Source organism: Salmo salar, chromosome 05 (genome assembly GCF_965601325.2).
Source record: "Salmo salar chromosome 05, fSalSal1, whole genome shotgun sequence".
NCBI classification, from domain to species: Eukaryota; Metazoa; Chordata; class Actinopteri; order Salmoniformes; family Salmonidae; genus Salmo; species Salmo salar.
Window position 1 is genome coordinate 68,782,054 of NC_138295.1, and position 144,179 is coordinate 68,926,232.

General features: G+C 43.9%; 6 protein-coding genes across 13 annotated transcripts; 3 read left to right on the forward strand and 3 right to left on the reverse strand.

Moving 5' to 3' along the window:
• Positions 1–11,676: 11,676 nt before the first annotated feature.
• Positions 11,677–20,155, reverse strand: LOC106605668 (protoporphyrinogen oxidase). The gene is made up of 12 exons (XM_014201550.3): positions 20,069–20,155; positions 19,769–19,903; positions 19,576–19,691; positions 19,309–19,441; positions 19,072–19,216; positions 18,753–18,946; positions 18,544–18,604; positions 18,284–18,402; positions 18,047–18,160; positions 14,062–14,211; positions 13,078–13,120; positions 11,677–12,903 (listed from the first exon to the last, which is right to left on the reverse strand). Exons 1-12 carry the CDS (start codon positions 20,153–20,155, stop codon positions 12,770–12,772), a joined length of 1,431 nt encoding a protein of 476 aa, XP_014057025.2. The 3' UTR covers positions 11,677–12,769.
• A 22,675-nt stretch (positions 20,156–42,830) lies between these two features.
• Positions 42,831–48,609, forward strand: LOC106605667 (uroplakin-1a). Of its 2 annotated transcripts, XM_014201549.3 has the most exons (8): positions 42,831–42,944; positions 43,426–43,533; positions 43,790–43,990; positions 44,166–44,240; positions 44,372–44,479; positions 45,103–45,279; positions 45,487–45,570; positions 45,770–48,609. In XM_014201549.3, the coding sequence occupies exons 2-8, from the start codon at positions 43,468–43,470 to the stop codon at positions 45,812–45,814; spliced, it is 756 nt and encodes a 251-aa protein (XP_014057024.1). In that variant the 5' UTR covers positions 42,831–42,944; positions 43,426–43,467; the 3' UTR covers positions 45,815–48,609. The 2 variants fall into 2 exon arrangements, with proteins under 2 accessions (XP_014057024.1, XP_014057023.1); XM_014201548.3 differs by lacking the exon at positions 42,831–42,944 and having other exon boundaries at positions 43,305–43,533.
• A 4,752-nt stretch (positions 48,610–53,361) lies between these two features.
• LOC106605587 (uncharacterized) lies at positions 53,362–97,396 on the reverse strand. Of its 3 annotated transcripts, none has more exons than XM_045718635.2 (23): positions 96,886–97,396; positions 83,578–83,669; positions 82,384–82,468; positions 76,721–76,807; positions 76,311–76,448; positions 75,862–75,954; positions 75,241–75,363; positions 74,544–74,621; positions 74,069–74,135; positions 72,337–72,393; positions 70,905–71,054; positions 70,473–70,575; positions 69,981–70,125; positions 69,795–69,877; positions 68,225–68,332; positions 67,891–68,039; positions 64,216–64,372; positions 63,944–64,083; positions 63,617–63,691; positions 62,532–63,271; positions 62,229–62,412; positions 61,729–62,075; positions 53,362–61,299 (listed from the first exon to the last, which is right to left on the reverse strand). In XM_045718635.2, the coding sequence occupies exons 1-23, from the start codon at positions 96,889–96,891 to the stop codon at positions 58,864–58,866; spliced, it is 5,643 nt and encodes a 1,880-aa protein (XP_045574591.2). In that variant the 5' UTR covers positions 96,892–97,396; the 3' UTR covers positions 53,362–58,863. The 3 variants fall into 3 exon arrangements, with proteins under 3 accessions (XP_045574591.2, XP_045574592.2, XP_045574593.2); XM_045718636.2 differs by lacking the exon at positions 96,886–97,396 and adding an exon at positions 87,974–88,130; XM_045718637.2 differs by lacking the exon at positions 96,886–97,396 and adding an exon at positions 84,404–84,539.
• Positions 97,397–98,256: 860 nt separating this feature from the next.
• LOC106605639 (RNA-binding protein 42) lies at positions 98,257–106,264 on the reverse strand. 5 transcript variants are annotated; one of them, XM_014201500.3, is made up of 11 exons: positions 105,851–106,264; positions 105,443–105,503; positions 105,140–105,263; positions 104,918–104,987; positions 103,053–103,124; positions 102,741–102,916; positions 100,902–101,078; positions 100,555–100,701; positions 100,261–100,378; positions 99,357–99,551; positions 98,257–98,944 (listed from the first exon to the last, which is right to left on the reverse strand). In XM_014201500.3, exons 1-11 carry the CDS (start codon positions 105,915–105,917, stop codon positions 98,832–98,834), a joined length of 1,320 nt encoding a protein of 439 aa, XP_014056975.1. In that variant the 5' UTR covers positions 105,918–106,264; the 3' UTR covers positions 98,257–98,831. The 5 variants fall into 5 exon arrangements, with proteins under 5 accessions (XP_014056975.1, XP_014056976.1, XP_082831574.1 ...); XM_014201501.3 differs by having other exon boundaries at positions 102,741–102,913; positions 105,851–106,209; XM_082975448.1 differs by having other exon boundaries at positions 102,741–102,913; positions 105,764–105,912.
• A 7,766-nt stretch (positions 106,265–114,030) lies between these two features.
• LOC123743144 (V-set domain-containing T-cell activation inhibitor 1) lies at positions 114,031–120,157 on the forward strand. Its single transcript, XM_045718640.2, has 4 exons — positions 114,031–114,377; positions 118,432–118,789; positions 118,874–119,141; positions 119,507–120,157. Exons 2-4 carry the CDS (start codon positions 118,567–118,569, stop codon positions 119,514–119,516), a joined length of 501 nt encoding a protein of 166 aa, XP_045574596.2. The 5' UTR covers positions 114,031–114,377; positions 118,432–118,566; the 3' UTR covers positions 119,517–120,157.
• A 3,505-nt stretch (positions 120,158–123,662) lies between these two features.
• Positions 123,663–130,825, forward strand: LOC106605637 (CD276 antigen). Its single transcript, XM_082975449.1, has 5 exons — positions 123,663–123,727; positions 123,923–123,954; positions 128,686–129,045; positions 129,133–129,408; positions 130,157–130,825. The coding sequence occupies exons 1-5, from the start codon at positions 123,696–123,698 to the stop codon at positions 130,294–130,296; spliced, it is 840 nt and encodes a 279-aa protein (XP_082831575.1). The 5' UTR covers positions 123,663–123,695; the 3' UTR covers positions 130,297–130,825.
• The last annotated feature ends 13,354 nt before the right edge of the window (positions 130,826–144,179 follow it).

The window sequence follows — 144,179 nt, forward strand, 5'->3', positions numbered from 1 at the left end:
TACGGGCAGTGATTGGTTGAAGAGCATGCATTTAGTTTTACTAGTATTTAAGGGCAGTTGATGGCCACGGAAGGAGAGTTGTATGGCATTGAAGCCCGTCTGGAGGTTAGTTAACACAGTGTCCAAAGAAGGGCCAGAAGTATACAGAATGGTGTCGTCTGCGTAGAGGTGGATCAGAACCTCACCAGCAGCAAGAGCGACATCATTGATGTATACAGAGAAAAGAGTCGGCCCAAGAATTGAACCCTGTGGCACCCCCATAGGGACTGCCAGAGGTCCGGACAACAGGCCCTCCGATTTGACACACTGAATTCTATCAGAGAAGTAGTTGGTGAACCAGGCGACGCAATCATTTGAGAAACCAAGGCTATTGAGTCTGCCGATGAGGATGTGGTGATTGACAGAGTCGAAAGCTTTGGCCAGGTCAATGAATACGGCAGCACAGTATTGTTTCTTATCGATGGCGGTTACGATATCGTTTAGGACCTTGAGCGTGGCTGAGGTGCACCTATGATCCCTAACATGAAAGGAAACAGGGAGAGTGATACATAACCCCACTAAACAAACACAGCCCAACAGTGATCCCTAACATGAAAGGAAACAGGGAGAGTGATATATAACCCCACTAAACAAACACAGCCACAGCACTCAACAGGGGTTTGAGGGTAATGTTGATGAGTCAAGTGCCTAGAGACATTTACAACCATCACAACCCACTGAGCACAGACGTCAACTCAACATCTATTGAAACAACGGTGATTCAACCAGTGTGTGCCGAGTGGGAATGGTCTTTCTCCTTCCCTCTGTCTTGATTGCATGTTAAACATGGATAAGATGGTAAGGGCTGTGGAAACGGCAACCTCTTAGCCGCTTAGCTGCATTTCAAAGGAGTGGGACATTGTCTTTGGTTTTAATTGCTGAGAAACTTCATCTCATGTGCTGCACTGCAGACCATATCCACTCTACGACTGCTGGGGCCCTTTTCTTCTCCCAGCAATCAGGCTCGGCTGCAGTGAAGCACAGTTAGCTCCCCAGTATTTTACATAATCTAGCCCTAATGAGGCTCAGAGGGAGAGTTCTCTCTCTCCTCCCTTCCATGGTGTGGTCTGACAGACTCCGTGTACTGCAGCAGAGCAGAGATCATTGTATAGTATTGGTCCGACTGAAACAGAAAGTGTGGGGGGAAGCCCAGATAAACTGGATGTCCAGGGCACTGACAAACTAGTCCAACTGAATCCTCCTAGGAGACCTGCAGGGAGAGTTGGCTGAGCTGAAAACAAGGCTCCACACAAATGGCCATTTACAGTTTACAGCACTGATGTGTCTCTTAGACAGTTCTGATTGATTGGGATATACAATACAACCTCGAGCTAACAAAAAACTAGCAGCCAAAATGGAAATCAAACCATCACTCAGAAAGCGAAACCATCTGGATTATCAGCTTTATGAAAATGTGTTATGGTTCACACCACCATATTATATAATGCAATACATCTCCCCTTTCCAGTGTGGCAGCTGCAAATATTTTTTCACCCATAATTACTGTAGTACTCAGATAATCTTAAGTGCACAACACCTGAGGGCCGTTTTATGACCTTTGACTTTCCAAAGAACACAGTGCAAATACACCAGCCATAAATCACCTACACAGACTTCTAACGATATTAATACCAACTCGAGTGCAATAACCTGGAGGTCGACAACCTTGGCCAACTTCTATCAATATTTGTATTGTAAATAAAAGGGAAGGAAAACTCATTTTGGATAAGGGCAGTAAATTTCAAATGTTCACCTTCACGCGGGGAGTCAGAATTAACAGCGTGATGAAAATCATCTTCATTTGTTTTCCACTCCCATAGAAAATCAATGATTCTCTCATAATGCGGAATGTGTTACAACAGGCTTTAGTAAAGAAATAGTAAATATACAGTATAAATCTCTCTCATTGAGACACAGTAAGGGAATATAGTCAGGCAAAGTGAAAGGATACATATTTGATTGACAGTCACAGAGGAGAGACAGTAGACCATTACAATTTGCTCATTTAGTCGACGCCTCAGAAGATAGAGGGTTAGCGCTAAATTAATGAAAACAGGTGCTTCACTTCAATGCATTGAAAACAGTTAACCCCTCGAGGCGAAAGAAAACGCCTAACCACCAGATTGTGATAATGAAAAACAAAACTCTTCAAAGTGAGGCAAAACAACCAATTAAGACATAAACATAAAACTTGTGCAGAGTATCTGAACCTGAAATCAACTAATAAAGTATAACCTTTCAAGTATCCTCATTTCAGTATAACCATTCAGATGAGGGAAGACAAACATTGAAGAGGCTGTTGATTTATGTAGACGGGGTCTGCTCCAATCACTTCACCTCTCAACGTTTCACAAGCGTAATGAAAGTTGCATTCACAGGCTGATTTTATATTCCAGAGGAGAGAGTCTGGAGTTGGCGGCCATGCGGCTCGCTGATATTACCGTTTCTCTTTGCCAGACACCATTAAAGGAAAACTCCACCCAAAAACAATCTTTTGGTATTTGTTTCATTAGTCCCTTGTTAACACATACTCTTAGAAAAAAGGTTTCTTCGGCTGTCCCCATATGAGAACCCTTTTTGGTTCCTGGTAGATCCCTTATAGATTCCAGAAAGAACTCTTCTGGGTTCCATGTAGAACCCTCTGTGTAAAGGGTTCTACATGGAACTCAAAAGGGTTCTACCTGGAACCAAAAATAGTTGTTCAAATGGTTCTCCTATGGGGACAGCCGAAGAACCCTTTTAGGTTCTAGACAGCACCTTTTTTTCTAAGAGTGTAGTCCCAAAATGTTTTGCTTGTCAGCAATCAAGTTTTCAAGATATGTAACTTTCAAAATACAGAAATCATCCGTGTATTTTGATAGTTACATATCTTGAAAACTTGATTGCAGACAAACAAAACATTTTGAGACTATGTCAACAACGGACTAATGAAACCAATACCAAAATATTGTTTTGTGTGGAATTTTCCTTTAAGAGGAGGGTGGTGGGGAGAGAATTAACCCTGTTTCTCAGTCTTGTCCCCTCTTGGCTTCCTGCTACTCCACCAACGTGTGAATTACAGAGCACTCAAAGAAGACGAGGAGGAAGAAGAGGGGTCAGCGAGGGAGAAAGGGTACAAACTTACGACAAACACATTGGCTACAAAAATCAAGCCACCAACTTTAAACTTTCTTCACAAATCTAAAATGAAATCTTACTTTCTTGATAGCCTACATCATTTTAAATGCTGACACACTGCCCCAAGACTGATGGACAGGGAACAGAAAGCGAGGAAATTACCTTCAGCCTATTCTTGGAGAGAGCAATACAGTAGATAGATGGGAAAATCTAATTGTCTTCCTGATTTCCTCCTCAATAGATTTTTTAATCAAATAGAAGCACAATCACTTCTCTCCTCCTCTTTGAGACAAGGGCCATCTGCTGTGGAGGAAGCCAGTGTCCAGAACCATTTTAAAGTTTTCAACAGCAGCAGCAGCTGCCACTGCTGTCCATACAGTAGATGCCAGTAGCAGTAGGCTAGTTAAGCAGGTTTTGTCTGGAATCCAAGAGAGGACGGTCGGTCCGCCAAATGGTCCTGATGGAATTTGAAGACTGTCAAACATCAAATGATTCAACAACAATTCTAGGGCCCCTTTCATGCCGTTCCACGTTCTACCCCGCCGCCATGTCACATTCCTACAGTGAATCGGCTGTGGCAATATGCTTGTCTGTTTTCATTCAGAAGCCAGCGCCCCGGGGATGATAAACAAGCAGGAATTATGGAACTGAAAAATGTGTCACTGACCTGTAATACACTATATATATACACACACAAAAGTCTGTGGACACCCCTTCAAATTAGTAGATTCGGGTATGACAGGTGTATAAAATCGAGCACACAGCTATATTGGCAGTAGAATGGCCTTACTGATGAGCTCAGTGACTTTCAACGTGGCACCGTCATAGGACGCCACCTTTCCAACAAGTCAGTTGGTCAGATTTCTGCCCTACTAGTGCTGCCCCGGTCAACTGTAAATGCTGTTCTTGTGAAGTGGAAACGTCTAGGTGCAACGTCGTCTCAACTGGTAGGCCACACAAGCTCACCGGAACGGGACCGCCGAGTGCTGAAGCTCGTAAAAATGGTCTGTCCTCGGTTGCAACACTCACTATCGAGTTTCAAACTGCCTCTGGAAGCTACCTGCCCCAATGCATAGTGCCAACTGTAAAGTTTGGTGGAGGAGGAATAATGGTCTAGGACTGTTTTTCATGGTTCGGGCTAGGCCCCTTAATTCCAGTGAAGGGAAATCTTAACGCTACAGCATACAATGACGTTCTAGACGATTCTGTGCTTCCAATTTTGTGGCATGACAATGCCCAGAGCAAGGTCCATGCAGAAATGGTTTTTCGTGATCGGTGAGGAAGAACTTCACTGGCCTGCACAGAGCCCTGACCTCAACCCCATCGAACACCTTTAGGATGACTTGGAACGCCGACTGCGAGCCAAGCCTAATCGCCCAACATCAGTACCTGACCTCACTAATGCTCTTGTGGATATATGGAATCATGTCCCTGCAGAAATATTTCAACATCTAGTGGAAAGCCTGCCCAAAAGAGTTGAGGCTGTTATAGCAGCAAAGGCCTTCCATCACCCAGTTATCAATAATCATCAAATACAATAATTCAAATGGCATTATCAAAATGCATTATTACTGCTACAGGAAGAACACTCACATCATTGTTGTTCAACAAAGTAGAATTGGAAGAATAATGACTTGAGTACTATAAATATTGATTCATTGGGGCATTAGTCTAGATAAACAACACAATGGGGCTGCCACCAAAGGGAGAGACACACCAATAGCATTCGCTGGCCGAGAGTACTTAGCACCTCGGAATGTAATTTGAGCACCAATTTTTATTCATAGAATCTCGTGAAAAATGTCAGCATTCAGACGTCTACAGCGCACTGAATCGATTGGCAGACGAATGCTAGATCCACATTCGGTGCGATGTGATTGGCCTTGGTGAGAAGGATCCAAAGGTGAGAAGCCGATTAAAAAAACAAGGTCAAATCATGACGTCAGTGATCTTCAGGTTGGAGTTCCAGAAAGATGCCAGAGATTCCTAAATTATTTTCCAAGTCGGAGCTCGTTTTTTTTGGGGGGGGGGGGGGGGCGGGGGGGATTCACAATTGTCATGAACACACTGAAGTCGGAAGTCAGAGATGTCCGAGTTCCCAGCTGTTTAGAATCAGGGGAGGACTGAAACAATAATTCAGGCCGGGAATTCGACTCCATCCCAGGCCACGCAAACCACCAGACTGCTAATTTTGTAGGCTAACCCTAGGAGAGCATCCTTGTACCCTTGGGCCTTGCTTCGGATGGCAGGTTTTATGGTCACATCCTTTTCATTTCTTTCCATAGTGATGACCACATCCGTGTAAAGTGCACGGTCAGGCTTTCCAAAGCTTCCAAATACTTTCCTCAAGGCCTCGTCTTTGGCCCATCAGCGTGTTTCACCAATTACATCAAGCTGACTGTGTCTCCTGTTTCCTCCCATAGCTTCATGTGCTTGTAGGAATCTCAAACGAACACTGCAATGTCATTCAGTAGTGAGAAAAGGGATTAACTTGCCACAACAACCCCAGTGGTGTCAGTTAGCACAAGGTTGAGGACATGTGAGTAACACCATATGTGTACTTGGTTAGGAGACTCTCCTGTGAGCGACGCAGAGAAGCCCCTGTATTGTCCCTGCATATTAGCTGCTCCGTCTGTTGCATTACCAACACACTGTTTGATATCTATGTCCATCTTCTCAAGGGTCTGTTTCACCAGGTCCACAAAGTACTGTCCAGTCGATGACTCACAGTCAATGACTGCAATGAGTCTCTCGTGGACAACATCAGTAACATATCGCAAAACTACTGCACACTGGTCTTTGGATGTTAAATCCTGTGTTGTGTCCATTTGTATTGAGAACATCCCTGCCTTTCTCCCTTCAACAGCAATTGTCTGCTGAATCAACATTCTGATGACTTCAATTACTTTATTTGATGTTGTTTTGGACATCACAGTTACCAAGGACCCTCTTCCTTTACTTCCCATCTGCTTCTTGCTCTTCTCAATGCAAATCACTAACATGCTCTTGTAGGCAGACATCATATTTGCTTAGCAACAATATAAGCTCAGGAAACTTGCCATATTTGAGGGCCATGTTTTCCAAGTTATATGCAGCTTCATGTCTGTGTCCTCTGTAGCTAAGCCCACATTTACAATAACTTTAACTACATCAATCACATGTTCCATGACCTGCCTCCTCTTTCTGACCTGGTCTCGTTGAACTGACATTATCACTCAGAAGGGTACGGTGTCTGCTTTGCTGGCTCTGAGGAAAAAGGCTTCTGCACTTTCTCTATGGGTCTTGCTTCTCTCATGTTCCTGTACTCTCTGATGGGCATGTTTCCAGGCCTGCATGCCTCCTTTGACAAATGCACTATCACTGGCTGAAGGTTTTGCAAATGCAAGACATACTGAGCAGAACAAGGAGTGAGCACATATTCATTGTATGTCAGCCATTTTCTGTTTGTGCCATCTTTGGAGTGGAAAACATTGGGAATTACTCTTTGAGGGGTTTGTTTTGGGTGGTACTGGAAAAATAAGTGAAAATCCTTGGACTGAGGACGGGCAAAATATACAAATGGATTTTCAGTGCTTTCGCTGTCCCTTTCTACTTTCCTGTACTGGGCTCTGAACCTCTCTCTCTCTCTGCACAACTGGTTGCTCTGCAGAATGAGATTAACATTGTAAATAACCTAAATTTATATTACTTGTGGAGTCATCCATTGTATGCCCCACGATTACAGTCCTACTGATAATTTCATAAATAAAGCACATATTAATCTAAAATCATAGACTACATGTTTATGTTAAAGATTACATGTTAAAGATTGGAAAGCTGCCACGGTCATCCCCCTCTTCAAAGGGGGAGACACTCTAGACCCAAACTGTTATAGACCTATATCCATCCTGCTCTGCCTTTCTAAAGTCTTCGAAAGCCAAGTTAATAAACAGATCACTGACCATTTCGAATCCCACCGTACCTTCTCCGCTGTGCCGTCTTCATCGACCTGGCCAAGGCTTTCGAACTCTGTCAATCACCGTATTCGTATCGGCAGACTCAACAGCCTTGGTTTCTCAAATGACTGCCTCGCCTGGTTCACCAACTAATTCTCAGACAGAGTTCAGTGTGTCAAATCAGAGGGCCTGTTGTCCGGACCTCTGGCAGTCTCTATGGGGGTACCACAGGGTTCAATTCTGGGACCGACTCTTTTCTCTGTATATATCAATGATGTCGCTCTTGCTGCGGGTTATTCCCTGATCCACCACTATGCAGACGACACCATTCTGTATATATCTGGCCCTTCTTTGGACACTGTGTTACTAACCTCCAAACGAGCTTCAATGCCATACAACACTTCTTCCGTGGCCTCCAACTGTTCTTAAATGCTAGTAAAACCAAATGCATGCTTTTCAATCGTTCGCTGCCCGCACCTGCCCGCCCGACTAGCATCATTACTCTGGACGGTTCTGACTTAGAATATGTGGACAACTATAAATACCTAGGTGTCTGGCTAGACTGTAAACTCTCCTTCCAGACTCATATTAAACATCTCCAATCTAAAATTAAATCTAGAATCGTCTTCCTATTTCGCAACAAAGCCTCCTTCACTCACGGTGCCAAACATACCGTCCTAAAACTGACTATCCTACCGATCCTCGACTTTGGCGGTCATTTACAAAACAGCTTCCAATACTCTACTCAGCAAACTGGATACAGTCTATCACAGTGCCATCCGTTTTGTCACCAAAGCCCCTTATACCACCCACCACTGCGACCTGTATGCTCTCGTCGGCAGGCCCCCGCTACATATTCGTCGCCAGACCCACTGGCTCCAGGTCATCTATAAGTCTATGCTAGGTAAAGCTCCGCCTTATCTCAGCTCACTGGTCACCATAACAACACCCACCCGTAGCACACACTCCAGCAGGTATCTCTCACTGGTCATCCCCAAAGCCAACACCTACTTTGGCAGCCTTTCCTTCCAGTTCTCTGCTGCCAGTGACTGGAACAAATTGCAAAAATTGCTGAAGCTGGAGACTTATATTTCCCTCACTAACTTTAAACATCAGCTATCTGAGCAGCTAACCGATCACTGCAGCTGTGCATAGACCATCTGTAAATAGCCCACCCAATCTACCTACCTTATCTCCATATTATTTTATTTACTTTTCTGCTCTTTTGCACACCAGTATTTCTACTTGCACATCATCATCTGCTCATCTATCACTCCAGTGTTCATTTGCTAAACTGTAATTACTTCGCTACTATGGCCTATTTATTGCCTTACCTCCTCACGCGATTTGCACACACTGTATATAGACTTTCTTTTTTTTCTCTATTGTGTTATTGACTGTACGCTTGTTTTTTCCATGTGTAACTCTGGTGTTGTTGTTTGTGTCGCACTGCTTTGCTTTATCTTGGCCAGGTCGCAGATGTAAATGAGAACTTGTTCTCAACTATCTTACCTGGTTAAATAAAGGTGAAATAAAAATAAAATAAAATGTTTGCGCTCTTAAGTTGTGCCTGAAGGTCCCTGCTCTGAGTCTGTACTGACCACCATCTCCAGTCCTGCAGGACCACCTGAAGCTCTAGCGCTGCTGCTGCTTCCTTCTCCACCTTTGCAAAGAAAATACTCTATTATCATACTCACTATCATTAGTGTATCAGTAGGCTACATTAATACAACTCGGGAAAAAATTAAGAGTGGTCTCTTAATTTTTCCCAGAGCTGTATATTATTGTAGTAACGTGTAATGCTGGTACTAATGATCTTTGTCATTGCCTGTGCTGTGTCACACAGGCTACTCTGTTACGTTCATGGATGTATTATGGTTACGTTACTGTAGCCTGTTTCGCTGTACAGTCTATGTGCACTTTCCCTAGCTTATGTGGCATGAGTCATGACCGAATGCTGGCAAGTTCATTGTCTAGGTTTACTATTTTTTACTAGTTTAAACATATTGCCTTCAATGTCATATTATTGTAATAAAACAGGCAGGGAGCAGGCCTCGAACCCTCGACCCAGCCCGAAGTCCTTATAAACCCAGGGTCGTTACATTATGATCGCCATGTTGCACTCATTGATATGATATAATTCCTCCATGAACACGTAAGACGCGCAAACTGTTCAGCCTACCGGCCGTTGTGTCACTATTATTAGATAGGCTACTAGCCTATGCTGGGTGTCAGTGTGTGTTTTAGCTAGCTAGTGTTTTTGACTGACTTGGTCCCTTACTGGTGAACATGTAGCTTATTTTGCAGCATTTAGCTGCGTCTGTGGAAAGGTCCTTTCTCTTTTTTCTCTCCCTCTCTGCCTGTCCATTTCGCCGTGCGACTTGTCTAAAATGTTATCGGTAGAGAAGCAGGTAGACGGTTGCTATGTGCGTCGCGGAGAGACCCGATGTCATTTTTGGCGCGGGGACACTGCAGCGAGAGAGTGAGAGTCGCGCCTGATGAGTGGATTCGCCGTCAACTCATTCCTGCTTGCTATATTATCGCTGGTCAAGTTGACTATTCACGGCAGGCCAAAACGACCCCCAGGCCACCGGGAAATGTCCCGGTGCTCCCGACGGTCGGCCGCCATTGTTTAGAATGCTGCATGCCATCTCAGTAGACAAATGGATTGGTGGAAGAGGCAGGGCAGGCCAGGAGCAAGGAAGGAGGGTGTGGTCAAGCAAGGCATCCCCCGAGGCTAAATGCCCCAAGGTTTTTATCAGAACAGGCTTAGATTAGTTTCACCTTTTTTATTTTCCCGACATGAGTTTGTTGTGTTTAAAAATCAGCTTTATTAAAATTATAGCTCACAACTGTGCGGGTGAGAGGGTGGTTGCGCTAAGGAGTGTATTCACATATCTACACACACAATTGTTTTGTATTTTTGTATAAAAAATATATATATATTTTTTAAATATATATATATTTTTTAGGTCAGTTTCAGCATTATGGACATGGGTGTATCTGTGGTCCATTTGGCCTGTCCCACAGCTTCCTTCAGTGATGGGTTGTGAGTGGCTCTGTTGATGAACTTCTGGCCAATGATTGACTGTCTATTGTTGATTGACGTGAGTCCAGATATTCTGTTAACGTGGTGGTTGCTGATGTATTTTGGTAGTCTGAATGCCATTTTTATTGCTATGTTTTGGATTATCTGTAGCCGATTCATCTGCTGTGGTGAAGCTGTTATCCAGGCTGGTAGGGCGTATTCAAAGAGAGATCGGATGTAGCTGATGTAGACTTTCAGCACTGTCTGAGGTGAGGCTCCATATTTTCTTCCGCACAGCATTTTTAGGTGGTCTAGTCTTTTTCGCTCTATGTTCGCTATATGGGTTGTCCAGTGCATGTTCTTCTGGAAGGTGACTCCAAGGAATTTTGCTTATTTTTCTACTTTTATTGTTTCACCGTAGAGTTGGAGATCTATTGGTTTCCTGTTTTTTTTGCTGGTGCTTCTTGTGAAGAGGACACATTGGGTCTTTTGTGGGTTGAATTTTACTCACCACATGTTAGACCATGTCTCCATTTCAATAGACTTCTGGAGTTTTTTTGCAGCAAGTTGAGGACATTTGGAGCTGGACCAGTAGCAGAGGTCATCGGCAAACTGTGAGACTTGGCCTATGGTGGGTGGAGGGTAATAAATATCTATGTAGAGTAGAAAAAGTAGTGGGCGTAGAACTGCCCCCTGTGGGACACCTGATTCAGGGGTAAAAGGTGAGGATATTGCTGCGGAGACCTTCACTTTAATTGTACGGTTGTGGAGAAAGCTAGTGATGATGTTTCTGATGGAGAGTGGTAGTTTGAGATTGGAGTCTGCAAGCCGGTAGCACAACCCATTGTGCCACATCTTGTCAAATGCTTTTTCTATATTAAAGAAAACCGACGCTGCAAGCATGCGTGCCGTCTGAAACCATTAAGTGCGCCTCGTCTGACTTTTGACGATAGTTCTGCAGCCTCTGCCGCTCTTTTGGTGGGGTGCTGGTGAAGCACACCTCTTTTTCATGCAGTGCACCAGAGCAGTTATTCCACTTTCGAGAGTAATGGTAATGAATATTAATACATGTTAATTGCATGCAAATAAAGGTTGTTTCGCTACCACACCCACAACTGGACAAAAATAATGGTCTTGGATTCGCAGGTGGAGGACTTCTGTGAGAGGCCGCTGTTATGCCTGAATTCGACCCCAAACCAACTCGCCCTAAATTTGGCGTCTAAACTATCTGCAAGATCTCTAAGGAGAGGCAGCAGAGAGAAAAGCGCTCTCTCTCCCGCTTGCTCTCTCGTTCATGCGACTGACCTTCAAGGCCTCAAGTTGTTTTATTTCATTCTGTGAAGCAGATCAGAGGGAAGTGACTTGTGGCCTAAATATGTCATCAGCTCACTGTTGTAAAGCTGTTACTCTGCAGGATCTTCTCTCGGACCCTGGCTATGGGCATTGTGTAGTGGCCTAAATACTGTCAGTTGAAAAATATCTTTAAACTTATTTATTTTTTTTTTTTTTTACAGACAGTTTGTCCTTCACTGAGACAGTCCATGACAGACAACAAGATGATAAAGCATCATATTTATTGCTCTGCAACAGTCTCCAAATAATAAAGTTTAATTTAATAAACGTGTATAAAAATACATTATCAAGCCATCCCCTTGCCACTGTACGTAGACTCTAAATGAAAGTTTCCATTATCGTAATTAGATTCCAAATACATGATAGATCACCATATCGAGATCATCACATCAGTCTGTGTGGTTCTGTTACCACGGTGATGAAACATCAGCGCACATACTTTACCATAATAATAATAATTATAGATTTTTGTCTGCTATATTCACAGAGAGGATAGGGTAAAAAATGGATGGCTGGAAAGGACAGTTGGAGTAGGGATATACACACCACTGATTATCACATCTTTAACATGTCTCCCACATGAAATATGCCTGTACATTCATGAAGGGGTGGTGATTTCTGTTAGCAAAAAGGCACAATAACTAAAATATGAAATCTCATCCTGAATTTAATATGTTACTCTACATTTTGAACTACTGCATGGAAAATTAAATCCTTGAAGTAAGGTTACGGGGACAAATCATCCTAAAACAGTTCAGATTGTGGTTCCATTTTACGTAGTGACTACATGTCACTTTCATCCAGCCCTTGATTTCAAAAACAATATTTTATTATAATGAGAACTGTTCTGTGGGTTACCCGTGGTTTCCAGGCTAGTGGTGATGTCGCAGACATTGAACCTCTATCTGTACTTTGTCCAAATGAGACAGAAATGGAAAACTTAATAAATATGCTGCTTATAAATCAGGAATATTGAGCAAAAAATGACATCCCTTTGCAGAGGGCTTAAATGCAGAGGGTGACTAGTAAGTTGTATGTACATTTTATTAGTATTTTTTATTTAACCAGGCAAGTCAGTTAAGAACAAATTCTTATTTACAATGCCGGCCTACACCGGCCAAACCCGGACGACGCTGGGCCAATTGTGCACCGCCCTATTGGACTCCCAATCATGGCCGGTTGTGATACAGTTGTGTAAAAGCAAAACTAAATGTAGAACGCAATGCGATGAGGAAAAAAAACAAGATCTCTTTCACAATATAAGCTTATATCCATGGTTGGGAACCTGAACGTCTGGTTAGACTTTTCCCACAAGGCCCTCTGCTGCCGTCCGTCCACTGAAGATGACATCATTGACTGAGACGCCATCATAAGAGGACCCAGCCAGACTAAGGGGTAGAGTGTGGTCTCTGATGTATTGTCTCATATTTTCTGTTGATAGAAAAACCAAGCCCAAATGAACAGATACACAGTAGATAGGTATATTATAAAAATTATACATTTTTTTCAGTACAGGGCACAGAGATAAGACAGAACGCACAATCAGAGATACCCAGCACAATAGAAAAAGTCAAATCTATTAAATGAAGACTGTTCCCGTCTTACCAAGTCGTTTCCAGTGTGCAAGGTAATATTGAGGAATGCAGTCCTAGAGGAGATAAATTACATATTAAGACAACAATTATATTAGCTGTCCTGATCCCAGACCTGTATGAGCTAAAGCCATCGCTTAACTATCATCATAATGCCAAGGAGTTGGCTAAGCACATACAGACCTGGAACCAGCCTACAAATGGTGGAGGACGTTAAAACTAAGAGTGACTAGACAGGAAAGCAGGCACTCAGATCAAATTTATGGAAGATAGCACTGAATGATGAATCCATCCTGTCAACAAATTAAAAAAATAGGACATTTGTTCCCCTACAGTGTCAGTTCGGAAGTGATTATCGTGTCGTCTATCTATACAGACCATACCGTTCAAATTGAACTATTTGTCTTGCTCAAAACTTCCTGCTATCTCTGCTGCCTGGTTGTTGGTTGACATGGGAGCGCAGAGAGATAACACAAATGGAAAAGGATTTGTTGTTGCTGATGAAATAAATGACAAGAGCATCTGAGCATACAACAGGGGGAATGACGGTGCAAGGGAAACATCAGGATTTGAGCTAGAAACCGGGAGATGCAGCACTATGAATACTGATGTAGCTGACTTGGGGTAGTGTGTGTCTGTGAAGATGTGTGTGTAGGAGTAGGGGAAGAGGATCTAACATCCCAGTTCCATAGAGGGAATGGGGGAGAAAGACCAATACAGAAACAGAGGAGCCATCCATCTGGTGAGACAGTGATCATCAACAGGCTTGTTGATCTGTTTGCTCCAGTCTTGCTCCCCTGGGACATGGATAAGTTATGACATAGTGGAGCTCAACTGAATACATCATTGGTTGGTTCGAATACTAACTGAATACAGGGCCCAATGAGGACCTCTGGTGACACAGTGGTTAATTAATGAAATTGAACAAGAGGCTTTTGATTCAAGTCTCTTGAAAAACAAATGAAGACATGTGAAACAGCTCGCTCACACGTCTTACCTTGAGTAGTGCAACGATGCTCCAGATAGGTGGTGTGGTAACGCCCAGGTGTGATGTCACCGCCTGGGTGGCCCTATCCAGGAGGAGCTGCTCGGTCACTTCCTCTGGATTCCCAAACACTTCCTGGAACCAGGCCCCACCCATCATCACCTAGGGAACACAGACGGTACACAGTAAGGCCATGACCCCAACCATTTAGAACAGGGTTTCCCAAACTCTGTCCTACATTTTGGTTGTTGCCCTAGCACTACACAGCGGATTCAAATAATCAAAGCTTGATGAGTTTTATTTTATTTTTATTTTGTATTTTTTTAAATCAGCTGTGTAGTGCTACGGCAAAAACCAAAGCGTACACCCAGGGGAGGCCCCAGGACTGAGTTTAGGAAACCCTGATTTAGAGAACTGTCTTTCTGCCAGCCAGCCAGTTTAATAACAAATTGAATCATCAAACATCCTTTGTCCTAAAGGACCTATAAGACCGTTGCTGAAGAAATGGAACTAAACTCAGCAAAAAAAGAAACACCCCTTTTTCAGGACCCTGTCTTTCAAAGATAATTTGTAAAAATCCAAATAACTTCACAGATCTTCATTGTAAAGGGTTTTTAAACACAGTTTCCCATGCTTGTTCAATGAACCATGAACAATTAATGAACATGCACCTGTGGAACGGTCGTTAAGACACTAACAGCTTACAGACGGTAGGCAATTAAGGTCACAGTTATGAAAACCTAGGACACTAAAGAGGCCTTTCTACTGACTCTGAAAAACACCAAAAGAAAGATGCCCAGGGTCCCTGCTCATCTGTGTGAGCGTGCCTTAGGCATGCTGCAAGGAGGCATGAGGACTGCAGATGTGGCCAGGGCAATAAATTGCAATGTCTTTACTGTGAGACGCCTAAGACAGCGCTACAGGGAGACAGGGCGGACAGCTGATTGTCCTCGCAGTGGCAGACCACGTGTAACAACACCTGCATAGGATCGGTACATCCGAACATCACACCTGCGGGACAGGTACAGGATGACAACAACAACTGCTCGAGTTACACCAGGAACGCACAATCCCTCCATCAGTGCTCAGACTGTCCGCAATAGGCGGAGAGAGGCTGGACTGAGGGTTTGTAGGCCTGTTGTAAGGCAGGTCCTCACCAGACATCACCGGCAACAACGTCGCCTACGGGCACAAACCCACCGTCGCTGGACCAGACAGGACTGGCAAAAAGTGCTCTTCACTGACGAGCCGCAGTTGTCTCACCAGGGGTGATGGTTGGATTCGTGTTTATCGTCGAAGGAATGAGTGTTACACTGAGGCCTGTACTCTGGAGCTGGATCGATTTGGACGTTGATGGTCCGTCAAGGTCTGGGGCGGTGTGTCACAGCATCATCGGACTGAGCTTGTTGTCATTGCAAGCAATCTCAACGCTGTGCGTTACAGGGAAGACATCCTCCTCCCTCATGTGGTACCCTTCCTGCAGGCTCATCCTGACATGACCCTCCAGCATGACAATGCTACCAGCCATACTGCTCGTTCTGTGCATGATTTCGTGCAAGACAGGAATGTCAGTGTTCTGTAATGGCCAGCGAAGAGCCCGGATCTCAATCCCATTGAGCACATCTGGGACCTGTTGGATTGGAGGGTGAGGGCTAGGGCCATTCCCCCCCAGAAATGTCCGGGAACTTGCAGGTGCCTTGGTGGAAGAGTGGGGTAACATCTCACAGCAAGAACTGGCAAATCTGGTGCAGTCCATGAGGAGGAGATGAATTGCAGTACTTAACCTGTCTGGGCTAGGGGGCAGTATTTTCACGGCCGGATAAAAAACGTACCCGATTTAAACTGGTTACTACTCTTGCCCAGAAACGAGAATATGCATATTATTAGTAGATTTGGATAGAAAACACTGAAGTTTCTAAAACTGTTTGAATGGTGTCTGTGTATAACAGAACTCATATGGCAGGCAAAAACCTGAGAAAATTCCAAGCAGGAAGTGGCCTGTCTGAGAATTTGTAGTTCTTCTTTTGATTCTCTATCGAAACTACAGTATCTGTGGGGTTACGTTGCACTTTCTAAGGCTTCCATTGGCTGTCTAAAGCCTTCAGAAAGCGGATTGAGCCGTCTCCTGTCTCTGGGCAGAGTATAGTAGCTCAGTTTCTCAGTGGTCTGCCTGGGGGCAAAGAGATTGGATATGCGCGTTCACGCTGTTTTTTCTTTTCCTCTTTGAATGAATACACTATTGTCCGGTTGGAATATTATCGCTATTTTACGAGAAAAATACCATAAAAATTGATTTTAAACAGCGTTTGACATGCTTCTAAGTACAGTAATGGAACATTGACTTTTTTTGTCTCAAAATGCGCTCGTGCGTTACCCTTTGGATAGTGACCTGAACGCAAACAAAACGGAGGTATTTAGACATAACTATGGATTATTTGGAACAAAAGCAACATTTCTTGTGGAAGTAGCAGTCCTGGGAGTGCATTCTGACGAAGATCAGCAAAGGTAATACAATATTTCTAATACTAATTCTGAGTTTAGTTTGCCCCGAACTTGGCGGGTGTCAAAATAGCTAGCCGTGATGGCTGAGCTATGTACTCAGAATATTGAAAAATGTGCTTTCGCCGAAAAGCTATTTTAAAATCTGACATAGCGATTGCATAAAGGAGTTCTGTATCTATAATTCTTAAAATAATTGCTATGTATTTTGTCAACGTTGATGATGAGTAATTTTGTAAATTCACCAGAAGTTTTAGGTGGGAATACACGTTCTGAACATCACACGCCAATGTAAAAAGCTGTTTTTGGATATAAATATGAACTTGATTGAACAAAACATACATGTATTGTATAACATAATGTCCTAGGAGTGTCATCTGATGATCAAAGGTTAGTGCTTCATTTAGCTGTGTTTTGTTTTTTTGTGACATATATGCTTGCTTGGAAAATGGCTGTGTGATTATTTTGGTCTATGTACTCTCCTAACATAATCTAATGTTTTGCTTTCGCTGTAAAGCCTTTTTGAAATTGGACAATGTGGTTAGATTAATGAGAGTCTTATCTTTAAAATGGTGTAAAATAGTCGTATGTTTGAAAAATTGAAATTATTACATTTTTGAGGTTTTTGTATTTCGCGTCACGCTGTTCCACTGGCTGTTGAATAGAGTGGGGCGGTCACGTCCCACCTAGCCCAGAGAGGTTAATGCAGCTGGTGGCCACACCAGATACTGACTGTTACTTTTGACCCCCCCTTTGTTCAGGGACACATTATTCCATTTCTGTTAGTCACATGTCTGTGGAACTTGTTCAGTTTATGTCTCAGTTGTTGAATCTTGTTATGTTCATACAAATATTTACACATGTTAAGTTTGCAGAAAATAAAACGCAGTTGACAGTGAGAGGACGTTTCTTTTTTTGCTGAGTTTACATTCCACAACAGCCTAGTTCAGGGCTACTGAGATGTAGTCCCATGGATGGCTGCACCGTATTTGCCTTGGCCAGCAGCTTGTCTGTTTGCATACATGTCTAGAGAAACAGGCATCTGCCCAGTAAACAAATAATGTCTTAAGAAGGCGAGGAGGAACATCAATAATGGAGTGACATTTGTTGTTAGAAGTCAAGTCACATGGCACCAGAGGCTATTTGCAGTTAGTTATATGTCTTTCACACCAGGGTATTCCAAACAGAAAACCCCCACCACCACCTCCTTGTGACATGACCCCATAAGCCTGACTGAGGCTGGACTGTGTTTGTAAGTGACTAGGAGATCTGTCACCCTGTCGTCTAAAGCATGAATAATTTACGCTGAGCGTAACACTGTATATCTTGATGGGTTCCACTGTAGTTAATACATGGAAGGTTGGTCCCTGCCATGCTGTGCATTATTAACATAGGAAAGCATTCTTGCACGGCCTATAACGCACACATTATGTAATTGTTTGTGTATGAGAGAGAGAATATAGTACATATATATATATTATACTGTTATATATTATACTGTTAGTCTGGTGGTGGGTCCTCCAGTGCGGTTGTGCTGGGGGAAGGGCACAGAGTCATAGACCACCCCTAGGAGACCTCTGTCTTCTGAGGATGGCACCAGGTGGCCAAAGCCCTGAGGCCACACAAGACAACACTCACATTAGATACACACACATTCTGAAACACACGCATATCCATAGAAAATAACAGAGAATCTTCCAAAACAAATTGCTTCATTCTCATTGAGTGTTCTCACCGTGACAGGCAGGACGGAACCCTCGTACTCAAGGTTTACCACGGCAACGGTTACTGTGGCGATCTCACGTAGCTGCTGTGACAGGGGCTGTGCAGCAGAGGGCAGTGCTGAGGCCAGAGCTAAAACAACACACACAACTGAAGACCAACACCACACAGGTCCAGGTCCACAGGCAGAACGACAGGGACTGCATTTAAGAATCACTGTTTGAAGTTAAAAGATTTAGGCTCAGTGATCAAGTTTAGTAAAAGTTAATTTACCTTTTGCCGGTAGAGCAGCAATGATATGATCAGCTTTGATGGTGCCGTCCTCCAGTTGAATCTGTGTTTAAAAAATAAATTGCACAGACATCAGTTGATTCATTTACTGGATTTAATAAACAACCTAAAAATACATATACCACCACAAGTCCAGTGCAATGGCAGTACACATACATGTGTCTCAACCCCCAGGTCTCCAGCAGTCTCACCTCCCAGCCGGTGCCATTAGTACTTAGCCCCATCACAGGGGTGTCTCTGTGCACCTCTACACGTCCCCCATTCCTCATCCTCTCCTCCAGGGCTTCTGGAAGGTTCTGTAAGCCCCTCTTCAGTGACCACTGGGCCCAGTTCTCCTGAGCGGACCTCTTGGTCAGGGTAGAGGGGGGTACGTCTGGTCCAGGGCCTGGGGGGGACAGTCACACTTGTTATTCATCTACTCAATTAGACAGGTCAGCAATATGACGTATGGGGGCATTTAAGACTCAGATGTCCTATGTCGCTTCGGTGTGGTGGCGGACTCTCTCTCACCTGAGCCCAGCAACATTCCCAGGATGATGGAACCTCTGGCCTTCTCTGCGTTGTAGAGTGGCGGGAGACAAGAGCGCACACTCAGCTTCCTGCAGTCCCCTGCAAACACTCCCCTGCACAGGCTGTCGATGGCAATGTCTGCAAGCTGCAGAGAGAGAAGAGGAGCATAGTGTTACTCTGAACTGATGTGGAAGTTGTGTGGACATCATTTAGGGTCTGTTTTTAATGCCATCTCACCTCAGTGCCCAGCCTTCTCGACACGAAGGAATGAACAGACTCATCCTCCTCCTTTCCTCTGCTGGTCAGTATCTCCTTCAGTACGCTCTGGACCAGAGGACGAGAGAATGGAGGGACTGTACGCACTACTCCACTGGATGGAGGGAGAGAGACAGAGGGTGACTTGGATAGACAGACTGCCTACAGTTGATTCATTTCACCATATTGTGAATGCATGAACATAGCTGTTTGTGTCTAACGTGGTACTATTTTATCACTCATCCTTACCCTAAGCCAGAAGGCATCTTGTGTAGCTGGCCTCCCACGTAGAGGTAACGGTTCTTAGAGGCCACGTGATCATAGGTGACTGGGAGGACCTCGCTCTCCAGCCCCAACTCTTCCACCTGTAGAAAACAGACTTCGATTTTTACCTACTCTCAATCACTCACACACACACACACACACACTTTACAGTGCCTACCATGTTGAGTGTGTTTCGTCCCACGGCTCCTGCAGGTCGTATCCCTCTGGGTCCATGTTCAAACACAGCTCCATCCTCCCTACGAGTTGAACTTAGCCAGCCTCCGAACCGTCCATCCCCCTCCAGCAGCACTAACTACACAGAGACAGGGAGAGATATTCATCTAATGTTGTACCCGTGCAGGGCCTAGTGGGAATCTCAATAGTGTAATAACAGCTTAATTACAGTACATTTGGCCTTACAGTAGAGATGTAGTCTACCTGCAGAATATGTGGCGATATCATTACCACAACTATTTACCTTGGAGACCTGGGGGCTCTTGCTGAGGTGGAAGCAGGCTGACAGGCCCCCGATCCCCCCTCCCAGGACAGCCACTGTCTTCTGCATTCAGCCCTAGGATGCCCAGCTCTGTGCAAATAGGACAGAACAGGGCTGTAATGTCTATTCTGTACCACACAAATCCCTCAAGCATCAATGTGTAAATGGCATTAAGAGCAACTGAGCAAGCCAAGTAATGTTAGTAGAAACTTCAGTGAAGGGACCAAGCTTGGCTTTGGTTAAAGTGGGGGGAAACAAGGACAGCTGCACACTGTCAGACTGGTAACTGTCAAAGGCCCGGCCAAGCCTACTTGACCCCATGATGAAGTGTTTTTGAAGGTGAGCTTCCCCACGGGGTGATGCAGTGACAAAGGTTTGTGGAATTCAGCTATGACTACATCGATTCGCTCAAGGTCAATACTTCTAAAAATTGTAATTGTTTAACACTTACCTTGTACCTATGTTTGTCCTCTGTAGTTGCGTGCCCGTTTGCTGAAATCCATACTTTGTAATACAACGTTTGTCAAATATAACCACCGACCGTTTCCTAATTTCTGTTGCTCTAAAATGGTATGGCGTGCCAATTGAATCTCAGATTAGGCAGGGTAATGTACGTTTTAGAGCAGTAGAAAACATGGAAATGGTCAGTGGTTGTATTTGACCAACGTTTTGTTAAAAAGTATGGAAAAAGAAAGGCACGCAACTACAGAAGACAAACATAGATACAAGGTAAGTGTTTCATAATTTAATTTTTTTTAAGCATTGACCTTTGGTGAATCGATGTAGTCAGAGACTGACTTCCACAAAGCCTGGTCCCTGCTCAACTCCGTTGGTGGACTTAATCAGAAACTGCCTTCACCACAGAGTTGAGTTTAGTTAGCTACAAGGGCCCATTACTAAAACAATATGACGGTGTCTCTCACTCATCAAACAGATGACTGACTCAGAGAGTTGGAGCCTATGTCTCCCACTAATCTTGAGTGGAGAAGGAGGGTTGGGTCTGGGTGGTGGCCCCTGATAAGATGATGACATAATGACAGCCCCTTTCAATCTGCTTGCTGTCTGGAGACTCAGAGAGACAAGAGAAATGTACTTTCTTGAAAAAAATACTTGTATACAGTCGTGGCCAAAAGTTTTGAGAATGACAAATATTAATTTTCACAAAGTTTGCTGCTTCAGTGTCTTTAGATATTTTTGTCAGATGTTACTATGGAATACTGGGGCGGCAGGGTAGCCTAGTGGTTAGAGCGTTGGACTAGTAACCGAAAGGTTGCAAGTTCAAATCCCCGAGCTGACAAGGTACAAATCTGTTGTTCTGCCCCTGAACAGGCAGTTAACCCACTGTTCCTAGTGTAACAGTGTAGGTTCCGTCCCTCTCTTCGCCCCAACCTGGGCTCGAACCAGGGACCCTTGCACGCATCAACAACTGACACCCACCGAAGCATCGTTACCCATCGCGCCACAAAAGCTGTGGCCCTTGCAACGCAAGGGGCAACCCTACTTCAAGTCTCAGAGCGGGTGACGTCACCGATTGAAACGCTATTAGCGCGCACCACCGCTAACTAACTAGCCATTTCACATCGGTTACACTAGGCCGTCATTGAAAATAAGAATATGTTCTTAACTGACTTGCCTAGTAAAAGGTAAAATAAAAATACTGAAGTATAATTACAAGCATTTCATAAGTGTCAAAGGCTTTTATTGACAATTACATGAAGTTGATGCAAAGAGTCAATATTTGCAATGTGACCCTTCTTTTTCAAGACCTCTGCAATCTACCCTGGCATGCTGTCACTTAACTTCTGGGCCACATCCTGACTGATGGAAGCCCATTCTTGCATAAATCAATGCTTGGAGTTTGTCAGAATTTGTGGGTTTTTGTTTGTCCACCCGCCTCTTGAGGATGGGATTAAGGTCTGGGGATTTTGGGGATTTTCCTGGCCATGAACCCAAAATATCAATGTTTTGTTCCCCGAGCCACTTAGTTATCACTTTTGCGTTATGGCAAGGTGCTCCATCATGCTGGAAAAGGCATTGTCCGTCACCAAACTGTTCCTGGATGGTTGGGAGAAGTTGCTCTCGGAGGATGTGTTGGGACCACTCTTTATTCATGGCTGTGTTCTTAGGCAAAATTGTGAGTGAGCCCACTCCCTTGGCTGAGAAGCAACCCCACACATGAATGGTCTCAGGATGCTCTACTGTTGGCATGTCACATGACTGATGGTAGCGCTCACCTTGTCTTCTCCGGACAAGCTTTTTTCCGGATGCCCCAAACAATCGGAAAGGGGATTCATCAGAGAAAATGACTTTACCCCAGTCCTCAGCAGTCCAATCCCTGTACCTTTTGCAGAATATCACTCTGTCCCTGATGTTTTTCCTGGAGAGAAGTGGCTTCTTTGCTGCCCTTCTTGACACCAGGCCATCCTCCAAAAGTCTGAGCAAGCTCTGCTGCCATTACTGAGCAAGCTCTGTACTGGTGGTGCCCCGATCCCATAGCTGAATCAACTTTAGGAGACAGTCCTGGCGCTTGCTGGACTTTCTTGGGCGCCCTGAAGCCTTCTTCACAACAATTGAACCACTCTTCTTGAAGTTCTTGATGATCCGATAAATGGTTGATTTAGGTGCAATCTTACTGGCAGCAATATCTTTGCCTGTGAAGCCCTTTTTGTGCAAAGCAATGACAGCACGTGTTTCCTTCCAGGTAACCATGGTTGACAGAGGAAGAACAATGATTCCAAGCACCACCCTCCTTTTGAAGCTTCCAGTCTGTTATTCGAACTCAATCAGCATGACAGAGTGATCTCCAGCCTTGTCCTCATCAACATTCACACCTGTGTTAAAGAGAGAATCGCTGACATAATGTCAGCTGGTCCTTTTGTGGCAGGGCTGAGATGCAGTGGAAATGTTTTTTGGGGATTCAGTTCATTTGCATGGCAAAGAGGGACTTTGTAATTAATTGCAATTCATCTGATCACTCTTCATAACATTCTGGAGTATATGCAAATTGCCATCATACAAACTGAGGCAGCAGACTGAAAATTCATATTTGTGTCATTCTCAAAACTTTTGGCCATAACTGTAGTCAGTGACCGTTTTCACTCTGATCCAGTTGATCATATGTCTAGCAGTAGCTGGATACAGCAATAGCTTAAATACAGCTAGCTTGAAGATGATCTTGTGTTACTTTTTATTGTTTTTTACTTTAGTTTATTTGGTAAATATTTTCTTAACTCTTCTGGAACTGCACTGTTGGTTAAGGACTTGTAAGTAAGCATTTCACGTTAAGGTCTACACTTGTTGTATTCGGCGCATGTGACAAATAAAGTTTGATTTGATAGCTAATAACTCGTTAGATAAGTAAGACCAGTGAACGTGCAAAGGCATGATGCCAAATTACGCTAGGGGCCAAAGGCAGTCATTCGGTTGTGTGCAGTTTTACTGTAAATGACAATACACCGGCAATATATCAGATGGAACAAAGTAACGTTAGTTTTGAAGGAGTCTTCGCTCACAACACCTGTTCTCAGGTGTTACCCAATGCATTCAAAATAACCGCAAACGTTCTTAGACAGTTAGCATGCAACACAACTGGGAAAAAGTGTAGCATACGTTGCAAAGGAAGGCACAACTTCACGAGAGGTAAACAGACATCGATATGCTTATCGGAATAAATGTAGAAATGTCTAGAATTTACCTTTTGCGGTCTAAAGTTGGAGTCACGACTCATATGAACCTCGGTGACATACCATTGATGACAGCGGACTTCGTCGTTGCTGCTTTGAACAACCAATTACAATCACCGATTTCGTCTTCTTTGCTGGAAATCCTTTGCTTGTTCTTTCTGTATGGTTGCCATCTAGTGTACGGGAAAGCAATTACAACATGGCTTTCTTTTATTGCTATGTGGAGTTCATATCATTCAAAAATTCAATGACTCATTTGCACCGGTATTTGTATTTAATGTATTTTTTTTAAATGTATTAAAACCATAATGACCCATAACTTCATAAACAGGATACAACTTCACCATACAATGATTATCATCGACCTTCATCAACCTGGCCAAGGCTTTCGACTCTGTCAATCACCGTATTCTTATCGGCAGACTCAACAACCTTGGTTTCTCTAATGACTGCCTCGCCTGGTTCACTAACCAGTGTTGCCAACTTAGCGACTTTGTCGCTATATTTAGCGAGTATTCAGACCCCTCTAGCGACACATTTTTTAAAAATCGACTAGCGACAAATCTAGCGACTTTTTCTGGTGTTATTGGAGACTTTTGGAGACTCTGACGTGAAAGAACGTATCGTTCTTACTCTTCTCAACAAGCAGCGGGTGCTGCCGTGGGCCCCACCCCTGTCCCAAAGCACTCACATGCGGCCCAGTCCTCGCGCAGCAGTCCCTCCCAGCTGCAGTCAGAGCAGGAGATGTTCACCCCTCCACGTCCAGACTGCAAATGAATTGCGCATGCAGGAAGCCGCCCCTGGCTGATCCCGTCCAGGCTTATATTCAGGGCGGGATGTAAATGTAAAATGTTCTTAGTCTAAAATAAATCACTGCACAAAAAGAAATCACTGCATTTGACTCACACAGCCTCAGTCACTTACTCACCTTGTCCACTGTGTGTGTGCCTCTCTGTGACATAAGCTAAACATCTAGCTGGCTAGCTCATCATGTCTCAGTCTAAACTGTACACTCAAAAATACAGAAAGGAGTGGGAATCAAACCCTGAATTCAGAGGCTGTTTGAAGCCGTTTATTGGAGATGATACACGGGCATACTGCCTGTATTGCAAGGCTGATTTCTATGCCAAACTTAATGATGTAAAAAAACACATGACAACTCAAAAACATACTCAAAAGGCAAAGCCTTATAACAATTCCACCCAAAACAAGCTGCCATTTATGGTTAAAAGAATTGACTCTGCAAAAAAGGCTGAGGCCACCATGGCATTAGCTATCACTGAACACTGTTCCATCCTGGCATGTGATCACATTGTAGAAGCATGTAGAGCTGCTTTCTCAGACCACTGCTGCTACCCACTTCAAAATGCACAGGACAAAGTGCACAGAAATGATTAATGGTGTTCTAGAGGGTAAACAGTGTATTTTGACCTAGATAGTTTCTGTGTATGTGTTGACTTCCTGTTTCCGGTCACAACTTGCAGACTTGTTTACGTGCTGCTGTGCGTTTTGTTGCCGATCTTACTTTGCTACCTGACTACTTCACGGTTTTTACTTTTTCATTACCGTATATTTTTAGTTTTCCCTCACTCAACTTTTTTCATTCAACTTTTTCACCCCGGAGGTTTTATCTGGACATGGTTCGTCAGGACTTCAAACAGCCAAAGCTAAGTAACATTAACATGATGCCTTCTAATTGCAGTCGTTGTACTTATAATATACAGGAGAACGATCGCCTTACGGCGAGGATAGCTGTGCTGCAAGCCCAGCTTCAGACGCAATCGTTAGGCAAGGGTAATTTCAGTGTAGTAAAGGGTGAAACAGCGTCTGTGCCACCAGTAAGTACAGATAGTAACGTTAGTATAAACCCACTCGCACGGTCCCCGCAGCCGGACAACTTTCTCATGGCTTCTGGAGGGAAACGCTGTAGGAATGCTCAACCGGTGTCGCTTATTCAGCCGACAGAAACTTTCAACCGGTTCTCCCCATTAAGCGAGTCGGAGTTGGAGGCCAAAACTTCTCTGGTCTCTGCTCCTCCCGTTATAGGGTCTGAGACGCCGAAGCCTCTCACCATTAGCTCTGACAAATTGAAACCCCTAGTCATTGGCGACTCCATTACCCGCAGTATTAGACTTAAAACTAATCATCCAGCGATCATACACTGTTTACCAGGGGGCAGGGCTACCGACGTTAAGGCTAATCTAAAGACGGTGCTGGCTAAAGCTAAAACTGGCGAGTGTAGAGAGTATAGAGATATTGTTATCCACGTCGGCACCAACGATGTTAGGATGAAACAGTCAGAGGTCACCAAGCGCAACATAGCTTCAGCGTGTAAATCAGCTAGAAAGATGTGTCGGCATCGATTAATTGTCTCTGGCCCCCTCCCAGTTAGGGGGAGTGATGAGCTCTACAGCAGAGTCTCACAACTCAATCGCTGGTTGAAAACTGTTTTCTGCCCCTCCCAAAAGATAGAATTTGTAGATAATTGGCCCTCTTACTGGGACTCACCCACAAACAGGACCAAGCCTGGCCTGTTGAGGAGTGACGGACTCCATCCTAGCTGGAGGGGTGCTCTCATCTTATCTACGAACATAGACAGGGCTCTAACTCCTCTAGCTCCACAATGAAATAGGGTGCAGGCCAGGCAGCAGGCTGTTAGCCAGCCTGCCAGCTTAGTGGAGTCTGCCACTAGCACAGTAAGTGTAGTCAGCTCAGCTATCCCCATTGATACCGTGTCTGTGCCTCGATCTAGGTTGGGCAAAATTAAAGATGGCGGTGTTTGCTTTAGCAATCTCACTAGTATAAAGACCTCCTCCATTCCTGCCATTATTGAAAGAGATTGTGATACCTCACATCTCAAAATAGGACTACTTAATGTTAGATCCCTCACTTCAAAGGCAGTTATAGTCAATAAACTAATCACTGATCATAATCTTGATGTGACTGGCCTGACTGAAACATGGCTTAAGCCTGATGAATTTACTGTGTTAAATGAGGCCTCACCCCCTGGTTACACTAGTGACCATATCCCCCGCGCATCCCGCAAAGGCTGAGAGGTGTTGCTAACATTTATGATAGCAAATTTAAATTTACCCCCCAAAAAACAACAACGACGTTTTCGTCTTTTGAGCTTCTAGTCATGAAATCTATGCAGCCTACTCAATCACTTTTTATAGCTACTGTTTACAGGCCTCCTGGGCCATATGCAGCGTTCCTCACTGAGTTCCCTGAATTCCTATCAGACCTTGTAGTCATCGCAGATAATATTCAACATTTTGGTGACTTTAATATTCACATGGAAAAGTCCACAGACCCACTCCAAAAGGCTTTCGGAGCCATCATGGACTCAGTGGGTTTTGTCCAACATGTCTCTGGACCTACTCACTGCCACAGTCATACTCTGGACCTAGTTTTGTCCCATGGAATAAATGTTGTGGATCTTAATGTTTTTCCTCATAATCCTAGACTATCGGACCACCATTTTATTACGTTCGCAATTGCAACAAATAATCTGCTCAGACCCCAACCAAGAAGCATTAAAAGTCGTGCTATAAATTCTCAGACAACCCAAAGATTCCTTGATGACCTTCCAGACTCCCTCTGCCTACCCAAGGACGTCAGAGGACAAAAATCAGTTAACCACCTAACCGAGGAACTCAATTTAACCTTGCGCAATACCCTAGATGCAGTTGCACCCCTAAAAACTAAAAACATTTGTCATAAGAAACTAGCTCCCTGGTATACAGAAAATACACGAGCTCTGAAGCAAGCTTCCAGAAAATTGGAACGGAAATGGCGCCACACCAAACTGGAAGTCTTCCGACTAGCTTGGAAAGACAGTACCGTGCAGCATCGAAGAGCCCTCACTGCTGCTCGATCATCCTATTTTTCCAACTTAATTGAGGAAAATAAGAACAATCCGAAATGTCTTTTTGATACTGTCGCAAAGTTAACTAAAAAGCAGCATTCCCCAGGAGAGGATGGCTCTTACTTCAGCAGTGATGAATTCATGAACTTCTTTGAGGAAAAGATCATGATCATTAGAAAGCAAATTACGGACTCCTCTTTAAATCTGCGTATTCCTCCAAAGCTCCGTTGTCCTGAGTCTGCACAACCCTGCCAGGACCTAGGATCAAGGGAGACACTAAAGTGTTTTAGTACTATATCTCTTGACACAATGATGAAAATAATCATGGCCTCTAAACCTTCAAGCTGCATACTGGACCCTATTCCAACTAAACTACTGAAAGAACTGCTTTCTGTGCTTGGCCCTCCTATGTTGAACATAATAAACGTCTCTCTATCCACCGGATGTGTACCAAACTCACTAAAAGTGGCAGTAATAAAGCGTCTCTTGAAAAAGCCAAATCCTGACCCAGAAATTATAAAAAACTATCGGCCTATATCGAATCTTCCATTCCTCTCAAAAATTTTAGAAAAAGCTGTTGCGCAGCAACTCACTGCCTTCCTGAAGACAAACAATGTACACGAAACGCTTCAGTCTGGTTTTAGACCCCATCATAGCACTTAGACTGCACTTGTGAAGGTGGTAAATTACCTTTTAACCTGTTATGGCTAGGGGGCAGTATTTTCACGGCCGGATAAAAAAACGTACCCGATTTAATCTGATTATTACTCCTGCCCAGAAACTAGAATATGCATATAATTATTAGCTTTGGATAGAAAACACTCCAAAGTTTTTAAAACTGTTTGAATGGTGTCTGTGAGTATAACAGAACTCATTTGACAGGCCAAAACCTGAGAAGATTCTGTACAGGAAGTACCCTGTCTGACCATTTCTTGGCCTTCTTGAATATCTCCATCCAAAACAGGGGATCTCTGCTGTTACGTGACACTTCCTACGGCTCCCATGGGCTCTCAGAAGGCTGCAAAAAGCTGAATCGTGGCTTTGCAGGCTCTGGCTGAAGAACATTAGCGCGTTTGGATAGTGGCCGGTCACAGTACTATGAAACTGAGGCGCGTGCACGAGTCGACTCCATGTTTACTTTCTTTCTCTTTGAACGAAAACCACCACTCCTGGTCGGAATATTATCGCTTTTTTTACGAGAAAAATGGCATAAAAATTGATTTTAAACAGAGGTTGACATGCTTCGAAGTACGGTAATGGAATATTTAGATTTTTTTGGTCACGAAACGCGTCGGGCGCGTAACCCTTCGTCACCCTTGGATAGTGTCTTGAACGCACGAACAAAACGCCGGTATTTGGATATAACTATGGATTATTTTGAACCAAACCAACATTTGTTATTGAAGTAGCAGTCCTGGGAGTGCATTCTGATGAAGAACACCAAAGGTAATCAAACTTTTCTAATAGTAAATCGGAGTTTGGTGAAGGCTAAACTTGGTGGGTGTCTAAATAGCTAGCCCTGTGATGCTGGGCTATGTACTCAGAATATTGCAAAATGTGCTTTCACCGAAAAGCTATTTTAAAATCGGACACCTCGATTGCACAAAGGAGTTCTGTATCTATAATTCTTAAAATAATCGTTATATTTTTTGTGAACGTTTATCGTGAGTAATTTAGTAAATTCACCGGAAATGTTCGGTGGGAATGCTAGTTCTGAACGTCACATGCTAATGTAAAAAGCTGGTTTTTGATATAAATATGAACTTGATTGAACAAAACATGCATGTATTGTATAACATAATGTCCTAGGCGTGTCATCTGATGAAGATCATCAAAGGTTAGTGCTGCATTTAGCTGTGGTTTTGTTTTTTGTGACATTATATGCTAGCTTGAAAAATGGGTGTTTATTTCTGGCTGGGAACTCTGCTGACATAATCTAATGTTTTGCTTTCGCTGTAAAGCCTTTTTGAAATCGGACAGTGTGGTTAGATAAAGGAGAGTCTTGTCTTTAAAATGCTGTAAAATAGTCATATGTTTGAAAAATGGAAGTTTTTGTATTTTTGAGGAATTTGTCATTCGTGCCACGCCTATCATTGGATATTGGAGCAGGTGTTCCGCTAGCGGAACGTCTAGATGTAGGAGGTTAATGCCGTCAGACCGAGGTTCTGCGTCTGTCCTCGTGCTCCTAGATCTTAGTGCTGCTTTTGATACCATCGATCACCACATTCTTTTGGAGAGATTGGAAACCCAAATTGGTCTACATGGACAAGTTCTGGCCTGGTTTAGGTCTTATCTGTTGGAAAGATATCAGTTTGTCTCTGTGAATGGTTTGTCCTCTGACAAATCAACTGTAAATTTCGGTGTTCCTCAAGGTTCCGTTTTAGGACCACTATTGTTTTCACTATATATTTTACCTCTTGGGGATGTCATTCGAAAACATAATGTTAAATTTCACTGCTATGCGGATGACACACAGCTGTACATTTCAATGAAACATGGTGAAGCCCCAAAATTGCCCTCGCTAGAAGCCTGTATCTTAGACATAAGGAAGTGGATGGCTGCAAACTTTCTACTCTTAAACTCGGACAAAACAGATATGCTTGTTCTAGGTCCCAAGAAACAAAGAGATCTTCTGTTGAATCTGACAATTAATCTGGATGGTTGTACAGTCGTCTCAAATAAAACTGTGAAGGACCTCGGCATTACTCTGGACCCTGATCTCTCTTTTGAAGAACATATCAAGACTGTTTGAAGGACAGCTTTTTTCCATCTACGTAACATTGCAAAAATCAGAAACTTTCTGTCCAAAAATGACGCAGAAAAATTAATCCATGCCTTTGTTACTTCTAGGTTGGACTACTATAATGCTCTACTTTCCAGCTACCTGGATAAAGCACTAAATAAACTTCAGTTAGTGCTAAATACGGCTGCTAGAATCCTGACTAGAACCAAAAAATTTGATCATATTACTCCAGTGCTAGCCTCCCTACACTGGCTTCCTGTTAAGGCAAGGGCTGATTTCAAGGTTTTACTGCTAACCTACAAAGCATTACATGGGCTTGCTCCTACCAATCTTTCCGATTTGGTCCTGCCGTACATACCTACACGTACGCTACGGTCACAAGACGCGGGCCTCCTAATTGTTCGTAGAATTTCTAAGCAAACAGCTGGAGGCAGGGCTTTCTCCTATAGAGCTCAATTTTTATGGAATAGTCTGCCTACCCATGTGAGAGACGCAGACTCAGTCTCAACCTTTAAGTCTTTACTGAAGACATATCTCTTCAGTAGGTCCTATGATTAAGTGTAGTCTGGCCCAGGGGTGTGAAGGTGAACGGAAAGGCTGGAGCAACGAACCGCCCTTGCTGTCTCTGCCTGGCCGGTTTCCCCTCTTTCCACTAGGATTCTCTGCCTCTACCCCATTACGGGGGCTGAGTCACTGGCTTACTGGTGTTCTTCCATGCCGTCCCTGGGGGGGTGCATCACTTGAGTGGGTTGAGTCACTGACGTGGTCTTCCTGTCTGGGTTGGCGCCCCCCTTGGGCTGTGCCGTGGCAGAGATCTTTGTGGGCTATACTCGGCTTTGTCCCGGGATGGTATGTTGGTGGTTGGAGATATCCCTCCAGTGGCTGTGCTTTGGAAAAGTGGGTGGGGTTATATCCTACCTGTTTGGCCCTGTCCGGGGGTTTCATCGGATGGGGCCACAGTGTCTCCTGACCCCTCCTGTCTCAGCCTCCAGTATTTATGCTGCAGTAGTTTATGTGTCGGGGGGCTAGGGTCAGTCTGTCACATATGAAGTATTTCTCTTGTCTTTTCCGGTGTCCTGTGTGAATTTAAATATGCTCTCTCTAATTCTCTCTTTCTCTTTCTTTCTCTCTCTCGGAGGACCTGAGCCCTAGGACCATGCCTCAGGACTACCTGGCTTGATGACTCCTTGCTGTCCCCAGTTCACCTGGCCGTGCTGCTGCTCCAGTTCCAACTGTTCTGCCTGCAGCTATGGAACCCTGACCTGTTCACCGGACGTGCTACCTGTCCCAGACCTGTTGTCCCAAACCTGCTGGAACCCTGACCTATTCACCGGACGTGCTACCTGTCCCAGACCTGCTGTTTTCAACTCTCTAGAGACAGCAGGAGCGGTAGAGATACTCTCAAAGATCAGCTATGAAAAAGCCAACTGACACTTACTCTTGTGTTACTGACTTGTTGCACCCTCGACGACAACTATGATTATTATTATTTGACAATGCTGGTCATTTATGAACATTTGAACATCTAGGCCATGTGCTGTTATAATCTCCACCCGGCACAGCCAGAAGAGGACTGGCCACCCCTCATAACCTGGTTCCTCTCTAGGTTTCTTCCTAGGGTTTGGCCTTTCTAGAGAGTTTTTCCTAGCCACCGTGCTTCTACACCTGCATTGCTTGCTGTTTGGGGTTTTAGGCTGGGTTTCTGTACAGCACTTTGTGATATCAGCTGATGTAAGAAGGGCTATATAAATACATTTGATTTGATTTGATTCTAGCACCATACTTTCTGAAAAAGTTGGTCGCAGATGTGGGTGACCAGCGTTTCAGCCTCCTCCTCGATGAGTCCACGGATGTAAGTGTTTCTAAGTACCTGGGGGTTGTGATAAGGTACTTAAGTTACACCAAGCAGACAATTGTATCAACATTTCTGGGGCCTGTTGAGTTGGAGGGAGGAGATGCCAAATCTATAGCCCGTGCTGTTGTGGCTTTCCTCGAGAAGTGTTGTCTTAAAAGAGAAACTCCAGGCGATAGGGACTGACAATGCCTCTGTTATGTCGGGGATTAACAATAGGGTCCATAAAGTGCCGAAGGAGGAGTATGGCCTCAAATATCTGGTTCTTATTCGCTGTGTGTGCCACTCTCTGCAGCTTGCTCATTTGTAGTTCTAACATATTTAGGGTGTTTTTTACTCACTTTTTGTTTCTCCCACAACGTTATTCCGCTCTCCTACAGCGTCCATCACAATTACATGCACATGGCCAATTATGCAAATTAGGTGATGACGTCATTTAGCAACTTCTAGCGACTTTTAGGACAGCCAATAGCTACTTTCCTTACTGAGGAGTTGGCAACACTGTCACTAACTACTTCTCAGATAGAGGTCAGTGTGTCAAATCGGAGGGCCTGTTGTCCGGACCTCTGGCAGTCTCTATGGGGGTGCCACAGGGTTCAATTCTCAGGCTGACTCTTTTCTCTGTATATATCAATGATGTCGCTCTTGCTGCAGGTGATTCTTTGATCCACCTCTACGCAGACGACACCATTCTGTATACATCTGGCCCTTCTTTGGACACTGTTAACAAACCTCCAAACGAGCTTCAATACCATACAACACTCCTTCCGTGGCCTCCAACTGCTCTTAAATGCTAGTAAAACGAAATACATGCTCTTCAACCAATCGCTGCCCGCACCCGCCCGCCCGACTAGCATCTCTACTCTGGATGGTTCTGACAACTATAAATATACCTAGGTGTCCGGCTAGACTGTAAACTCTCCTTCCAGAATCATATTAAGCATCTCCAATCCAAAATTAAATCTAGAATCGGCTTCCTATTTCGCAACAAAGCCTCCTTCACTCATGCTGCCAAACATACCCTCGTAAAACTGACTATCCTACCGATCCTTGACTTCAGCAATGTCATTTACAAAATAGCCTCCAACACTCTACTCAGCAAATTGGATGCAGTCTATCACAGTGCCATCCATTTTGTCACCAAAGCCCCATATACTACCCACCACTCTGACCTACCTGTATGCTCTCGTTGGCTGGTACTCGCTACATATTCATCGCCAAACCCACTGGCTCCAGGTCATCTATAAGTCTTTGCTAGGTAAAGCTCCGCCTTATCTCAGCTCACTGGTCACCATAGCAACACCCACCTGTAGCACGCACTCCAGCAGGTATATTTCACTGGTCATCCAAAGCCAACATCTCTTTGGCCTCCTTTCCTTCCAGTTCTCTGCTGCCAATGACTGGAATAAATTGCAAAAATCACTGAAGTTGGAGATGTATATCTCCCTCACTGACTTTAAGCATCAGCTGTCAGAGCAGCTTACCGTTCGCTGCAGCTGTACACAGCCCATCTGTAAATTGCCCATCCAACCAACTACCTACCTCATCCCATATTTGCTTTTTTTCTGCTCTTTTGCACACCAGTATTTCTACTTGCACATCCTCATCTGCACATCTATCACTCCAGTGTTAATTGCTAAATTGTAATTACTTAGAAACTATGGCCTATTTATTGCCTTACCTCCTTACTTAATTTGCACACACTGTATACAGATTTTTTTATTGTCTTATTGACTGTACGTTTGTTTATCCCATGTGTAACTCTGTGTTGGTTTTGTCGTACTGATTTGCTTTATCTTGGAGAGGTCACAGTAGTAAATGAGAACTTGTTCTCAACTGGCCTACCTGGTTAAATAAAGGTGAAGAAAAAAATAAAATATATATATAAATATATATACACTGCTCAAAAAAAATAAAGGGAACACTTAAACAACACATCCTAGATCTGAATGAAAGAAATAATCTTATTAAATACTTTTTTCTTTACATAGTTGAATGTGCTGACAACAAAATCACACAAAAATAATCAATGGAAATCCAATTTATCAACCCATGGAGGTCTGGATTTGGAGTCACACTCAAAATTAAAGTGGAAAACCACACTACAGGCTGATCCAACTTCGATGTAATGTCCTTAAAACAAGTCAAAATGAGGCTCAGTAGTGTGTGTGGCCTCCACGTGCCTGTATGACCTCCCTACAACGCCTGGGCATGCTCCTGATGAGGTGACGGATGGTCTCCTGAGGGATCTCCTCCCAGACCTGGACTAAAGCATCCGCCAACTCCTGGAAAGTCTGTGGTGCAACGTGGCGTTGGTGGATGGAGCGAGACATGATGTCCCAGATGTGCTCAATTGGATTCAGGTCTGGGGAACGGGCGGGCCAGTCCATAGCATCAATGCCTTCCTCTTGCAGGAACTGCTGACACACTCCAGCCACATGAGGTCTAGCATTGTCTTGCATTAGGAAGAACCCAGGGCCAACCGCACCAGCATATGGTCTCACAAGGGGTCTGAGGATCTCATCTCGGTAGCTAATGGCAGTCAGGCTACCTCTGGCGAGCACATGGAGGGCTGTGCGGCCCCCCAAAGAAATGCCACCCCACACCATGACTGACCCACCGCCAAACCGGTCATGCTGGAGGATGTTGCAGGGAGCAGAACGTTCCCCACGGCGTCTCCAGTCTCTGTCACATGTGCTCAGTGTGAACCTGCTTGCATCTGTGAAGAGCACAGGGCGCCAGTGGCGAATTTGCCAATCTTGGTGTTCTCTGGCAAATGCCAAACGTCCTGCACGCCGTTGGGCTGTAAGCACAACCGCCACCTGTGGACGTCGGGCCCTCATACCACCCTCATGGAGTCTGTTTCTGACCGTTTGAGGAGACACATGCACATTTGTGGCCTGCTGGAGGTCATTTTGCAGGGCTCTGGCAGTGCTTCTCCTGCTCCTCCTTGCACAAAGGCGGAGGTAGCGGTCCTGCTGCTGGGTTGTTGCCCTCCTACGGCCTCCTCCACATCTCCTGATGTACTGGCCTGTCTCCTGGTAGCGCCTCCATGCTCTGGACACTACACTGACAGACACAGCAAACCTTCTTGCCACAGCTTGCATTGATGTGCCATCCTGGATGAGCTGCACTACCTGAGCCACTTGTGTGGGTTGTAGACTCCGTCTCATGCTACCACTTGAGTGAAAGCACCGCCAGCATTCAAAAGTGACCAAAACATCAGCCAGGAAGCATAGGAACTGAGAGGTGGTCTGTGGTCCCCACCTGCAGAACCACTCCTTTATTGGGGGTGTCTTGCTAATTGCCTATAATTTCCACCTGTTGTCTATTCCATTTGCACAACAGCATGTGAAATGTATTGTCAATCAGTGTTGCTTCCGAAGTGGACAGTTTGATTTCACAGAAGTGTGATTGACTTGGAGTTACATTGTATTGTTTAAGTGTTCCCTTTATTTTTTTGAGCAGTGTATATTTGTACTGTATTTGTGAGACATTCTACTGCACTGTTGGAGATATAGTTGAAGTTGGAAGTTTACATACACCTTAGCCAAATACATTTAAACTCAGTTTTTCAAAAATACTGACATTTAATCCTAGTACAAATTCCCTTTCTTAGGTCAGTTAGAATCACCACTGAATTTTAAGAATGTGAAATGTCAGAATAATAGTAGAGAGAATGATTTATTTCAGCTTTTATTTCTTTCATCACATTCCCAGTGGGTCAGAAGTTTACATGCACTCAATTAGTATTTGGTAGCATTGCCTTTAAATTGTTTAACTTGGGTCAAACATTTTGGGTAGTCTTCCACAAGCTTCCCACAATAAGTTGGGTGAGTTTTAGCCTATTCCTCCTGGCAGAGCTGGTGTAACCTAGTCAGGTTTGTAGGCCTCTTTGCTCACACATGCTTTTTCAGGCAGGGCTTTGTGATGGCCACTCCAATACCTTGACTTTGTTGTCCTTAAGCCATTTTGCCACAACTTTGGAACTATGCTTGGGGTCATTGTCCATTCGGAAGACCCATTTGAAACCAAGCTTTAACTTCCTGACTGATGTCTTGAGATGTTGCTTCAATATATCTACATAATTTTCCTTCCTCATGATGCCATCTATTTTGTGAAGTGCACCAGTCCCTCCTGCAGCAAAGCACCCCGACAACATGATGCTGCCAACCCCGTGCTTCACGGTTGGGATGGTGTTCTTCGGCTTGCAAGCCTCCCCCTTTTTCCTCCAAACATAATGACGGTCATTATGGCGAAACAGTTCTATTTTTGTTTCATTTCTCCAAAAAGTACGATCTTTGTCCCAATGTGCAGTTGCAAACCGTAGTCTGACTTTTTTATGGCGGTGTTGGAGCAGTGGATTCTTCCTTGCTGAGCGGCCTTTCAGGTTATGTCGATATAGGACTCGTTTTATTGTGGATATAGATACGTTTGTACCTGTTTCCTCCAGCATCTTCACAAGGTCCTTTGCTGTTGTTCTGGGATTGATTTGCACTTTTTGCACCAAAGTACGTTCATCTCTAGGAGACAGAACGCGTCTCCTTCCTGAGCAGTATGATGGTTGCGTGGTCCCATGGTGTTTATACTTGCATACTATTGTTTGTACAGATGAACGTGGTACCTTCAGGCGTTTGGAAATCTCTGGACTGGAACAGGTGTCCATTCCGATCAATGTCCCCCGGACGCAGCTTGTCCATTCTCAGACCAGCTGACAGCAGAGACCTGTAGGGAAGGCTACGAGCAAAAGGATGCAATGATACAAATGAGTGTGATTTGGGTAAAAGCAAAATATATACCTGGGAAATGTCCATATCACATGATACTGTAAAACAAAGCATTACATAATTTGTATTATCTTTTCAAGGGACAAACTTGATTATTTACTCTAAATCTGGAAAATTGCCATGTAGTTTCATCAATATTAATTATCTGTACACACTGTTTGCACAATTAACCATAACATGAGACTAAACACACACTCACTGTTCGCCATTCCTCAGCAGTTTTGGAACTCTGTTTTCTCTGTAAACATCCACCATGAACTGACAGAAGGCTTTCTTTCTCAGCTCAGGCAGAGCTGTAGTCATGGCTGCTCCAATCTCTCTTAACTCTAGTAATGTTTGCTTCACATCCTCTGGGACCTCAACTCCTCCAGCTGTGGCTGCCAGCTTCTTCCTCTCAATCTCCATCTGACGCATTCTCATTCTCTCCCAAGCACAGGTCTTACAGGGTCCTGTGAGCTTCTCCTGGACCAGGTCCCACTCCTGTTCAGCTCTGACTAAGAACAGCGGTTGGTCCCTGTCTCGGAGCTCCATGATAGTGCAGCACCAGGACAACCTCCCAGAGCCTGAGGTGAGGACCACCAACACATCAAAGTGTTCAATAGGGTGGTTTTGGCCATCGAGGCTTGTGGAATTGTCCAAATCCGAATGTTTAGGGTGCAGGATGATCGGTTGGTTCTCAGTGGGAGGGTTACCCCTCTTATTGTCGTCCTCCTCACTTTCCTTAACCTGTCCTTTTCCTTCTCTCAAACACTTTAGTCAGAGTCCCGGAAAACTCAATTTCATCATCTGCATCTCCATCACTAGCTTCCTCATCCTCACTTTTCTCCTCATCTCCTAACCCACACAGTGCTCTGGACAGCTGAGTGTTGGCCTTCTGGGTTCCCCCAGTAACAGCCACATCTAAAGGGAAGGGGTCATACAGTTCCAACGCCGCCACCAGCCTGCCCTCCAGTCCTGTCGCCCGTAGAGACGATCGCCATGGTGCCAGCAGCAGCTCCACCATTTCTTCACTCAGTTTCCCAGTCATCATGAGCTCAGTTTATCTCCCTGAGAAAAAACAAATGAGTATTAAAAAGGTATTTGTCACAATTATGTGTTCCTAAGACTTGATATTGTACACAATGCTCGTTACAAAACCAATAACTAGCCTACGAATATTGTTGCACTCTTTGTCTAGGGGTCCTAGGCTAACCGGAATTAGAAATCAACGTATGTGCCTAGGTGTTGAATGTACATGTGCCCAAGGAGACAGCGATCTTACCTTGGTCCAGGGCCAGCTCTGTCTCTCTTGACCTGTTGGTCAGCCAGTCCAAGCTATTATAATTTTTTTCAGTTGGTGACTAAATATAAATATGTACAAAAAGGAAAAATACCAAAGACATGCCCAAATGAAAGTCCAAAAAATAAACGAAATGTAACGATGTGCGCTGAGAGTAGGGAAGCAAGTTCAGGGAGTGAGCGTTTTAATAAAATAAACAGAACATAATGCAAAACAAGAAACGCTAACAGCACACAGACTTAACACTGGAACAGAAACAATAACGCCTGGGGAAGAAACCAAAGGGAGTGACATATATAGGGAAGGTAATCAGGGAGGTGATGGAGTTCAGGTGAGTCTGACGACGCGCAGCTGCGCGTAACTATTGTGACAGGTGTGAGCCATAACGAGCAGCCTGGTGACCTAGAGGCCGGAGAGGGAGCATACGTGACACGAAAGGCCTCATGGCCACCAAACAATACCCGCAGCCTTTACAGCTTGCAAGGTGGGCTCCTGACTGACGATCACCTTCTTCATATTATTTGTCTTTTTCTTCAATGAGGTTTAATGGCGGTTTGCATCCATTATATGTTGTATTACCACCACCAACAATACTTTTTTGGCGATTGGCGTCCAACTTTATGTTCCATTCCTGACACCTACTGAACTGACGATCACCTTCATTGACAGCACCTGCTTATCAACCAGGCTCAGCACCTGCTGCGTCCTGGGGGAATGGAGTGTGGAAGTGTATCATGTCAATGTGTTGCCTAACTGTGTGCTATCACTTTGCTACCTACTACATAACACTATGAAGTAAGAAACAATCAGATTTTAGGGTAGCACTACATTACAGCACTTTCTCCCATCTACTGTAATGTAAAGTAATACTGATTTAGTTGGACGGAGAATACTTAAGCATAAATAATGACAGACTACTTACCTTGCAGAGATAAAATAAACATTATATGAAGAAGGTGATATGATTTTAAGGCTAATATCACAAGAGTGGTTTTTCCTCTTGTATTGAGTAATCCTTCTCTTCTGGAGGTTTGCCGATGTAGTAAGTTCTTTAGGAATAACATCTGAACCCCGTTCACTTCACTGTTGACCAAGTCAGTCACATGCTGCATCGTAAATACACCACAGATATAGATTTTTTTTCAGGTGGAGGAAGATGTGTGTAGTCTGGCTGGCCACGACCCATGGGACAATTCAGCGAGCTAGAGAGGCTGGTGTTAGCAAGACTACGGTGTGTGAGTACAGAGAGACAAACTGGTGACTGTTATTGGAAACACAAGAACTGGCTGCTTTTATCACAAGAATATTACTTGGTATGAAACAAGATTACATTTGTTGTTTGATATTCAGATCATAATTATTACCATACAATTACAAATGCCACTTATTTTACTTTACATTTAACTTTTTAGTGACGGGGCAGTATTCGGAAATTTGGATGAATGACGTGCCCAAAGTAAACTGCCTGTTACTCAGGCACAGAAGCTAGGATATGCATATACTTGGTATAATTGGATAGAAAACACTCTGAAGTTTCTAAAACTGTTAAAATAATGTCTGTGAGTATAACGGAACTGATATGGCAGGCGAAAACCCGAGGAAAATCCATGCCGGAAGTGTTTTTCTTTGATGTGAGTGGTTTTCCATTGAATGCCTATTGACTATGTAATTGGTTAGGGACCAGATTGCAGTTCCTATGGCTTCCACAAGATGTCAACAGTCTTTAGACATGGTTTCAGGCTTTTCTGAAAAACTACGAAGAAAAATACCTTTTGGTCAGGGGACTGGGGAAGCATGCAGTACTGGTTTGCGCAAGTGACTGTGTGCGCGCCCTTCGTTCTTTTTCCTTTCTATTGAATACGCTATTGTCCGGTTGAAATATTATTGATTATTTAGATAATTGGCACCCTGAGGATTAGTTATAAACATCGTTTGACATGTTTTGATGAACTTTACCAGTACCAGTTTACCAGTAGGATGTGTTTGTCTTCATGTTTTGACCGCCTTTGAGCCAGTGGATTACTGAACAAAACGCGCCAACAAAACTGAGTTTTTGGGATATAAAGAGGGACTTTATCGAACAAAATGACCATTTATTGTGTACAGTGAGGGAAAAAAGTATTTGATCCCTGCTGATTTTGTACGTTTGCCCACTGACAAAGAAATGATCAGTCTATAATTTTAATGGTAGTTTTTTTTTTTTAACAGTGAGAGACAGAATAACAACAAAAAAATCCAGAAAAACGCATGTCAAAAATTGTATAAAATGATTTGCATTTTAATGAGGGAAATAAGTATTTGACCCCCTCTCAATCAGAAAGATTTCTGGCTCCCAGGTGTCTTTTATACAGGTAACGAGCTGTGATTAGGAGCACACTCTTAAAGGGAGTGCTCCTAATCTCAGCTTGTTACCTGTATAAAAGACACCTGTCCACAGAAGCAATCAATCAGATTCCAAACTCTCCACCATGGCCAAGACCAAAGAGCTCTCCAAGGATGTCAGGGACAAGATTGTAGACCTACACAAGGCTGGAATGGGCTACAAGACCATCGCCAAGCAGCTTGGTGTGAAGGTGACAACAGTTGGTGTGATTATTCGCAAATGGAAGAAACACAAAAGAACTGTCAATCTCCCTCGGCCTGGGGCTCCATGCAAGATCTCACCTATTGGAGTTGCAATGATCATGAGAACGGTGAGGAATCAGCCCAGAACTACACGGGAGGATCTTGTCAATGATCTCAAGGCAGCTGGGACCATAGTCACCAAGAAAACAATTGGTAAAACACTACGCCGTGAAGGACTGAAATCCTGCAGCGCCCGCAAGGTCCCACTGCTCAAGAAAACACATATACATGCCTATCTGGAGTTTGCCAATGAACATCTGAATGATTCAGAGGACAACTGGGTGAAAGTGTTGTGGTCAGATGAGACCAAAATGGAGCTCTTTGGCATCAACTCAACTCGCCGTGTTTGGAGGAGGAGGAATGCTGCCTATGACCCCAAGAACACCATCCCCACCGTCAAACATGGAGGTGGAAACATTATGCTTTGGGGGTGTTTTTCTGCTAAGGGGACAGGACAACTTCACCGCATCAAAGGGACGATGGACGGGGCCATGTACCGTCAAATCTTGGGTGAAAACCTCCTTCCCTCAGTCAGGGCATTGGAAATGGGTCGTGGATGGGTATTCCAGCATGACAATGACCCAAAACACACGGCTAAGGCAACAAAGGAGTGGCTCAAGAAGAAGCACATTAAGGTCCTGGAGTGGCCTAGCCAGACCTTAATCCCATAGAAAATCTGTGGAGGGAGCTGAAGGCTCGAGTTGCCAAACGTCAGCCTCAAAACCTTAATGACTTTGAGAAGATCTGCAAAGAGGAGTGGGACAAAATCCCTCCTGAGATGTGTGCAAACCTGGTGGCCAACTACAAGAAACATCTGACCTCTGTGATTGCCAACAAGGGTTTTGCCACCAAGTACTCAGTCATGTTTTGCAGAGGGGTCAAATACTTATTTCCCTCATTAAAAAAATGCAAATCATTTTATAACATTTTTGACATGTGTTTTTCTGGATTTTTTTGTTGTTATTCTGTCTCTCACTGTTCAAATAAACCTACCATTAAAATGATAGACTGATCATTTCTTTGTCAGTGGGCAAACATACAAAATCAGCAGGGGATCAAATACTTTTTTCCCTCACTGTAACTGGGACCCTTCTGGTTGCAACCAGATGAAGATCTTCAAAGGTAAGTGATTCATTTTAATTGCTATTTCTGACTTTCATGACTCATCTGCTTGGTTGGAAAATGTTCGTATGCTTTTGTGTGCGGGGCGCTGTCCTCAGATAATTGCTTGTTATGCTTTCGCCGTAAAGCCTTTTTGAAATCTGACAAAGCGGCGTGATTAACAAGAAGTTCATCTTTTAAACGATGTATAACACTTGTTTTGTCATGAATGTTTATTATTACTGTTTCTGTAATTTGAATTTGGCGCTCTGCAATTTCACCGGATGTTGTCGAGGTGGGTCGCTAGCGGCACGCCTGCGCCAAAGAGGTTTTAAGACAATAACCTACAAGTTTCTTCATAGACCAAATGTAATGTAGAGCCTAACAAAAGCATTATTGTGACATGAAATTACTTTGTAGAGGTTTTTAATCATCCATTCATGAGAAACACCATTCTCAACAATGTAGCCTACTACCTAATAAAATTGTCCTGTATCCTGTTTGAGTGTGAACAGTTAAGATCAATGGCACTTCTCCCCAGCAGATGTCATCATTGCTTTTCATCTCAACCTACTAATAGTACTGCCACTCAGTCCACTGGAATAGTGTATTATTGAGCTATGTCAAATAGGCCTGTTGACAATAAATTCAATGTTGCAAACCACCCAATTAGTCAATATACAGTACGCACATACAACACAATGAAGATGCATGTAAACATACTGTACAAAGATTTGTATTCATTCATGTTTTTAGGAACTTGGGATCAAGACATGTGCAGACATGCCCCATGACATCATGGAAGTAGACTACATTTAACAGCAAGCTGAGACAGGTGCTGAGCACAGCAGGTGCAACAGAATGACAGGTGTTTGGTCAACAGAAGAAGATGCTCAGGGCCTGACATCACTGCAGGGGAGGTAATGTTTGTTGTGTGTAAAAATAGATGATGTGATGATTGCTCTAACTCTAACAGTCTTTAATCCTGCTAATTTAAGAGACTGCTGTAACATAAAAAGGTGAAGAATGGTTAAATACCAGTTGCTATAGGTGTAACATTCTACAGCCTAGGGGTAGACTGAGGATTGATGGCTTCATGCAGAACTGCTCACTTTCTGTCTGGGCCAGATGTAGTCTAGGTTTATCATGAATTCATTTCTGTAGTCAATATCTCAGTGTTTCCATTCAAAAGGACCACAATGCAATCTCTTGCTGCGCCAGACTGGTTGGACCACTTCTGTTTATGCTAGTGTGAATAAAATCAAGCCACTCCCTGGACACATTCCCATGTCAACAATTCATTACATCCAGCCAGACCCTAGACCCTACATTCTCTTGGATCTGTTAGGAACACTTGTACTTGGTTCTGTTATTTCTTCACTGTCTTTCTTCTCTGCTCAGGAGCAGTGGGTTTTAGAAGGAGCTGACAGAAGGACTGCTACGATGGCTGATGGCATGGGAACCACCTGTGTTATGGTCTTTCTCATCCTGGGGAATATATTTGGAGCTGTAAGAGTTGCACTTGATTTTATTCCTATAGTAGCTGTATTTTTTTAATCATATGTAATCATATGGTAGACAAATGGTGTGCAGATCTATGGTGTTGTCCTAGAAGTTTACTACAGTACATTAGATTTCTGGTCCTTTTCAGCACTATACTGTACAGGTTATTAACACTTTCAATTGTAATGTAGGATCCTGCAATAATAATGGTTTACAATTTCTTATAACAACTCTTAATAAACCTGTTATTCCCTTATTATAGGCAGCAGGTCTTGCCCTTTGCGCTCTGGCCATCTGGGTTGCAGTAGATCAATACAAGCTCTACCCTATAGCTGGTGTGTCGGGGAAAGATGACATCTTTGCAGCGGCCTGGATTGCCATTTTCACAGGCTTTGCCTTCTTCTGCATGTGTGTCTTTGGTATCTTGGCTGCTGCGAAGAAGAGCCGTGCCTTAATGCTAACAGTAAGACTATGATACTGAATTCATCACAATTTATTTGGTCACTGAAGTTCTTCATTTGTTCATCTGAACACTGCTTCAAAATATATCATTCAAGTGGAATATACGGTATGCCTATAGCTCTTTCTCTGTTGTTCTTTTCAAGTAAAGGAACGTTTTTATTTTGTGATTTTGACAGTATCTGATCCTGATGTTGATCATCTACATATTTGAGTGTGCCTCGTGTATCACTGCAGTCACCCACAGAGACTATGTGAGTACATGGGAAATGGGCACCTTGGGGTACCTTCAGATCTTCACATTGTTTGACCAGCACAATTCTAGAAACACAACTTAAATGTATTCTCCCGTTTTGTCTCATCCTCTCCTATGTGCTGTTTGTAGCTGGTTGGAAACAGTAATCTGGTGAAGAAGCAGATGCTGAAGTACTATACAGCCGACGGTGACTCTGGCAGTCGGATCACACTGACATGGAACAAAGTGATGAATGAGGTGACTGGTCACCAAATCAAAAGAATCTGTCATAGGATAATCTGACTAATCAGAGCCACACCACACATTCCAAACAGACGACTAGCACAAAGACCGACTAAACCTAGGTTATTGTGTGGAGTATCTGTTAGGGAAAGGGATCACATTCCACTAACACACACACACACAGTCACACACTCACACGCACACGCCCTTGGGAGTAGCAGATGAATTCTCAGGTCTGACATGTCTTAGCATGCCTGTCTCTCTCCATCATCAATGCCAGAGTCCCGCTGCATCTCTGCTGGGTGAACCGGTTTGGACAGCCCAATAGTGTGGGAAAGACAAGGAATGGGATCAGTTTGCTGCACAGGGACAGAAACAACCACTGCAGGCTGTGTTGCTGTAGCTAGGATAAAGAATGTAGAGCTGAGGGTCACAGTAAACAATTGTCACAGTAAACATGTGTATCAGTAACACGTTCTACAAATACTTATACAGTAGCTCGCTCAGTTTGAGTGAAGTGAGTTTAGTCTGTCACAACATTAGTTTGTCGACTGAATAACTAAACTATTCCTGTTTGATTGAAGAATATTCCTCACCCATGTATTGTTTCTACAACATGCTCTCCTCCCCTATTTCAGGTGGAGTGTTGTGGAACGGATGGCCCAGTGGACTGGATACAGTACAACTCCACCTTCAGGGAGAAGTTTGGTACAGACTACCCCTGGCCCATCCACTGCTGCAAGAGGAAGAACAACTACGAGGTGGTGAATGTGGAGGCCTGCAAGAACGGCCAGGACACCACCATGTTCACTAAGGTGAGAAAACACATTCCCATTGCCTAAAACCTAAGAGATTCTCTGGTTCTCTGATTTGCACTGGAAGGCTCAAGATTTAATACAGATAACTGTACTGTAACTAATAACAGTATGGAAAATATCTGACCATGTACAGTATCAGTGGTTAGGGGTAATTTATACCTCCCACTTGAAGTAAGCACATTGTTGCTCTATCTTTCTACCCAGGGCTGCTTCAACCACATTGAGTCTGTGTTCAGTCTATATACATGGGCTATCAGCTGGTATGGTTTCGCTGTGCTAATGTTTATGGTGAGTTTTCAGTTGGTCTATTTAGGTTGGTAAATAGTGAAATATTTAGTTGCAACAGTTGAATTAACTGAAAATGATTTATCGGAGAATTTTGGATACTACACAACATACAGTAGAGACATTATCATAACATAAAGTCTAACAACCTTTGTACTTTCTTGCTGTAAGTCTAACGTTCCCTTGTCTTTATTTGATTCAGTTCTGGCTGTTGATCCTGGCCATGGTGTACTACCTGATGCTATGAGAAGTCTGGCCATGGTGTACTACCTGATGCTATGAGAAGTCTGGCCATGGTGTACTACCTGATGCTATGAGAAGTCTGGAGGTGATGTCTCTAACCCATGTTTTTGACTTTCTGCTGAAGCCACACCAACCCTCACTTCAGCAACTACAGTGCCTTGCAAAAGTATTCATCCCCCTTGGCGTTTTTCCTATTTTGTTGCATTACAACCTGTAATTTAAATTGATTTTTATTTGGATTTCATGTAATGGACATACACAAAATAGTCCAAATTGGTGAAGTAAAACGTATTTGTCTTCTAAACAAGTTAAAATGGTCTAATTATCTAGGGACAGACCCGTGAAACTCCAGAATGTTGGATTGCATTATGAAAAAAATTACTTGTTTCAAAAAATGTAAAAAATTTTAGAACGGAAAAGTGGTGTGTGCATATGTATTCACCCCCTTTGCTATGAAGCCCCTAAATAAGATCTGGTGCAACCAATTACCTTCAGAAGTCACATAATTAGTTAAATAAAGTCCACCTATGTGCAATCTAAGTGTCACATGATCTGTCACATGATCTCAGTATATATACATCTGTTCTGAAAGGCCCCAGAGTCTGCAACACCACTAAGCAAGGGGCACCACCAAGCAAGCAGCACTATGAAGACCAAGGAGCGCTCCACACAGAACATGGACAAAGTTGTGGAGAAGTACAGATCAGGGTTGGGTTATAAAAAAATATCTGAAACTTAGAAAATCCCACGGAGCACCATTAAATCCATTATTAAAAAATTGAAAGAATATGGCACCACAATAAACCTGCCAAGAGAGGGCCGCCCACCAAAACTCACGGACCAGGCAAGGAGGGCATTAATCAGAGAGGCAACAAAGAGACCAAATATAACCCTGAAGGAGCTGGAAAGCTCCACAGCGGAGATTGGAGTATATGTCCCATAGGACCACTTTAAGCCGTACACTCCATAAGCAAACAGGTTTGGTGTTCGCCAAAAGGCATGTGGAATACTCCCCAAATGTATGGAAGAAGGTACTCTGGTCAGATGAGACTAAAATTGAGGTCATCACCCCGAGAACACCAAAAACACCATGTTTTTCAACGTCAGCGACTGGGAAACTGGTCAGAATTGAAGGAATGATGGCTGGCGCTAAATACAGGGAAATTCTTGAGGTAAACCTGTTTCAGTCTTCCAGAGAGTTGAGACTGGGATGGAGGTTCACCTTCCAGCAGGACAATGACCCTAAGCATACTGCTAAAGCAACACTCAAGTGGTTAAGGGGAAACATTTAAATGTCTTGGAATGGCCTAGTCAAAGCCCAGACCTCAATCCAATTGAGAATCTGTGGTATGACTTAAAGATTGCTGTACACCAGCGGAACCAATCCAACTTGAAGGAGCTGGAGCAGTTTTGCCTTGAAGAATGGGCAAAATCCCAGTGGCTAGATGTGCCAAGCTTATAGAGACATAACCCAAGAGACTTACAGCTGTAATTGCTGCAAACGGTAGCTCCACAAAGTATTGACTTTGGGGGGGTGAATAGTTATGCACGCTCAAGTTTTCAGTTTTTTTGTTTTATTTCTTGTTTGTTTCACAATAAAAAATATTTTGCATCTTCAAAAGGATAGGCATGTTATGTAAATCAAATGATACAACCCCCCCAAAAATCCATTTTAATTCCAGGTTGTATATAGGAAAAATTCCAAGGGGGGTGAATACTTTCGCAAGCCACTGTACCTAATTTCTTAAATAACAAGTGTCTGCGGGAATGATGACAGAAAAGTGTTTCTGATATATAGAGAATGAACACTGTGTAGGGATTTTCCATATTTTTAGGTAAATGGTCTCAAATTTGTATATTTTATTTTTTTGAATTTTTTTATGGTTTATTGCACTGTAAATGCTAGATGAACAAATGGTGATTGGCCTGAGAACTTCAATGTACTAACTGCTTTGGTAATGGGATAGATATATAGTTCTTATCATTAAATGTACAGTACCAGTCAAAAGTTTGGACACACCTACTCATTCCAGGGTGTTTCTTTATTTGGACTATTTGCTACATTGTAGAATGATAGTGAAGACATCAAAAATATGAAATGACACATATGGAATTGTGTAGAATCTAAAATATATTTTGATTTGTTTAACACTTTTTTTGTTACTACATGATTCCATATGTGCTATTTCATAGTTTTGATGTCTTCACTATTATTCTGCACTGTAGAAAATAGTAAAAATAAAGAAAAACCCTTGAATGAGTAGGTGTGTCCAAAATTTTGATTGATACTGTAAGAGAAAATATATTTAAAACTTTCAAGAACATGATTTACATGGCTGTTGTACATTTCAGATTTGTATACTGTGTTCCATTTCTTGTTGAGTTGTGTTATATTATTAACAGAGATCCTTGCTCAGGGATTCTTGAAATTCGGGACAATCCTTGTCTGGGAAGGGAAACGTAATTTGTATGGTTGTTTTTATTTTTTCATTATTTAAGCTTAAATATTTAATTTAGGTGAATTTTATAAGGGAAAATATTTTTTGTAATTTTCTAAATATTTTCAATATTATTGATTTCCATGTTGACTGTATTCTAGGAAATGCCCTTGTCCAGAGCAAACACCCTGAAAGTGTCAACAAAAAAAAATGAGGGCAAAAATGAAATAACTTGAAAGAAATGAAAGAATCTCATGTAGTTTCCTGACTTACAGTATCTGAAAACTGTGATTCCTAAAAAAATGTGTTTTGTTAATCTCCATCATATTTGTCTATCTTTATTAAATGAATCAGAAATGAATGAGCAGGGTCAGCTATACCATGACAACCCTTTCTTCATCTCCTGATTGCATGTAGTGCAACAAGACATCATGGTCCTGAAAGTCCTCTACGTTTGATAGATTTAAACAAACAATATTGAAATCACCATGTTCACAACAATAACTTGTCAACTCCATCTCCCTTATAGGATTCCTTTTGGTGCGCTATGACCATTCACAGTTGAGCTCACTCAGTTTAGCTCAATGCTGATTGGCTATTATGTAAAGAAATATATATATCGAGAGGCCAAATGCTCGCTGGCTTCCCTTGTATTCAATGCTAGGGGCATTATCATGTTCTTTTTGACCAGACAGCATCAAATAGATGGGCTCACATACAGTACAGAGACAGAGGGGCTTTGTTTCACTCACTCGGATGCTTTCTCCGGTGAGATACATTCAGCCTCTTGCGAGTTGAAGGAAAATGATAAAGCACAGAGCGAGGAAAGATACATTATATATATTAAAAAACTGTCCCATTTTTGGGGGGAAGCCTGGCTTCTCTTGGCATCCATGACTACACGCCACTGAGACCAAGCTGAATTTAAGGGCATATAGTCTATTATTTTGTGGTGATACACAAGCTAGAGAGCAGGTGTGTCTGTTTTATGAAAATCTGGTAATATGTGGCCAATGAAATATTTCTGGTTGGTCTCAGGGAATGTAAAACAATAGGTAGACTTAAAATAAAAAAGTATAATCAAATATGTTGAATGAGCAACTAATGAACATAGAGACTGGAGAGCCTCACAAATTTGACGAATTTACCTTAGGCCTATATCTTTCATTATAAACTGGGTAGTTCGAGCACTGAATGCTGATTGGCTGACAGACCGTATACCATGGGTATGACATTGGTAACCAGTTTATAATTGCAATAAAGACACCTCGGGGGTTTGTGATATATGGCCAATATAACGACTAAGGGCTGTGTCCAGGCACTCCGAGTTGCATTGTGCTTAAGAATAGCCCTTAGCCGTGGTATATTAGCCATATACCACACCTCCTAGGGCCTTATTGCTTAAGTCTAATACGGCTATTTACTTACTTTTGTAGCTCTTCATCAGTAGCACCCTTTTGTAAGTAGTGAGGACTAGCTGTCCTCTCCAAGTTTATCTGGAATTCAGCCTGAAAGGATTTGAGAAATGTGATTGGTTGACGATATGCCTATGATATCAACAATGATTGGAGAAGTGTTTAACATCACCATATGATATTAAAAAATATATAATATATCGTAATTTATAAGGGCAACGTAACTGCAAGAGACAGTTTGGAATGTCTGACTGAAAAAGGGACAAATCAACCTTTATCATTTTTTCTTGTGGTGTTTAATTAAATCCGATAAAATGCAGGATATGATTGCGGGACACGGTACAGAGGGCCAAAATGCGGGACTGACCCGTACAATCCGGGACATGTGGTCACCCTACTTATAGAATAAGATAGAATATGAGTTATGGTTAAAATATGTTCATTTTAATTAGGTTTAAGAGTCATAAAATAACTGAGGAAAAACTAAATTGTTGTTAAGTATACCACTTGAAGGTTGAAGAAAAACATGCAAATTGTCAACTCCGTAAAACATCAACTCCATCAGATTTATGTCTAATTTCAACTCTGCCAGGTTGCTGAAAGATTTGATATAACAGTTATGTTTTTATTGGGGAATTTCTAATTCATTATTTTCCATTATTTAGAAAATGTTTGTACTGAACTTAAAAATATGTCTGTTTTAAGTATCTGTACTCCATTAGAGGCATTTCAACTGTCACTGATGGGTAACCCCCTTAAGATCGATATTTTTGTCAATATTCTGAATAAATATTAATATGCTTAAACTGTTGAAGTATTTGCAGTGATATACCTAAGTGATACTTTTAATAAATGTTGTTTTATGTTCTGAATCTATAAAAACATGCCCAAATGCTAACAAAATTAGCCCTGAAGCATTATATAGTGCAATAAATAACTAAAACGTTGGAAGATTTGTATTACGTATTTGAATAATCTCATGTTACAATGAAACAAGCAAGGCCTTTAAACACTTGCTGGACAATACATGTAAAAATAAAATGCATTTATTGCATTTATTTTTTTTACAAATGTTTGTTCCTTTACAGTATTTAAATATATTATTTGTGAAAAAGTAGTTGAGATTGTTCTGTCTTTCAAGAATCTCTGAGCTACAGTTCCTTGCAAAAGTATTCAGACCCCTTGGATTTTTTCACTTTTTGTGCTACAAAATGGGATTAAAATGTATTTAATTGTCATTTTTTGTCAACAACCTACACAACATATTCTGTACTGTCAAAGTGGAAGAAAAAGTGTATATATTCTTTTAGATTAACAAAATGTAAATAACAGCTCCCTGATTAAATACATGTTAGAAACACCTTTGGCATTGATTACAGCTGTAAGTCTTATTGGGTAAGTCTCTAAGAGCTTTGTACAAACCTTGATTGTACAATATTTACACATTCTTTTAAAAATTATTCTAGCTCTGTCAAGTTGGTTGTTTACATTGCTAAACATTCCTTTTTAAGTCTTGCCCTAGCCGATTTAAGTTAAAACTGTAACTAGGCCATTCAGGAACATTCAATGTCATCTTGGTAAGCAACTCCAGTGTATATTTGGTCTTGTGTTTTAGGTTATTGTTCTACTGAAAGGTGAATTTGTCTCCCAGTGTCTGTTGGAAAGCAGACTGAATCAGGTTTTCTTCTATGATTTTGCCTGTGCTTAGCCATATTCTGTTTCTAAAAATAAATAAAAATCCTTTGCCAGTGACAAGCATACCCATAACATGATGGACCCACCACCATACTTGAAAATATGAAGAGTGGTACTCAGTGATGTTTGGATTTGCCCAAAACATAACTATTTGTATTCAGGACATAAAGTTAACTTCTTTGACAAATGTTTTACAGTTTTACTTTAGTGCCTTATTGCAAACAGGATGCATGTTTTGGAATAGATTTGTTCTGTATAGGCTTCCTTCTTTTCACTCTTTAATTTAGGTTAGTATTGTGGAGTAACTACAATGTTGATCCATCCTCAGTTTTCTCCAGTCACAGCCATTAAACTTTGTTTTAAAGTCACCATTGGCCTCATGGTGAAATCCCTGAGCAGTTTCCTTCCTCTCCGGCAACTGAATTAGGAAGGACGCCTCTATCTTTGGATGATGCATCAATACACCCAGTCACTACAAAGTGTAATTTATAACTTTTTATTATCCATCTACCAAATCGGTGCCCTCCTTTAAGAGGCATTGGAAAATCTCCCTGGTCTTTGTGGTTGAATCTGTGTTTGAAATTCACTGCTTGACTGAGGGACCTTACAAATAATTGTATTTGTGGGGTACAGAGATGAGGTAGTGATTCAAAAATCATGTTAAACACTATTATTGCACACAGAGTGAGTCCATGCAACTTATGTGACTTGTTTAGCTAATTTTTACTCTTGAACTTATTTAAGCTTACCATAACAAAGGGATTGAATGCTTATGTACTCAACACATTTCAGATTTTCATTTTTTATTCCTTTGTAAACATTTCTAAAAACATAATTCTACTTTGACATTATGGGGTAGTGTTTAGGCCAGTGACACAAAATCTCAATTTCATCCATTTTAAATTCACATCAAAATGTGGAAAAAGTCAAGGGGTATGAATACTTTCTGAAGTCAGAGGAAGGGTTAATCATTCAAAAATCATGTCAAGCCCTATTATTTCACACAGAGTCCATATAACTTGTGATTTGTTAGGCCAAATTGCACTCCTGAAATCATTTAGGATTTCCTAAACAAAGATTCATTTAGTTATGAATTTTGTATTGAGCTTAAAAAATATAATTTCTCTTTCACTTTAAGAGTAGTGTATGTAGAATTTTACAAAAAAAAGACAATTAAATCGATTTTAAAATCACACTTTATAACACAATAGAAATCCAAGGTGTCTGAATACTTCACTAGGCACTGCATAACTGTTGTACTCAAATGATCCTAAATGGTCTAACCCTTCCTTTGGAAATTGTACATATCTTTTTTACAGTATGACATAAAAGGATGACAAAATATTTTAATTGTGCAATATCAGGTATTGTTTTCTGGTTTTACCAGTATTTGCTGTCTGGGTGTGCCAAAAGCAAAAGCATGGAGAACTCACTGCATTGTGTTGTGTATGGACATGGCTTTACCTGCACACCTATAGAATATGTCACACCCAAACCTTTTAGTTTCGGTCTAATTTGATGAATCCTCAAAAGTAGGAGTGCCTTTTGGTCAGAATGTACAACCAACTTCAGGTGACATCACAGGTATAAGCAAGAGACAAACGACACAAACACACCCTGTACATTGAAGATCGCCCCATTGTTCACCAGGAGACAACAAAATGGTGTCTCCTGGTATAAAGAATATCTGTTTGATGGCCATCTATGCAGCTGAAGGATAATGTTACCTTGGTTTTCCGCTATTCTACTCTCTGGGTTACAGCCAGAATGCAGAACCAGTTTAGTTTCAATCAAACAATGGGAAGGTGAAATCTCAAGGCTGCATATTGGTAAAGTAAATATATGGATGAAGAATACATTTAATTTAAAATCGCTGATGAAACTGCACCTTTAAATGTCTTAATCTTCAAATGTCCATTGTATGTTTATACACTTAAATTCTTATTTTAGTATTCTATTCAATGACAAAATCTGCAGTTTAGGAAAAAAAACACAATTACAAATTGTTTCATCTTTGATGTAACCATCAGGCTTTTAATTCACACCTTGGAAAATATTACAAAATAAGATTAACTGCCTTTTGCCAAGTGCTATAAGGCTGAAAGGGATAGTATTGGACTGAAAATTCAGGTTCCACCCAAACACACACATAGGTAGTATAGCCATTTTAAGTCTTTCCAACTTGTATGGACTTCAATGTACTTGGTCACTGCATAGATATAAAGAGAAGAGGGAGGGAGGGATGCATGCTTGCTCACACAACAGGACCCACACACACACACACACACACACACACACACACACACACACACACACACACACACACACACACACACACACACACACACACACACACACACACACACACACACACAGTAACAGAACACGTGTGCACACAAACAATTATCCTTCAAAAAGCCCAAGTCCAGAGTCATTAGGGAGTTCAATGAAAAATGTGCAATTTTCTTTCATCTAATGTAAGGAGTTTAGGGACACTAAGAGTACCAGGTCCTGTATGCTGCCTTGTACCGTCATAGTAAAGAGCTATAGTGCACGTGGCAAGATACCATTCACAATGTTACCAGCCTGGACCTAGAGGGAATGTTACCACCTTAACATGCTTTATGGAACCAAATGATTGTTCATCAAAAAGGCACGTTGAACAAAAACCAAAAAGTACATCTCAGAAGTGGCACCGTGAGGAATACGGACACCATATTTCACATTCTCACCCCCGTTACAAAACAGCTCTTCCTTCCCTCTCACTTCATTACAGTGGTATCACAGCATTACAACACAGTTGAGGAAACACCCCTGAAAAGATGTATAGTTCCCAATGTTCAATGGACAGCACCGCTAAGCTAAACTAGCCTAACACAACCTTGTCCTTTGTTTAGCCTTCCTATAATACAACTACACTGGGACATTTGTCTATCTGCGATGGAAAAGTATCCACAAAGACATTAGCGAGACATATCAACGACCAGTCGTTGGATTGAACCAGTTTTGTAACCGACACAGTCATAGCGACATTATTGAAGTGATATACATGCACACACACACACAGTTCAATATAGTGGAAGTCTGTGCAAAAACCATTACAGTACAGGTAATGATCTACCAAGATGAAGTGTCTCCCCCTAGTGTCCAATACCAGTATTGCAGTCCCAACGCCAGAATGGGGGAGAGACATGAATTAAGACATGGTGGTTTGTTAATGGAATGATATTAACACATACAGTATGTGGTTTCTGCCTCTACTGAATCATCACATCTTTAGTAATGTGTTGTATGTGTCAGGGATATGTTGCATAGGGGCAGGCAGTGAGTACAACTCCCAAAATGGAGGTAAGGATATCTGGGGTGCTTCTGTTGTATTCAACCAACACGGATACAGAAAAACAACCGAGGACCAGTGTGTGGTGTTGTATTATCAGCGCAGTACATTGCTTTGGATAAAAGCATCTGTTAGACTTTTTAACATGTAAAAAAACATCCTTCAAGGATAAGTACATTAGATAAGACGCACAGTACAAACTTTCTGCAGTCAGTCAGAGAGATACACACACACACACACACCATTCAGAATGACAGCGCAAACTAGTGCCACTAATCCTAAAACGACAAAGTACTGTCTGTAAAAACAGTTTCCCTAAAACAGAAGGCAATGTTTTGTTTCAGTTTTTCATTTGATGAATGATGTGCTTTTTAGCTCACCATGAGAGACACTCGTCATTGGTTACATGGACACGTTTAGACATGCGTACATACATTCACACACTCACATTCTGTCCAGGGATAAAAATTAAAACAAATTCTACTTGGGTTGTTCCACGAAATAAGTGCCTTTTGCGTCCCTTTGATATTTTAAGTACAAAATTTAACAGCGTTATATTTGATGAAGTGCCCTTTAATATAGACCACATGGAGAATTCAATAAATCTTTTTTTTATATGAATAAAGACTTACTAAATTGCCAAAATTCTGCATTTGATATGTCCCTCTGTGACTTCCAAGAAGATGAACATTTCTCCATCATTGTAAAGACCTAGCTATTTTGTTGCTTTGACAGTCATTTCTGAAGATTATTATTCATTTAAATGCGATTAGTCATTCAGTTTAAAGAAATAAATAAACTTTTCCCTAATTTTAAGCTCAACCCGGTTATGTGAACTCGTTTTAATATGGTGAAACTTTTAAAATACTAATTTTTAAATAATAAAAACACATTGAACATCTATTAGTCCAAATAATTTAGTAAGAGCAGGTGAGCTGATTCTTCTGAAAAAATGTCTGGTGTTTTGCAGTGGAAAACTGAGCGGACTGAGCATAACACGTCAACCCTGTTAACCATAGATGCCCAGGCTTGACATTTTATAAGAATTATATTGTTTTGTGAAGCTTGCATTCAATTGCCCCTCCCTGCTGCACACCACAAGCTTACATTTCCTCTGCCACAAGGGGATTTATGGCTGATTTAAGATAAAATCGTCAAGCCTGTTACTTTATTTGGCACTTATAGTATTTTTTTTTAAATTATTCAACATCGATGGGAAAACGTGTTTTTTAAATTAAGTTGAATATGTACTCTTTATGATAGAATGTAGGTGAAATCAACAAACAATATACATATCAAAAAGGCACTGAATTGGTGGAACGTCAGACTTATTATTTCAAACAAATTATTTATATTACATGCAATCCTCAAAACAAAATATAAAATAAATATAACACGTCAAATCAAGCTTCTGAAAACCACTAAACCAAATCAGCAGCATTTGAGGTTCTTCTTTTTAAAAAGGAGAAAGACTGAGGTTATTTCCCTGTGCAGTCCTCTCTCAGTACTACAACCTAAAAAACCAAGGTAAACCCAATCAAACCACTGTGCAGAACACCAAATAATCTGTTAAAAAGTACAGCAGCCAGGGGTTTTTCTGCACAGAAAAGTCTTGGGCGGGCTGCCTAAGTGCTTTTCCGGGCCACTTACGTAAAAAATAAAAAAGGACTATATATTATGATATATACAGTACCGGTCAACAGTTTGGACACATCTACTCATTCAAGGGTTTATTTTTACATTGTAGAATAATAGTTAAGACATCCAAACTATGAAATAGCACATATGGCATCGTGTGGTAACCCCAAAAAGTGTTAAACAAATCAAAACATATTTTATATTTGAGATTGTTCAAAGTAGCCACCCTTTGCCTTGATGACAGCTTTGCACACTCTTGGCATTCTCTCAACCAGCTTCATGAGGTAGTCACCTGGAATGTATTTCAATTAACAGGTGTGCCTTGTTAAAGTTAATTTGTGGAATTTCTTTCCTTCTTAATGCGTTTGAGTCAATCAGTTGTGTTGTGACAAGGTAGGGGTGGGATACAGAAGATAGCCCTATTTGGTAAAAGACCAAGTCCATATTATGGCAAGAACAGCTCAAATAAGCAAAGAGAAACGACAGTCGATCATTACTTTAAGACATGACGGTCAGTCAATACAGAACATTTCAAGAACTTTGAAAGTTTTTTCAAGTGCAGTCGCAAAAACCATCAAAAGTGCTATGATGAAACTGTCTCCCATGAGGACCGCCACAGGAAAGGAAGATCCTCTGTTGCAGAGGATAAGTTCATTAGAGTTACCTGCACCTCAGATTGCAGCCCAAATAAATGCTTTACAGAGTTCAAGTAACAGACACATCTCAACATCAACTGTTCAGAGGAGACTATGTGAATTTTTTACCTTTATTTAACTAGTCAAGTCAGTTGAGAACAAATTCTTATTTTCAATGACGGCCTAGGAACAGTGGGTTAACTGCCTGTTCAGGGGCAGAACGACAGATTTGTACCTTGTCAGCTCGGGGATTTGAACTTGCAACCTTTCGGTTACTAGTCCAACGCTCTAACCACTAGACTACCCTGCCGCTCCAATCATGAATCAGGCCTTCAATGGTCGAATTGCTGCAAAGAAACCACTACTAAAGGACACCAATAAGAAGAAGAGACTTGCTTGGGCCAAGAAACACAAGCAATAGACATTAGACCAGTGGAAATCTGTCCTTTGGTCTGATGAGTCCAAATTTTAGATTTTTGGTTCCAACCGCCATGTCTTTGTGAGACGCTGAACAGATGATCTCCGCATGTGTGGTTCCCACCATGAATCATGGAGGAGGAGGTGTGATGGTGTGTTGCTGGTGCCACTGTCAGTGATTTATTTAGAATTCAAGGCACACTTAACCAGCATGTCTACCACAGCATTCTGCAGCAATACGCCATCCCATCTGGTTTGGGCTTAGTGGGACTATCATTTGTTTTTCAACAGGACAATGACCCAACACACCTACAGGCTGTGTAAGGGCTATTTGACCAAGAAGGAGAGTGATGGAGTGCTGCTTCAGATGACCTGGCCTCCACAATCACCCAACCCTAACCCAATTGAGATGGTTTTGGATGATTTGGACCGCAGAGTGAAGGAAAAGCAGCCAACAAGCGCTCAGCATATGTGGGAACTCCTTCAAGACTGTCGAGGTGAAGCTGGTTGATTGAATGCCAAGAGTGTGCAAAGCTGTCATCAAGGCAAAGGGTAGCTACTTTGAAGAATCTAAAATCTGTTTAACACTTTTTTGATTCCTACATGATTCCTTGTGTTATTTCATAGTTTTGATGTCTTCACTACTTTTCCACAATGTAGAAAATAAGAAAAACCCTTGAATGAGTAGCTGTGTCAAAACCTTTGACTGCTACTGTATGTATATATTTTTCATTTTTATATAATAAATAATTGTCGGGATAAAACGTTTTCAGTGTAAACTTAATTACTAAAAAGAGATGTGAAGTATGTAGAAAGATAATGGACCTACATATTTTTTTAATAAGATCATCTTTGAGAACTAACCATCACTAAAATAAAAGCTAGACACAGGGAGAATCTACAATTCATAAAATGATGCATTCAGGAGTTTTTGTCATGGCATGGGGCCACCATAGAGTTTTTTGAATTGGAGAAAATGTGCTTTAAAACTGCTACATTTTGTCACTGTGGCCAACAGAAGGGCCTCTAAAATTGTTGCTTGGCCACCGCACCATTGGCCACGCCCACCACCTAAGCCCATTTTGATCCAGAAAAGACACTGGCAGCTATTCGCCTTTCTTTCTCAACAACAGTCTGCTCTGGAATGTTTTCAAATCTAAGCCACTTTTCGGTTCATCTCTTTGACATCTTCTTCCTCCTTGGTCCAGTGGTTGCAGTTGTGAAATGGTGATAGGCCCCAGGGAATGTTCAAACAGGAAACTGGACTTTGTGTCTAGCTACCCCAGAATGCCTTGCCCTTGGTCCCATTTCTAAACATGACCGGTTGTCTCACACTTCCAGGAAGGCTTTCTATCATCCTGTTCCCTTTCTCTGTGGACCATGAGTTTTACATGGTCTCTTCCTAGCTCCTTCTCTCTCTCTCTTTCACCTTCAGTCTGATAGGGTACAGTGTGTAAAAGACTACTTTGCACTCCTCCTCAGCAGTAGCTGCGCGTCTGACCCTCAGTATGGATGGTCCAGTTGGGTGATGGTGCAGGTAAGCTGCCCTGCCGTGCCAGCCCTCTCCGGTTCCTCAGACCCTGCGGCCGCAGCACAGGCTCGTGGACCACATCTCTGCGGGGGGGAGTGTTGGGGTATTGGCCCAGCATCGGGCCAGGCTGGAAGGGGTACTGGCTGTACTGGAGGCCTCCTGGCTGGCCGGGGTAGGGCCTGGGGGCTCCCAGCGTCAGGTTGGAGAAGGCTGCAGACGGGGAGTCTGAGGGCTCCAAGAGGGGCTGGCTGGGGTAGCCTGAGGAGCAGGGGTCCTGGGGGCTCTGGATGGGGTAGGGGGGCTCCTGGTAGTGCTGCCGAGGGGGGTAGGGGTTAGCGCCAGAGCTCTGGTGCTCTCCCTGGGGCCCAGGGGTAAAGTCTTGGGTCCGGTAGTATTTGAGCACCTGATCGCCTGAGGGCATGACATCAAAGGCCTGCCTGTACTGACCCCCGGGCGAGGACCTCCGGAGCGGGTCTTGGCGTTGGAAGCCCCCTGCCCCAGCCCTCTGAGGAGCCCTGATCCGTGAGGGGCCCGGGGTGTAGACATTATAGGCAGGCGGGGGCTGGTTGTGCTGCTGGCTGGGGTAGGGGTTGGCAGGGTGCTCCATGGCAGGGGAGGAGCTGGTGGAGGCAGAGGAGGAGGTGACTGTGGAGGGACCCTCAGCCCTCTCCTCCTCAGCCAGCTTCTCTATCAGCAGGGAGGCGATCTCCTTCCCCGAGATGGGCTCCGTACTGCAGCTGGAGCTCTGGGGGTCTGAGTGGCTGCGGTAGTGGATCCCTGTCGATGTAGACGCTGTGGGAGCTGGGAGGAAGTTGCTCCCCTGGATGCTCCCTGGGGTCGTTGCGGCCGAGTCGTTGTGGGCGGCTGGGCTGTCTGGAGTGGAGGGGGTGAGACTAACGCTGGTGGAGCCTCCCTGGTCAGGGACCAGGCGGGGGGAGGACTGTCTCTGGTCCTCTGGGGGAGGGGGGTCGTTTGGCGTGGCAAGAGGTTCAGAATCCTGTGGAGAGTCTCCATCCAGGTCTGTGCTGGTCCAGCTCTTTGTGTTTTGGGCCCCAGTAGAGGGGCTGGGGAAAGGGAAGTTGACGTAGATGGGCTCAGACAGATCCTTGGAGGTCGGTCTGTGGGCCTGGGATGGCTGGAGAGACTTGCCCTGGGGAGGTTGGCTCAGACTCAGAGGAGCCTCCTCTGGCTTACGATAGCACACCTTCCCGTTTTCAAAATAGGGGTGTAGCTGGGAGGAGGCGAGGTCTGTGGAGGCTGACCTGTTGGAGCGGTGGAGGTTGCGTTGGTGCTGGTGGAGCGCCAGGGGAACTATGGAGGAGGAGGGGAGGGGGTGCATCTCACTACGGGCCAGCCGGACTGAGGAGGAGGTCTGGCGCCGGGGGTGGTGGTGAGAGGGGTGATGGTGGTGGGTGGAACCGTCCTGGGAGTGGTGGTGAGAGTGGGAGTGTCCGTGGAAGAATGAGTGGGACTGGGAGTGGGCGGCTGCCCAAGCCCGCGTGGCTTCTTTGGACCAGAGCTGGGGCCCCCTCTCCCCCCTGGGTCCACCCTGGTTGTGGTGGAGAGGCTGGGGTTGGTGATGCCCCCGGGAGATGGGCCTTTTGTTGGCCTCTAGGTGGGGGGCCGGGCGGAAGTTACCCTCCAGGTCTAGCCTCATGTTCTGGTAGCTGTGGCGGGCGTAGCTGGGGGGGCCCTGCAGGTTCTCAGGCCCGGCGATCTCATAGTAGAAGTTCTCCATCTTTCCCTGGTCCTCTGAGGTGGAGGAGAGGGGCACGGGCCGGATCTGGGCCTGCTGAGGGGGCTGCTGACCCAGGGATTGTTGGCTGGCTGCCCTGGCTGCGTGGTAGCGGGCGAGGTGGTCTGGAGCTCCACTCAGACGCTCTGAGAAGGCCCTGGCCAGAGGAGGGTTCCCCTGCTGACCAAAGATCCGCCTGATGCGCCCTGAGTCCAGGGAGCGACGCATCTCAGTCTGGGCCAGTGGTGCTCTGTGGGGACGCTCCAGATCCAGGGGCTTAGGGGGTACTTTGGGGCGGGTGGGCTGGAAGGCATGGACCTGAGTCAGAGGGGACTCTGACTTGGAGTGCAGGAGCTGGGGGTGGGCCGAGGACAGCTTGGACTGGGTGGAGGTTGAGGTGGATTTCTGTTGGAGGTGAGGGGCAGAGAACTGGCGTGAGTAGGCTGGGGGCTTCCTCTGAGACTGGGACTCAGTGGGGCTAGGTCTCTCCCCAGACTGGCCTGGGTTGGGAGGCTGTGACTGGGGCAGCTGCTTCTGGTTCTTGTAGATGGGGCTGGGGGTCTGGTCGTCTCCAGAGGCGCTCCCACCAGACAGCTCTGAGTTGGACGCCACAGAGTCAGACGTCTCAGAGGACAGGGTTTCTGTATCCTGCAATAAAAAAAAAAAAGTATAACTTTTTACCGCCATACAGTAAGTTACAGTACTGGTTAGTCATGCATGCTGAAGCTACGTGTGGCCGGACATACTTTACTGTTCTCTAAGCCTGATTAACTAGCTGGGAAAATAGAACATGGGCTTTGTCAGTCTTCTCATAACAACGACAGTTAAAAAAAAGGAATCACATTTTTCCCAGGCAACTGCAAACATCTTGCTTGTTGTGGTTAGGAAATGAAGGCTCTGCTGAAAATGACCTGACAGCACTGTTGTTACTCTTCATATGGAGCCCAAAACTAGAACATCTCCAGCACAGTCAAAACAACATATCCACCACTTAGAATTCACCAACGGACACAGTTTACACCAAGTTACACCCATACAGTGCCACTTACAGACACGTGCACACTCCCACACACACACCTGTCCTGGAGTCCTCTCTCCCTGGCCGTGTCCTGTATCTGCTGCAGTCTCTGTCGCGTTTCCCTCTCCCTCGGTCATCCACACAGACAGGGGGCGCACTGTGGAGTAGAGCTGATTGGGGTCAGAGGACAGCAGCTCTCCTGCGTCGGCAGACAGAGACCTCTGGTAGCGGGTGTCGGCTGCGTCCTGGGACCGGGACTGAGGGGGGCGGTAGGGGGGCGAGGCGCCCTGTCTCAGGGCCTTGTTGGCACTCTCAGCCAGGGCCAGGGCCATGAGGCGTGCTGGGTTTTTAGGAGGGGGAGGGGGAGGCTGGGAGAGCAGGGGGGGACCAGTGGGTTCTGTTACACCTGTAGAGGGGAGAGGAGGGTTAAATTACATGACTAGGGTCTGCAGTAAAACCTCAAATCATTGAAAACAAACTCATTTTTGATGAGGACTATAATCAATTAACTAATACATTCAATCAAACTTGCTGGCCGAGTCCATTCCTGTCTACTCACCCTGTCCTCTGATCTTGGCCTCGGGGCCCAGTTTGCTGCGGATCTCCTGCTGGCAGCTCTCCGTCAGCTGGAAGTCACATGACCTCAGCAGCATGGAGATCATCTGAGGCTGCGACTGGGAGGGGCTGCTGCTCGGGATGCCAGGCTGTAATTCGCCAGCTCGCCCGCCAATCATGTCCAACACCTACGAGGGAGAAAGTGAAGTTTGGTGAAGCAAATTTATCATACAGAGTATATAGGCAAGTAAACTCCAATCCTGAGATACAGAAATACAGGGACAGCAGTGACAGAGGGAGGAATTACCTTAGCAGGGACGCTGATGGATACAGGGTCAGAGATGTCCAGTGTAGGGGACTTGGGGGCTTTTTGTGAGAAGGCATTCACCATCTTCCGGGTGAAAGATCTTCTCTCTGGTGGGGGCTGAGCAGAGGTCACAGGTGTAGTGGGCTGGCCCTGGCTGTGTGAGGTACTCAGGTTGGCGCCCTGCCCTGATTGGCCGGCAGATGGGCTGGTATTGGCCGGTCTGTGTTGACAGAACACCTGAAGGGGCGAGGCTGTGGCGGCGATGATCAGACTCCTCCTGACGGCCGCATCCGATTGGTTGAGCACCGAGTCGGGGTCCTCTGTGATTGAGCGCTGGCTGCTGGAGTGAGAGTGTCCTTGGTGGCTGAGGCAGCGGTAGGGAGGTGGCGTGGCAGTGGGTGGGGACTCCCTGCCGCCGGCGGTCACTGCGCTGCTGCCCAAGCCGATTGGTCCGTCCTCCAGGAAGGTGGGGCTGAAATCAATGACGTCCTCGGCCATCCAGGAAGCAGCCGGGTCCTGGTTGGAGAAGTCAGGCAGCATGTAGATGCCTTCCTCGTCTTCATCCTCCTCATTGTCTCCATCGTCCCTGGGCCGGCGGTCCTCAGGCAGCAGGCTGTCATACGAGCGGCTGGAAGGCAGGCGGGACGGGGGGCGCTGGGGCAGGTGCTGGGGGTCCATGGAGGCAGCCAAAGACAGACCGTCACTGCTGGAGCGGGGCCGCCGCAGACGCATCGACTGTCCTGAGAGAGTGAGAAGGAGAGGTAGGAAGAGAGAGAAAGCAACAACAAAAAAAGGAATAATCAGGTTTTAAAATAAGCGTCTCTGTAGTGCTCGTCTCTTAGTGCCCCAACCAGCTCCCAAACGATCCATTCTTCTCCGACTGTCCCAAAACCAACTATCATCACTGCTTTCAGACACATTCCTTCTCTTCCACAGCCTCCCCTGACAGAGACATCTCATACTCTATACTTAACGGACGAGAAGAGAGAGGCTCTGCTATCGATCAGTCAGAGGACTTAACCTGCTGAGATGAGTAGCAGTATTAGCATCAGTGAGCCAGTGTGTTATGGCCGACTGTGGTGTACCTGCTCCACTGTGCTGGGACGATAAGGATTCCTCACTCTTAGCTGAACGCAGGGTCACACTGTCCACACGACAACCTGCAGGAGAGACCAAGGAGAGAGAGAGAGAAGAGGGAGAAAGAGACAGCCAGAGAGAGAGAAAGGGAGATCTGTCATACAAAGAGAGAAGGGGATCAAAAGGGGCGACAAACTGTGGAGTTGGTATTTATTTTCCTTTCCACCTCCATCCATCCATCCATCCATCCATCCATCCATCCATCCATCCATCCATCCAAATTGACTGAACATACCCCTGGTGTGTGTGTGGTCCAAATCAGACATGATATCTACCTGCGTGTGAGGTGGCGGGCTGGAACAGGGAGCTAATCCTCATTGGTTTACGTCGCCCCGCCCCCAGAGGCTTCCCGATCGCAAAGAATGTCTTCCAGCTCCCTCCAGCTGCCTTCCGTACCTTCATCCCTCTCTTCCTCCTGTAGGGAGAGGAGAGAGTGCAAGACAAAGAGCGAGAGATTTAGGTGGGTGAGACTGCTAAAATCAACTGCATGTGATAGTGAAACTACTGAAACTTTCATGGTCTGGAATAAGCCTGACCTCCCACTCACCTGTCGACAGGGTGGTCCAGCACGGTGTGGAACTGGCCCTGAAACTGGACTGGCGCCCCCTGGAGGAGCAGAGGAGCCTGTGTCCTGGCCTGGGCCTCTTCTAGGGAGAGCAGCCTGGTGGACACAAAGGACTTGGGCCTGGTCAGAGAGTGCCGCCCTGCAGGCAGAGAGAGGACCTACTGTTAGTAATAGATAGAGGGTGGGAGAGTGAGGAGGCGTCGGTGACGGAGGCCAAAAGCTTTGTTTCAAATGAGATCCTATTCCCTGTATAGTAGTGCACTACCTTTGGCCAAAGCCCCTAAGTGGCACACTATGTTTTTTTTTTAAAGTACTATATGGGAAATAGGGTGTCATTACAGATTTGCCCAACGAGAGCGAATAAGACATGGACACGCTTGCAAATCAGAAATCACATGGAGTAAACAACACAAAGGGAGGGAAGGCTGAGGTATGCAGAGGAAGTTGGACCTTTTCATTTGAAACTCCAAATCAAAGAGCAACCAAAGTAACCTCAATGGCAAAGTTTGCTGAGGTTTGCTAAACAGGACACCCATCAGGGGAGAGCAGAGCATGGGTCATCAGACAGGATTGACATCTAAACAAATATGTATTATTATAATGCAATCAACAGAGTACTGTAACAGTGTCTTATAGGGCAAGTACATGCCAGGAAAGCCCAAAAATATTTTTCCCACATTAATTTACTGCAATACAATTTTTCACATTAAATGTATTTAACATAAAAGTATTTATATTAATATTTTCAAAGTACCCTTTTTGATTTAGCATATTTTTTGGACAAATGGTTGGAACAACACGTCAAACACTCTTGACATAAGTCATTAAGCAATCACATTCAGCAAATCACTAGCAGAGGGAGTTCCATTTGAATCCATTTTCCCATTCACTGGTGGTGCTCACATAATTTATCCTAACTTCAAAAGTAGTAGAACGTTGAAAAGTTTATGTACTTGTACAGTATATAGTTTTAAACAATGTCTAAAAATGTACAACATCTAAATGGTCCGAGATCTTCACTAATATGTTTTATGTTGAATAAACTTGTTACAAAATCATAATCTAGACATAATCCATATTTGAGAGCACACTATCATGTACAGTTCACAGATCATAGGGTCTTAGAGGATTTGGTTTGGTTTGTGATACAAATGTAAAAACCATATCAAACATTCATCCTGCCAATTAAGTTTCTTTGAGAATAGCCAGAACAATCTGACACCCAAAATATTTTTTGGACTTTCCTGGCGTGGAGTCTGAGACACAAAGCAAGCGTCTAACTGAGCCCTGGCTGGGACGCTGACAGAAACGCTTCAGCTGGAGAAGCACACAGATACTGCTGATCTGTAGACAATACTGAGGTTAAACATTTTAGCTATAGGGCCTACTGATTATTTAGCTAGCTGACAAGACAAAACAGATCATGGAAGCTGGGAATAATCAATTCAACATTGTTGTTTTACCTGGTGGTTCTGGCTCAATGTAATCCTCTTAAAAGAAACATCCACAGCATTTGTGACACATTGATCAAAACAACGTCTATTCTTTAACATTTTGAGCATTACAGCGCAAAACAACCTAAAAGTTACATAAATAACTACTTAAAATGACAAAAACAAATATTGGAGTAGACACAAAATGTAACCAACCACATTTACTTCAAGATGGGATGAATTTGAACCAGGATGGAAGTTTATTGGCTATTCAACTGTCAATACAATAGAAAAATCACGTGAGAGTTTACAGTTGACCAGGGACTCAAACCATGAAGAGACACTGGGTTTATACAAACATATGTCAGCATGTGCACACAAAGCTTAGCTATATTAAAATGTTTGTTTTTTTACCCCTTTTTCTCCCCAATTTCGTGGTATCCAATTGGTAGTTACAGTCTTGTCTCATCGCTGCAACTCCCGTACGGACTCGGGAGAGGCGAAGGTCGAGAGCCGTGCGTCCTCCGAAACACGACCCAACCAAGCCGCACTGCTTCTTGACACAATGCCCCTTAACCCGGAAGCCAGCCGCACGAATGTGTCGGAGGAAACACCGTACACCTGGCGACCGTGTCAGTGTGCACCGCGCCCGACCCGCCACAGGAGTCGCTAGTGCACGATGGGACAAGGACATCCCTGCCAGCCAAACCCTCCCTTTACCCGGACGACGCTGGGCCAATTGTGCGCCGCCCATGGGTCTCCCGGTCGCGGCCGGCTGCGACAGAGCCTGGACACGAACCCAGAATCTCTAGTGGGTTTATACATGCCTTAGACCACTGCCCCACTCGAGAGGCCAACTTGGCTATACTTACCATCTACTGGAAAACAACAGACAAAAGCCCAATAGGATAAGACACATTCATCATGAACTCTTTCTTGTGCACATCGTACAGAGATCTCAGAAGGACAAATGGGTCACACAGAAGCCAAAAGTAGACCAAGCCTAAACTAAACCAAATCAACGCTATAGAGCGCTTGTAAGCATCCAGCATTGAGAGAGGGAGAGGGGGAGAGAGAAGGCACGGACGGTCAGAACATGGAGTAGCGTCGCCTCTCTACGATGACATCCAGAAGAGGAGCAGATACTGTAGGGTGCCTGGGGGCCTTAGGGACCTCCTCACCCCTGGCCTCCCCCACCACCTCCTCCTCCTCACCCCTGGCCTCCTGCAGACTCACCAGCCTGGTTCTCTGGTGCTGCCGAGAGACCTTACACTCCAGCTTGCCCGTTGCTACGGAGACACACAGCTCTCGCTCACTATCTGCTGCTTCCATCACACTTGGTATACACTGATTGAATTAACATTGTTTCCATGACATTTCAATGAAATTATATTGAATTGACGTAGAATAGACGTTGAATTGAAGTCTGTGCCCAGTGGGATGGCTACAGTATCAGTGTGGCTGAGGGCTCACTTTATGGCAAGGTTTCAGTTTCATTCCATATTTTATACTGATGGATAAACAGAGAGTAAAGAACAAAATGTTGCCAAATATTGTACTACTTTTCAGACAATGAATTATGAAGCAAATGGATGCAGTGGAAAAATCTTTCCATGCTTAAGTCACTTATATTATTGCCATTTTAGACTATTCATACACATGTTCTACTGTGCTGCGAGGCAAGACAAAGAGTGCAATGAAATAATATATCAGAGTCATTCAAGTAGAGTTGCTTTCATAGATTTACAGCATTTGCGGGGTAAAAGGCGGAGGACAGCGGGCGGTGGTGACAGTTGTAATGGCAGTAGAAGTGTCCTCCATTATATACAGGGCTTTAACCAAAGCTCTCTGTTTAACCAGACAACTAAAAGCATTAAGTAGAGGATAGAGGAAGCCTGGCTGGCTGAGTAGTAAAGCTAGTTACCGTAGGTACTAAAAAGAGGTTTTGAGGCTCTGAGGTAATGCTCTGTGTGTGGCATTGATAACACACAACCACAGAGCTGAGACAGAGGGAGAGAAGACAGAGGGAGCACTCTGAAGGAGAAGATATTCAATCGAATCCTAACTTGAAATCCACACGTCACTGACGATTGCCGACTGATGCAAATAATGCATTGATTTCAATGGGAAATGTGTGTTTCCACACAAATGGAAGTTAAGTTGGGAGGATTGTGTCCAGTGAGCGTTAGAGAAGCCAGCGTTGGGGTTATGGTGATGTGCGTACCTGTGCCTGTGAAGCGTCCTACAGAGGTGAAGGAGTCACTGAAGAGCACGTCCACGTGACTGAGGAGAAACTCCACCACCACAGACTGGATCCGCACCTCCTTAAACGGGTCAGCACCACTCAGACCCACCGCCTCGATCTCCATAGATCTGCCACGGAGACGACACACAGCCACACCAGGGTCAACTCCAGGAAGGTGTTGCAGAGAGAAATGTCATGAATAGAGCTGACATGATTCCTCACTGTACATGTCAGAGGCACATCTGTTCTAAACGATATATTTCTATAGGAATGATCCACAACGCAGGTACAATAGGTAGGCACAGACAAACACCTGAGCAGGTTGGGGGCCCAGACGATGGCCAGGTTCTTGATGTGCATGTTGGTCTCTCCGCTGCAGGTGGCCAGACCAGCCAGGTGTCTAACGAGGTACTCCAGGGTCCTGACAGAGAGGGACACACACACACACACACAATCAGTCCACACTCTGTCTCCATGGCTGTGTTGTGTGTATACCAGTAGTCTCTGTCTCCATGGCTGTGTTGTGTGTATACCAGTAGTCTCTGTCTCCATGGCTGTGTTGTGTGTATACCTGTAGTCTCTGTCTCCATGGCTGTGTTGTGTATATACCTGTAGTCTCTGTCTCCATGGCTGTGTTGTGTGTATACCAGTAGTCTCTGTCTCCATGGCTGTGTTGTGTGTAAACCTGTAGTCTCTGTCTCCATGGCTGTGTTGTGTGTATACCTGTAGTCTCTGTCTCCATGGCTGTGTTGTGTGTATACCTGTAGTCTCTGTCTCCATGGCTGTGTTGTGTGTATACCTGTAGTCTCTGTCTCCATGGCTGTGTTGTGTGTATACCTGTAGTCTCTGTCTCCATGGCTGTGTTGTGTGTATACCTGTAGTCTGTCTCCATGGCTGTGTTGTGTATATACCTGTAGTCTCTGTCTCCATGGCTGTGTTGTGTGTATACCTGTAGTCTCTGTCTCCATGGCTGTGTTGTGTATATACCTGTAGTCTGTCTCCATGGCTGTGTTGTGTGTAAACCTGTAGTCTCTGTCTCCATGGCTGTGTTGTGTGTATACCAGTAGTCTCTGTCTCCATGGCTGTGTTGTGTGTATACCTGTAGTCTCTGTCTCCATGGCTGTGTTGTGTGTATACCTGTAGTCTCTGTCTCCATGGCTGTGTTGTGTGTATACCAGTAGTCTCTGTCTCCATGGCTGTGTTGTGTGTAAACCTGTAGTCTCTGTCTCCATGGCTGTGTTGTGTGTATACCTGTAGTCTCTGTCTCCATGGCTGTGTTGTGTGTATACCTGTAGTCTCTGTCTCCATGGCTGTGTTGTGTGTATACCTGTAGTCTGTCTCCATGGCTGTGTTGTGTATATACCTGTAGTCTCTGTCTCCATGGCTGTGTTGTGTATATACCTGTAGTCTCTGTCTCCATGGCTGTGTTGTGTGTATACCTGTAGTCTCTGTCTCCATGGCTGTGTTGTGTATATACCTGTAGTCTGTCTCCATGGCTGTGTTGTATATACCTGTAGTCTCTGTCTCCATGGCTGTGTTGTATATACCTGTAGTCTGTCTCCATGGCTGTGTTGTGTATATACCTGTAGTCTGTCTCCATGGCTGTGTTGTGTATATACCTGTAGTCTCTGTCTCCATGGCTGTGTTGTGTATATACCTGTAGTCTCTGTCTCCATGGCTGTGTTGTGTATATACCTGTAGTCTCTGTCTCCATGGCTGTGTTGTGTGTATACCTGTAGTCTCTGTCTCCATGGCTGTGTTGTGTGTAAACCTGTAGTCTCTGTCTCCATGGCTGTGTTGTGTGTAAACCTGTAGTCTCTGTCTCCATGGCTGTGTTGTGTGTATACCTGTAGTCTCTGTCTTCATGGCTGTGTTGTGTATACCTGTAGTGCGGTGGTGGAAGCTGCTGGATGACATCATGTACTTTCACCATGCGCTCATCATCCGTCATCTCTCCCATACAGTCCTACGGAGGAAGACCAGGGGAAAAAAATGGCAAGATTAGCCTTTGACAAAGGACAGCACTTTCAGTTGGAGGGAGTTGTGTTGGGTTATGGCCATGTACTCACAGCAAACTTGTCGTAGAGCTGGTAGGTGAGCAGGGGGTTGGGCAGCTCCCTGAAGTAGAGCTTACACAGGGACCCCACACAGTGGATGTCCTGCATGTACATATCCTTGGTCAGGTCTGGAACATTCTCACTGTCAAACTCATGTCTGGTGGAGAGAGTGTCAAAAAGGGTTGAATGCCAAAAGAGTTTTGCATATTTGCCTATATGTATTTTATGCATGCAGTCAATGATCTATGTAGTACTTCTAAGTCTTTACAGGTTCAGGGCCTGACATGCAGGGTTAGGGTTAGCGGCAGGGTAGCCTAGTCATTAGAGCGTTGGGCTAGTAACCGGAAGGTTGCAAGTTCAAATCCCCGAGCTGACAAGGTACCAATCTGTCGTTCTGCCCCTGAACAAGGCAGTTAACCCACTAGGCCGTCATTGAAAATAAGAATTTGTTCTTAACGGACTTGTCTAGTTAAATAATGGTAAAATATAAATACAAAATGGTACCGGAGTTTCTGAATGTTGGAGGAGACTCCAGAGTGCCTGTAGATGCCGTCCACCACACCATGCTTCTCTATGAACTCTGAGCAGCTCTTCAGAACCTGTGGAACTGGAGAAAGATCCATGTCACATGTTACAGTAGTACATCAAACCAGACCAGGCTCTCAAGGACGCACAGAGATGAGACTCTAGAATTAGAACTGTAGAACTCTAACTAGGGCAATGGGCCCCTTTCATCAACTCCGTAGCACTAATGTGATCCTAAAATATTATGATTGACTTAAATATTGCTCCGAGTTCACTTGACACACCAAAACCGCTCCCTCTCTGCAGCCAGCAACTCACTCTTACGTTACTATAAATCACAAGCCCAAAGATACTGACAACTACTTTACATCCCCAAAAGGTTACGTGAGGATAAGTGTGTGTTTTATGTACCGTCCAGTCCTGAGTTGAGGAGGTGCTCTCCCAGGTCGCAGCCGAACACCCTCTCCTTAAGAATGCCTCTCTGTTTGAGCTTCTGCTTGGTGGGCCGGGACTTCATAAAGGTGCGCAGGAATCCCATCAGCTTGCCGTGCTTCTTAGAAACTGTCAGAGGGGGGCGACAGAGAGCTGCTGAGAAATGACACTACAGTGGGAAAGAGACTATTGTGGTGGGTGAGGGGTCCATCTTTGTAAGGGGCGTGTCTTTGTTTGTGTGTACAGAGAAGTGCCTGCAAATGTGTGTGTTCATGTGTGTATCCACATGTGAATGTTTAACATGAATGTCATCATCGTCATCAAATATAAACGGGTGAAAAGACATCAGAAAATAGGAGAGTTTAGTGGGAGCTGGAGCATGGACACTAGTAGGAGGCTGGGTCGCGTTCTGGACCAATGAGCCGCGATCACCAACATCATTAGAACAATAAGCAGCAGCAGATTACTTGGACGCATCATGAAGATTAGGAGCAAGGAAATAATGATTGTCATTGGTCATAATAAACCTGTATCGTCTTCCTCTAAAACAACGACTTGCTTCTCATTTATACAACAAGCTCCGTTGTGTTCCTATGATTTATGGGTCTCTAAAATACATGTACACTAATTCTACTCTAAAAACATCCTGACCACTCCTGCCATGCTGCATGTGAACAGCCCAGGGCTTGGCTAGTTGTATAAATGGCTAGTGTACGTTTCCTGGTTGGCTTAAGGGGAAATGTGTTATACAGGCCCTGCATTAAGGGGAGAGATGAGGCGTTAGGAAGGATAAGGACGGTGGGGGGGACTCTGATTAGATGACAAATAGATTAATGAGAGTAATTCCATTTCAGTTGTTGTTACCAGCAAGTCTTAGGTACCAAGGCTGAGGAACTGAGAGAGAGAGAAAGAGAGAAAGGCAATAGATACAACAGGAAGGCAGTTGGAACACCAGCTAAATAGATTGTTGTTCTGTACTTTGCACTTTCAAAACAGAGATATACTGTGGTCACAGATACAAATATGAAGATAACAAAGATGTTGTGGTGACCACATTAGGCAAGCAAAATAACCTATGGGCTGAGTAATTGTGAAAATATGTGATCCGCTGTGTGTTTCTGGTTATAACATGAGGTCATGGATCCTTTAATAATAAAAATCTAATGTTTACTTAGAAGACTTACAAGACGAAGATACAAGGGAGGGAGGAAAAGTGGCTGTTATATACAGTTCAATTAAATATAATAAGCAATATATGCTGCATGCCAGAAAGAAAACATAGTGACCATGATAGCTAGTACTGCATGTTGTCAAACTCATTTGAAGTCAGCCCCTGCAAAACCGTCGACACGCTCTGTGGAGACTGAATACTCATACAGTAGCGATTGATTGGTTGATTGCGTCTGTTTACCTGATGTAGGAGAGGGAGGTCCTGGTGCGCTGGCGTTAGAGCTGGCTGGATCTCCATCTGGAAACACAAACGTCACTCAATACATCTGACATTGATCTGGTGACACAGTGCAGGTGTACAGTGCATTCGGAAAGTATTCATACCCCTTGACTTTTTCTACATTGTTACGTTACAGAATTATTCTAAAATATATTAAGTAGTTTTTTCCCCCCTCAAATTACACACAGTACCCCATAATGACAAAGCAAAAACAGTTCATAAATGTTTGCAAATTTACTTAAAAAAACTGAAATATTACATTTTCATAAGTATTCAGACCGTTTACTCAGTACTTTGTTGAAGCATCTTTGGCAGCGATTACAGCCTCGAGTATTCTTGGGCATGACGCTACAAGCTTGGCACACCTGTATTTGGGGAGCTTCTCCCATTTTTCTCTGCAGATCTTCTCAAGCTCTATCAGGTTGGATGGGGAGCATCGCTGCACAGATATTTTCAGGTCTCTCCAGAGATGTTAGATCGGGTTCAAGTTCAGACTCTGGCTGGGCCACTCAGGGACATTCAGAGACTTGTCCCGAAGCCACTCCTGCGTTGTCTTGGCTGTGTGCTTAGGGTCGTTGTCCTGATGGAACGTGAACCTTCACCCCTGTCTGAGGTCCCGAGTGCTCTGGAGCAAGTTTTCATCAAGGATCTCTCTGTACTTGGCTCCGTTCATCTTTCCCCTCGATCATGACTAGTCTCCCAGTCCCCACCGCTGAAAAACATCTCCACGGCAAGATGCTGCAACCACCATGCTTCACCGTAGGGATGGTGCCAGGTTTTCTCCAGACATGATGCTTGGCATTTAGGCCAAAATGCTCAGTCTTGATTTTATCAGACCAGAGAATCTTGTTTCTCATGTTCTGAGAGTCTTTAGGCAAACTCCAAGTGGGCTGTCATGTGCCTTTTACTGAGGAGTGGCTTCCATCTGGCCACTTTACAATAAAGGCCGGATTGGTGGAGTGCTGCAGAGATGGTTGTCCTTCTGGAATGTTCTCCCATCTCCACAGAGGAACGCTAGAGCCCAGTCAAAGTGACCATCGGGTTCTTGGTCACCTCCCTGACCAAGCCCTTCTCCCCCTAATTGTTCAGTTTGGCCGGGCGGGCCAGGTCTAGGAAGAGTCTTGGTGGTGACAAACTTCTTCCATTTAAGAATGGAGGGCACGGTGTTCTTGGGTACCCTTCCCCAGATCTGTGCCTCGAAACAATCCTGTCTCAGAGCTCTATGGACAATTCCTTCAACCTCATGGTTTGGTTTTTGCTCTGACATGCACTGTCAACTGTGGGACTTTTATATAGACAGGTGTGTGCCTTTACAAATCATGTCCAATCAATTGAATTTACCACAGGTAGACTCCAATCCAGTTGTAGAAACATCAAGGATGATCAATGGAAACAGGATGCACCTGAGCTCAATTTCAAGTCTCATAGCAAAGGGTCTGAATACTTATGTAAGGTATTCCTGTTTTTTTTAAATTTTATACCCGTTTTCGCTTTGTCATTATGGGGTATCGTCTGTAGATTTATGAGGAAAAACATGTATTTAATCAATTTCTGAATAAGACTAACGCAACAAAATGTGGAAAAAGTCAAGGGGTTTGAGTATTTTCCGAAGGCACTGTATGTGATAATGTACAGTAAGTGGGATTCAGTATGGTGGTGTCATAACGTGTGTGTGTGTGTGTGTGTAAGCTACCTATTTTAGCGGTGGACTGAGGCTTCTCATTGATGAGCTCCACACACTCACTGGGGAAGAATCCCACCTAAAGTGGGGAAAGACCATCAAAGTAATTGAGGATAACAAGCACGGACACACAAAAACTTGGGAGCACACACACACACACACACAATAGCTTACACATGACATAGGTTAAAAAACAAGAGCACATTAGTTAAAAGTAGAAGCTCAGTGAAAATAGAGAACAGTGAAAGAAAGAAATATAAAGAAATAGAGGAAACAAACAAGGGAAAAGGAAGTACAGAAACATGGAGACGTGAGATAGTGAATGTAGCCATCATCTGGAGAACTGCTGTTCTGCAGCGGGACTCTTTAAAGTGGGTGAGGGAGACAGGCGTGTGCGTGAGGGAGACAGGCGTGTGCGTGAGGGAGACAGGCGTGTGCGTGAGGGAGACAGCCAGCGGTGGAAGTCTCCACTGATTGTGTCGTGTACCTGGAAGCCATGCTTCCCCCTCCACCAGTTGGAGTCCTCTTTGGGTGGCATATCAATTACAGACAGGATGTCTCCCACCTGGAGAGACACACACATTAGACAAAGACATTAAACAACCTCTGACTTCAGACAAAGTCTATAGGCAAACGAGCCAGATGACTTCATTTAACATCACCCCCCCACCACCATCTGAGCCAAAAGTACATCAACACACATAATACAGCCTCAGCAGTCAAAACACCAGCCCCAAAACTAAACATTATCCAGACACAACAAGCTGCCTGATTTGGCTGAACTCCACGTTAACTCCTCTCAAACTTATTTCAGATAACAGATAAGGAGAACAGATGAGAAACAGTTGCCATTCCTCACTGTAAGGAGGACAGGACAGAGAGGAGATGAGACCGAGAGAGAGACACAAAGAAAGAAAGAGCTAAAATGTGCCTCAGTGTTTGGGTCACCCCATTCCAGGGTGCTCTGGCCCAGAAACAGAAGCAGTATGTAGAGCAGTAGAAGGAGGAGAGGACAGGAATAGACAGAAAATGAAGATGGAGGAGGAAAAAGAGAAGGAAAAGGAAGGTGACAGCTTAACAGAGAGACCAAGGCCCAGACAGAGGTGACACAGAAATCTGAAAACTATGACTGCCACTAATGTAAATCTAATTTGGTTCTGTGTATCCCTGCAGCAGCTCCATACCTCAATGGAGATCTCGTCGCTGGCCTGCGCCGTGTAGCGCTTGATGACATGAGCAGCGGCGATGGCGGGAACGTTGAGCGAAGCTTCCTCTTTCAGGAGGAACCGATTCCCACGGTTGTCAATCTGGGAGGAACAGCAAACACAAACATCTGTTGTTTAAGGAATAGACAGGCAAATAATTACACCCCTTTCTCAATATCCCTTAATTATAGTAGTAGGGCTAAAGCACAAGTGGTAAGACAAAGCCCGTCTCTCTAGCTGTCTCTCTCTCTCCCACTCGTCTTTGGTCTTCCCCAACAATTGTCTTCTTTCTCTGGCCAATTTCTTATGTTTCCATGTTTTTACAGCTTATTCTCACCTTCACTCCTTTCAACGTCTTCGGGGGGAGGGGCAGCCCCACTCCTTAAAAGAAAAAGCAGTCCCCCTATGTTTTTATTTTTAGCTTTATTGAAGAGATAGTACTAGCGTGTGAAAGATGGGGGAGGGAGAATCAAAAGGCAGTGGGCCAGATTCGAACCCATGCTGACTCTGGCATCTATGTGAGCCGGGGTCAGCGGCTGTAACCACTGGACCACACAGTCCACTCTCTTATGTTTTCTAAAGATACTTTAATAGTCTCACCTCCATCCAGGTGAGCACAGGCCCACAGTTGAGCTTGTTGTCCACGATCATGGAGAGGCGGCTCAGGTACTCCGACAGCAGCGGGGTGAAGATCTGATAAACAACAAAAGCAACTGACACAGGACTTTTAACACACAGCTACTGTAGGAGCCGACAGCCATTTACAGACATCTACTCCCAGATACCATAGATGAAGACAGGTGACCCAAATATCAACACCTGCTAGAATCAGAGAACAAATGTGTACAGAGACAGACAGGTCACAGACAACGATGACTACATAACCTCGATGAAGGTAATTTCATGTCATTCTCAGAGGTCTTCATGCTAACCTACATCGGTACCATCGACCTACATACAGTACAGAAAAACATTCTACAGCTAATTCAGCCAGAATGCTACATAAACCCGCCCCTCAACAAATAAGCTCTCCCACAGTCCCCACTCACCTCTACCCTGTCCCCGATCTCACTGAGGGGTGGCAGGGGCAGCAGCTGGGAGTAACGCCGGTCGTAGATACACTGGTGGAGGTGAGCGTCCAGAGTACGGAACTCCTCATAGGAGCGCCTAACCATCCATGTCTTAGCCTACATCACACAGATGGATGGAGAGAGATAGAGAGAGAGAGAGCACGCAAGACAGCGAGAGGGAAAGAAGAGGGGACAGAAATATTAATGTGAGGAGGAGAGCAAGAAGGGGGGGGAATAAGTCAGACAGGAGGAGAGAGGGAGGGGGAAATATATTCCCACTGTCTAAGTGTATGTGTGAATATGTCTGGGTTAAATATAGCACTGGCAAGGAGATGTGCGAGCGTGTGTGCGCTCGTGTTTGGCGAGGGTATGTGGCCGTGCTCACTCACCTGGCAGGACACCTGCACCAGGAAAACCAGGTCTTTGGCAGAGCCCGAGTTCCAGCTGGCATCGCTCTGCTCGTTCGCAAACTGCAACTGAGGAACAGAAACCCAAACACACTCAAGCATGGGTCAGAGGAACAGGTGGAGCAACTATACAAAACATATAGCCTACTGTACACTGAATAAGCAAACACATATACAAGGATACTGCAAAGCACCCTCCTATACCTACACACACGATCAGGATACATTATATCCAGGGAAATCTCAATCCTTGCCTGGTACCTTTTACACAACCTCTCCTAGTTGCCCAGATTCTGCATCTTCTAATAAAGCAGCCAACTAAATCAGGAGATCTTTCAAAATGGCCGACAACATCTCAGCCAACAAACAGTATTAAAGTTTAATGGACTTAATGCAGAGAAAGCAGTGACAAGACAAGCCTGCTAAACTAGTGACATCAGAGCCATGTGTCGCTAATAGAAAGCCTCGGGGGGGAGCCATGGGGTTCTGGTGGCCCGGATTTACAAAACATGTGGGCTTCAACAAACAAGCACAAAAGGAAGACAGTTTTTTTTTGTCTTTTCTCTTTTTTGGGAAAGAGGAGGAAGAAGTGAGGGAGGTGTTGAGGCTCCAGGTGGATTAAAATAGAAAATACTTTCATCTGAAATGAGACCGGCAGTGTTGTGGACTTCGGAGCGTTTGTCTGGAGAGAGAGCGAGAGAGCGAGAGAAAGAGGGAGAGGTAAAGAGAAAGGAGCCAGAGAGACATAAGAAAGCAAATGCAAGAAAGAGGAAGAAAAGGAGGCGCTTTGGCGTGTGTGTTTCTGACTCAGAGAGCAAGGACAGTGAGATGAGAATGGTCTCTTTTCTTCAGGGGCTTCAGACACTAATGAGCAGTGCTCCCTCTGCCAAACACACACACAAACACGCGCTCCAGCACAGAGAACGAGAGCACTAACAGCTGTGCTGGGTGGGGAGAGACATGGAGGTGATGATGTCGCTCACTACATCAGGTGTATGGAGTTCATCATCATGAATATGTTTAAAATGGCATTAAGTTACCTATTCCTTGTAATAGGATGACGTTACATTATATCTAGAGGAGGTATGAGTGAGAACGTCAGAGAAAAGAGAGAGTACTGCTGCTCTTCCACTACAATGCCCATGGACTGAAAATCAGAGTGAGTTTGTTTGCGCGTGAGTGAGTGAGTTTGTGTAGGTCAGGTACAAAGAAAGAGAGCCAGCCTCAGCCCTGGAGATGTTGCTGCTCTCATCTCTCCACTGTGCCCACCCCACCCCCTTCCGCCCATAGCCCTGACGCATTCTGACAGGAACACACACACAGTACAGACATGCGGGAACACACACACACCCACCCACAGTGAGACCTGTACTGTGAGGTCATTAGTAGTGTGTCAGTCTTGTTCACATGGGATCATTACGACAGCAACACTACAGGCATGAGGCTGGGGTTGTCGCCACGACAGCAACACTACAGGCATGAGGCTGGGGTTGTCGCCACGACAGCAACACTACAGGCATGAGGCTGGGGTTGTCGCCACGACAGCAACACTACAGGCATGAGGCTGGGGTTGTCGCCACGACAGCAACACTACAGGCATGAGGCTGGGGTTGCCGTCACTACAGTAACATTACAGCATGAGGCTGTCGTCACTACAGTAACATTACAGCATGAGGCTGGGGTTACCGTCACTACAGTAACATTACAGCATGAGGCTGGGGTTGTCGTCACGACAGCAACATTACAGCATGAGGCTGTCGTCACGACAGTAACATTACAGCATGAGGCTGTCGTCACTACAGTAACATTACAGCATGAGGCTGGGGTTGTCGTCACGACAGCAACATTACAGCATGAGGCTGTCGTCACGACAGTAACATTACAGCATGAGGCTGTCGTTACTACAGTAACATTACAGCATGAGGCTGTCGTCACTACAGCAACATTACAGCATGAGGCTGTCGTCACTACAGCAACATTACAGCATGAGGCTGTCGTCACTACAGCAACATTACAGCATGAGGCTGTCGTCACGACAGCAACATTACAGCATGAGGCTGTCGTCACGACAGCAACATTACAGCATGAGGCTGTCGTCACGACAGCAACATTACAGCATGAGGCTGTCGTCACGACAGCAACATTACAGCATGAGGCTGTCGTCACGACAGCAACATTAGAGCATGAGGCTGTCGTCACGACAGCAACATTACAGCATGAGGCTGTCGTCACGACAGCAACATTACAGCATGAGGCTGTCGTCACGACAGCAACATTACAGCATGAGGCTGTCGTCACGACAGCAACATTACAGCATGAGGCTGTCGTCACGACAGCAACATTACAGCATGAGGCTGTCGTCACGACAGCAACATTACAGCATGAGGCTGTCGTCACGACAGCAACATTACAGCATGAGGCTGTCGTCACGACAGTAACATTACAGCATGAGGCTGTCGTCACTACAGTAACATTACAGCATGAGGCTGTCGTCACTACAGTAACATTACAGCATGAGGCTGGGGTTGTCGTCACGACGGCAACATTACAGCATGAGGCTGGGGTTGTCGTCACGACAGCAACATTACAGCATGAGGCTGGGGTTGTCGTCACGACACAACACTACAACATGAGGCTGGGGTTACCGTCACTACAGTAACATTACAACATGAGGCTGGGGTTACCGTCACTACAGTAACATTACGACATGAGGCTGGGGTTACCATCACTACAGTAACATTACAGCATGAGGCTGGGGTTGTCGTCACTACAGTAACATTACAACATGAGGCTGGGGTTGCCATCACTACAGTAACATTACAGCATGAGGCTGGGGTTACCGTCACTACAGTAACATTACAGCATGAGGCTGGGGTTGTCGTCACTACAGTAACATTACAACATGAGGCTGTCGTCACTACAGTAACATTACAACATGAGGCTGGGGTTACCATCACTACAGTAACATTACAGCATGAGGCTGGGGTTGCCGTCACTACAGTAACATTACAACATGAGGCTGGGGTTACCGTCACTACAGTAACATTACAGCATGAGGCTGGGGTTACCGTCACTACAGTAACATTACAGCATGAGGCTGGGGTTACCATCACTACAGTAACATTACAGCATGAGGCTGGGGTTACCATCACTACAGTAACATTACAGCATGAGGCTGGGGTTACCATCACTACAGTAACATTACAGCATGAGGCTGGGGTTACCGTCACTACAGTAACATTACAGCATGAGGCTGGGGTTACCGTCACTACAGTAACATTACAACATGAGGCTGGGGTTACCGTCACTACAGTAACATTACAACATGAGGCTGGGGTTACCGTCACTACAGTAACATTACAGCATGAGGCTGGGGTTACCGTCACTACAGTAACATTACAGCATGAGGCTGGGGTTACCGTCACTACAGTAACATTACAGCATGAGGCTGGGGTTACCGTCACTACAGTAACATTACAGCATGAGGCTGGGGTTACCGTCACTACAGTAACATTACAGCATGAGGCTGGGGTTACCGTCACTACAGTAACATTACAACATGAGGCTGGGGTTACCGTCACTACAGTAACATTACAGCATGACGCTGGGGTTGTCGTCACTACAGTAACATTACAACATGAGGCTGGGGTTGCCGTCACTACAGTAACATTACAACATGAGGCTGGGGTTACCGTCACTACAGTAACATTACAGCATGAGGCTGGGGTTACCGTCACTACAGTAACATTACAACATGAGGCTGGGGTTACCATCACTACAGTAACATTACAGCATGAGGCTGGGGTTACCATCACTACAGTAACATTACAGCATGAGGCTGGGGTTACCTTCACTACAGTAACATTACAGCATGAGGCTGGGGTTACCGTCACTACAGTAACATTACAACATGAGGCTGGGGTTACCGTCACTACAGTAACATTACAACATGAGGCTGGGGTTACCGTCACTACAGTAACATTACAACATGAGGCTGGGGTTACCGTCATTACAGTAACATTACAACATGAGGCTGGGGTTACCGTCACTACAGTAACATTACAGCATGAGGCTGGGGTTACCGTCACTACAGTAACATTACAACATGAGGCTGGGGTTACCGTCACTACAGTAACATTACAACATGAGGCTGGGGTTACCGTCACTACAGTAACATTACAGCATGAGGCTGGGGTTACCGTCACTACAGTAACATTACAGCATGAGGCTGGGGTTACCGTCACTACAGTAACATTACAGCATGAGGCTGGGGTTACCGTCACTACAGTAACATTACAGCATGAGGCTGGGGTTACCGTCACTACAGTAACATTACAACATGAGGCTGGGGTTACCGTCACTACAGTAACATTACAACATGAGGCTGGGGTTACCGTCACTACAGTAACATTACAGCATGAGGCTGGGGTTACCGTCACTACAGTAACATTACAGCATGAGGCTGGGGTTACCGTCACTACAGTAACATTACAACATGAGGCTGGGGTTACCGTCACTACAGTAACATTACAACATGAGGCTGGGGTTACCGTCACTACAGTAACATTACAGCATGAGGCTGGGGTTGTCGTCACTACAGTAACATTACAGCATGAGGCTGGGGTTGTCGTCACTACAGTAACATTACAACATGAGGCTGGGGTTGCCGTCACTACAGTAACATTACAACATGAGGCTGGGGTTACCGTCACTACAGTAACATTACAGCATGAGGCTGGGGTTACCGTCACTACAGTAACATTACAGCATGAGGCTGGGGTTACCATCACTACAGTAACATTACAACATGAGGCTGGGGTTACCATCACTACAGTAACATTACAGCATGAGGCTGGGGTTACCGTCACTACAGTAACATTACAGCATGAGGCTGGGGTTCCTTTCACTACAGTAACATTACAGCATGAGGCTGGGGTTACCGTCACTACAGTAACATTACAACATGAGGCTGGGGTTACCGTCACTACAGTAACATTACAACATGAGGCTGGGGTTACCGTCACTACAGTAACATTACAACATGAGGCTGGGGTTACCGTCATTACAGTAACATTACAACATGAGGCTGGGGTTACCGTCACTACAGTAACATTACAGCATGAGGCTGGGGTTACCGTCACTACAGTAACATTACAACATGAGGCTGGGGTTGCCGTCACTACAGTAACATTACAACATGAGGCTGGGGTTGCCATCACTACAGTAACATTACAACATGAGGCTGGGGTTACCATCACTACAGTAACATTACAGCATGAGGCTGGGGTTACCGTCACTACAGTAACATTACAGCATGAGGCTGGGGTTACCGTCACTACAGTAACATTACAGCATGACGCTGGGGTTACCTTCACTACAGTAACATTACAGCATGAGGCTGGGGTTACCGTCACTACAGTAACATTACAACATGAGGCTGGGGTTACCATCACTACAGTAACATTACAACATGAGGCTGGGGTTCTAATGCATGCCTCTGGAACATCCATAAGGACCTACGACATTAGTAATAGACATGGCTAAAACACACTTCATTTACAGTCAGCCAAGCAGGACATCTTTGTAGTTTACATTTCTAAAATGGGCATTTTAGCCCGCACGCACAGTCTTGTGTCAAAACCTACCTCGATGGAGCCAAACTCCACATTGTCATAGTGGAAGTGGGCACAGTCAACAAGCTTAGGGAAGTGACCTTTCACAACAGACAGCCTGAGATAGAAACACACACAGCAGTCAGATTAGATTAAACAACAGCATTATACAGCCACAGAGTGTGTGAGTCACAATACAGAGAATCTATTTGTCTTGAACAGCAGCAGACCAACACTGTTTTAACGTTAGAGCAGTAGTAGAAGCCCTGTATACGTTTGGGTGAATTAATAGGTCTACACTTAGGTTAGGAGTGAAGCTCCAGCACAAACAAAGCTGTAGCCATGAGAGCTTGACAGTGACTGTGGTGAAGACTGCTTTGCATGTCCCTACTCCCAAATGCACACACTGACTGCGGCAGTTCCATGGCATGGTGATTTTAGCAGCTCGACGTTTATTGTCATGAATCTTGCCTTGCAGGCAGATATGAGCGATTTCTGCTAGATGGGCCAGCTGCAAAGTCAAAATTGGCTAGATTGTAAAAATGTATGAAAACAAAAAATGTGTTTTTGGTCTTAAATTTAAGGTTAGGGTTAGACATTTGGTTTAGTGGTGTGGTTAAGGTTAGGTTTTATGCCAACCTGCGGTTATTTAAAGGCAATACGGTGACCAGGGCCAAACTTGATCAGTGACATCACTCACTCCTCTGAGCTTCACATCACATCAACCTTCCACTGTCAACTACCACATAACCTCACAGCAGCCAGGGGGAAATGAAACTGGGGACCTTCCTGTTTCACAGCACTGCGTGGGCCGTAAGGGGAGTTCTGAGGTTCTCTGTATGTGTTTGTGTTTAAACTTCTCTCCGTCCCGTGTCTCTACAGAAGTGGTTTAAGACCTGACAGGGATGTCCATACAAGGGCATTCATCACAGAGCACAGCTACAAAGTATAGTGGACCTGAAATACTACAGTGTAAATAATATACACCCTTCCTCTCAGTCTATGCTAGGCATCCCTTGTCTGGCACCAAAGTTCCATCGGTGCCTAATGGTTCACATTTCACACCACTTCTGCGTCCTGTAACTACAGTGCAGTCACATTTCCCTTGTGCAGGTCAGCAGTGTACTTGATCCACCCTCTTTAAACTGTCTTTAACTGTTCCAATCCACCCTCAGTGAAATGATTAAGACCCAGAGGGCAGTGTGCCAGTCTTAGTGGCAGTATCACCTCTTGCTCATCTTCCCCTTCAAGTTGGCAGTGGTGCCCACGGAGCGGGTAGCGGGCTCCCCGGAAGTGTCCAGATTATCGGTGCTCCAAGCCTTAGGGAGGGAGATGAGGAAAGAGGAAAAAAACACAGTTAGTAAAACACAACAGTCAGCAGGCCACGTTACATGGTGTCTGTCTGTCTGTCTGTCTACAGGGGTGGTGGTCAAGACTGTACCTCAAAGGGAGATAGGGAGGACACGAGTCTCAAGAAGACATCAGATATAGCTAGATTGACTGTAGTAACAAAGTATGGTTTATAGGCTACACCATCTACAAAATCTTTATACAGCATGGCTCTTCCTTCTTGACGGTGATTTGACTCTGTCAAAGCAACTTCCTCAGCCCCATGACGTCCCTCCTGACTACAGTACATAACATGCAGAAGATACTTACACAAACACAGCACAACTAACACCACTGCAGAGGACAGAGCAAACTGTAGTAGTGGTAGCTGTGTGATTCTACTTCACATTGTGTAGCCTATATAAGCTGTTAGTTAGTAAATCCCTGTCCCCTTGCGCGTATCCAGTCCTTCCTGTCAGGATCTGCATGACGATGCAGCAGCCATCACACAGCGGAGCTGAATGCGCACTGACTCAACAGCAGGTGGAAACACAGCTCTAACCATCACACGATTCACACCTTCACAGGCCCTACGGCAAGCCAGATACACACCCCTCCTCTCCCTCTGGCTTTAGGGCTACCTTCACTCATCTCTAAACCAGCATACAGCCATGTAATCGTCACAAACGAACCAACATAAATATGTCCCTCTTTTCATTCTTACCTCTCTCCCTCTCTCTCCCAATGTCAATATTCACCTCCTTTCCATATTATCCAGCTGATGAATGCAAACCAACACACCCACTCCTACAGCAACAGGTAGCAGCACAGATGAGCTGTCAACCACCAGAGGGAATGAACATCAATCACTCACTGTGTGTACACACAAACAAGGCTTTGGTAGAGGCTAACTGAGGTGATTTGTCTGTTGTCAGGACAATATGTCCCAAATAGACTAAGGTTTGTAATATACACAGGGTTGTCACCCCCATGGGATGAATTGGTGACAACCATCTCCATTCACAACAAAGACAGTGAAAAATGGTTTTGCCCAGATGGGGGGAGGATGGGATGGGAATTTGGCTAAAAGTATGTGGATGAGTGATTCTCGATTCTCCTTAAAATACTCAATGGGATCAAAAATCAAAACCCCATGATCAGAAGCTAAAGGCCTCTACCTGAACAAGTGTAGGAGAATCTACCGCTTTCTCAGGGAGTTGGCCTATCTTACAACGTCTCACTCTCACATGCCAACAGCAACTGTGACAATAACAGACTGGATACAGTTTGGAAGGGTGCAAGCCAGGTTCAAGATCAGATTCTCCACTACTCGGCCTGTCATGGGCTCCTGCAACACCTTTAAAGGATACAGCAATGAAAACACCTGGGCTTTTAAAACCTTCCCAGTTGTGAATCACTGTGATTGGGGACAGTGTGTCTGTTCACTGGTTATTCCTCAGCAGAAGCAGAGGATGCAGAGCTGGATAGAGTACTGCAGCTCCAGGGAAAAATATCACTCCTCAGAGTACTGGCCTAGGATCAGTACTACTCCTCCCGGGACTGACCTTACCCACACAAACTGGTCCTGGTCAATCGCTTAGGGACAACCGACACCCTCACCGTTCCTGGGTGAGTGAGTGATCACCTGGCATAGGCTTGCTGTGGTAAATTGACTGTTAACAGTATGCCTGGACAGCCCTGCCTCCACCTGGTAGATGTGTGTGTACACATGCTCAGCGGGGCCCTTTGAGGCTGAAAGCACTTGGGCTAAACTGGGCACAGCTAGGCTTCATCAGAATACATCAGAGCTGCATCACTCCAGCATTGAGTGTATCACACACCAAGATGTGTCTGTTCAGCCCTCAGTACAGCCCGGCCCCTCAGCCTCGACTCAATCCCTCTGACAACGTGGCAACAGCAGAGAAACTCAACGAGCTGAGAGTCCATCATTACAAAGCAGGGGATAATGTATTTATAGACAAGAACCCTGGCCTGTATCCAGTCTGCACTGACTGTCTGCAACATGCATTCATTCCATCTCCAACATTCTAAAACCTTAGTTCACCACCCGACTGGTACATTAATGGATGCTAAAGGTCCTTAGCATCCAATTGTTGTGCCAGGCCAGACAAGGCATTGGCATGACAGTCAGTGGCAGTAGACAGAGAGTGTAGAGGACCACGTCATGTCGTTGCTCTTCCAGTAACTCCATACCCCTCTTCACTCTACACCAGGCTCGAGTTTCACGGGCAGCCGGTACGGAACAATAGGCACCTGAAACTGGATCTGCCATGGAAGCCACCGCTCCCAAACAACAGTTAGCTAGACGGTCAGAGACACAGGCAGGCGGTCAGAGCAGAGCAGGATCCACACACAGCCTTCAGGGACAATACCAGCCGTTAATCCTAAGAGACTAGGCTCTAGTAGGTATTGTTGTACAGCAACAACGCAGAGAGGTCTTCTTCAGACCAAAACCAAAGACATGAGAATCCTAATGGCATTCAGGCAGGGTAATAACCCCTGCAGTCATTCACTCTCACACCCCCTCATTGCTTCCACAGCAGCCCTCTCCCTCTCTCCACTCCTCCTGTTCTCTACCTTCCGCATCCTCCTCTTCTTGAACATTGAGGGACCCTTCCCAACCCTTTCAAGTGAGGGCGGGGGTTCTTTTTAGATGTTGGTGTAGTCCATCTCCAGTGCTACGCATCTCCTCTGTCCATTCAGCTGTCTGTTACCATCGTTCTCCCATGGTTACCTCCGCCCAGCCATCACTGTCCACTCTCAGTGCATTCTGCTCAGAGGGACAGGTAAGTGGACCTAGAGGTTACGTCTGTGTGTGTGTGCACAGAGTTGACTGTTGAATATTTCACGGTGTGAACACACACAGTGATCTGAACCCTGGGCCATTGCCAGAGCTCAGGCTTCTCAGCTGTTCTGTGAGAGGGGCAGGAGCCGGTCTGACGGGTGGTCGGGCGCTTTATAGAAACGCTTGGTTTCCTTCCTAATCTATCCGGCGACAACTGCCAGTTACACAGGGCAACAACCTCCACATCATAGCAAAACCACATAAGGGGGCTATAAGAAGGTGTCACGTTTAATGCTTCGACAAGGCCAAGAGGAGGGAGTCTTGGTACGGAGAAGAACTGTATAGTAGGCTGACCTAGAAACCGTGTTGTGTTGAGTCTAGAGGATCCAGCATGCTATAGAAACCCCCTCTCAGTTTAGACATCTTTAAATGATAAGCCCTGGTTCTCTCAGTAAGGCCGCTGTCATCAGATCTCACCTCATAGTTTGAATGTTTGTGCCCTGATCCAACAGCAACAGTCCATATAATGCATGCCTGGTATTCCAGCCTCTCCTCTCCTTTAGGGACCGGGAAAACAGGAATTCTGATCTTGTTTGGGAAGAGCAGCTGCAGTTGTTCAGCACCAGCTCTACCCAGTGTCTGTCTACCCAGTGTCTAACCAGTGTCTACCCAGTACCAAGCAGTGTTGAGGAGTAGTGAACTACATGTAGTTCAACAAGTAACTTAACTACATTTTAAAGTTTAACTAAATTCCAATCCTGGTAGTGTTTTAGACTAATTACTTTTTTTTACCATGTAGCGGTGTAGCTAACTACTGGAACTACACACTACTGTTCTTGCAAATAGAAAAGATGATATGGCTGAAGTAAACAAGAATTTCCTTTCTTTTTTTAGCATCAGCCTTTCCCCGAATTCTCATTTGAAACACAGTTTTTGTGTTTAATATGCACATTCTGTTATCTTACTGCAGAGTGATCTGTTTTAACAATTTGTAGTATATGACATTTCAGATTTAGATAGAATTAATCAAGAAGTAGTTTGGATCTAGTGAACTACTTTCTCAAATTAACTTTAGTGTAGTTTAACTTCTTCCAGTGTGAAGTAATTGGTAGCTTGGTAATCAATACCTTCAGAGGAGCTTCCCCAACACAGGTGTTTGGTCCATAACAATGTGCAGTGGGAAAACGGTGCCACAGAGAGACATGTCCACCATGGAGACATTCAGGGAAATAAGACAAAACAAGCATGCATAGAAAATCTACCAGAATAGCAGATCACTCACACCACACTGGGTAAAGCCACACACACACAGACATTATCGTGCTGACGACATACAGAGGTTGACAATACATGCAATAATTGTTGACCGCATGCACAAGTATGTATATTTACACACACGTGAAGACAGACCACCACACAGACAGGCACAATACGTACCCACAGACATAAAGAGGTGCATACAGACAGTTTGGGTAGACGGAGACTTACCAGACATGACTGTCATAGCGCGTATAAACATGGTGCATTTCCCAACCCACTGGGGTCACGACACTTCACACAGAAAAAGAAAACGAAGGAAGCACGTTTCATTTCCGTCCCTTCATACAAGAGGCTTATTGTGTGTAGACAAGAGACAATACACTCTAGACTGCTTCCTTGAGGGATTTGAGTAAATTGAGTTCACAGTTGATTCTGGAGAGAAAGTCAAGACTTTTGTTTAGCCTAATTGTTTGAGGGTACATTTTTAATTTATTTTTTAACATTGAGGATTTAATCCACAATGTTATTAAGCTTTGCTGTAACACCAAGTGGCCTGTGTTGAGAGCTGGAGCGAGAGGACTTGGCTGACTGTTCACGCTCCATTCCATCATAAAGAGCCAAACCTTAACCAAAAGCCCTTAATCTAATGTAACAAGGCCATGCATCAACACCACTGCTCTGAAAGCCTTCTCTACTCTGACACAATTAAATGATCACTTGATTCCCATACAGAACCATCCCTATAATACTGCCATCTAACCTATAACCCAGAGAGAAACGCATCTCAAATAACTATGCTGGTTTTGAATACTCCTCTATGTTGACAACAACCCTTGGTATTTCGATAAGTCAGTCACATACCATTTCTAACAGGCTAACCTGTGAGGTTGTCAGCACGGCCAGCATCATTGTGCTTGGGCTTCCCAGTATTACAGCAGAGTGAAGTGTTGTCACACTGTCTCAGGGGAGTTGACTCATCTAGTTAGTTGGAGGTGGGAGAGGCGCAGACAGACATGGGTCACACACAGGGGTCAACACACTAAGGAAATGGGTTAAATGTGACCGTTTCGTTCCTTCTTTACTAGGCCTAAGTCGTGTGTGTATATAAAAGATTTGGTGTGGCTATGCTGTGTGTCTGTGTGTGGGGGGGGGGGGGGTTAGGCTGAGTGAATGTAGGGAGTTCCGCTAGGCTTACTCTACCCTATGAATCACACGAGTGAGGTTGTTCCATGAACCTTACTAAGTCTCAGGCATTGAATGCATTTAAAATGTTGACTAGAGTCAGTGGGCAGCCTGTTGGTCTGTGCAGAGCAGACGTTGGTGTTTGTGATGTGGGAGTGAGGCTCCATGCTTTGTAGTCAGCCAGAGCCTTACCAACATTTGCCGAGATCTTCCGTCATGTGGGCAGCATCGCTATGGTAACGCAGCGTGTTTTTGCATGTCAGGCCGTGAGAGGGAGATTGTGTGCTTGCTCGCGCTTATAAAGGACTGCATGGATAAGATTTGGGTGGACAGGATGTCAGAGTAGGATAAGAGAGTGTGTGTGTGGATGTGCATGCTAGAGTGTGTGTGTGTCTCACAGGGAAAGAAAAATAATGGTGAGAGCCCGATTCAACTACTTATATCTTTGTGCGATTGAGAGGATTTAAGCAGGATCAAATGTGCTTGACTCTGTGTGGGCTGAACTGGACAGTGTGTGTGCAGGGGTGAGTGAGCAACATGAGTGTGTTTCTCTCATTCCTCTACTGACTCTGAACTTGACACAGAAGTTGGTGTAGCGACAGTGGCCAGCAACTCTCTCATGCCTGTAGGTGTATTGAGTGAAGTGGGTCTCACACACACACAGATTTAACACACATATGCACCATATACTTATGACGACTAAAAAACAACAAGCTCAAAACCACTCTGCGTAAATGAATCCTGACAAATCTCTCATAACTAAATCCCTGGCTGGCTATTATTACGATGATTGTTTTGTCTCTGCCTCTCTGCTCAGCAGGTGTCCTGGATCTTGACCCCAAAAGAAGACAATAGGATAGAGGGTCAGTGAAGCAGAAGAGCCATTTGTTATTGTCCCCTTTCTCCCACAGTCAGTAAACCCCACCACTCCAAGCGTCGCTGTCTTCACAGTCAAGGAGTCTTGGGTCTGTCCTCTTCAGGTCACAGCACCATGCTGGCTTGGGTGGGTCTGGCTTGGCTTGGGTCCGGCATGGGTTGAATGGGATGATGATCATGGGAAGACCCAGAAGAGGAAGCCTGGCCGCATGTGCCATCAAACATAGATAAGAGGAAGACTTTACTTCTTCTTTCTTCTGAATGGCAACCTTGCCAACAGAGAATACTACAGCCCAAAAGGTGAATGTCTGTTTGCGTAACCCAGCTGCTCCAACAGTTTTGCTTGTTGTCTAGAACTTCCCCTGCTACTCCTCCATGCCCCATCCCCTGCTTCTCTCACTCCTCCATTTCACTCACTTTCTGTATGAAAGAGGACAATGAGTATCCCCCACACTTTTCCACCCTTCTTTCCTTCCTTCCTTCTTTCTCCAGGGGGAAGAATAGATTCAAAGAGTGTCCTTTCATGCTCACTCTCCCTCCTCCTCCTCTCTTTCGTAGCAACCCAGTGTAATAGAAGTGTCAGCCCCTCTTTCTCTGAGGACTGAATAAGTGGGTAATGTTGGGAGACGGGTCTTGGGAGAATTCGGGGGAGGCGGGGTGAGGAGGAACGGCATCACAAATCTGCTCTTTTCGTTATTGTCATCATCTGCAAGTGGTCGCGGCTGGGCTAATGTGACGTGAATGGGCCAGTGCGGGCCAAGTACAGTGGTGGCTACAAGTGGTGATCTGTCACGCCGGACACACTGCACACGTGGGGGGGAGGGGGTGACGGAGACAGACAGGGACTGTGTTGTTCAAATCCAGGGGCTACTACGGTGAGAGGAGCTTGGGGACTGGACATGGGGGAGAAGCATCAGCTTGGATCCAGACACAAGAGGCCAGGGGTCAAGTCATTCAGCAGGTTGACAGCCCAATAACACATGTAAACACACTCAGTGAGGTACAGCTAGATAGTCACAACACAAGACTGCACATGATTACTTTTCATGTTTCACGCAACATTAGGCCCCTTGGTTATTGATGTAGTATGCCATCACTAACACTGTAGAGGTGTACCATAGGGGTGCTTCCTCTGTCTCTGAGCCTCAATACAACTTTACTGGGAGTGTGTTTATAATGCATGAGCTCCGTTAGCTCCCCCCCACCACTGCCCTCTGACCTTTCACAGAACAACACAGGCCTTGGCCTTCCCATTCAGCCATTCCCCGCCATCCCCTCACCTCCTATAGATCTCGCCCAACAACACACCAAAAAAGGAACCGCATTCACCCAACTACCACGCCGGTCCCCCCTCCCTTTACTCCTTCAGTCTAATGCAGTAAACTCTGCCCCCCCCCCCCAAAAAAAAACCTCTCCGAGTTGGCATGGGAAGCCATAGGGAAGGCTAGCTGAGATGGAAGGCTGGGGAGGGTCAGTGTTGTGCAAGAATAGAGCAAGGTGGGCTCTATCACTGACATTCCAGAAGAGGGTCCCTGGGAAACAGACAGTCCTCTTACAGTCCCCCTGTCACCCCCCACTGCCCCCGTCACCCAAAAAGCGGCTCTCTGGAAGCCCCGTACTCTTTCTTCCACGCGACAGGAAAGACAGAGCTACCGGCAGCATACTAAACACCAAACACTGCCCTCATCCCAGCTGCAGCCACGTGAGATACAGAGACAAGAGAGAGAGAGAGAAGAGAATAAAAAGTTGAAAAAAGAGAAAGGTGGGGGAAGAAAGAAGGGGAGGAAAGAAAAGATTGAGGGTGAATTCGTCAGAAGCCTGACTGTTGTGAACAAGTGTGTGGTGTGTGTGGCTGTGTGTAGCGAGACGTGAGGGACAATGGACGAGGGGGCCGTTTGTGTTGGTACGGAACAATGTGGGCATGGCTTCAGAACAGATGTTTCTATAGGGGCAGACAGCTGGCACCCAGAGCATCTGACTGCAGCGGAGAGAGAGAAAAACCATAGAGGAATGAGGGAAAGGGAGAATGGCTGAATGAAAACACTAACAGAAAACAAATGATCCATATGTGGAGGTCTGGTGGAGGAAACAAGGTCGCCAGCCATGGTAAAGGGGAGGGAAGGGGTTCTGAAGACATGCTTCAGCAGTGTGTGGAGGATGTCCAGGCAACATGAAAGATTTTAAACTGTAGATCTAGCATGTATAGTGGCTGAGTATATGGATGGACAGAGGGCTACACTCCAGGATAGTGACTTTGTGTCTGTACTGCATAGGCAGGCATGCTGTCTGTTTAGTCAGTGTCTCTTCAAGCTGCTGTATAAGGGCTTGGGCAACCAGGATATGAATCATAATGCAAAACCGGTTTGTAGGCACTGACTGTACTGTAAGTCATGGATAGAAGGGTGATCCATGAGGCAAACAGATATTGGCATAGCACACATTCCAGCCTCCAGGCCGAAACAGACAGAGAGAGGAGTAGTGAGAGGGGGAAGGGAGGAAAGTCGTAGGTTTGTAAACAGGTTAATGTACTGTAAATAAACCATATATGATCATACACAGTATTAGCACAGAGATCTAATGTTAAGCACCCATTAAAGAGTCTTTTTCCATCTCCAGGGTGAGTAGTGTGTGTGTGCGCACGCATGGGTGTGGCTGGCTTCTCCTCTGAGGGCGTTAGAGCAGATGATGGGTGACAGGGCGTGAGGCAGTGCCCTCACCCAGATCAGACCAGCCCTTCTCCGGCCTGAGGCGGGACTCTGTGTCACCCCTTGGCCCCAAGCTGTCAGCAGCAGCCCTGTGAGCCCAGCTCCAGCTCTCTAGCTCCAGCAGTTCAGGTTTTAGGCCCTGGGAAAGGGGTCAGGGACAGTGTCCCCAGTCAGGCCTCTTTAGCTCAGCTTACAGCTCACCTCTCTAGACCTACCAGGGATCAAAGATCCCTTTACTATTCACATGGCATAAGGTACAGCAGTAAGTGCCTGGTAATAACATAGTTATGGCTCACATGAGACGCAGCACCTCTCTAAAGGGCCTGCTTTGAGAGCAGCTTGAAAGATGCTCAACATGCTCAGCAAAACAGTAGCTAGTGGTAATTCAATTCACCATTATCACTGTAGGAAAAAAGCCTTTTCATTTAAAAAATAAAAACTAGCGGACAGCTAGTTGAGGTGATGATCTGCGTTGTGTGTCGTTTGGGGTTATGAGTCAATAACATAGCCTACACTAGGCTTTGATTTATTTAACCTTTGTTTAACTTATTAAGTCAGTTAAGAACAAATTCTTATTTACAATGACGGCCTAGGAACAGGTTAACTGCATTGTTCAGGGGCAGAACGACAGATTTTTACCTTGTCAGCTTGGGGATTCGATCTAGCAACCTTTTGGTTACTGGCACAACGCTCTAACCACTAGCCTACATGCAGGACCACATTTTGGCGAGCTGCTTGAATAATATGCCACAGAATAAGCACACAGGATAAACAATAGGTGTAGTAGTGCTCCAAGGTTGTCAAACTAGATCTTTCTAAACATCTGTCCTCACGGTGAGTCCACATGCAGGGGGAAGTAGAGACGAGCAGAGAGCAGCACTGAGCACACAGGAGGACTGTCTGACCGTCACCCCTGACAACGAGCTGTGCGCTGCCTAAACCAGTCCCCCCCTGCCTCTCTCCACATCCTCATTTTAGCTCAAACATAAACCGCTTGCTTTGTGACTGAATGTTGTTGATGCATCTATGTTTGTTTCCTTTCTTAGTATACGGTATGTGATAAAATAATTATCTGTTAGTGAGGAACCAAACCAGTGGCCAATGACAGAGGTGTGGCCAGAACGGCTAGTGTTACAGAGTCCATAAGCAGCCATTGATTTGTGTGTATTCTGTGTTTGTGCTCCATTACAGGCAGATCCACACAGGTGTCTATCTCTAGGGGGGAGAGAGAGAGAGAGAGAGAGCGCAAGAATTCAGGGTAGAGAGAGGAAGGTAGTAGGAGGGCCTCACAGTAAAGAGGAAGCTGGGAGAGATGGAGAGGATTATTGGTGGGCGTGCCCCTGCTGTGACAGCTCTCTATTTTATACCTTTCTCTCCATTTTCCTGTCTAGGTTCTCTTTCTACCTTATTTGTACATTGAGGACATCTTTATGTAATTTGTGCAGCCCAAGTGGCAGAGGGGGAAGGGAATAGTGGAATAGAATGTGAGGTTACGTAACAGCAGTGCTGATTCTGACAAACACCAAAATCAACCATTCCTCTCATGTTTACTTGTTATAATAACGCTGGTGTGCCGAGGACAGGGAAGGTGTGTGTGTGTGTGTACTGAGGCACTTCCCTTACCACTCCAACTCCTCAGGCCATCAATGGTAGCAAGAAGGGACCACAGCTGGGAACAAGCTTCAATAGGATTAAATTAACCAGAGCACATCAGAGCAACAACTAACATGGGACCGGATGCATAAATAAAAAGGATGTATTATTAGAGAGTTCCTTTCTGTACAGTAAGAGCCCCCTATCATTCAGCTGTTGGCAGCTACAGGCCAAGCATTTCGTTCTCCTGTTGGCAAGTGAGCATCCCTGGGGAGCATTTACATTAAATCAAGCATGGTGAAAACAACTAGCATTTGAGTTCAGTTGGGGCTGGGATAGGCTAATTTGTGCTGCAACGGAAGCCTAATCTTTATAATAGTCTTACTACAAATACGTACATAAAAACTACACACACATTGAACTGCAGCTGACTACACACTGTGCCAACAATGTGAAGGAAGCTGAATAACTCTTGCTCAGCAAATGTAATGTCCAAGCGTAAAAGGCACTTAACACAACATTACCATCAGTCTGCATTGATTTTCCTCTTACCGAACATTGCAAGTGACCATACACGAGACAATTAAATAGAAATCAATTAGGTATGTAGCCAGTGAGTCCATCCAACAGCTGTAAATAAACCGTCTGTCCAAAACAAAGACACACACACAGTATTTTTCTGTCTCTGTTGCTCAGTCTCTATATGGTATACACACACACATACACACACACTGTCTCCGTCGTTCTGTCTCAAGCCCTCAGTCTTAGTCTCATTCAATCTCTGAAACACACAGCTCCTGCCAGACAGTGTTATGAAGATGCTGGGTTTGTAATTAAACACCTTGATCGCCCACTGCTGCTCACACTGGAGGCAGAGCTAATCCTCAAACTGACTATTGGGGAGAGCAGGCCAAGAAACTACACCAGCTGGACATGGAATCAGAATGACAACATTCTTGGATACTGGAAAGGGTTCAGACTAGGGAGGTCAATGTAACCAATGGGTCTTGAGATTGTGAGATGGAGGCTAAACTATAGCCTTGAGCGAAGCATTAAACTCAGGACTGACAACACAGTAATGCTTCTCTAGAACATGGAACCAACTATCTATCTATCTGAAGCCAGTGAGTCTATCCAACAGAGCCACAATGACCATAAGATTTAGTTCCATAAAGGAAAAAGCAGTAATGACACACATGCCTTGTTTTGCCAGGCACTAGAGAATACAGAAACATAAAATAGGTCTAGCTATTCCTAGTTTTCCAAGGGAAATGTAATGTACAGTTTGAGAATAAACATAGGTGACATAATCTGAAGCTAAGCACCAGTTCAGCCTGTTTCAGCTGTAACATACTGGGTCCACTGCGGTTGGGTAGATTAATGACGGACTGATCATTAATGACAGAAATACCCTGTGCTGTGGCTAAGAGCCAGTCTTGGGACCTAACCCAAATTACTAATTGTCAGTCTTGACAGCAGGAGACTCATGGATGGAGGGGGATTTGTGTCCTCTGATCATAAACCACTATATTCTCTGGTAGATCGACCTCAATGTCTATTGAAAACACTGCTGTATGTAAGAATAATGCCACGTTCACGTGCTAGTCAAATATAGGAAGTCAGAAATGTCCGTTTCCTAGTTCTGACTGGCACGTCAACGCGGCATAACTCGAGGGGAGTAGACAAGATATCAACATTGAGTTGGCAGGCCAATCGCTCCATTCAATCAAAGACAATATTTCAAGTTGCAAAGCACATTTATGACTAACCATAAGGTCTAATGCGCCTGTACCTTAGGAAAACACGAAGTCAGTGAAGTGATGTTAAAGTGCAAGACGGCAGCACAGTGTTGAAACGGTCTGAAGTGATACTTCATCACGTTGATGCACAGTTAGCTGGAAACAATTGTTTTCCCACTGGACTAATTGTATCCACAAGCGAAGGATAGAAGATTGTTAATGTCCCTATCAGAAAACGTTGCAGCCCGACAATAGGAAACAGATTCATTGTATTGTGCTGTGCATAACATTCATTTCTTTAGTACCAACTTAAAATCATATTATCTACATTAGTGTCTCTTTGTTGTGAGACTAACGTTAAGTTGGCAAAGAGCTGCACGCGGTTCATCACTGTGGCTTGCGCGCAATTAATGAAATGGAAGCCCCGGCCAGAGTAGACAAAAGATGGTCAGTTTTCAAAACTGAGCTGGCAAACAGTAACAAGGCAATCATAATAATATTAGCTAGCCTTGCTAGATTGTGTTAAACGATGACACGTTGCAGACTGCACATAAATATTCATATTAAGCCAAGATGAATGCCCCGTAAACCCGAATCACACTGCCTGGCTGACAGACAACACCGCCATTCATGCTTGCATTTCAAGGGAGGGGCGCGCGATGTGGCTAACTGGAGTTAGCTAGCACACTAGATGAAATAAATAACGTAACTAGTTAGCTAAAATGAGCTTAAAAAAACGGTACAGCCACATGGGATCTGTCTGAATTACATTAGCTATATGGTTTAGTTAGTTGATCAGATAAAGACAATAACCATGTCAAATGACTTAAGCGAAGCAGTGACAGGCCAGGGTTCAGCAGTGCCCCTGTAACTAATGGCAACAACGGACTGGACAGCATCTTCAGTTTGCCACAGACTAGTTATCTGTGACAGACGTGGTACGAAAAATAAGCGAGCACATGTTTTGTTGCCAAAATAAAAACATTTTCACTAGCCTCATGTCTACGGACACATATGCAGCCTGAAATAAAACAAAATTACTTACCACCATTCCGATATCCAGTTTCGGGGGAAAGGGTCGGAGGGTCTCCGTCTTCAAATTCCAATCTCACTGGTTTAAATGAATGTTTGATTGATGCATTCGTTAAAGTGGCACTCTTTTTCTTACATTGATACGTGACGTTAGCAAACTATGCCAACAGTTTACCTCACGTTTATAAAATGTCGAAGCATCATTGCTAGTTGATGTGAATCTAACACGAAAAAGGACCAAACCACTCGTCACTAGCCCCTCCAAGACAGGACTGGGAGGAGGGACGGGGACCACGAGGGGGTGGCGCAATCTAGTTCTTTGCTTTGGCAAAAACACTTATTTTCAGCGAGATCCTCATGAAAATATAGACAAATGTCCCCATATTATCGACGACATAATTTATTAGTTAGAAATCTGAAAATAAGTTATCGGTTCATGCAAAGTCGGCCTTCCTACATTGTCAGTATGCAGCATTCATTGCCTCAATTCAGGCAACGATGGGACGTTTCAACACACGTGTGGTTAAAATGTGGAGAAGCAGTGTCTATCCGCCGATACCAAAAACTCAAAGGGATATGCGTATTTTATGGAAACGCAAAGATAGCGCGAAATGCTCTAGCTAACCGTAAATAAGATAACATTATTTTAAAGACGCCAACAATGATACATCAACCATTTTTTGTAACTTCATTGATCAGCCAATAATACTCGTTTAGATTGAGGCAATAGAGCTCCCCTGTCTTGTGTGAATGCTGAGGTCCAGTTGATGCTCCCGGTCAGACAAAGCCGTAAGAAGCAGACTGGTTATCTATCCTTTCTTTATGCTTTCAAGTTACAACAAAATCAATTCAGCTAGCTCGCTGTCTTTTTACTCGAATTATATTTAGATTGGTGAGACTTGATACAATCATTTATCATCCAATTACTTTCCTAGACAGACATCCTAATCTGCTTTAACACATTGCTATTTCCTAGAAATTTTGCAGTGAGGGCAAAGGTTTTAGTTCCACTATACTTTGCTAGTCTCAAATCAAATCCGCAACAGTATTATCCCATATTCACCCATTGTATAGCACACTTGAGAATGCCGTATCCCTCTGGCTATGGTAACATTGAATACGCCAAATCGTAGTTGGCCAAAAAATTCAACATGAGTTATCTTAAAAGCTGACATTATCTTCTATTTTGTATACCATTACAATTTAAAGCAATGTATATATATCAACGTTACCTTTCAAAGGTCGGTTGATTAAATAATCAATAGATGGTATTGGAGCCCCATCTTGTGACCAATTTACAAACTATCCCACCTCACCAAATGCTACCATTGCCTGGGCTGGAGGAGACAGGAAAGGTGAGTGCCTGGCAAATATGTCAAGCCAGTTAAGACATTTGGTTTTATTTAAAAAACATTGCATTATTTTCAATTCACTGCTTCTTCAAAATAATCCACTTTAATGTACAAACATTTAGATTTTATTTAAAAAAAATCCCTGTATGAATAACAGAGGCTCTCCGGAAATACATAATTGCCATTGGAAGAAAGTTTCCACAATAGCATATACATAAATGAGATCACCAAACTCACATTTCAAACAAAAATCATGAGATGCGTGGGAGCCATACCAACTAAGAAAATCTGAGTGACGTTGAGAATTTATTTACAAACTAAAACCCACAAAATAAACAGGAGATCAGTACACTCAGAAGGGCATGGTTCATTTGGAAAGGTTAATATCTAACCATTACAACCAGGACCATGTACAGTGTTTTGTAGCCTAGTTTAACCATGTTCCATGAGTAAAATGACATCCCTACTCTGTGGTAATTGAAAACATGTCAGATAGCTGGATGAGTGGCCTTCCAACTGGGCAATGGCAAGTGTTCTGCCATCAGTGTGATTGTCACACACTCCCAGTCAAAAAACAACACTCGCACATACACAAGGGAAACACCATCTATCTCAGTCCCAGTTTCTTTTTCTCCTTCTGTTTCTTGCGTACAACTTCCATGTTCCTGTCCTTCCACATGCTCTTTCTCAGTTTGATGGGTCTGCTGCCGACATACTTCCCTGTGGACAAAAAAAGTAAGATCAGTTGAGAATTGGACTGGCACCACCACACAGGTAGGTGTTAGAAAAGGAGAAGAGTAAGTCATTCCCCACACATCAACAATTGCTCACCGTTCATCTCTCTCATGGTGCGGATATAATCGTTAGGGTCCTTGAAGCTGACAAAGCTGTAGCCCTTGGCCGTGCATTTGTCACCTTCATTAGCTTTCTAACTATGCTTTCTTGCTAATTATGCAGAAAATCCTGTTTTTGCATGAAAAAAAGAAAGGTCCATGTTCCCGTGAGATATTACTCACTACTACAGAGCCTCAGAATGAAAAGATCCAGATCGGGAGTTACTCCCCATTTTAAAATGACATCTTGGAGTTGGATACAAAACTTGTTGGGCCATATTACACACACTATTGCTCACCGTTCATCTCCCTCATGGCTCGGACGTAGTCATTGGGGTCCTTGAAGCTGACAAAGCCGTAGCCCTTGGTCTTGCCTGTGCGTTTGTCCCGCACAACCTTGGCTTTCAGGTAGGAGGGGTAGCGGCTGAATGCCCTTGCCAGGATGTCGTCATTCACCTCATTGCCAAGGTCTCCACAGAAGATTCTGAAATCATCTTGATGGAGGAGGGGAAGTTAGAAGATGAGGTGTGAGGCTGAGCAAAGAGGGAGGGACAAAAAGGGAATGGGACAGCTGCCTATTGTAGTGAAAACCAAAATAATACTATTCTCAATACAGGCAAGTAGGTAGCTGCTTTAAGCAACGCTAGTATTTACACACTAGTGTTGCTGGGAATTAGCTTGCAAAATAATTTAAAAAAATTCAACTTACTCTGTTAATTGTCCTTATGCAGGGGGGAATAAAAATGTATTAAAAAAAGTCCTGCACGTGTGCCATAACTAACGAACAAAAAAAGCAGGGCTTTTGACATGAGATAAGCAGAGGAACTGATCTCTCTCAGGAACTGCATGTGTCTACAACAGACCCACCTTCTGAAATTCTGTTTAACTATACGTTCCTTTTAGATGTTCCTCTGCTAACCTCATATCAAAATAAGTCCCCCACAATATCGTGCTTTTTCTTTTTTGCATGTATAGCGCACGTGCAGGACTATTATTTTGACATGAGGGAGCGGCGGAAAGACCCACTTTTGGAAAGTCTCATTTATGTTCTATTAGATGTTTTTTTCTCAATTTCCCCCTTGCGTAAGGACCAACCCTATGGACAATTGGCAGAGTAAGTGGAAATGTAATTTGATTGAACTTCTGGCATCTGGCGGGCTATATAATCGTGTCAGTGTAATCTGAAGTCATTAGCTATCTTACCGGAGTCCCACTCCAGTAGACTCTGGTCCTCCCAGCTGGTGCCTGCGGCTGTACGGATACACTTCTTCGCCTTCTCTTGCTTACCCTTCTTCTTCTCCTCTGCTGTGCCATCCGCTGGCTGCAGAGAAACAAGATTCTAGAGTCAGACGTATTTTCGAGATTGCTGCAATAATGATCCTTTGGGTCAAGTCTGTTTCAATCCACCAATTGAATTGTACAAGCATTTTGAATGCAGAAAAGTTTAAACCCTTTAATTAGGGCCAGGGCTGATAAATAAGGCGGAGTGTTCTGTACCTCAGTGTGGACGGGCTCGGGCTCTGGCATGCTGGGTCCGATAACGTTGTCATCTGAGGCGGCTAGGCTGGCCTCCTTCTTAGCCTCCAGCAGTCCGGCGGCCATCACCGCTGCCTGCTGCTCTGCTACAGACGCTGCCAGCTCCTCCTGATGAAGTCAGAGGGAGAACCGAGAGAGAGAAAAAATAAATAAAATCAGAGATATGATGATGGATGAGATTCAGTGTGAATTTGCAACAAACAGCAGCAAACTTGGCAAGTATGTAGATTGCAAATTTTAAGTAGTTGCTGAATTTTTTTTTAATGCAAAGGCATTGAAAACTAAAGAGTAGAAGTGAGTGTACTTACCATGCGAGCCTTTCTCTGGGCATGGATGTCTGGTATCTTGGGTCCGGAGGGAGCCGTGTAGACAGTGGGGGCTGCAGAGATGATCGAGGGGGTGAGCTTGGGAGGGGCCTGGGTCACAGACCTGGAGGGTGCAGACACCATGGCGTGTCCCATGGGTGTACCATGGGTCGATCCCACCTGTAGATGGTAAGATATGGTAAGAGCATATAGCGAAATGGAGATAATGACTCACAACAGAACAGGGCAAGATTGACCAAGCCTGTTCACATTCCTAATTGAAGACACAGTTAACGCTGAATTTCCTTAAAAGGCCTTCCAACACTGTACGTTGGAATCAGTCTTTTACGATTGTTACATGTCACACTGTGCAATCTTACCTAATTTAAATCTATCAACCTGGCCAGATCGTACGATTTGCTTCAGTACTATCAACACATTCTGTGATTGGCTTGTGAGGCTACGTCAGCCGATGTATGCTACGTGAACTGCAGCGGTGTATTAGATCTGCACCTGAGCCAGCACTAGCAGCACAAGCCTCCCTCTTGCTTATGCGTGAGTGAAGTGAGTTCTGAGAAATCTGAACGTATGCATCTTAGAAATAGTTTTACATACAAACCCGATATGTCTGAACTCATAATCAAACTCGCTTCCCAAAAATAACATGAACGCTGTGGTAGAATGTTTATTTTGATTTTGTTTATTTATCAAAATTCCATCAGGAAGCCTGATTTCAGATGTCAAAAATTTCAGATGTAGCCTAAACAAGATTAGGGAAATTGTTCTTCTTGCAAAGCATTTAAATGTTTAAATCAAACTATTACAGGGACAGTGAAGAATGTTTTCTTCTTTTGGTTCCATACTCCAAAAGTTTGGATTTGAAATTGAACAATGACTATGGAGGTTAAAGCACAGACTGACAGCTTAAATTTGAGGGTATTGGGTGAAACATTTCGAAATTACACCCCTTTTTGTACATAGTCCCCCCATTTTAGGGGAGCAAAAGTATTGGGACATTCACTTGTGTATTAAAGTAGTAAAAAAATAAGTATTTGTTCCCATATTCATAGCACAAAATGACTACATCAAGCTTCTGGCTAAAATGTGTTGGATGCATTTGCTCTTTGTTTTGGCTGTTTCAGATTAGATTGTGCCCAATAGAAATGAATGGTAAATAATGGATTTGGTGATTTTAGTGTCACGTTTATTAGAAATAAGAATAGAATGTTTCTAAATACTTCTACATTAATGTGGATGCTACCATGATTACGAATCATCCTGAATGAATCGTAAATAATGAGTGAGAAAGTTAGGCGCATAAATACCATACCTCCAAGACTAACCTCTTACCTTTACAATAACGGGAGGTTAGCATTTTTATTTCTCACTTATCATTACTCACAATTCAGGATTATCTGTAATCATGGTAGCATCCACATTCATGGGCACTCACTGTATATTTATCTGACTATTCACAATAATCCTTCTGTTGTGTGCATCCTCAGTGCTGGCCGTGTTCCTTTTGGTAAGTCACCGGGATCGGCTCGTGACACCAGCCACACTATACGATAAAGGCTCAACATTGACACTGCCAGAACTTTGTCTGAGCCTACGACTGCATGTAGTGGTACTCAAAATCGGCAGACCTAGATGTCACACTGAACGAGCCAAGAAAATTGTTTATGACCTAAGAATCTTCCAACAACGTAGAAATGTTGTCTGAGGGCCAAATTGTGGCATAAGATGGCTAAAATCATAGTCTGCGTGGGCCTTTTGGGAGAGCATTGATATCAGTTGTCCAAGGAGCCTCGGAGGGAGAAAAAAGGCACTGTAGCAACTAACCGGAGGTCCTACTGAGCTCATATGCCCCATTGAGTCCATGGGATGCTGAGGATGCTGAGGGGGTCCTTGCATGGGGGGTGCCATCATCATGGGCGGGGGAGGAGGGGGGCGTGGCAGTGGGGGAGCCATCATACCCTGTGGAGGGGGACCACGCATCACAGGCATCCTCGGACCTGCTGATAGAGATTTCAAATTAGCCTCCCAACACTTTGTTTTTCATTTGAAGACTGAATCGCTGTAGAGATTTGATGCTCTTTCTTAGTTCATTTAGCTAGCACTGAGGTGAAGTTAGCAACAGTAGAGATAAATGACCTGGTCTCTGCAGGATGTGCGGCATAAACGCTGGTCTCATCATTGGCGGTGGTCTGACACCTGGGGTTAGAGCTGAAGAGAAGAAAAAAAAAGAAAGAACAGCATAAACTGAAGAGACCTGTAGACGTGGTGGTGTTAATGATCAACACTGTTTTAGAGTAAAATATGCATTTTAAGTATGTCATGTAATGTAATAATAAGTAGTCCTCTGTAGCTCAGTTGGTAGAGCATGGTGCTTGCAATGCCAGGATAGTGGGTTTGATTCCTGGGACCACCCATAATAAAAAATGTATTCACGCATGACTAAGTCGCTTGGATAAATGCGTCTGCTAAATGGCATATACAGCGCATTCGGAAAGTATTCAGACCCCTTCACCTTTTCCACATTACAGTCTTATTCTAAAATGGATTTAAAAAGAAATCCTCAATCTACACACAATACCCCATAATGACAAAGGAAAAAAAAGTTACATTTTTTCAGTAAGTATTCAGAAAATTTACTCAGTACTTTGTTGAAGCACCTTTGGCAGTGATTACAGCCTCAAGTCTTCTTGGGTATGACACTACAAGCCTGGCACACCTGTATTTGGGTAGTTTCTCCCATTTTTATCTGCAGATCCTCTCAAGCTCTGTCAGGTTGGATGGGGAGCATTGCTGCACAGCTATTTTCAGGCCTCTCCAGAGATGTTCGATCGGGTTCAAGTTCAGACTCTGGCTGGGCCACGCAAGGACACTCAGAGACTTGTCCCGAAGCCACTCCCCTGCATTGTTTTGGCTGTGTGCTTAGGGTTGTTGTCCTGTTGTAAGGTGAACCTTCTCCCAAGTCTGAGGTCTTGAGTGCTCTGGAGCAGGTTTTCATCAAGGATCTCTACTTTGCTCCATTCATCTTTCCCCTCGATCCTGACTAGTCTCCCAGGCCCTGCTGCTGAAAAACATCACAGCAAAATGCTGCCACCACTATGCTTCACCGTAGGGATGGTGCCAGGTTTCCTCCAGACGTGACACTTGGCATTCAGGCCAAAGAGTTCAATCTTGGTTTCATCAGATCAGAGAATCTTGTTTCTCATGGTCTGAGAGTCCTTTAGGTGCCTTTTGGTAAACTCCAAGCGGGCGGTCATGTGCCTTTTACTGAGGATTGGCTTCCGTCTGGCCACTCTACCATAAAGGCCTGATTTGTAGAGTGTTGCAGAGATGGTTGTCCTTCTGGAAGGTTCTCCCATCCACACAGAGGAACTCTGGAGCTCTGTCAGAGTGACCATCAGGTTCTTCGTCACCTCCCTGACTAAGGCCCTTCTCCCCCGATTTAAGAATGATGGAGGCCACGGTGTTCTTGGGGCCCTTCAATGCTGCAGAATTTTTTTCCGCACCCTTCCCCAGATCTGTGCCTTGACACAAGCAAGTCTCGGAGCTCTACGTACAATTCCGTCAACCTCGTGGCTTGGTTTTTTCTCTGACATCCACTGTCAACTGTGGGACCTTATATAGACAAGTGTGTGCCTTTCCAAATCATGTCCAATCAATTGAATTTACCACAGGTGAACTCCAGTCAAGTTGTAGAAACATCTCAAGGACGATCAATGGAAACAGAATGCACCTGAGCTTAATTTTGAGTCTCATAGCAAAGGCTCTAAATGCTTATGTAAATAAGGTACCAGTTTTTTTTCTCTTTCTTAAATTTGCACAACTTACAAAAACCTGATATTTGTTTTGTTATTATGGGGTATTGTGTGTATATTGATGAGGGGGGAAAAGTATTAAATCTATTTTACAATAAGGCTGTAACAAAATGTGGAAGAAGGGAAGGGGTCTGAATACATTCCGAATGCAAAGTATTATGTTAATAAACGTGAATCAAACCATGTCACCTGGGCCTACAAATGCAGGGGGTGGAGGTCCCACGAAAGTGGCAGCCCTTGCATCCAAAGTTTGCTGGACCTGAGAGAAAAAGGGGATTTGAAGGAGGTGGATGCATCCGGATAACACCACACTCTGTTTGCTTTTAGCCGAAGATAGGTTTGAGTTTGTTCATTCAACTATTGATCTTTCCTATATAATGTTCAATCATTCTTCCTTCAAGAGCTCAGTACCTGTCGGTAGGTGTTGGTGCCGATGATGGGCCGGATCATAGGAACACCCATAGGGAGCACCTCCATCACTACAGGGTCTCCTGCAGTCATTGCCACTTGACCCCCCAGGACCTCCTGCTCAAACCTGGTTCAGAACCAACACAAGAGTTACCAACAGATCACGATTGTCATGAGATATTGTTTGCCTGTCCTGATAGAGAAGTAAGACCATTTAGTAGGGGTTGTTTTGGCATAGTTGCCACACACGGCATTGCAATCTTATTGAAGGTAACCGAAACGTCATGCCTGAACTCTTGTACTCACAGAGCCATTTCAGCCTCCATCTCCTTCAACCGCTCCTCTCCGGATTTCATCGCCATACTTACTGCAAAGACAAACGTTTTGTTGGTAGTCCATTCTTTGGTGGTAAACACATCTAGGTAGCTACTGAAAATTTGGATAGTTAACGTTTGGCTAACACCAAAGGCATTGATAGTTGGCTTGTTTACGTTATTGCTACTGTATTGGCTAGTAACTTTAACTGTTTGCTAACAGTTATCGCTAGTTGGCTGGCTAACGTTAACCAGGATGCCATAATAAAAAAAACTAGTTAATACAGCACGTATACGTACAAAACGTTATTACCCTAAATCGTGACGTTCCAAAACTCTTCAATCTTAACTAGCTATTTAAATAAAGCATGAATTGTTGTATTTATCCGTCCCTACAAACCGAGGCCAACGTTGTCCAAAATGGCCAGTCGCATTATTATGACGTAGGAGTCTTGGTTGCGTTCCATCACGACTGTGTGGTTGGGTCCGTTCCAGGGTGTCTAATCTTCTTCTCCGCGTGGTTTTCCGGCAGACAATACACTTTGTTGAATATTGTTGCCTTTCACAGTTCGGAAAGTGCAATGCACATTTGCTCACAAAAATGGGAAAGGGGAATTTGCACCACCATCTAACCCTATTTATAAACTGGGTGGTTCGAGCCCTGAATGCTGATTGGCTGACAGCCGTGGTATATCAGACCATTTACCACGGGTATGACAAAACACTTATTTTTACTGCTCCAATTACATTACTAAACAGTTTATAATAGCAATAAGGCACCTCAGGGGTTTGTGGTATATGGCCATATCCAAGAACATCCCTTAGCCGTGGTATATTGGCCAAATACCACAGCCCCTCGTGCCTTATTGCTTAAATATATACCACTATCCTCAACACACCCCACCACCCCTTCCCACTACTTTGGCCCTCACAGATCCTACACCAGGTCGTTGGCCAGGGAGCCTGTGTTCCCTTCTCTCAGAACCCACTGTAGTTATTCTGCAGTAAAATATCTGACACCCAAAAACTTCTCTGCTGGTGTAGAGAACTGTTCAAGTCACTCTGTACTGACCTACTACTCGCAGGGATCCTCTCCCTCACACTTTGTCCCCCATCCTCTACTTTACTCATTGCCTCAGCATCTGATGCTTTCTGCACTGCTCTCATCCTGGAAAGTTCAAGCTGTCTCACTCGCACAGAACATTTCTGATTCCCAGCAACATGGCCACCCCCACAATTGAAACACTCCACTTTTCCCACTGAAAGGACACACTCCTTTGTACCATGTCCTCTTGCACACTTCTCACACCTCGGAATCTCCCTCCTACATACTCCTGCAACATGACCATAAACTTGGTACCTGAAACACTGTAGTGGATTCTGAATAAAAGCTCTCACGGGATAACTTATATACCCTAGCATGACTTTATCCGACAAACACTGCATCTAAACTCAGAAGGACAGAGAGGGTGTCCTCAGTCTAGGGGCATGCATCACAGACATCGGGGATCCTCAACTTAATTCGATCCACCTCAACACTACCCCAGTTATCACGCCTTTCAGTAGCGTTTTGTTCCGGAGAGCAAAGCAGGACACCGCTGTCATTCCGAGTTGCGAAACGCGCAGCGCCCTCTCCCCCTGGGCAGCAGACACACATAAAAATCTACATAAGTCCACTTCTGAATATTTTGACTTCTTCACCCAGCAAATTGATCAGTCAAAAGGCATAAATCCACTTTCTTCATGAATCATACTCCCACTGGGCCAGAGTCAGCATTTTCCTGATCGTTGGGGTGAGGCTCAAAAGCCTTTACCTAACTGTGCAGGTTCTTCCTCTTCACTTCTGTCAGGTTCAATTTCAAGTTCACTATCCGTCGACTGCTCAGGGTTTCAGGAGTGTAACATGTATTTATCTCTCCTGTACTTTAGTCAAAGGAGAAAGTACTCGACTTGTATTTAGCAATTGTCGTCTTGGGTTTGAACCTCACCCCCTTCTTTCTGCCTCACATCATTTCGCTCTTTTTTCTGCCTCGTGTCATCTCGCCATCCTCCATCTTGCCACAAGTCCACTAGCTAGCTTGCTCCAACGCCACCTCAAGCTGTCCACATCGAGGCAAAACCTTTTCCAGGGGGTCTGATAATCACACAGAAAGCGGTCAAGTTCAAGATTTATTGATATCCACATGGCAATCAATGCAACATAAAACTGAAATACATGTTGTGGGTGTATACATACACTAGCGTTGCTCCCTATTGTATTGGGTTGCACAAAAACAGTCCGTGGGAAGCCAGAAGTTAAATACCTTCCTAGACAGACTCCGGGGCCTGTGAGGACAGCGCATTCATCGCCACAATTCCTTCTGTAAAATCCCTGAGTCCCACAAAACGTTCAGCCGCACTCACAACAATGCCTATTTCCTCAGATTTCCTCTCTGTTTGCGCTGATGATAACCAATGCGATCAACGTTACTAAGTCTATCTTCTTAACATGCAACATGTCAGGATCCCTCTGTTGACAATAATTATTCTCTGGTGTCTCTGCTCCTACTACCATTATTTCTTCAACATCACTCCTTTCTTCTACTTTTCTCATCACCTCCGGATAGGAGACATGCTGGACAGCCCTTATTCTTGCCACCTCCGTCTCCTTCACACTAACAGGGAACTTCAGGAATTCGGGCGCATGATCATCACCACAATTGCAGGATTTAGGCTCAGCTGGCATACGATAGTCTACATACACTTGACATATGGGCAAATCTTTTGCATTCATCACACTGTATGGGTTTGGGTACAAAAGCTCTCACAGGGTATCTCATAAAACCCAAATACATGTGAGAAGGGAGAGAATGGATGGAGTGGGCTTCCTCTCTCCTTCCACCATGCGGGTCAGTTGGTGTGCACCAACCACTTGATCCAATTTTTCACATATCCTTTGCATTCACTTCTAGCATCACCGCAGAGATAACACCATTGATAGGCGCCCTGCTTCGAAAATAAACACCACACACTCCAATCCGATATCTTCTTGAGGTGCAAAGCACGCTACTTCTGTTCCATAGATACACAGAAAACCAAAAAAGCCCACTTCTCATTACTCTCACCGACACCACCTTATCCAGCACATCCACAATTGTTATAGAGACAACAGACAGGTCTCCCAGGTAACATCTATCCAAAACCCTTACTCTTTGTTTCCCCAGAACTAGGCTTGGATTTACTAGATTCCACAACCACTTCTCTTATTTCCTTTTGTATTTCACACTGTAATCCAATTGTTCTCCTTCTCATCTCCAGTCGACACGCCATCTGATTCAAACAGAATATCCACTTCCGCCATCTTTTCCCCCCCTTCAGAGTGCCGAGTGGAACTGAGACAAAATATATAAAGGAAGGTATTATTATTATTATTGCTGTTGTAGACTGACTTCCTCATGTCAAAATAAAGGTCCTGCACGTGTGCCATATGTGGACAAAAATGTAATAACTTGAGGGGGACTATTATAATGACATAAGGTAAGCAGAGAAGAAGTGGGTCTACAACAGGCCCACATTTGCAAAGTCTGTTTAATAATAAGTTTCTTTAGATATTTTGTCTAATTCGTCCCCATCTTAATGATGAACTGTCCTGCCAAACAGCACAGTGTGTTGAAATGGAATTTTATTTAACTTCCTGCTAAGTGTTTTTTAGTGCAACCCAATACAATAGGGAACAATTATGGTGTATATAAAAACACCCCCGTTACTAGAAGCAGCTATCAAGGGAGGAGCATCAGTTACTGCATTACTTGGTACAATATTATATATCTCTTTCAGCATCCCTTTCAGTCAAAATACAAGTTATTTGTGATGCAAGATGATTTGTAGTCGATCAATTATTCTGCTATTCACAGATGGGGTAAAACTACCCAATTGTCATAGAGTAAAAGTAAAGATACCTTAATAGAAAATAACTCAAGAAAAAGTCACCCAGTAAAATACTTATTGAGTGAAAGTCTAAAAGTATTTGGTTTTAAATATACTTAAGTATCAAAAGTAAAATGGAATTGCTAAAATATACTTAACTATCAAAAGTAAAAGTATAAATAAGTTCAAATTCCTTATATTAAGCAAAGCAGACGGGCAGATTTTTGAGTTATGTTTTGATTTACAGATAGCCAGGGGCACACTGTTTAAAAAAATATATATATGTTTTAGTCTATATATAAATATTTGTTTTAATATTGCGGATAGATTGTTGCTTCCGTCAATGTAATTCTCTGCATCATTTCCAATCCCCCATATATTTTTGGGGTAAATATATACCTTACCGTTCAAAAGTTTGTGGTCACTTAGAAATGTCCTTGTTTTTGAAAGAAAAGCGAATTTTTTGCCCATTAAAATAACATCAAATTGATCAGAAATACAGTGTAGACATTGTTAATGTTGTAAATGACTATTGTAGCTGGAAACGGCTGATTTTGTTATGGAATATCTACATAGAATATCTACATTATTAGTCCCACCATATATTTGTAACTGTGCTCTTTCACAAAAGTTCTGACCGTATATACATTTTACAGACCCCATATGTTTTACATTTGTTATCTTGCTGTTATTAGTCCCACCCTTCAGCATATGGACAGTACCAAAATAAATGATCTAATGACTCTGCCTCCTCGCAGAAAAATCTTCAGAGCTGGGAAGATTGTATCCCCCACATATATAACATTCTACTGGTTGCAAGAATCTATAACTTTAACCCATTTTATTAGAGATTCTCCAAAATGGAAATATTACAGGCATTTATATATAAACTCCAGTCGTACATTATCAAAAGCCTTTTCAAAGTCAGCTATGAAAACCAGGCCTAGTTTCCCAGATATTTCATAGTATTCTATTGTTTCCAGTACTTGTCTATATTATCTCTAATGTACCGTCCATGTAAAAAACCTGTCTGACTAGGATGAATAATATCTGACAAAACCTTTTTAATTCTATGCGCTAAGCATTTAGCTAGAATTTTTGCATCACAACACTGAAGTGTAAGAGCCCTCCTAATTTTCTTAATGGACTGGACACCACTTGGATCCTTGGATCACTTGGATCCTGTTTCAGTAATAATGAAATCAGACCTTCTTGTTGAGTGTGCGATAATCTACCATTTAAATAGGAGTGGTTAAAGCATGCTAATAACGGTCCTCTGAGTATATACATTTACATTTACGTCATTTAGCAGACGCTCTTATCCAGAGCGACTTACAAATTGGTGCATTCACCTAATGATATCCAGTGCAACAACCACTTTACATCTATATCTTTTATGGGGGGGGGGGGGGGGGGGGGGTAGAAGGATTACTTTATCCTATCCCAGGTATTCCTTAAACAGGTGGGGTTTCAGGTGTCTCCGGAAGGTGGTGATTGACTCCGCTGTCCTGGCGTCATGAGGGAGCTTGTTCCACCATTGGGGTGCCAGAGCAGCGAACAGTTTTTACTGGGCTGAGCGGGAACTGTGCTTCCGCAGAGGTAGGGAGGCGAGCAGGCCAGAGGTGGATGAACGCAGTGCCCTTCTTTGTGTGAAGGGACTGATCAGAGCCTGAAGGTACGGAGGTGCCGTTCCCCTCACAGCTCCGTAGGCAAGCACCATGGTCTTGTAGCAGATGCGAGCTTCAACTGGAAGCCAGTGGAGTGTGCGGAGGAGCGGGGTGACGTGAGAGAACATAGGAAGGTTGAACACCAGACGGGCTGCGGCGTTCTGGATGAGTTGTAGGGGTTTAATGGCACAGGCAGGGAGCCCCGTCAACAGCGAGTTGCAGTAATCCAGACGGGAGATGACAAGTGCCTGGATTAGGACCTGCGCCGCTTCCTGTGTAAGGCAGGGTCGTACTCTGCGAATGTTGTAGAGCATGAACCTACAGGATCGGGTCACCGCCTTGATGTTAGCGGAGAACGACAGGGTGTTGTCCAGGAGAGACCATGTGAGAATATGACAGAGCCAAGTGACTTGGTGTATAGCGAGAATAGGAGAGGCCCTAGAACTGAGCCCTGGGGGACACCAGTGGTGAGAGCACATGGTGCGGAGACGGATTCTCGCCACGCCACCTGGTAGGAGCGACCTGTCAGGTAGGACGCAATCCAAGAGTGAGCCGCGCCGGAGATGCCCAACTCGGAGAGGGTGGAGAGGAGGATCTGATGGTTCACAGTATCAAAGGCAGCAGATAGGTCTAGAAGGATGAGAGCAGAGGAGAGAGAGTTAGCTTTAGCAGTGCGGAGAGCCTCCGTGACACAGAGAAGAGCAGTCTCAGTTGAATGCCCAGTCTTGAAACCTGACTGATTAGGATCAAGAAGGTCATTCTGAGAGAGATAGCAGGAGAGCTGGCCAAGGACGGCACGTTCAAGAGTTTTGGAGAGAAAATAAAGAAGGGATACTGGTCTGTAGTTGTTGACATCAGAGGGATCGAGTGTAGGTTTTTTGAGAAGGGGTGCAACTCTCGCTCTCTTGAAGACGGTAGGGACGTAGCCAGCGGTCAAGGATGAGTTGATGAGCGAGGTGAGGTAAGGGAGAAGGTCTCCGGAAATGGTCTGGAGAATAGAGGAGGGGATAGGGTCAAGCGGGCAGGTTGTTGGGTGGCCGGCCGTCACAAGTCGCAAGATTTCATCTGGAGAGAGAGGGGAGAAAAAGGTCAAAGCATAGGGTAGGGCAATGTGAGCAGGACCGGCGGTGTCGTTTGACTTAACAAACGAGGGTCGGATGTCGTCAACCTTCTTTTCAAAATGGTTGACAAAGTCATCCGCAGAGAGGGAGGAGGGGGGGAGGGGGAGGAGGATATAGGAGGGAGGAGAAGGTGGCAAAGAGCTTCCTAGGGTTAGAGGCAGATGCTTGGAATTTAGAGTGGTAGAAAGTGGCTTTAGCAGCAGAAACAGAGGAAGAAAATGTGGTGAGGAGGGAGTGAAAAGATGGCAGGTCCGCAGGGAGGCTAGTTTTCCTCTATTTCCGCTCGGCTGCCCGGAGTCCAGTTCTGTGAGCTCGCAATGAGTCGTCAAGCCACGGAGCAGGAGGGGAGAACCCGAACCGGCCGGGAGGATAGGGGACATAGAGAGTCAAAGGAGGCAGAAAGGGAGGAGAGGAGGGTTGAGGAGGCAGAATCAGGAGATTGGTTGGAGAAGGCTTGAGCAGAGGGAAGAGATGATAGGATGGAAGAGGAGAGAGTAGCAGGAGAGAGAGCGAAGGTTGCGACGGCGCAATACCATCTGAGTAGGGGCAGAGTGAGTAGTGTTGGAGGAGAGCGACACCAGCGCTCTCACCACTGGTGTCCCCCAGGGCTCTGTTCTAGGCCCTCTCCTATTCTCGCTATACACCAAGTCACTTGGCTCTATCATATCCTCACATGGTCTCTCCTATCATTGCTATGCAGACGACACACAATTAATCTTCTCCTTTCCCCCTTCTGATAACCAGGCGGCGAATCGCATCTCTGCATGTCTGTCAGACATATCAGTGTGGATGACGGATCACCAGCTCAAGCTGAACCTCGGCAAGACGGAGCTGCTCTTCCTCCCGGGGAAGGACTGCCCGTTCCATGATCTCGCCATCACGGTTGACAACTCCCTTGTGTCCTCCTCCCAGAGTGCTAAGAACCTTGGCGTGATCCTGGACAACACCCTGTCGTTCTCCACTAATATCAAGGCGGTGACCCGATCCTGTAGGTTCATGCTCTACAACATTCGCAGAGTACAACCCTGCCTCACACAGGAAGCGGCGCAGGTCCTAATCCAGGCACTTGTCATCTCCCGTCTGGATTACTGCAACTCGCTGTTGGCTGGGCTCCCTGCCTGTGCCATTAAACCCCTACAACTCATCCAGAACGCCGCAGCCCGTCTGGTGTTCAACCTTCCCAAGTTCTCTCACGTCACCCCGCTCCTCCGCTCTCTCCACTGGCTTCCAGTTGAAGCTCGCATCCGCTACAAGACCATGGTGATTGCCTACGGAGCTGTGAAGGGAACGGCACCTCCATACCTTCAGGCTCTGATCAGGCCCTACACCCAAACAAGGGCACTGCGTTCATCCACCACTGACCTGCTGGCCCCCCTACCTCTGAGGAAGCACAGTTCCCGCTCAGCCCAGTCAAAACTGTTCGCTGCTCTGGCACCCCAATGGTGGAACAAGCTCCCTCACGACGCCAGGACAGCGGAGTCAATCACCACCTTCCGGAGACACCTGAAACCCCACCTCTTTAAGGAATACCTAGGATAGGATAAAGTAATCCTTCTAACCCCCCCCCCCCCCCCCCCCACCCCCCCTTAAAAGATTTAGATGCACTATTGTAAAGTGGTTGTTCCACTGGATATCATAAGGTGAATGCACCATTTTGTAAGTCGCTCTGGATAAGAGCGTCTGCTAAATGACTTAAATGTAAATGTAAATGTAATGTAAATGTAGAATGGTATAGTGTAGTTTATTTTTCTAACAATTTTTGTATTTTATTGCTTTTCTATATTTTTTATTACAATCTCTACCATGTGTTGTAGGGTGTGTTTCATTATTCGACTCCTCTGGGAACGTTGTAATATTTCAAATAGTCATGGAGTACTCTTTGTGTCTCTGAACATTTGGTTAACAATATACAGTTTATCGACTACGAGAGCGCGTTTCCCTTTCAATCTATTTCCCTTGAAGATTGGATACAGAACTTTGCGCCGTTCTGCAATTTCCTTCGGGAACTGATCATTCATGTCTATTTTCGTGGCAGCAAGTCTTTTAACAATTATTTTATCTTTAAAGAAAGCTAATTAGGAACGAACGATTGGGCGTTCATACCTCTGCCAGAAACGGTGTACACGTTCGCGTTGGATTATGTCCATAGTTTCGCTTGGGATCCGAAGCGCTGTAAGGAGCAACTCCCTAACTACACCCTGAGTCAGGAACTTCTTCTTTCTCTTGGATACCTGTAAGTATCACATTTTCTCTCATGGGTCTAGTCTGTATGTCAAGTAAGGCTTTTCTCAGAAATATGTTCTCCTTTTTAAGTTCATTAACATCGGTTTCAATCTTATTGACAGGCCATTTTAGCTTGTTTGTATCTTTCTCCAATATCGCTGCTTTTTTGTCGCTCATCTCGAGGCTTGCCTTCAACTCCTTTATATCCTTACTGACTAATTCAAGTATGCCCAGTTTGTCATTTATTGATTTTAACAGATCGGGTTCGACCTTTACCATTCCCGGTGGTGAAAATAGTAAATCGTCTGTAGAAGTCACGTTTTGGGATTGGTTCCACTATTTTACTCTCCGTCATGTTTGGGTGTTGCTTGTTTTCGTAATATTTGTCGATACATTTCTCTAGTCTTGTGACTTATTGTGTTGTTATCCAGATTGAAGGTTATAACCCACCAGTTTGTGAAGTGCTAATATTTAGTCTAATTTACCGATATTGAATATTACGTTTTTATCTTGAGGTGATCTACACTGCTATGTTCAGTCCGCCATCTATTGTATCCAGCAGCGAGTTTTCACACTGTTTAGTGAGTCCACCAGATCAGAGGCAGTAATGACCAGGGATGTTCTCTTGCTAAGTGTGTGAATTAGACCATTTTCCTGTCCTGCTAAGCATTCAAAATGTAACGAGTACTTTTGGGTGTCAGGGAAAATGTATAGAGTAAAAAGTACATACTTTTATTTAGGAATGTAGTAAAGTCAAAGTTGTGAAATATAAATAGTTAATTAAAGTACAGATCCCCCCCCCAACGACTTAAGTAGTACTTTAAAGTATTTTTTTACTTAAGTACTTTACACCACTGGCTATTCACGGAACATATGTTTATGGTTTGGTTCCTCTCTCTTGAGATTTCACTTAAGGACCAATGGAATGGTTTAAAATGTGCAAAAGCCGCCCATCAGGAGCAAAAATAATTCGCCCACTGCAGTACTTCCTTTGTGCCTCGTTCTCAGCACGTGGGTATGCGCTAAAATGTCATTCTTTCACCACAAAGTTTAAAGGATAAAATCAGTACATGGATTATTACAAGGCAATTTCAAACAGTATGTCTCTCTGTATATATTTGTTTTTCAGGCTGCATGTGGTCTAAGTACTGTTTATTACCAGTAAGTCAAAACGAAGTATTTTCATGTGTTGGTAAATGGCATCCCTCATCAATGATCACATGTGTACTTTTTATTTTATTTATTTCACCTTTATTTAACCAGGTAGGCTAGTTGAGAACACGTTCTCATTTACAACTGCCACCTGGTCAAGATAAAGCAAACCAGTGCAACACAGACAACAACACAGAGTTACACATGGAATAAACAAACATACAGTCAACAGTACAGTAGAAAATGTCTATATACAGTGTGTGCAAATGAGATAGGATAACGGAGGTAAGGCAATAAATAGGCCATAGTGGCGAAATGATTACAATATAGCAATTAAACACTGGAGTGATAGATGTGCAGTGTACAAGTAGAGATACTGGCGTGCAAAGGAGCAAAAATAAATAAAGTAGATAACAGTATGGGGATGAGGTAGTTGGATGGGCTATTTACAGATAGGCTATGTACAGGTGCAGTGATATGTGAACTACTCTGACAGCTGGTGCTTAAAGCTAGTGAGGGAGACATGAGTCTCCAGCTTCAGTGATTTTTGCAGTTCGTTCCAGTCATTGGCAGCAGAGAACTGGAAGGAAATGCGGCCGAAGGAGGAATTGGCTTTGGGGATGACCAGTGAAATATACCTGCGGGAGCGCGTGCTACGGGTGGGTGCTGCTATGGTGACCAGTGAGCTAAGGCGGGGCTTTATCTAGCAACAACTTATAGATGACCTAGAGCCAGTGGGTTTGGCGACGAATATGAAGCAAGGGCCAGCCAACGAGAGCATACAGGTCGCAGTGGTGGGTAGTATATGGGACTTTGGTGACAAAACAGATGGCACTGTGATAGACTGCATCCAATTTGCTGAGTAGAGTATTGGATGCTATTTTGTAAATTACATCGCCGAAGTCAAGGATCGGTAGGATAGTCAGTTTTACGAGGGTATGTTTGGCAGCATGAGTGAAGGATGCTTTGTTGCGAAATAGGAAGCTGATTCCAGATTTGATTTTGGATTGGAGATGCTTAATGTGAGTCTGGAAGGAGAGTTTATAGTCTAACCAGACACCTAGGTATTTGTAGTTGTCTACGTATTCTAAGTCAGAACGTCCAGAGTAGTGATGCTGGGCGGGCGGGCAGGTGTGGGCAGCGATCGGTTGAAGAGCATGCATTTAGTTTTACTAGCATTTAACAGCAGTTGGAGGCCACGGAAGGAGAGTTGTATGGCATTGAAGCTCGTCTGGAGGTTAGTTAACACATTGTCCAAAGAAGGGCCAGAAGTATACAGAATGGTGCCGTCTGCGTAGAGGTGGATCAGAGAATCACAAGCAGCAAGAGCGACATCATTGATGTATACAGAGAAAAGAGTTGGCCCGAGGATTGAACCCTGTGGCACCCCCATAGACTGCCAGAGGCCCGGACAACAGGCCCTCCAATTTGACACACTGAACTCTGTCTGAGAAGTAGTTGGTGAACCAGGCGAGGCAGTCATTTGAGAAACCAAGGCTGTTGAGTCTGCCAATAAGAATGTGGTGATTGATCGATGATTAGTGCATTAGTGTGCTGTACTCAAGTCTGTTATTTGTTTACTACATATTTACTACATATTCAACACTGTTTGATGAAAACAAATAATACATGCCTAAACAAGCCCAGGACAACAGATATCATGGATTGTGTAATTTCATCCATTCCGTCCTTTCTTGGTTACACAGCAAAGAAGTAGGGATACAATATTGGAACAATGATTGATTTTCAGCAATTATTACTGTAAGTGAGAATGGTTGCGCAAAAAGTCATATCGTGATAAATGTAACAATTTTTTTCATCTAACATATCCAGGGAATGCATGATATTTTGATGTTCAAACTGCCAAAATAGGATCCAGATTCATCAGATAAATGTTTTGCTCTTCATAGAATTTGCTGACGTCTTTGTGCATATATACTATAGGCTATATTATTCACCACCTGAGGAAGTGGGACCTCAAAAAACTTAGCTAGATTGCGAACTCACAATATATTGTTGCTATACATGTAGGATAATTGATCTATCAGTAAATGAAGGCTAATATCCTACAACAACTTTCCAGCGCTAGGCCTAGGCTATTTGATGTACAACGAGAGCTCACGTTTTTACCAATTTGCATGTTCTGTAGTGTGCAAAGTGTGAGGGAGTGTATTGGCTCGCGACAGCAGCCGAAAGTGGGACGGGCAAATACTTTAAATGCAGGAGTCACTGCCACTCACCAAGTAGGTCTATAGACCAGGGTTTCCCAAACTTGGTCTCTAGAGATTGAAATAAATTGTGTTTCTTAAAAAAAAAGGACATTTAATGCTACCTGAATTGACTCAGAAAAGTAACATACTTAGGCCTACAGTTTATTGACCCAGCTCTATTAAGAGTGAGAATTTCACGTGAAATTATTGAAATGGTGGTTGCTTCTAGAGAATAAAGACCTGTTTTGTAGAGCTCCTGTATGCTGCCTCTGTCTGGTCTTAATTTTGTAGATTAAACTGAACTCCACAATTTATGATGGAATTGAGCTGAGACTAGTGTGGGCAGACTGGAGCTCCGATGTCACATAAAATGACGTTTTTATCAAAAGACTGATTTCAGGACCCCTGATATATGCAGCAATTACACACATTTGTCTGTGTAATTGCGGGCTACTCTTTGGATGCTAACATCAGTCGTTTTTATAAAAAAAACATAATTTTATGTGACGTCGGAGCTCCAGTCCGCCCACACTAGTCGCCGCTCAACTCCATCGTGGAGTTGAGTTTAGTCGGCGAGATAGTCTTAACTTTCATTATAGTTGACCGTCCACTCTGAACCCTCCAAACAGCGCATTACATTACCAATACCACTCTCTCTCTCCCACATCATCCTTCTCTCTTTCCACCTATTCCATATATCAGTGATATCATCAGTGGTAACTACAACCAGTCTACAACCCAGGGAAGTGGCAGCTCCGGGCAGTGACATCACCCTTAGCTGCTCTTTCCCTCCGTATGAAAACCTGAACCTCAACAACCTGGTCGTCAACTGGCAGCATGGAGAATCAGTGGTGGTCCACAGTTATTACCATGGGAGAGATCAGCTGGAAAGACAGTGTTGTTTACAAGGGACGAACTCTTCTGTTTGAAGACCAGCTCACTGTGGGAAATGCCTCATTTAGACTGAGTGGTGTGCAGCTGAGTGACCAGGGCCCATACACCTGTGATGTGATGGATGAACAGGGAAGCACCCAGGAAAAGCTACAACTTTTAGTGGCAGGTAAGTTCCATTGTTGCTCCATCTATATTGTATAGTATAAATAATAACTGCCCCTACAAAAGTATTTCTAATATTTCAAACCAGCCCCTTATGATGAGACCAGGATATCTGCCCAAGCCACTTATGATGGCTTCATTGTCACCCTCCATGCCTCTCAGGGGTTTCCCCAGCCAGAGGTAATGTGGAAAGGTGTGATGGACAGTAACACCACTACGGAGTTGGACAGCAGGGGGCACTATGAGCTGGAGAGTGAGGTGACCCTGAGGCTGAACAGCACACTGACTGTTACAACTGAGACTGAGGGTTCTGGACCAGAGTTTCACCAAGTATCTCATACTCCACCTACCACCAGGTAAAATATCAGGGTTTCAGAGTTTGTTCCTTGATTCAATGTTGTTTTCAGATACTTTTAACATTTGTTTACAGTTCTTTTGGAGTTGGGTATTTTTTTTATTGGGTATTTTGGATTATTGATCATACAGTACATGTGTTCTTATTATCATTCTTCTGGTGTAGTTTGTACCTAGTCCATTGGGATATGATGATACCATACTTGCACAATGGCCTTTGACCATGGGCTTCTCTGGAGTAAGCTGTGAGTGTTGTTCACAATACTCTGCTACAGTTCATGATAAAACCCTTGTCAGATATAGAGGGAAATGTTGCTTATTTCAGTGACTGAGGTTGAGTGCTCCCTTCTTTTCATCCCTTCCACAGTGTGCCGTGATGCCTGCTGAGCAGAGGAGCAGATTGTTGATGTATCCCCTGCTGCTAACGCTGCTGGGATTGGTGCTCCTGTTATCCTGGAAGAGGTCTGAGCAGGAGACCAAAAAGGATACGAAAACAGAAGAATAGAATAGCCTTCAGTCCATGGTCACTCAATAGACTTTATGCCAGAGCAACTATTATTGCTTGTTTACAGAGAAAACATAAAGGGAGGACATTTACACTTTAGTGTCATTTTGTAAAATCTAAACTACAATACTTTATACACAAAATTCAGCATGATACAGTTGACACACTGTAGTGTCAGACAATACAGTTGACATACTCACTATACGACAGACAATGGGAGTTGCAAACCACACCACTAAAGGGTCAGATGTACCTCTATTCTGAATTTGGTTCCTCTTAAGGTTTCTTCTTTGTAGGGAGTTTTTGTTTGCTGCTACTTGTCAGCGGTTTAGCCCACGTTACTGTGTAAATCACCTTTGACCTTTGCCTTACTGGTCTTCATAAATGACATGTATTTATTGATTGAAATGATGGCAGCAACAGCGTCTAATGAAAATTGTTACGTGTGTTCCAGGCAATGTGTCATACTTTCCAGAATTTGTTATTTTGTAATAAAAGGAGATGAACCCCCAATTGTGATGTCTTTTTGCTAAATCTCTTTTACAGGAAAGAACTGGCATGTTGGCAATATAACAGCAGTACAGGGAGAGTGTCATTTTTTTCCTGTAACATTTCTTATTTTAGTAGAATCCTCTTGGTCAAATAATGACATGAAACTATACAGTATTGACCTGTCATTCAGGGCGGGTGAGGCAACATAAAAAAATATATACGTATATACTGTATATTATTTGGGGGGCTTGCCTGGTTTGCATGTTATTTTGGCATTAATACATGTCACATATCAGTTTGCAAACAATATAAATATCAATGAGTTAATAAAGCCACATACGAACATAGTCGCTTATGTTTTCTTGAGTAAGGCAGCTCCAAAATGCAGGTGTTCCAGCCTAGCTCAGTGCTTTCATGGGGACACTATGTCACCGCTAAGTGTAAGGGGAGACCTTGAAAATTCTAGCCCTTTTGCTTCCGATATAGTTACATTAGAAGTGCACATCCAAGAAGGCTCAAGGTCATTGGCTACCGATAAAATGTCAAATCACGTTATATGTACAGTAGCTTTCAAAATCTTAGCTAGCAGTCATCATCATGAATCAAGTTGACAATCCTTTTCAATCCTTGTCATATGAAGAGAAATTAGAGATAAAACGTATCAGTGCTCATCGGCCATTGGACATAAACGTTACACAACAAGTTGGAAATCGCAAATTCAACAATGAGTGGTTTGGAAGTGAGCACACCACAATAACGTTAGTCCAAAAATGTATTGTATGCTGCTGCATAAATGATTGTAAGAGCTTTCATTGTCTGCTTATATGCCCCTGTTATTTATCCTACGTTTCTGACTTGGTCTACAGGGAGAATACTGTAAGAATGGCCCATGTTCTGAATTCTGTTGCTGTACATTCCAAAAGTGCTGAACAAATAGTTATATTGACAACGTCTGTCCTAGCTGGCTCATAAATGTCTTAATCGAAATTACGGTTTGCCTCTTATCTGCTTGTCATCCCCTTATGCGATAGTTTGTACATCTCAATTGTCAGTAGAAACCACATTTGTTAAAGCAAGTCAGCCATATCAGCTATGCTTTTTTAAAAGGTGGTAAATGAGGCAAAATGAATTGTTTCGCTGCCAGACAAGGCTCTGCTGATAGCAATGTATGGCAGTGGTAAGGTGTTGGGACTGCTGTTGGGATAGCTTTATGTACGCCCTAACAGTTTGTGGGCACCATTTGTTACCGTTAGAATACAATTAATGTATTGTGTAGTGGCTTTGCTGGCATGCATATATTGTTTTGCCCCACCAAGATTTACATGCTAAAATCGCCACTGGTGTAAATGTATGGAAAGGATGATAACAGAAAGGCTCACTTACTTCCTGGAGAGCAGAGGCCTATTGTCACCAGACCAAAGTGGGTTTAGAAAAGGCAGTGTACGGTGCCTAGAGTCAGACATATGGAAGGACTGTGATATGATGTGGAAGGAAGGTCTGCTTATCAAACTGGAAATCATGAGGGTTGGAGGAAGCGTTTTAACTGGATAAAGGTCTTTCTTTTTGGACAATCAATACAAGTGAGGGTGGGGAGCTCTATGTCAGAAAGGTATGAGGTGGATAATGGTATCCCCATGGAAGTGTCATTAGTCCTTTGTTGTTCTCCATTATGATAGATAATGTATTCTCCAAGGTGAGACCAAATATTGGGAGGTCATTGTTTGCCGATGACGGAGCACTGTGGAAGAGAGGGAGAAATATTCCCGATACAGCCAGGAGAGTTCAAGAAGACAAGTTGATCAGTGGTCACTCAGGTGGGTCTTCAAGTTCTCCATTGAGAAAACACAGACTGTTTTTAACTAGAAGGAAGTTTGGGGAGGAAATATGCTTGAAGCTGTATGGGTGTTTAGGTTCCTGGGGGTCTGGTTTGACTCTTGAATGACGTGGGTGGAGCATATTAACAGAGTAGTTGTCAAAGGAAATAAATGATTGAATGTCATGCATTGCCTGTCAGGAATGGAGTGGGGGCTGGATAGAATGGTGTTGAAAATGCTATATATAGCACTGAATACAATTGTGGTTGGATAGGTAGTTGTTGTTATGGCGAGAGAGATGGGATTGTTTGAGAAGGAGTTCAGCCCCTCTGTGGTGCTTCCTGCTATCCCACCTTGGTTGATCCCTCAGCCAATGCTAGACCTAGGGTTGCTTGAGAGGGTAAAGGGTGGTGAGGAAGGAGTAGATCCAGTAAATATGGTAAGTGAACACTTTAGAACACAGTACTATGCTTTCTTGAATATACTGTATTCGCTGATGTATCTAAGGACCCTAAAACGGAGGATAGGTGCAGCTTTTAGTGTTCCTGGGTTTAAGGTTGCAGTGACAAAAAGAGCAACAGATCATTTATCTGTATACATCATGGAGTTGCTGGCCATACTCTTGGCTGCAGAGTGGGTGGATGATGTGAAGGCAGACAGGGTAGTCATATGTTTTGACTTCTGTGCAGCACTGATGAGCTTAAAATTCATTTGTGTCACAGAGCAGACAAGATGTGTTGTACATGATTTTGCATTGCCTGTTTAGATTGTGACATATGGGGGGCATTTGTGAGGTTCCTCTGGGTGCCAGCTCATGTGGGAGTAGAGGGAAATGAAGAGTCGGATGTTCTTGCCAAGCAAGCTCTCAAATATCCTAATGTTGACATTGTGGCGTACAGCAGGTCAGCCACCAGGGGGAGACTCGTCGAGGCCTGGTGACAGATGGTGTATACATCACGAGGCGATGGCTCCATCTGCTGGACGTGCCAGGTCTCGACGGGCTCCCGTATAGTTGGGGACGGTTACAGAGGTAACAGGAGTGAGTGCAATTTTGATCCCGACAGGGTACAGCAAGACCAGAAGACGGTATCCCGGAGAGGGTCTCATGGGAGAGACCTATCATTTTCTTTTTGATTTATTATTTAAATAAACACCCTTGAAACCGAGCTAATCATACTGTGTCCGTGTCTGATCTGTGTAAACATCTTGACCAAACCCCCTGGTCTGCCACAACATGGAAATTACAATAAGAAAAGCAGAAGCCAAGGGACTAATAATAACAGTAGTAAAATACAAATGACAGCAAATGTGGGAAAGGGAAGATCCAGGAAAATGTAGGGAAACGGAGGTCCTCAGGTCGAGCGAAAAGGGTGGAAAGTGTAATAACAAGGCTGGGACTGGGACATACAAGGCTGAAACACATATTGAAATTGGTAGGAAAACATCCAACTGGGAAGTGTGATCACTTTCAGGAGGAGATGGAGACAGTGGAACATGTTCTATTTCAGTGCCAGCACTATGAGAGGGAAAGGGAGAGATTATTATTAGATTCAAGGAATAATGGTGTTGAAGAGACAAGTTTAATTGTACTGTTAAGGCAAACTTCACGTGATGTATTTCTTTGCATATTTCATTTCCTTAGGGAGACAAGATTAATGGATAGGATTTATACCTTTTCTGTCTCTGGTCCACACTCCAGTCCAGTTGGTGGCGGTAATGCACATTTAAAGTTTGCCATCCACACAATGTGCCGTACTTTGTTCCTTCTACACATGGGGTAAGTGCTAACATTTCATTAATTCACTCAAATGTTTAACAAAGTTTAGAAACTAAGGGGTGTATGTATAATTGGATCCCCGTTCTTAATAGGCTCTATAATGCATTATATAGGATAAAGAAAATGCAGGATAAAGTTAGTCCATGGATTATTAGAAGCAGAATTCAAAGGTATGTGTCTCTCTCTGTCTTTCAGGTTGCATGTGGTCTCTGTGCTGTTTATTATCAGTAAGTAAAAATTGAGTATTTTCATATGGTGTGTATGCACTAGTAGTAGGGCAAATATCAAACCTTTACAAATAGCTTTTTTAGTAATTCATAAATAAATGGGATCCCTCATCAATGATCACATGTGAACATTGATTAGTGCATTTTTGTGCAGCACTCAAATCAAAGTTTATTTGTCACGTGCGCCGAATACAACAGGTGTAGACCTTACAGTGAAATGCTTACTTACAGGCCCTAACCAACAGTGTAATTTTTAAGTAAAAAACTAGGTATTAGGTGAACAATAGATAAGTAAAGAAATAAAAACAACAGTAAAAAGACAGTCACTCAAGTCTGTTATTTGATTACTACATATTAAACACTATGTTTGATGAAAACAAATAATAAATGCCCAAAAAGCCCTATTTTGTTTTTAGATTGATGAAAAATAAAACTCTAGTATACCTTGATTAGATACATTTTCACCCCTCTGAGTCAATACATGTTAGAAACACCTTTGGCAGTGATTACAGCTGTGATTCTTCTTGGGTAGGTGTCATAAGAGTACATTTAAGTCAAAGCTGTAATTTGGCCACTCAGGAACATTCACTGTCTTCTTGGTAAGCAACTCCAGTTTAGATTTGGCTTTGTGTTGTAGGTTATAGTCCTGCTGAAAGGTGAATTCCTCTCCCAGTGTCTGGTGTGAAGCGGACTTAAGCAGGTTTTCCTGTAGGATTTTGCCTGTGCTTAGCTCCATCACGTTTATTTTCATCCTGAAAAACTCCCCAGTCTTTGCTGATGTCAAGCACACCCATACCATGCTTCTACATATATACATTGCTTGCTGTTTGGGGTTTTAGGCTGGGTTTCTGTATAGCACCCTGTGACATCTGCTGACGTTAAAAGGTCTTTATAAAAACATTTGATTGATGATGCAACCACCACCATGCTTGTAAGAAAGGAGGCAGTTACTCAGTGATATGTTGTATTTACCCCAAACATAAGGCTTTGCATTTAGGCCAAAAAGTGTATTCCTTTGCAGTGTTTTTTTTCTTCAGTATTACTTTAGTGTCTTGTTGCATACAGGATGCATGTTTTGGAATACTTTTATTCTGTATATTTGTATTCTTCTTTTCACGGACATCCATCAGCCGTTTCCTTCCTGTCCTGCAGCTCGGTTCAGAAGGACGACTGTATTTTTGATGTGTCTGGGTGGTTTAATACATCATCCACAGCATAATTATTAACTTGACCATACTTAAATATATATTCAATGTCTGATTTGTTATTGTTACCCATCTACCAATCACTACCCTTCTTTATGAGGCTTACGAAAAGCTCCCTGGTCTTTGTAGTTGAATCTGTGCTTGAAATGTAATACTTGACTGAGGGACCTTACAGATTTTCTATGTATTGTGTGTGGGACAGAGGAAGGGGTAGTCATTCAAAAATCATGTCAACCTCTATTTCATACAGTGAGTCCATATAACTTATGTGATTTGTTATGCCAAATTTGACTTCTGAACTAATTTAGGCTTGTCTAAACAAAGGGGTGAATATATATGCAATGACTATTCAAGTTATTACAGTTTTATTAATTTGGAAAAATGTGTAGAATTTTCTTTATACTTTGACATTATGGGATATTTTGTGTAGATCAATGACATTAATATAAATATATTTCAATTACACTTTGTATTGTAACAAAATGTGAAAACAATTGTGAAAATTGCGTATTTACCTGATTTATTTGAGTTTAATGGTTAACAATTAACATTTAACTAATAGCAAGACATTTCTGTCCTACTAATGCTGTGTTTTTATGGTCTCCACTCTAGTTCCCTGCAGCTAATCTGGGCGTATGGTCAGTAGAGATGGCTTGAGCTGACAAATGAGTTAAAAACTGCATTACATAGACAAGATGTGGTGGGTGTAACCGAGATAGAGGTAGCCTGGAAGAGTTTAGGACAATCCCTCATTGTCTCATAATCATCCTGGCATCTGGGAAACTAAGGGTGGGGTTAAGACAACAACCCTGTACAGATAATGACCGGATGAACCCAGAGTGGCTTATGATGCCCATAGGGGTGGAACCAGCCATGACTAAGCATTCTTAGTGTCAGCTATATAAAGAACTCTGCATTCTGTAAAGGTTAGTTAACTCGGTCCAACACTCAAGGGTGTTGGGTTGACCAGCCTCATTATTGCAATAATTCATCGATATTCAATAAAGATGATTGTTTGAAGAAATGACAAGGTCTCTCTCACACGATTAGAATATTCCACGGCAAGTTCAAGCGGGTGTAGACTTTCTATAGGACCTGTATGGATTATGTAATTTTATCCATTCCGCCCTTTCATGGTTAGACAGCAAAGAAGTAGAGATACAGTTGACGTCGAAAGTTTACATACACTTAGGTTGGAGTCATTAAAACTTGTTTTTCAACCACTCCACAAATTTCTTGTTAACAAACTATAATTTTGGCAAGTTGGTTAGGACATCTACTTTGTGCATGACACAAGTAATTTTTCCAACAATTGTTTACAGACAGATTATTTCACTTATAATTCACTGTATCACAATTCCAGTGGGTCAGAAGTTTACATACACAAAGTTGACTGTGCCTTTAAACAGCTTGGAAAATTCCAGAAAATTATGACATGTCTTTAGAAGCTTCTGATAGGCTAATTGACATAATTTGAGTCAATTGGAGGTGTACCTGTGGATGTATTTCAAGGCCTACCTTCAAACTCAGTGCCTCCTTGCTTGACATCATGGGAAAATCAAAAGAAATCAGCCAAGACCTCTGAAAAATAATTGTAGACCTCCACAAGTCTGGTTCATCCTTGGGAGCAATTTCCAAATGCCTGAAGGTACCACGTTCATCTGTACAAACAATAGTACGCAAGTATAAACACCATGGGACCATGCAGCCATCATACCGCTCAGGAAGGAGACGCGTTCTGTCTCCTAGAGATGAACGTACTTTGGTGCGAAAAGTGCAAATCAATCCCAGAACAAGAGCAAAGGACCTTGTGAAGATGCTGGAGGAACCAGGTACAAAAGTATCTATATCCACAGTAAAACGAGTCCTATATCGACATAACCTGAAAGGCCACTCAGCAAGGAAGAAGCCACTGCTCCAAAACCGGCATAAAAACACACAGACTATGGTTTGCAACTGCACATGGGGACAAAGATCATACTTTTTGGAGAAATGTCCTCTGGTCTGATGAAACAAAAATAGAACTGTTTGGCCATAATGACCATCATTATGTTTGGAGGAAAAAGGGGGATGCTTGCAAGCTGAAGAACCACATCCCAACCATGAAACACAGGGGTGGCAGCATCATGTTGTCGGGGTGATTTGCTGCAGGAGGGACTGGTGCACTTCACAAAATAGATGGCATCATGAGGAAAGAAAATTATGTGGATATATTGAAGCAACATCTCAAGACGTCAGTCAGGAAGTTAAAGCTTAGTTGCAAATGGGTCTTCCAAATGGACAATGACCCCAAGCATACTTCCAAAGTTGTGGCAAAATGGCTTAAGGACAACAAAGTCAGGTTATTGGAGTGGCCATTACAAAGCCCTAACCTCAATCCTATAGAACATTTGTGGGCAGAACTGAAAAAGCGTGTGTGAGCAAGGAGGCCTACAAACCTGACTCAGTTACACCAGCTCTGTCAGGAGGAATGGCCAAAAATTCACCCAACTTATTGTGGGAAGCTTGTGGAAGGCTTCCTGAAACGTTTGACCCAAGTTAAACAATTTAAAGGCAATGCTGCCAAATACTAATATAGTGTATGTAAACTTCTGACCCATTGGGAATGTGATGAAAGAAATAAAAGCTGAAATAAATAATTCTCTCTACTATTATTCTGACATTTCACATTGTTTAAATAAAGTGGTGATCCTAACTGGCCTAAGACAGGGAATTGTTACTAGGATTAAATGTCAGAAATTGTGAAAAACTGAGTTTAAATGTATTTGGCTAAGGTGTATATAAACTTCCGACTTCAACTGTACAATAACATTACATTACATTTACATTTAAGTCATTTAGCAGACGCTCTTATCCAGAGCGACTTACAAAATGGTGCATTCACCTTATGATATCCAGTGGAACAACCACTTTACAATAGTGCATCTAAATCTTTTAAGGGGGGGGGGGGGGGGGGGGGGGGGTTAGAAGGATTACTTTATCCTATCCTAGGTATTCCTTAAAGAGGTGGGGTTTCAGGTGTCTCCGGAAGGTGGTGATTGACTCCGCTGTCCTGGCGTCGTGAGGGAGCTTGTTCCACCATTGGGGTGCCAGAGCAGCGAACAGTTTTGACTGGGCTGAGCGGGAACTGTGCTTCCTCAGAGGTAGGGGGGCCAGCAGGCCAGTGGTGGATGAACGCAGTGCCCTTGTTTGGGTGTAGGGCCTGATCAGAGCCTGAAGGTATGGAGGTGCCGTTCCCTTCACAGCTCCGTAGGCAATCACCATGGTCTTGTAGCGGATGCGAGCTTCAACTGGAAGCCAGTGAAGCCAGTGGAGAGAGCGGAGGAGCGGGGTGACGTGAGAGAACTTGGGAAGGTTGAACACCAGACGGGCTGCGGCGTTCTGGATGAGTTGTAGGGGTTTAATGGCACAGGCAATGTGCCATAACACAACATGTTAGAACAATGCTTGATTTGCTGTAATTATTACCAATACCACTCTCTCTCCCACATCATCCTTCTCTCTTTCCACCTATTCCATATATCAGTGATATCATCAGTGGTAACTACAACCAGTCTACAACCCAGGGAAGTGGCAGCTCCGGGCAGTGACATCACCCTTAGCTGCTCTTTCCCTTCGTCTAAAAACCTGAACCTCAATAACCTGGTCGTCAACTGGCAGCGTGGAGAATCCGAGGTGGTCCACAGTTATTACCATGGGAGAGATCAGCTGGAAAGACAGAGTGTTGTTTACAAGGGACGAACTCATCTGTTTGAAGACCAGCTCACTGTGGGAAATGCCTCACTTAGACTGAGTGGTGTGCAGCTGAGTGACCAGGGCCCATACACCTGTGATGTGACAGATGAACAGGGAAGCACCCAGGAAAAGCTACAACTTTTAGTGGCAGGTAAGTTCCATTGTTGCTCCATCTATATTGTATAGTGTAAATAATGATAACTGCCCCTACAAAAGTATTTCTAATATTTCAAACCAGCCCCTTATGATGAGCCCAGGATATCCATCCAAGCCACTTGTGACGGCTTTGTTGTGACCTTCAGTGCCTCTCAGGGGTTCCCCCAGCCAGAGGTAGTGTGGAAAGGTGTGATGGGCAGTACCAACACCACTATGGAGTTAGACAGCAAGGGGCTCTATGAGCTGGAGAGTGAAGTGACCCTGAGGCTGAACAGCACTCTGACTGTTACAGCCGAGCTGCGACTGAGGGTGCTGGACCAGAGTTTCACCAAGTATCTCACACTCCACCCACCGCCAGGTAAAATATCAGGGTTCCAAGGTTTGTTCTTTGACTCAATGTTGTTTTCAGATCCTTTATTTAGAGTTCTTTTTACTATTGGATATTTTGGATTATTGATCATTCATGTGTTTTATTCTTCTGGTGCAGTCCATCGAGATGTGATACCATATTTGCACAAAATGTTTAGGGGAAGCTGAAGGTCTCAGAGAAGGTGATGTTATTGTGCGAAGCTAAGCTGCCTGCAGCTAGCTCCACCATCACATCTACCCCTCTTTGACCATGGCCTTCTCCAGAGCAAGCTGTGAGTGTGGTTTGTATTTCTATTTGTATTTATTAGGGATCCCCATTAGCTGCTGTCAAAGCAGCAGCAGCTACTCTTCCTGGTGTCCAACAAAATTAAGGCAGTTTATACAATTTTAAAAACATTACAATACATTCACAGATTTCACAACACACTGTGTGCCCTCAGGCCCCTACTCCACCACTACCACATATCTACAGTACTAACTGTGTGTGTGTGTGTGTGTGTGTGTGTGTGTGTGTGTGTGTGTGTGTGTGTGTGTGTGTGTGTGTGCGTGCGTGCGTGCGTGCGTGCGTGCGTGCGTGCGTGCGTGCGTGCGTGCGTGCGTGCGTGTCTGTGCCAATGTTTGTGTTGTTCACAATACCCTACTACAGTTCATAAAACACTAGTCAGATATAGAGGGAAATGTTGTCTATTTCAGTTACTGAGGTTGAGTGCTCCTTTCTTCTCTCCTCCCTTCCACAGTGTGCTGTGTAATGCCTGCTGAGCAGAGGAGCAGATTGTTGATGTATCCCCTGCTGCTAACGCTGCTGGGATTGGTGCTCCTGTTATCCTGGAAGAGGTCTGAGCAGGAGACCAAAAAGGATACGAAAACAGACGAATAGAATGGCCTTCAGTCCATGGTCACTCAACAGGCTTTATGCCAGAGCAACTATTATTGCTTGTTTACAGAGAAAACATAAAGGGAGGACAGCCTTTTATACTAATGTACATTTTAATTGAAAGTCATTTTGTAAAAGAACTACAATACATTATACACAAAGTTCAACACAATACAGTTGATGCTGTAGTGTCACAATACAGTTGACACACTCACTAAAGACAGACAATGGGAGATGCACACTACACCACTAGATGGTCATATGTACCTCTGCTCCAAATCTGGTTCCTCTTAAGGTTTGTTCCTTGTAGGGAGTTTTAGCTTACTGCTACTTGCTTAGGGATTCAGCCCAGGCCCAGGTAAATCACCTTTTATATCCGCAGTTGTCTTACTAGGCTTCATAAATGACATGTATTTATTGATTGAAATGATGGCAGCTATAGCGTCTAATGAAAATTGTTACGTGTGTTCCAGGCAATGTGTCATACTTTCCAGAATTTGTTATTTTTTAATAAAAGGAGATGAACCCCCAATTGTGATGTCTTTTTGCTAAATCTCTTTTACAGGAAAGAACTGGCATGTTGGCAGCATAACAGCAGTACAGGGAGAGTGTCATTTTCTCTTGTAACATTTCTTTATTTAGTAGGAACCCTTGGTCAAATAATGACATGAAACTGTATAGTTTTATTTCATTACACCCAGAGCAAATTGTTTTGTTTTGGTGTTCCAGTGGGATGCAGAGGGCGACATTGATCAAAGCCAGGGGATTTCTCATGTGCTTAGATTGCACAGGGGAGAATTCCAATTCATGTAGATGCACTGTGAGTAGCCTGGATTTGTTATCCACTGTAGCAGCAGGATCTACAGTACCCATCATCTAAAAAGCAAAAAGATAGTCCAACATAGCCTCCAACAGCTTCTCTATAGTTGACCAAGCTACCAGTTACTTTTCACTGGAAGAAGTTAAGCTACCCTAGCATTTCCCATGTATTATGTTTTGTTCATTTATCAAATTATTCACTTCCTGAACTTGCTTCCCGACTCCCAGAGCACATGTTACAAGGACCAAGTTTGGGGAACCCTAAGCCACACTTAAAGAGATTCTCCTGTACTTTTATATACTTTTTAACCAGTAGTTCTGAAAGTAGCACTCACAAGCTAAAAGTGGACCCCGATCATTGCGTACTACATCACAAATGTGCAGGTATGTGCACCATGTCATTGCTCTCTCTGCTGTGTCAACTGAGCCATGGGGCATCCCTGTAACCTCATTGGATAACGCTGGGCAGCCCTCTTGCTAGCTGTCACTGAAATGCGAGGGGCTAGAACTCGAATTGCTAAGGGGCTGGCCCACATGCGGGGATATGTAGGGAAAATGGCTCAGCTTCAAGAAAACAGTCACTTTCAAACTAGGGATTTCGTGGCTAATTGAAGTTAGTAAGTCTGCTCATTGATTATGCATGTATGAACTACACATTGACTGTCACACCCTGATCAGTTTCACCTGTCCTCGTTATTGTCTCCATCCCATCCAGGTGTCGATTGTTTTCCCCAGTGTATTTATCCCTGTTCTTCCAGTCTCTCTGTGCCAGTTCATCTTGTATGTTCCAAGTCAACCAGCGGTTTTCCCGTACTCCTGCCTTTGCTATTCTCTTTTTTCTAGTCCTCCCGGTTTTGACCCATGCCTGTTCTGGACTCTGTACCTGCCTGCCTGACCATTCTACCTGCCTTGACCACGAGCCTTTCTGCCACTCGGTACCTATTTGACCTTTTGCCTGTCCACGTCCATTCTCTTGCCTACTCCTTTTGGATTATTAAACATTGTAAGACTCCAACCATTTGCATCTGGGTCTCGCCTTGTGTCATGATATTGACACATCCAAAGCGGCAGGTTTAAAAAAAATACTTTCTTAGTCGCCAAAGTATCAGAGAAAGTCTTTAAGAAAAATATAGTTTACTTAACTAGTTACTTTGAAAAAGTAGTTCACTACATCAAAACTACCTCGTGAGTGAACAGGGGCTGTCTCAGGTTGATCTCCGTACAGATTTAGAAACAGTGAATGATGTAAGAGGAACAATAGTAGAGGCCTCAAGGCAGGTGATACCCACAGGTACAGGGCGGAGAAGGAGAAAGCCAGTTCCCTGGTGGACTGAAGAGTGCAGAGAAGCTGTAAAGAGTAGGTGTTCCTTTTGTCCAGGTGGGAAAGGACAGTGTGGAGTGCAATAGAGATTGCATCATCTGTGGATCTGCTGGGGCGGTATGCAAATTTGAGTGGGTCTAGGGTTTCTGGGATAATGGTGTTAATGTGAGCCATGACCAGCCTTTTAAAGCATTTCATGGCTACAGACGTGAGTGCTACGGGTCAGTAGTCATTTAGGCAGGTTACCTTGGTGTTCTTGGGCACAGGGACTATGGTGGTCTGCTTGAAACATGTTGGTATTACAGATTCGGTCAGGGACAGGTTGAAAATGTCAGTGAAGACACTTGCCAGTTGGTCCGCGCATGCTCGGAGTACACGTCCTGGTAATCCGCCTGGCCCTGTGAACTGTTTAAAGTTCTTACTTACTTCGGCTACGGAGAGCATGATCACACAGTCGTCCGGAACAGCTGGTGCTCTCATGCATGCTTCAGTGTTGCTTGCCTTGAAGCGAGCATTGAAGTTATTCAGCTCGTTTGGTAAGCTCGTGTCGCTGGGCAGCTCGCGGCTGTGCTTCCCTTTGTAGTCCATAACAGTTTGCAATCCCTGCCACATCCGACGAGCGGCAGAGCTGGTGTAGTACAATTCAATCTTGGTCCTGTATTGACGCTTTGCCTGTTTAATGGTTCGTCAGAGGGCATAGTGGGATTTCTTATAAGCATCTAGGTTAGAGCTGCCACTCCTTGAAACATACGGTAGCTGTGAGGACGACGTCATCGATGCACTTATTGATGAAATCAGGGAATGATGTGGTGTACACCTCAATGCCATCGGAAGAATCCCGGAACATATTCCAGTCTGTGCTGGCAAAACAGTCCTGTAGCTTAGCACCTGCGTTCTCTGACCACTTCTTTATTGACGAATCACTGGTACTTCCTGCTTTAGTTTTTGCTTGTAAACAGTAAAAGAAGATAGAGTTATGGTCAGATTGCCAAATGGAGGGCGAGGGAGATCTTTGTACGCATCTCTGTGTGTGGAGTAAAGGTGGTCTAGAGTTTTTTTGCCCCTCTGGTTGCACATTGAACATGCTGGTAGAAATTATGTAAAATGGATTTAAGTTTCCCTGCATTAAAGTCAACGGCCACTAGGAGCGCGCCTCTGGATGAGCATTTTACTGTTTGCTTATGGCCCTATACAGCTCGTTGAGTGTCGTCTTAGTGCCAGCATCGGTTTGTGGTGGTAAATAGACAGCCACGAAAAATATAGATGAAAACTCTTGGTAAATAGTGTATACACAATAGAGTTGCTGGCCATGCACTTGGCTGCAGAGTGGGTGGAGGATGTGAGGACAGACAGGTGGGGGGAAGAGGTGAGGCCAGACAGGGTAGGCATCTTTTCTGACTCCTGTGCAGCACTGATGAGCTTAAATTAATTTGTGTCACAGAGCAGACAAGATGTCTTGTATGAGATTTTGCATTGCCTGTTTAGATTGAGACACATGGGGGGTATTAGTGAGATTCCTCTAGGTGCCAGCTCATGTTGGAGTAGAGGGGAATGAGGAGTCGGATGTTCTTCCCAAGCAGGCTCTCAAACATCTTAATGTTGACATGGAAATTACAATAAGAAAAACAGAAGCCAAGGGACTATTAAGAACAGTAGTCAAAAACAAATGGCAACAAATGTGGAACAGGGAGGGAAAGGGAAGACACCTGTGTAAGATCCAGGAAAAGGTGGGGGTAGGGAGGTCCTCAGGTCAAGAAAGAACTTTTAAAAAGATTAATGAAAAAAAAACTCTAGTATACCTTGATTACATTTTCACCCCTCTGAGTCAATACATGTTGGAAACACCTTTGGCAGCGATTGCAGCTGTGAGTCTTCCTGGGCAGATTTATGTAAAAACTGTAATTTGGCCACTCAGGAACATTCACTGTCTTTTTGGTAAGCAACCCCAGTTTAGATTTGGCTTTGTGTTGTAGGTTATCCTGTTTAGGATAGGGGGCAGTATTTTCACGGCCGGATGAAAAACATACCCGATTTAAACTGGTTACTACTCTTGCCCAGAAACGAGAATATGCATATTATTAGTAGATTTGGATAGAAAAAACACTGAAGTTTCTAAAACTGTTTGAATGGTGTCTGTGAGTATAACAGAACTCATATGGCAGGCAAAAACCTGAGAAAATTCCAAGCAGGAAGTGGACTGTCTGAGAATTGTAATTCTTCTTTTGATTCTCTATCAAAACTACAGTATCTGTGGGGTTACGTTGCGCTTTCTAAGGCTTCCATTGGCTGTCTAAAGCCTTCAGGAAGCGAATTGAGCCTTCTCCTCTCTCTGGGCAGAGTATAGTAGCTCAGTTTCTCAGTGGTCTGCCTGGGGACAAAGAGATTGGATATGCGCGGTCCCGCGAGCACGCTGTTTTTTTCTTTTCCTCCTTGAATGAATACACTATTGTCCGGTTGGAATATTATCGCTATTTTACGAGAAAAATATAAAAATTACTTTAAACAGCGTTTGACATGCTTCTAAGTACGGTAATGGAAAATTTTGACTTTTGTGTCTCGAAATGCGCTTGCGCGTTAGCCTTTGGATAGTGACCTGAACGCACGAACAAAACGGAGGTATTTGGACATAACTATGGATTATTTGGAACAAAAACAACATTTCTTGTGGAAGTAGCAGTCCTGGGACTGCATTCTGACGAAGATCAGCAAAGGTAATACAATATTTCTAATACTAATTCTGAGTTTAGTTAGCCCCGAACTTGGCGGGTGTCAAAATAGCTCGCTGTGATGGCTGAGCTATGTACTCAGAATATTGAAAAATGTGCTTTCGCCGAAAAGCTATTTTAAAATCTGACACAGCGATTGCATAAAGGAGGTCTGTATCTATAATTCTTAAAATAATTGTTTTGTATTTTGTCAACGTTTATGATGAGTATTTTTGTAAATTCACCGGAAGCTTTTGGTGGGAATACATGTTCTGAACATCACACGCCAATGTAAAAAGCTGTTTTTGGATATAAATATGAACTTGATTGAACAAAACATACATGTATTGTATAACATAATGTCCTAGGAGTGTCATCTGATGAAGATCATCAAAGGTTAGTGCTTCATTTAGCTGTGTGTTTTTTTTCTTTTTACATGTATGCTTGCTTGGAAAATGGCTGTGTGATTATTTTGGTCTATGTACTCTCCTAACATAATCTAATGTTTTTCTTTCGCTGTAAAGCCTTTTTGAAATCAGACAATGTGGTTAGATTGACGAGAGTCTTATCTTTAAAATGGTGTAAAATAGTTGATTGTTTGAGAAAATTGAATTGTGGTATTTTAGTAGTTTTTGTATTTTGCGCCATGCGATTCCATTTGCTGTTGGCTAGGGGTCCCGTTGGCGGAACGACGTTCCGCTAGCGGAATGCCTGTCCACGACAAGATTTATAGTCCTGCTGAAAGGTGAATTCCTCTCCCAGTGTGTCACGTCCTGACCAGTAAAAGGGGTTGTTTGTTATTGTAGTTTGGTCAGGGCGTGGCAGGGGGTGTTTGTTTAGTGTGTTTCGGGTTTTTTGGGGCGATGTTCTATGTTAGTATATTTCTATGTCTGTGTCTATTTAGTATATTTCTATGTCTGTGTCTATTTAGTCTATTTCTATGTTCAGGGTTTTTTGGTTTGGCCTTCAATTGGAAGCAGCTGTTCTTCGTTGCTTTTAATTGGAGGCCATATTTAAGTAAGGGGTTTTTGTCACTGTGTTTGTGGGTAGTTGTTCCGTGTATAGCGTGTTGCCTTACAGGACTGTCTTTGTCGGTGGTTGTTATTTTGTTTAGTGTTCACGTTGCCTTCTAAAATAAAGAAGATGAGTATACACATTCCCTCTGCGTTTTGGTCTACTCCATATGATGTACGTGACACAGTGTCTGGTGTGAAGCGGACTTAAGCAGGTTTTCCTGTAGGATTTTGCCTGTGCTTAGCTCCATCACGTTTATTTTCATCCTGAAAAACTCCCCAGTCTTTGCTGATGCCAAGCATACCCATTCCATGCTTTTACATATCTACATTGCTTGCTGCTTGGGGTTTTAGGCTGGGTCTTTGTATGGCACTTTGTGACATCTGTGGATGTAAAAAGGGTTTAAAAAATAAATGTGATTGATTGATGCAGCCACCACAATGCTTGAAAAAAGGAGGCAGTTACTCAGTGATGTGTTGTGTTTGCCTCTAACGATGTGTGCTGAGAGTCAGGAAGCAAGTTCAGGGAGTGAGTGTTTTAATAAATTAACACAACATAATACAAAATAATAACCAAGAACAATCCACAGACATGACACAGGAACAGAAATAATGACGCCTGGGTAAGGAACCAAAGGGAGTGACATATATAGGTGCAGGTAATCAAGGAGGTGATGGAGTCCTTGTGAGTGTCATGGTGACAGGTGTGCGCCATAACGAGCAGCCTGGTCACCTAGAGGCCGGAGAGGGAGCACACATGACAGCCTCAATCATAAAGCTTTGCATTTAGGCCAAAAAGTGTATTCCTTTGCTGTGCTTTCCCCCCCCCCCAGTATTACTTTAGTGCCTTGTTGCATATACATGCATGTTTTGGAATACTTTTATTCTGTATATTTGTATTCTTCTTTTCACTGACATCTGTCGTGGAAATTCTAACCAAGTGGGAGAGACACAGTGACTTCTTCAAACAATTAATCATTATTTAATTATTTCAATAATGAAGCTGGTCAGCAGTAAACTCTGAGGTGGGTGGGTGAGAGCTCGACAATACAGAGAACGCAAAGGGTTTATATAGAAACCCAAACACTGCTTAGTTAGGGACGATTCCGGCCTTCCCTGGCGCACCTGGGCTCCACAATCACTTTGTGTCAACCTTGTGGTCGAATGCACCAGGTGTTGATCACCCCACCCTGGCTTAGTTTCACAGGAAGAGGATGCTTTAGAACATAACGAGTCTGTTTCTGCTCCTTGAGCTATCTATGGTTGCCAGATGTGTCCTTGTCTGTACGCTCAGAAAGGCTGTGGGGAGTGAAAGTGGTTTCACCCCTCCATATGTGCACAGCAATATGCCTTATTTATTCCTTTAAGCAGAGAGCTCTTTACCATTACTAAGCTCCTATTATAAAGCTACAAATAATTATATAGGTACATCTACTAGATCTGGCAAACACTGAATTTTTCCCTCACACATCCCTAAGCAGTTTCCTTCCTGTCCTGGAGCTCAGTTCAGAAGGATGACCAGGGGGGGCTTTACTTGTGTCATTGCGATCTAGCGACTCCTTGTGGCGGGCCGGGTGCCTGCAGGCTGACGAAGATCGTCAGTTGAACGGTGTTTCCTCCGAGCTCGTTGAGGAGTTGCAGCTATGAGACAAGATTGTAATTGGAAATCGGAGTAAAAAAAATTATAAAAACATGTAGGTAGGCTAGAAGCTATCGCAATGCTGAATTTCAAGTCAAATGGCCAGGAATCAGATTTGTATTGGACTTCAAACCATCTATCATGGTGGTTTGAAATGTGGCTTGACATATGATTCCATGTGCTTTTTGGCTGTTCAGACTGTAGGAAAAAGCTTGGGTTTCTAATCGGATATGCATTTTTTTGTTGTTGATTTGAGTCACTTCAAACTGCCAATGTAAAAAGGCTTTAGTTAGCCAACCTCTTGACACTTTTCATCCTCATAACTGATAAAGTTGAAATAGGCCTACTTCATCAGTTATCATGAATCTTGATACACCTGACTGAGACAAGTATGGCCATGCATGTTGTAATTCAAGGCATATAGTATTTTCAATATATGGATGTGAGAAGAAATACAGTAGACGACACGAGTCAAAAAGTGATTGATGACCTATTTCATGTGTCACGTGGTTATGCCCGTATATGTACAGTGCCTTGCGAAAGTATTCGGCCCCCTTCAACTTTTCGACCTTTTGCCACATTTCAGGCTTCAAACATAAAGATATAAAACTGTAATTTTTTTTGTGAAGAATCAACAACAAGTGGGACACAATTATGAAGTGGAACGAAATTTATTGGATATTTCTAACTTTTTTAACAAATAAAAAACTGAAAAATTGGGCGTGCAAAATTATTCAGCCCCCTTAAGTTAATACTTTGTAGCGCCACCTTTTGCTGCGATTACAGCTGTAAGTCGCTTGGGGTATGTCTCTATCAGTTTTGCACATCGAGAGACTGACATTTTTGCCCATTCCTCCTTGCAAAACAGCTCGAGCTCAGTGAGGTTGGATGGAGAGCGTTTGTGAACAGCAGTTTTCAGTTCTTTCCACAGATTCTCGATTGGATTCAGGTCTGGACTTTGACTTGGCCATTCTAACACCTGGATATGTTTATTTGTGAACCATTCCATTGTAGATTTTGCTTTATGTTTTGGATCATTGTCTTGTTGGAAGACAAATCTCCGTCCCAGTCTCAGGTCTTTTGCAGACTCCATCAGGTTTTCTTCCAGAATGGTCCTGTATTTGGCTCCATCCATCTTCCCATCAATTTTAACCATCTTCCCTGCCCCTGCTGAAGAAAAGCAGGCCCAAACCATGATGCTGCCACCACCATGTTTGACAGTGGGGATGGTGTGTTCAGGGTGATGAGCTGTGTTGCTTTTACGCCAAACATAACGTTTTGCATTGTTTCCAAAAAGTTCAATTTTGGTTTCATCTGACCAGAGCACCTTCTTCCACATGTTTGCTGTGTCTCCCAGGTGGCTAGTGGCAAACTTTAAACGACACTTTTTATGGATATCTTTAAGAAATGGCTTTCTTCTTGCCACTCTTCCATAAAGGCCAGATTTGTGCAGTATACGACTGATTGTTGTCCTATGGACAGAGTCTCCCACCTCAGCTGTAGATCTCTGCAGTTCATCCAGAGTGATCATGGGCCTCTTGGCTGCATCTCTGATCAGTCTTCTCCTTGTATGAGCTGAAAGTTTAGAGGGACGGCCGGGTCTTCGTAGATTTGCAGTGGTCTGATACTCCTTCCATTTCAATATGATCGCTTGCACAGTGCTCCTTGGGATGTTTAAAGCTTGGGAAAAAATGTTGTATCCAAATCCGGCTTTAAACTTCTCCACAACAGTATCTCGGACCTGCCTGGTGTGTTCCTTGTTCTTCATGATGCTCTCTGCGCTTTAACCTCTTACATCTAGACGTTCCGCTAGCGGAACACCTGCTCCAACATCCAATGATGGGCGTGGCGTGAAATACAAACTCCTCAAAAATACAAAAACTTCAATTTTTCAAACATGACAATTTCACAGCATTTTAAAGATAAGACTCTCCTTTATCTAACCACACTGTCCGATTTCAAAAAGGCGAAAGCAAAACATTAGATTATGTCAGCAGAGTACCAAGCCAGAAATAATCAGACACCCATTTTTCAAGCTAGCATATAATGTCACAAAAACCCAGAAGACAGCTAAATGCAGCACTCACCTTTGATGATCTTCATCAGATGACAACCCTAGGACATTATGTTATACAATACATGCATGTTTTGTTCAATCAAGTTCATATTTATATCAAAACCCAGCTTTTTACATTAGCATGTGACGTTCAGAACTAGCATACCCCCCGCAAACTTCCGGGGAATTCGCTAACATTTTACTAAATTACTCACGATAAACGTTCACAAAAAGCATAACAATTATTTTAAGAATTATAGATACAGACCTCCTCTATGCACTCGATATGTCCGATTTTAAAATAGCTTTTTGGTGAAAGCACATTTTGCAATATTCTAAGTACATAGCCCAGGCATCACGGGCTAGCTATTTAGACACCCGGCAAGTTTAGCACTCACCATAATCATATTTACTATTATAGAAGTTTGATTACCTTTTGTTGTCTTCGTCAGAATGCACTCCCAGGACTGCTACTTCAATAACAAATGTTGGTTTGGTCCAAAATAATCCATCGTTATATCCGAATAGCGGCGTTTTGTTCGTGCGTTCCAGACACTATCCGAAATGGTAAAGAAGGGTCGCGCGCATGGCGCAATTCGTGAAAAAAAAATTCTAAATATTCCATTACCGTACTTCGAAGCATGTCAACCGCTGTTTAAAATCAATTTTTACGCAATTTTTCTCGTAGAAAAGCGATAATATTCCGACAGGGAATCTCCTTTTCGGCAAACAGAGGAAAAAATCACAAAGGCGGGGGCGGTCGGGTCACGCGCCTAAGCCCAGAGTCCCTTGATCGGCCACTTGAGAAAGGCGATCAAGTGTTTCAGCCTGGGGCTGGGATGACGACATTCAGGTTTTTCCCGGGCTCTGAGCGCCTATGGACGACGTAGGAAGTGTCACGTTAGAGCAGAGATCCTTAGTAAAAGATAGAGATGGAAAAGAAGTTCAAGAAATGGTCAGACAGGCCACTTCCTGTAAAGGAATCTCTCAGGTTTTGACCTGCCATTTGAGTTCTGTTATACTCACAGACACCATTCAAACAGTTTTAGAAACTTTAGGGTGTTTTCTATCCATATGTAATAAGTATATGCATATTCTAGTTACTGGGTAGGAGTGGTAACCAGATTAAATCGGGCACGTTTTTTATCCAGCCGTGAAAATACTGCCCCCTAGCCATAACAGGTTAAACGGACATCTGAGACTATTACAGAGCAGGTGCATTTATACGGAGACTTGATTACACACAGGTGGATTCTATTTATCATCATTAGTCATTTAGGTCAACATTGGATCATTCAGAGATCCTCACTGAACTTCTGGAGAGAGTTTGCTGCACTGAAAGTAAAGGGGCTGAATAATTTTGCACTGCCAATTTTTCAGTTTTTTATTTGTTAAAAAAGTTTGAAATATCCAATAAATTTCGTTCCACTTCATAATTGTGTCCCACTTGTTGTTGATTCTTCACAAAAAATTACAGTTTTATATCTTTATGTTTGAAGCCTGAAATGTGGCAAAAGGTCGAAAAGTTCAAGGGGGCCGAATACTTTCGCAAGGCACTGTACATCCTGTCCTTCCGTTCTCACGCTATCGAGTGAGTGCTTATGTAACCTGAGAGTCTGTTTATGGTAAAGCATGTGTTTGCATTAAAGCTGTCAATATGATTGATGTGTAGTGACCTTGTTGAACTGTGGAATGTGTTTGAACATTTAAAAGAGTAGAGTATTGAGTCTCTGCTGTTTAGTAATAATGTATATGAAACAGTCATTTCCAGGGGGGTAGTGTCACGAACCGGCTCAAAGTTCATAACAAAAGGGAGACAACGTGGAGACAAGGAATAACAAAATATATATTTATTAACTAAAGTAACCTATATACAAATAAACCATAGTGTGTCTGCATGGAGAGAGTCTCTCCAATGAATGTGGAAGAGGTGCCTTTATCCTGGTACACACCCGGGCCCAGGTGTTTCCCATGTAGCTGACGACCCTCCCAACTCTGCCACCGGCACCCTAATAAGGAACAAGAGCAAAGAGAGAAAATACGGCAGACAGAGTGGGAGGGTCGTCACAGTAGGGTATTGGTCAGTATAAGTAAAGAGCTGTGAACACTATGAGTGACAAGAAACCTCGAGAGATAAACCACAGAAGACTCTAAATAAATAAAACATGGCTCCTAGACCAATTTTAGGTTTATTGTGATTTAACTTCAATGAATGAAATCGCTGTCTCTCTCTCTTGCTCTCCGTTTGTGTGTGTGTTGACAAGGATCTGTAGCGTCCGGGGGGGATCTAATGACCTATGTCACCCCCACAACATGGGGTTGTGTGTGGGAGGTCGTTCGGTTACAAGCAGAGAAACATGCTGATAGCATTATTTTCTAAGAAAGGATTTAAAGAATAATTATACAAATAAACATTTTAAAGGATATAAATGGCATTTATGTATAAACATTTTAGAAGAAAATACAAGGGTTTTAAAAAAGAAAAATGTATTTACCTTCAATGAATGACAGCTGGCCCTATGTCTCTGTGTGTGTGTGTGTGTGTGTGTGTGTGTGTGTGTGTGTGTGTGTGTGTGTGTGTGTGTTTGTGTCCTTGCTGCAGGCTGCATGGTAGGTGTCAGGTTACGAGCTGTGGGGTTGACACACAGAGACAGAATCCTGATCAAAGAGCAAAATGCCTTATTATCAGAATACAGTTAAAATATATATATATATATATATATATATATATATATATATATATATATATATATATATATATATATATATATATATATATATATGTCACGTCCTGGCCATTATAAGGGTTAATTATTATTGTAGTTTGGTCAGGACGTGGCAGAGGGTATTTGTTTTATGTGGCTCGGGGTGGTGTTTTTCTAAAAAGGGCATTTGATTTAGTATTCCGGGGGTTTTGGGCACTGTTCCTTGTCTACGTATTTCTATGTTGATCTAGTTGGTTGTATGTCTGTGTTTGGTTAATTGGGGTGGACTTCCAATTGAAGGCAGCTGGGTGGTGTTGCCTTTGATTGGAAGTCCTATATTAGTTGGGTGTGTTTGTCTGTGTATTTGTGGGAGATTGTTTCTTGTCTAGCATGTATGAGCCTGAGAAGACTGTTGGTAGATCTTGAGTTCGTTTTGTTGTTTTTGTGTTCATTTTGATTTAATAAATGTTCAAAATGAACAAACACAGTCCTGCTGCATTTTGGTCCTCCTTCACCGACGATAACCGTGACAATATATATATATATACTGCTCAAAAAAATAAAGGGAACACTAAAATAACACATCCTAGATCTGAATGAATGAAATACTCTTATTAAATACTTTTTTCTTTACATAGTTGAATGTGCTGACAACAAAATCACAGAAAAATAATCAATGGAAATCCAATTTATCAACCCATGGAGGTCTGGATGAAGTCACACTCAAAATTAAAGTGGAAAACCACACTACAGGCTGATCCAACTTTGATGTAATGTCCTTAAAACAAGTCAAAATGAGGCTCAGTAGTGTGTGTGGCCTCCACGTACCTGTATGACCTCCCTACAATGCCTGGGCATGCTCCTGATGAGGTGGCGGATGGTCTCCTGAGGGATCTCCTCCCAGACCTGGACTAAAGCATCCGCCAACTCCTGGACAGTCTGTGGTGAAACGTGGCGTTGGTAGATGGAGCGAGACATGATGTCCCAGATGTGCTCAATTGGATTCAGGTCTGGGGAACGGGCGGGCCAGTCCATAGCATCAATGCCTTCCTCTTGCAGGAACTGCTGACACACTCCAGCCACATGAGGTCTAGCATTGTCTTGCATTAGGAGGAACCTAGGGCCAACCGCACCAGCATATGGTCTCACAAGGGGTCTGAGGATTTCATCTCGGTACCTAATGGCAGTCAGGCTACCTCTGGCGAGCACATGGAGGGCTGTACGGCCCCCCAAAGAAATGTCACCCCACACCATGACTTACCCACCGCCAAACCGGTCATGCTGGAGGATGTTGCAGGCAGCAGAACGTTCTCCACGGCGTCTCCAGACTCTGTCACGTCTGTCACATGTGCTCAGTGTGAACTTGCTTGATCTGTGAAGAGCACAGGGCGCCAGTGGCGAATTTGCCAATCTTGGTGTTCTCTGGCAAATGCCAAACGTCCTGCACGGTGTTGGGCTGTAAGCACAACCCCCACCTGTGGATGTCGGGCCCTCATACCACCCTCATGGAGTCTGTTTCTGACCGTTTGAGCAGACACATGCACATTTGTGGCCTGCTGGAGGTTATTTTGCAGGGCTCTGGCAGTGCTCCTCCTGCTCCTCCTTGCACAAAGGCGGAGGTAGCGGTC

Coding starts and splice junctions, on each gene's coding strand:
- LOC106605668 (XM_014201550.3), bottom strand. CDS start 20,155: ATGCAGAAGACAGTGGCTGTCCTGGGAGGGGGGATCGGGGGCCTGTCA. Junction 18,605..18,752: donor CTAATGGCACCGGCTGGGAG/GTGAGACTGCTG, acceptor TTTTAAACACAG/ATTCAACTGGAGGACGGCAC. Junction 18,403..18,543: donor TGCTGCTCTACCGGCAAAAG/GTAAATTAACTT, acceptor GTGTTGTTTTAG/CTCTGGCCTCAGCACTGCCC.
- LOC106605667 (XM_014201548.3), top strand. CDS start 43,312: ATGTCAACAATTCATTACATCCAGCCAGACCCTAGACCCTACATTCTC. Junction 43,534..43,789: donor TGGGGAATATATTTGGAGCT/GTAAGAGTTGCA, acceptor CCCTTATTATAG/GCAGCAGGTCTTGCCCTTTG. Junction 45,280..45,486: donor ACACCACCATGTTCACTAAG/GTGAGAAAACAC, acceptor CTTTCTACCCAG/GGCTGCTTCAACCACATTGA.
- LOC106605587 (XM_045718635.2), bottom strand. Junction 76,449..76,720: donor TGGTGCAGGTGTCCTGCCAG/GTGAGTGAGCAC, acceptor TGTGTGATGTAG/GCTAAGACATGGATGGTTAG. Junction 72,394..74,068: donor TCAGTCCACCGCTAAAATAG/GTAGCTTACACA, acceptor TTGTGTTTCCAG/ATGGAGATCCAGCCAGCTCT.
- LOC106605639 (XM_014201500.3), bottom strand. CDS start 105,917: ATGGAACGCAACCAAGACTCCTACGTCATAATAATGCGACTGGCCATT. Junction 103,125..104,917: donor CCCTGCATTTGTAGGCCCAG/GTGACATGGTTT, acceptor TCTTCTCTTCAG/CTCTAACCCCAGGTGTCAGA. Junction 100,379..100,554: donor CCGAGCCCGTCCACACTGAG/GTACAGAACACT, acceptor GTTTCTCTGCAG/CCAGCGGATGGCACAGCAGA.
- LOC123743144 (XM_045718640.2), top strand. CDS start 118,567: ATGGAGAATCAGTGGTGGTCCACAGTTATTACCATGGGAGAGATCAGC. Junction 118,790..118,873: donor GCTACAACTTTTAGTGGCAG/GTAAGTTCCATT, acceptor ATTTCAAACCAG/CCCCTTATGATGAGACCAGG.
- LOC106605637 (XM_082975449.1), top strand. CDS start 123,696: ATGTGCCGTACTTTGTTCCTTCTACACATGGG. Junction 123,728..123,922: donor TTGTTCCTTCTACACATGGG/GTAAGTGCTAAC, acceptor TCTGTCTTTCAG/GTTGCATGTGGTCTCTGTGC. Junction 129,409..130,156: donor CACACTCCACCCACCGCCAG/GTAAAATATCAG, acceptor TCCCTTCCACAG/TGTGCTGTGTAATGCCTGCT.